Below are 113,790 nucleotides of genomic sequence, written 5' to 3'. Positions count from 1 at the left end.
ATATTCTTCGATACATAACATTTAAAGTGAATCGTAAGTCTTTAATGAAAATAAACACAGCATTTATAAGACCAATTTTAGAATATGCAGACATAATCTGGGATAACTGCACACACAAATCAAAACAATTATTACAATCTGACCAGTTAGAAGCAGCCAGAATCATTGCAGGACTCAGATCAGGAACAATTTCCTATGTATAATGGTATTAGACATTCTCTGTTTATTTCAGTAGATAGTTATGCAAATCATAATCATTCTAACATTAACACTTTCTTGTAAGGTTGCCCTGACTGTGATAAACTTGTAAATATACAAATATTAAATGATGTTCAATTGTTCATTGGTAAATCGAGACGCTTTAATCTCTATATGCTTTAAATATATAGGCCATGATACATGTATTATATATTATTATATTTTATTGCATTTTTGCCAGTGAAATATAGAAATTAATCAAACTAATAAAACTTATATTTTCACCCAAGCGATGAGCAGGGAAAATATAAGATTTTGCAGTGAAAATATAAGTTGTGCAGTGAAAATATAAGTTTTCCGGTTTTGGCCAATCAGAGCGGACCTTTGTATTCACCTCGTTGAAACTTGTCGAAGTGGAGATAGATAAATTGGTTATTTTGCTGTTTTTCTGAAATTTTCCGACTAGTTTTTGACAAAATACTCACTTGACGTTAGCTATTCATGCACAGATTCTCCTATAACAGCAGAAAACGTTTAAATTGCGTTGATCAGGCCTTTCAAAATGGCGCCGTCAAGTTGACGTGGTGTAACGTCACAAAGAGATGACGTCATTACTGATTCCCGCATTTTTGACACTATCAAATTTCGATGTTTTTAAGAAAATTGAATGGTTTCCCGTTAAATATAACATATATTTCACTCGTATGAATGCTTCGTTCTCGTGAAAATATCGATATTCTGTCATACTCTTCTGAAATATATGTGATATTAAACGGGAAACCATTCAATATCCTCTATATATTGTATTGCACAGTGTTATATTATATAGTATAATATAGTAGTTTTATGCATTCACTTTTAGTTACATTTTCCAACTCAAGAATGAATAAATAAATGTCCTGAAATATCCCTCCATCCTCATTGGTCACATTTGCCATCCGTTGAGTATGGTAAGTCTTGTATATATGTGAAGTATAGCGTCTTTTAAACATTTTGATTAATAGTAATTTTTCTGACAATTTATTATATAATATGTTACATTTATATTATTTTCGCTGAAGTATTGACAGGCAAGACCTGTGTAGAAATGCACATGGCATTTTCTTATAGATATAGTTCATATTAAATATTTTATGATCAAATATTATGTATACATGTTATATATTTAATTAAAATGTATGAATGATTTGTGAATGTTTATGTTTGATTTACCTCCCGTAAATGTTAGTTATACATGTAATTTCTTCATTTCATAGTAAATTTATATATTTAATTTTATATTTATACAATCCACTTGCCACCATAGGAGAGAATTTATATAGGCTTGGCCTGTTATTTAATCCTTTTGACTAATACCATCAAACAATCCATTATCTTGAATATTCCATAGTTTTCTCCAATGCTTATTGTTCGATATTATTCTATGTTATTCCATCCATTCGAAAAAACAGAAAGAATCCAGTTGAGTTGATTTATGTAACTAAGGATTTTATTGGTTGCTTGCTACACCTGAATTCAACGAAAAATTAAGGTTTCCATACAGTAAATAATACTCTTATACCAGTTGTGCTGTCTATGTCTATGTGTTCGCATGTTGACCTTTGGTCAGCGTTCTAGCGACTTCATTTCCAACCAGATTTCAACTTCATACAGTGGTCAATTTTTTCAGGGTTTCAAGTCAAGGACAATGTCCCTCAAAAGACTCGTATAGAAACACAGGTTTTCTTCTGACAGGTTTTTCATTCTATAGTTGGCGATTACGGATACATACAGAGAGGACAGGTCGAGGACCACGGAAGCGGAGTCTGGCGTGTTGCGGGGTCTCAAAGTCAGGCTTACTGTTCTCAAACAGTTCTCTGCTTTTATACACATAGGACTTCTATAATTGACATCATGCCTGATGGTCATAGCGAACTTATTAGCATATCTTGAAACGAATATGTTAAAGTTTCGAATTTCATTTATCTAAAGGTAATATTGATATTTCAGACACTATCCGACTAACGTCTTTCTAGTTAGGCCTATATACCGTTCAACACATGTTACAAGTCAATTGATATTAAACAGTTGTTTACTAACTCCGGACACGATAATTTCAATAACCTGCCAGCCCGCATATGTAAAACACGACAGCTTCGCTCAATATCAGTCAATCAAGATACATATACAATGTATACCTATTGTACCGAAACATGTTTTAGACAAAAATATTAGTCATTATACACGTGTATATGTAAAGTCAGACAGCCAAACATTGTAAGCTAGGTTATCTAATTTATATTGACCACAAGTCTGTTGACTCTCTTAAGTGCCAGGGGCATAAGATTAAATACCTTGTGCTAGCATGTATTATCTAACAGTATTATGTAAACGTTTATATCACCATGCCTCGTGGACTACTGGACATGTGTATCTTTGGTATTTAAGAACCAGATAGTAAGGAGTCCGGGGCAGTAGTCGGGAGGCGGTCAACGGGCCACTCCAAGACAATGTCCTGGGCGGCAGCCCAGGATAAGTCATTAAACTACTGTGTGAAATATGTTTGCATGTAAACCAAAATAAAAAGTTGGCCAAACAACCAATACAGTTATGACTTTTATCATCATCAACCTCATCACTGAAGAAACAACAAACTATTAAATATTATACTATCTAGTAAAAACATTTTATATCACATTCTCAACAACACCTTAATTTCAATTATTAAATTGATTAAGGTATAATTTGCAATAACATACTTATTATGAATAATTATATAACACTTCACATCATATAATGTTGACTTTGTTACACTGAACTAAAGTTAAGCATTTTCTTCCAATTTTATTTTAGTTGTTCACGTTCACATATCGCTTTCTATCGACAGCAACAGAATGGTTAGAAAATGTATGAAACCATATATCGTTACTCGCTCATGGTTTTGTGCAAGATGTCTGATTAAAATGAGTATATCTCCTCCAGAAACATGCATTTTTTTCCACGCTCCCTCCCCCTCCCCGTCAAATAACATGACAAAGGCAAGGTCTGTGATTAAATATGCTGCATACTAAGGATTTATGTGGGTCCAAGTAGCGAAACCATGCTGATACAGTTTCTAAAACGTCCAGATGACCCTCTATCCACACTGCAGATGAGGACAAACACAGGCCCGAGTACACTTCCCCTGTGTACTCAATAGATAGGATCCGATACTTTACCATCCCTGTTTTCGTTCGTTTAGAAAGTTCTCAATCGGTAACAAGGTAACTTCATTAACCAGGGGAGATAAGCGAGTACACACTGACGTTTTCTGTCCAAATCCACGGAACACGGGCACATGGAAAACGAAATCTATTTCTCCTAATAGGTACATGTATATCACTGAAATATTCCAGGTATCAAATCACCTACCGAGTACGGATAAATTGTAAACATCTTCATAACGACATTTTGCCTATGGCTTTAAACCTTCTGTAAACAATATACTTGTATACAAAACAAAACTTTGAAACCGTGTTTAACTGGCGGACTTATTTATTTATCACATGCATGTACTCTGATCCGTATTTAAAGAGTGAAAGCAGTCTCTAAACATCAGCATGGAATGGATAGTCGTAGAGTTGTGCCATTCTGAAAGATAAATAAATAACTCATTATGTCACCAGAATGAGATATCAGATGATTATCAAACATTAAGAAGGGTGCGGGGGTATATAGTATTAAATATCTCTCCCATCCTGTCTCACCCAGACCCGAATCATAGGTATCACTTTCTTGAGATTTTAATCAAACATGTATTTTGAAAGCACGTGAAATCAGCAACATCACAAGACATCTGTCATCAGGTAACTTTTGATTCTAGGTGCAAACAAATATTAGCATCAGAATACAATGATTGAGTTAATTTGTCATAATTGTACGGCCAATATCTATGTTACTATTACTATTAACTATCTTAATTATCTTTAACTTGAATGTGTATTGATCACTTATGGAGGTAACCTGTCATTGTGCGGGGACCTATATTGCTGGGTTTTTATTTGGATTGAAGCATTCTAATTAGCTTATACAGATCTTGTTATCTTTGTTGAGGAATATGTTCATGATAATATAATTTTACATACACTTCCGCTTTAAACAGTCTAACTCCTTTATTGATTCCTGTAATAGCCGTCATGTCCTCAGGCGATAATTCAAAGTCGAATACCTGAAAGATATTGAAGTTCATTATAAGTTGAACATGTTCATGATAATACAGCTTTAATCAATGATTATGAAATACCGATGTTCTATCAATATTTTCAAAATATGTTATTGTTTGTTCACGTGTCATAGAAAAAGCAGATACTAAATAATAATGTGGTATACATTATCTAAAATTTAGTACCAAATACTCAAACCCCATTGGTTGATTTTTATATCACTATAGTAATGGAATAAACCACGTCACATATTTTTGGTCTGTGTGATTGCATTTTTACGGTTTTTAATTAATCATCACCTGGTTCTACCTTCCGAAATCCCCGTTAGAGTCTACATTTATAAGTAAAACTAAATTAAAAATATAGTTATTGTGTAGAGCTAGTGATGAGTTGATAGCAATGGTTTGATATGAAGTCAAATTTTCCCTACATTTCTAGATAGAGTAAAACTCGTTGTGAAATAAAAAATATAGTTATTGTGTAGAGCTATTGATAAGTTGATAGTAATGGTATGATATGAAGACAAATTTTCCTTACATTTCCGTTTTGTTGAATCCTACTTGGTGTAACGCTCTTTGGGATCACTATAATATTCCTTTGGAGTAAATTCCGGAGAAGGATCTGTGGACAAGACAATGGTAACTTTATGTGATGTAAGATAGCACATCGCACATTCTTATACAGTTTGTTGGATGTATTCGAAGATTTCCCTCCATCCTTCAAAACGTGATTATCTTATTATTATTATTATTAAAAAAGATTTTAAGACATTGGCCCATATTTTGTCATGTTCATATCATGCTCCAAGTGAAGCACTTTAACTTATCTATAAATAGAAATAAGAAAACATCTATAAACCTGAGCTGGGGTTTTATTGTACTTCGTGGCAAGTTTCCCAATCACAGGATCATTCAACAATACTATGGTGTCAGTTTTATCGGAATTGCTACAAAACATAAACAAATGCAGGTGATGAGGAAAGTGATCAATGAAATACGTATGTACGGAAAGAGGTTCATGTCATATCCTTTACATATATATGACGTATGATTGTAAGTATTGTCAATCATGTTAATAAATCTGACTTTTACATTAAAGCGTTAGTTCAGCATTGATGTATATATCATATCTCTAAAATTTGCTTGGAATATGCTCCACTTAAATTTGATCCCTTATCACTTTCAATCAATAACCTTGGTTGTGACCAAGAATATATATGAAGTATTATAATAAGAATAATCGAAACCTATGTAGGAGAAGTTTAAGTTATGTAATAAAAACATGTTCAATCATGAAAGATGTTACTATAGAAGTTGGTTTAGTAGGCCTGTCCTATACCATCCAGAGCAATTATGGTAAAGTTTGTTGCCAAATGACACAACTATATTTGTACGACAGCACAGGCTGGTCCGTTACTCAGCTTCATTGGTAGGGAAAGTCGGGCAATGAACCTCGAATCATGATCTAGGGTTTCGCGACCGGGGCTCTAATCGAATGAGCTAACACGGTCCCTCAAATTAAAATACCGACAAAATAACCAACCCGAAAATCTAACTCGAAACAGATAACACAAAGACAAATTACGAATGAAAACAAAAATAATTTGGACGGAAACCCTTGAAAGGAAAACATAGGTCAAGTCAGGGTTAAGTCACATTCTCAAAACTAAGGCATAGGAAACCTGTCTATGTTAATGTGAACTCACAATCGTGAAGTTTGTCTTCCAGGAGATCCAATAGGACCGTACGCCATTATTGGTATGTTATACTGCTTCATGTATTCCTCAAGTTTTGTCTGTGGGAAGTAGGCGTGGCACTCCACCTAGAGATAAAGCAGGACTGTGGTATTATACATGTAATATCTCATATCAAGGCAGTATACTATTTAGAGGTTATCTCCCGACGCAGAGTTTGTTCTTAACACCAATAACATTTTTCTATGGACAATTTTTTTCTAAACTTCCCTTTTAATATTAGGAATCAGTCGTGCAACTAGGGACTGATTACTGAGTCACAGTACCACGCTCGGAATTCCGTTTTATTGGTTGCGTATGTCAAAGCTATATAACTGATACTAATAAAATGTTCACGTCATCCCCACAGACGGTAAAATGAATGACCTTTGGGTACCAATATATTATTTTAAAGATTGCATTAAGACTTTACCTGATTCGTTACTGGCATAACACGCGCGACTTTCCTGACCCTCTCTAACTGTGCGGCGTTGAAGTTTGATATGCCAATACTTTTGGTTTTTCCCTGGTCCACGAGTTTTTCCATTTCCTAGGACATGAATAACATTAGGAATCTATTTATAAATAGTCATAACACTAACACATAAAGACAGTAAGATAATACATTTCACAAACTTCGTATGGAACATTAGACATAATGTACCTAACAGAACACAGAGTCAGTAAACACGTTATAGTCTAGACGTACCTAACAGAACACAGAGTCAGTAAACACGTTATAGTCTAGACGTACTTTTGAGAACAAAAACTCAGAAAACAAAACATACTTTCCAGACACCTTCAATGTCCACTCTCTCTTCAGCATCAATTTTTCCGTCTTTTATTGGGAACACATTATTGGGATCCTCGGGGACCTGAAGAAAATAACATAAATCCGTGCACTTGAAACAATATTGTGAAAGGGAAAAGATGATTATTATCATGTTTTATTTTCTTTTCTAAGTAATGCTAATGTAACGGAGTACTACAGATTATTTGGAACATGTCCATCGGATATATCTGTCGAACAAGGACAGTACAGACTCGTTATTGTAAGGTGACTACTTCTACCTTTATTTATTACTTACATCTTACAACTAATTTGTATGATACGCGTGGTGATAACAGTTTCCTTATAGCTAACTTTCCATTTCTTGATAGTCAGATCTTTGTATCTCCACCAGTGTTTACAAGTCCAAGTTGATTCGATTTTCAATAATTCATGACTGCCATAGACATGACGACGATTTCCCCAATCATCCAGCCCAGTTATATACTTTCCCCTAACGACTGACACCGACCTCGGCGTAAATGCTTTCTCCAACCGAACAACATCAACCCGTGCGTTAACTCCAGTTTACCAACATCAACCCGACCGTTAATGCTTTCTCCATCCCAACAACACCAACCCGGCCGTTAATGCTTTCTCCATCCCAACAACACCAACCCGGCCGTTAATGCTTTCTCCATTCCAACAACACCAACCCGGCCGTTAATGCTTTGAATAATCGAGCAACATTAACCCGACTTTTAAAACGGTCTCCAACCCAACAACATCAACCCGGCCGTTAAAACTTTCCCAAACCGACATCATCAACCCAACCGTTAAAATTTTCTCCAACCTAACAACACCAACCCGGCCGTTAAAACTTTCCCAAACCGAACAACATCAACCTGGCCGTTAATGTTTTGCCTAATCGAGCAACATCAACCTGGTCGTTAATATTTTCCCCAACGGAACATTCCCAACGCGGCCGTCGATAAAGACACTTTATGCTCTGCCCAATCCGACGTCCGCAACAAAAACAAATAAGACGGCGGTGGCATAAGTAAATGTTTGGTACTTACCCGACATGCCATAGGGGCATGTATCAGGAACAGATCAACATAGTTGAGCTTCAGTTTCTTTAGACTCTTCGACATAGATAACTCGACATCGGCAGGCCTTGTGTAAATACTGGCAAGCTGTAAAAAGATAATCAAACATTCACATAGATTAACGTATACATGTCTCAAACAAACGTGTTATGGTCATTTATATCAATTCATTTCGACACATGATTTCGATTACTGATTGTATACATGGAGGTGTCAACGTCTTTGTGAAATCCGTTGAGCTTGCTTGTTAGTAAGCCCTGCTGGCGGACTTTTGGCCGCCCGGGTTTGCTGTTTCCCTATATGTCAAGATTTCTATTGAATTCGTTATCATCCTCTAAGGCGATACAAGGTTGCATCAACTTATACTAATCTGTTTTCCTGCATAAAAACTCGCTTAGGGTCTTAATGTAGGAGGGAAAACGAGATCCTCGATATCTTTGGCTCAGGTTCAGGAAATCGAACCCCAGTCGCCTTGATGTATGTCCGTTACAACTGCGTCAACCGATCATCCGTTCAAGAAGAATCTATCTTTAATGATTACATTAAGTTAATCTATAAACAATGTTATTGGTAAGTTTTGATGCAATACATCCACCTTTTCATTACCTTCGTACAGATGAAAATGTCTTCCCTCTTCAGTTTGCCGGCCTTGAAGTACTCGTCTAGGACTTCGCCTATTGCTTCTTCGTTCAGATAGTTGTATGCCGTATCGATGAGGCGGTACCCAGCGTCCAGAGCCGTCCGAACGGCCGTCTTTACTTCTTCTGGCTTACTCTGTAACGAAGAATCTGTCTTTTTAATTTTACCTGTTAGTAATGTACATTCTCAAAATTTTCTGTCTCGTGTAAATTTAGATCCTTGATAAACTGAAACAAAATTATATACTATTTCCGGAGAAATGTGTTCCTAGAATATCCATTACTATACAATAAATATGGTGATGAAACACTGAGAAAAACATAACTGATTTGCAATGTTAAACCTTTACTGTGAGTAGCATAAAGAACCATTATTGTATTCATTTCACTGTTTATTACATTATCATGTTTCATAATGAATTGCATGCATTAAGTTTTAACGTGTTAGATTAAATTTTACATGTCTAAAAGTTTGAAATGTTAGTTAGATGTTTCGCTACAAGACAAACTTTTTTGGTGTAATGCATGGTAAGATTGTTTTGGTATAAATGTTGGTCATATTATTTTGGTATAATGGATGGTTAGATTATTTTGGTATGATGGATGGTCATATTATTTTGGTATAATGAATGGTCATATTATTTTGGTATAATGGATGGTTAGATTACTTTGGTATGATGGACGGTTAGATTATTTGGGCAAAATGGATGGTTAGATTATTTTGGCATAATGGATTGTTAGATTATTTTGTATAATGAATGGTTAAACTATTTTGGTATAGTGGATGGTTAGATTATTTTGGTATAATGGATGATTAGATTATTTTGGTAAAATGGATGGTTATGTCATTTTCTGTAACACGCCTCTGCATGCGTTGCACGACAATCTACATATTGGCCAGAAAATTATTAAGGTTTTTGAATATTTTTGTCTAACTTACGATATATTTGAAGAGTTTTAATCAATGATGAAATTTGATTAATAACTTTATATTTACCTTAAATGTGAACGTTCCGTGCACCGAATTTGACAGAACATAGGAAAAACAACGAAGTCAAGAGTTTCCACTTTGCAACCTCATATAGGCCTAGGTCTTTCATATTTGAAAATTAAAAAAAAAAAAAGGGGGGGGGGGGGGGGGGGGTGTGTGTGTGATAGATTAGGATTTATAATTATAAAAGTGCTAATACTGTTCAATTGATGTGTACGTTTTGTGATTAAAAATTAGTCCCACAATGATAAATTCAAGTATTCAAGAAATTCTGTGAGTTCCATCAAAATTCTACGAGTACATGAAAGACTCAGGACTTGAATGTAGATTTATCACTGTGTGATTATCGAAATATTAAGTATGAGTTTCATTTTGTTTAACCTCTTTATAATCAGATTTACGATTTACGTATTACATATTTGAAAATGATTTGCTTACTAGCAAATAGAATTTTTTGTCGCTGATGGTGTCACCAATGTCAAAGAGTTAACGCATTAATTAATATTCTTCACGATAATGATTATGTATGTAATTCTACTGTCCTTTATATTACATTTTGTATGTTATTGATTAATTACCTGATTAAAAAATGTTTTTACTTTTTGAATAATCCTGGAGCATTTCCAGTAGTTTAAAGTATTTATATACCTGTGGTCCGAATCGAGCTCCGGCCGCCGAGGTTAAAGGTTTGTGTGTTACCCTTGTGCCACTGACCACCCTAGCCACTCACAACACGTGGTCAGCCCCTCATAAACATGTCCTATTTGTATAGTAGAGGAGTGTACGTTTTGTGATTAAAAATGAGTCCCACAATGATAAATTCAAGTATTCAAGAAATTCTGTGAGTTCCATCAAATTTCTACGAGTACATGAAAGACTCAGGACTTGAATGTAGATTTATCACTGTGTGATTATCGAAATATTAAGTATGAGTTTCATTTTGTTTAACCTCTTTATAATCAGATTTACGATTTACGTATTACATATTTGAAAACGTATGATTTGCTTACTAGCAAATATAATTTTTTGTCGCTGATGGTGTCAACAATGTCAAAGAGTTAACGCATTAATTAATTTTCTTTACGATAATGATTATGTATGTAATTCTACTGTCCTTTATATCACATTTTGTATGTTATTGATTAATAACCTGATTAAAAGTGAATAATTTTTGACTTTTTGAATAATCCTGGAGCATTTCCAGTAGTTTAAAGTATTTATATACCTGTGGTCCGAATAGAGCTCCGGTCGCCGAGGTTAAAGGTTAGTGTGTTACCCCTTGTGCCACTGACCACCCTAGCCACTCACAACACGTGGTCAGCCCCTCATAAACATGTCCTATTTGTATAGTAGAGGAGTGTATTAAAGGGGTATACCTTGTTTTAGGTTCATGTTTGATGGGACATACACACGTATGAATAGCGTGATACGGAAACACGAGTTAACCTGAATATTGAATTTCGTCAGATCCTACTCCTACATTACCTGGCCTGGCAGACGATATGTGTTGGTTGTCGTCTGCACGTGATAGCAGTAAGCATAGCTTCTGTCCTGGTAATCACAGATTCTGGTGACCATTTTACTATCAATAATATAAACACCACGAGCTGATAATATACATTGTACCTAGCCATACAAACACGTCTCACGTGGATGTCCGAGAATAACATATGGTTGACGTTTAGATACTATTTTCTACTTAACGTTTTCTTAATGTCATTAGGTTAAGGTCTTATATGTCATCCCTATGATTGTAAATGCTATTAAGTTCAAACTTATCATTTGGATGTGAAATACTTACTTATATCTGTATACAGTTTTCTATGATGGCAAGTGATCAAGCTTAAAAGGTTCTTTTAGACATATATTTGGCAAATGCAAGGCTGAAGAATGTTTTTTCTAAAACAGCTTTTTGGCCATTGTTGATTAATGAAACGGCACTTGACGATTGCTAGGTTTTTCAATCCGTCAAACGAGATACTCTCGTCGCAAGCATTTCCTGCTATGTGTGTGTGTAAGTGAGTGCGTGTGCTCCTTTTGTATCAAATATTTTGGAAATGTGATTTGCTACAATAATTGACATAGATCGCATACTCGAGAAAATTGTACATGTACGGTATATACTTAACCTTCATGTAACATACGTTAATTCCATACCGACGTCTATATTTCAGTACCATGAGAATACACCTACCTGCCAAGTCCCAAGTCCAAAAAGTGGCATCGTCTTGCCATTGTTTAAAGTAACACACGAGGTTGAAATCGACATCTTGCTTTGTATGTTAAGTTTGAAGAAGTGAAGATTTGCTGTAGGTTCGTGAACTTAAATAAGGCGAGTAGGAATATGTGAATATGTAGAACGAGGTGCGATAACAGCGAGTCACACGGTGAAGTGATCACATAGTTTCTGTGATGTCATCATCAATGGGCAAGATAGACATTTTCTACTGTCTTACGGTTTTATCAGACTCCAATTTAATAAAGACATGGTTTAATGTGATGCGAAAAGTTTAGGTCTAGCATGACGGTTCCTAGCAATTTAAATTCAAGACGTTTCCCCTTTGTTTTTAGACATGTACAAAATAGTTACATGTATGTTCGTCACGAAAGTAAGCAAGGTCAGTGGAGTAGTAGGTGAATATCCAGACTGCAGTGCAATAACACTTCTCTTTTTAAAAATTTTTTTTTTTATTCATTTTCAAATTTTGTTTACAATACATGACATATACAAAATACATGAGTAAGGACAAAAAAAAAACATTCACACTTTATACATCAACAGTAACACTTTCACTCCACCCAAGACAATTTTGTGATCGTTGTATTATATAATTTAGTTAAACTTCGTTCAAAAAGCATTATGTCAGTGGATAAGAGTTTAAGTACACAAAACAAACAAACAGAACAGAGAGAGAAAAAAGAAAGGAACAGACAAACAAACGAGTGTACAAAAACAACTGAAAACAGACACAGAAAGAACATAATAAACCTAGGTCAGAGATGTTGTATATTTGTATTATTGTTTTAAATTTGTAGCCACTGTTGTTTTTGTGTCAATATGTATTTTGTTTTTAATGTTACTTTTGGACATTAAAATTTTAATTTTAAGTCCTAATTCCAGGCATTTAGATTTGTAAATATATAGTTTTGTTATGAGTAATATCAGGTTATCTAGACTGAACTTTGTAAGTTTATTAATTTGTTATGAGTAATATCAGGTTATCTAGATTGAACTTTGTAAGTTTATTGATTTGTTATGAGTGATATCAGGTTATCTAGATTGAACTTTGTAAGTTTATTGATTTGTTATGAGTAATATCAGGTTATCTAGATTGAACTTTGTAAGTTTATTAACTTATCAAAGATAATTCCTGTTTCACTTCTCAGTACACAGGGTGGAGTGGTCACGTCAGTGTATATGATATATGTTCCATTGTGTTTCCTGGACTCCAGTTAGACAAAACTTGTATTTTACGTATGTTTTGCCGAAATTAACGAACAGCTTAACAAATTTAATATCAAGATCAAGACAAATGGAACGCCATAATACATATTAACAATTGATGAAGTTACTTTTGTTCCATAGCACCAGAGTAGTGATTTACAGACTTGTGATATTTTACTGTTTTTTTTTTTTTCATTTACATGAGTACTTATCTTTATTAAGTACTTCAATTTTACCTACGGTTATATTGACGATGTGTTATCAAAACAAAAGTGTTTTTGGCCAGGTCACTAGTATATATCTCGTACATATATGTAGATATTAAAATCAAGGACACTGTACTCATTATCAGTTGCTAACCTCGATATTTACTTTTCAACGTAATCAGAAGGGACATCTTACAACTGATCAACGTGATGATTTCAATTTTCCAACTGGTTCGATAGTCAAGGTTTTGTTCCCTTTATCACGATTTTCGTAACAGAGGTCGATTACTGACGCAAAGATAAATAACACAAAATTTGAAATTCTTTATTACTCACTGGGCAGACGTCCTTTGGAGATTTATATAGAAAAAAATAAAATACCAGACAGGGTAATAAAGATACAATGCAAATATAAAATACAGAAAATTTAGTACATTGTAGCATATACATAGTTTGTATATCGTTGCTAGTGGTATCTCACTCTTGATACAGCTATGGGGACATTGTACTTAATATACTGCTATATAGTTGTTATACAATTGTATATACCAAACACTTTATAACATATTATTAAGTGAAGATTGTAATTTCAAAGGAGCATGGTAATATTTTAGTAACAATTGAATATACCAAATTCTTTATAACATATTATTAAGTGAAGATTATAATTTCAAAGGAGCAAGGTAATATTTTAGTAACAGTTGAATATACCAAATTCTTTATAACATAACGAAGATTGTAATTTCAAACATGGTAATATTGTACTAACACAGTTTTATCTATCAAATACTTTATACTATATTACAAAAAATTGATTGTTTGATTGTAATTTCAAACGAACAAAGTGATATTGTAGTAACATAGTTGTATGTATAAAATTCTGTGTAATATATTACTAAGAAATTATTGTAATTTAGAGAGGTGCAGAGATGACAGTTGATGATGAAAAAGGTCGACATCATGATCCTATTTGAAAATATATCGATATGGAGTCAGCAATATTCAGTTATTGCCGATGTGCCAAGCGTTTTCATTTTCCTATTTCTCACTTCCAGATTGTGACTTGACCCAGATTTGTATGGAGGGTGTCGTCGTGACCTAGGTATGTATGGCAGGTGTCGTCGTGACCTAGGTATGTATGGCGGGTGTCGCCGTGACCTAGGTATGTATGGAGGGTGTCGTTGTGACCTAGGTATGTATGGCGGGTGTCGTCGATAAGGCAGAAGACGCTTACTCTTCCGAACACCTGGTCTGTTTCTCATTTTTTCATAATTTAACATGAATTTCCATGCAAATCTATATTTGATGTTCGTATTTTACCCTTGTTTGATCAATTCGGAATTGAAATTATAGTTTTGTTATTATGTCGGTATTCTTGGTTGTTTTGATAGTATTAGACCCATATCTTATTGTTTTAGTAGATATCGGTGTCATGTTCGAATCTGCATATTGTATTAGTACCGGTTCTTCAAATAGTTTTGTTTATATTCTTCCAATACAATCTTGTCCGGGGTAAATTTTTAAACATTTAAAATATCTTAATGAAATTTTAAAATATAAATGCATATAAATGCGTAAGTGAAAGTTAAAGGTCAATCGAGGGCAAGCTTTTCAATAACTAGTATCAAAAAGGGAGAGGCATGTTTTTGTTCACTTTTACTGTTTATTACAAGGGACTGTTTGTTTCCTAAGAAACATAATATATTGTGTGTTACTGTTGATGTACTAAATAGAGGTTATACGATCATTTATTCTCTATCTTCATTGGCCTGTAATTATATCGTTGGATACGTTGATTGGCTCATAATCTGATTCTCTAATTGCAACCATGTATACCTCCGTTGACCTGTAATCGGATACTATAATTATATCGTTGGATACGTTGATTGGCTCATAATCTGATTCTCTAATTACAACGATGTATACCTCCATTTACCTGTAATCGGATACTGTACTCACAATGCTGGATATATTGATTGACCAGTAATCAAATACTCGGATGACAACATTTTATACCTTGATTAACCCCTAATTGGGTACTCTAATTACAATATTGGATTCCGTATTTGACCCGTTATCGGATGCTCTGATTACAATGTTTGAAAGTTGATAGACTGGATATCGGATACTCTAATTACATATGTTTTATACCTTGATTAACCCGTAATTGGGTACTGTAATAACAATGTTGGATACCATGAATGACCCGTAATTGGATACTCTGATTACAGTATTTGATGAATTAATTGACCCGTCATTTAATACCCTGATTACATTGTTTGATTAATTAATTGACCCGTCATCTAATAACCTGACTACATTGTTTGATTAATTAATTGACCCGTCATCTAATAACCTGACTACATTGTTTGATTAATTAATTGACCCGTCATCTAATAATCTGACTACATTGTTTGATTAATTAATTGACCCGTTATTGAATACTCTAATTACATTGTTATTATGTTCGATACCTTGATTGACCCGTAATCGGATACTCTGATAACAAAGTTGGACATATTAATTGACCCGTAATTAGATACATCAATTACAATGTTTGATACCTTGATTGTTCCGTTATTGGATTATCTTATTACAATGTTGGACACCTTGACTGACCTTTAATGACACTAATTACGATGTTGTATATCTGACCGAGAGGTAATGATATTCTCTAATTACAATATATACATTTTCCTGAATCTGTTTTAAGTATCCTTCATCCAATCAAAGGACTTATGTACCGCCTTCTCCCATCGTCTCAGTCTCTTTTCAAGGACTGAAAAATAAGAATATTCATATAAGGAAAATGAAGATTATTTTTTTTCAATTATATCACACATATTATGTAAAAACATTGACACAAGCGTATAAGTCACAATCTATATAAAAGGTTATCTTAACACAAACACTAAAGTTATGTCTATTGACGTTTCAATAACAGCTCGGTTATCTTCCTCAAACTTGAATGACAAGTAGAGCATGTTTACACTAAGGTGGTAAGTGTGTACGAGATGGTAACAATAAGTGTGTAGGAGATGCTTACAATAAGTATATAAGTAAGAGATGATAATAATCGTTTACAAGAAAGCTTGCAGTTATAGTGTAGAAGTCGACGCGGCTACCCTAGTGAGCGACCGAGTTGACTTTAGATGAAATTTCGATTCGGATACTTCAGACCAAATTTAGTCAAAATCTGCTCAGCGATTTATGACAAGCATATATTTATATAGTTGACGGACGACTGACGCCGCACTATGACAAAAGCTTGGTACTTTTGGACCAGGTAAGGCAATACACGGTGTGTATCATAAACCACATCGAGGATTATTGAGAGTACATTCCGTTTTTGTGTTATGGCTCCATAATATGAAAATGGATTAAAATTAATCCTAACATACTTAATGGGAGGGACAGGAATACAAACCTTCTGTAGAGCAACATTTTTCAAATACGTCGATTTTCTGTGGAAAGTCTACTTCTAGTCTTAGGGAATCCGGGCTTATCCGGAAAACATCCATACCGACAGCCGCTCCCGCCATTAATGCAGCCCCAAAGGATGTTGTTTCTCTCATAAAAGGACGGACTACAATTTTGAACAGCACAGATAAATATTCATAATCAGACCTAGCGACTATTACAAAACGACTGACATTGATTCTATGAAATTTGAAATCTTGAATCTTTTGATATCGTGTACGTTTTAATATTGAATTATACTGATGCAATGCAAACAAGCATTCGAATCGTAAGCAGAGTACCATTTAATCTGAATATATGTCTGCCATCAACAGACATATCAGATACTCTGAATATATGACTGTCATTATCTCACATATAACTTAATCCGAATATATGTCTGTCGTCATCTGACATATACCTTAATCCGACTTTATCCGAATATATGTCTAATGTCATATGACAAATAACTTAATCCAAATATATGTCTTTCATCATCTGAATTATAAATTACTTCGACATATATTGCATTGAATTGAGAATAACCAATTTAAACATTCGACTCTGAAGCGACACCTTATATCGGAAATAGCATATACATACAGTTGCACCATTTTTATCAAAACGCAAATAATAGGAACATACTGACATTTTCTCAAGCTTAAGTAATATAAACATACCGACATTTTCTCCCAAGATATCAGCCTGCATCTGCATGAAAAAGGAGTTAACAACCATCCCGCCGTCTACCTTTAGAGAGGGTATGGCAAACCCGCTCTCTTCTGCGGCAATCTCTAACAACTTGATAAAAAGAAGAAAGAAAACGTCTGATCTTTTTCTATTTTTTTTTCAAAAATCTTTCTACTTTTTTATTTGCAAGTTACCATTCATATCTCAGTATATTTGACGGTCAGACGCATTACTATTTTACCTTTCTGACCTGGAAGCAGATCGATTCCAGTGCTGCGCGGCAAATGTGTGCCTTAGTTGTACTGGAATTTAGTCCACAGAGTATCCTTCAATACAACATAAAAAGCGACTTCAGATATTGAAAAAAATGTGTGTGAATATTGAAAAACAGAATTTAAAATATCATTTCGTTGATACTTTACACAAGTGTTAATATTTACGGGAAGGCTTATTGAGATTTGTTTTTACATTATAGTTTGTTATACAATCTATAACCCTGGATATCAATAAATTCAATATTGCATACTAAATAATCCAAAATAACCTAATACTATTATTAAGACAGTCATATTACCCTCGGGCATCGTCTGTCCAGTACGGACAGAAGAATCCTTCGAATGCTGGCACGAAATAACAGTCATCAGTATCAGCTACACTGCTAGCTAGTTCCTCTGGAATCACAGAAATTTAGAACCGTAAAATAGAGGAATGTGGGATACTTATGTAGTATGTAGTGGTAATTTTAAAAAAAAAAAAAGAAGGATACACTTTCAATGAGACTGATTCGATTAACAATGCAGGTATGTAATTATAAAGGAACCCTTACAGGTAAAATGGATTTTTTCTACGTTAATCGCAGCTACTTAAGAGACAACCAAGAGGTCGGATCAAAATTTCTAAATATCTCAGGGGTTTCTGCTATGATCTACTTAGTGTTGCCGCTCAGATGTGCAGATGTATGTTGTCAAGTGATCTTCTGTATCCAAGAGTGTAATTTTCTGCAAATCATGAGCTAAAATATGCAGGTAAATATTGGCCAATAAATACAATACAATCTTAAATACCACAAAAAAGAGGTTCACACACTTCCGGTTCTTGTAAACCAAAACATTGTGTAATCATTTTGAACACAATGTCAGGTAATTATAATTTAAAAAAAATAGATATATTGGGAACAAGTAAAATTGTCATTTTAACGTCAAATTTCTTGGAGATCGATTTCTAGAAATAATCAATAAATAAAGGGACTCTGTTCGTATTCAATAATTCAGAAACACCTCGAAATCTGTTCACATAGACATCAATCTGATGTAAAGCATTTGAGATCAAACACTGTTTATAGACAGACAATTTGAAATTATGAAGTTTCACATTCTCAGAAACGGTAAATTTAGTACAGTTATCTTGATAAAGAGTCATTTTTAGATTAAAAAATAGTATAGTGTATAGTGTTTATTGACTGTCGTAAACATTTTGACAAAATCGGAAATCAGTAAATATATAACTTGAACGTTGTCCAGTAATTAATGGACTTTTCTTTAAAATAGACCATTAGCACTTAACATAATATACCAAATACCAGATGAAACTATTAAAATGTTGTTATTGAGATTGCATAACGCAGTTATTTCACAACATCTAGCTATATAGTTGAGCTCAAAATTTACCAAACTCTTAATGCGCTGTGTTGAGTAATCAGATGAAGTTTGGGTATCTGCATGCAAAAATATGCCTGTCACTAAGAACCCACAGAATCGCCGGTATAGGTACCCTTCCCTATTTAATCTATCCTGAAATCGACAATTTATTTCTTAGAGGTTTTAATCAAAGTTTAATGTATATTCTAATTCCCTTATCCATAATCCACAATAATCGACAAAGCAAGCTTTAATCTCTATGTACAACATACCCTTGTAATATACTAGATAAAATGCGGCTTTTATTGTACATAAATCACATCGTATATCATATACTACATTACACAATATATCTCTCCATTCTACACTAAGAGCAGCATTTTTCATATACAGAGCGATCCCCTGGTTGCAAGGGATGGGATAACTCTGTCTAACACGGGGTAGGAAAAGGCAGCTGGCACGCACTATAACGCTACTCACAATGACGTAACGTCTTCATATAGTGTAGCTAAACAACGTCCAAAACTGATAATATCATCACGTATGGCGCACATTTAATTGGACATTGATTTTGGACCAATGACAAGGTTTCACAATACCTATCAAATTGATACCCTTTTTAGTTCTCTCGGGCTATTTACAGCCCTCTGAGAACTTTAGCCATCGGTCGAAAAATGTGCTGCTTTGCACCTTGTAAACAGATTTTTAGCCTAACTGTGCATTCATGGCTTTATGTTTTGATGCCAGATAACAGGTATTGTGTAGTTGTTGTGTTGATAACAATAAAATTAAGAAGATTTCAGTTTTAATGTCTGGTTTTAGTAACAACGGTATAAACTATACCTCCTTTGGGTTAAACTTTGTATACAAGGCCTTACTATTTCCCCTTATGAACACAATTTGGAGCGTACGTAGTGCGTCAGCTCAAACAGGGGTCGTTTTGCTTGTTCTTGTTGTTCCTCGCTCTCTAATAAGGTCTGTGTCTAAGATTTCTTTTCTATAAAAGTATTAATATGAACGGAAAAAATTTGGAAATTTAACTGAGAAAGTCTAAGGGCTGTACTGTAAATAATCGTTCTGACAAACAAATTATAATTACCAAATTCAAGAAAATTGACAACAATAAATTGAATAATAATACCACGCCCAGATAACTACGTGGCCCTTGGCCTCTGTTAGTACATGTGTATGTGAGAAAAATAATCAAACAAGAGCCTGTTCCATGGGCAGGGAAACCTCAACCCTCGTGTAAGTGTTTGGCTGACCAGCACTTAGCAAGCATCGTGCTGTCAGGCAAACTCTAAACTCGGGTTGAGATATCCCTGTATACGGAATATACCCAGGTATGATTCATACAGTCTATATCGGTATACCTATCTCGGGTTGAGATATCCCTGTATACGGAATATACCCAGGTATAATTCATTCAGTCTATATCAGTATACCTATCTCGGGTTGAGATATCCCTGTATACGGAATATACCCATGTAGAACTCATTCAGTCTATATCGGTATACCTATCTCGGGTTGAGATATCCCTGTATACGGAATATACCCAGGTATGATTCATTCAGTCTATATCGGTATACCTATCTCGGAAGCTTTCTCGATCATTCCCAGGTTGTCCCTCATCCATTTAATCACGTTTCCACAGGAGGCGACCACACCCTTTAAATTGATAAAAATAAAGAACTATAGCACCTCCTTACCTTACACAAAGAAACAAAATAAATAAAATTGGAAGAACGGTAAAGCAGTCCATTATGCGATGACGGCGGACAAACATTTCATATCATCTTTATTTTCCACAGTTATTGCTGATTACTTTAATTAACAATAAAACAAAGTATATTTGATAAAAGGCCTAACGTATCCTGCAACATTTGCTCTGAGTACGAGTATTGTTATAGGATGCTGGTATCTATACTGTGGTAAAAACACCGTCCCCATCATTGTCAGGTCAAAACACGCACTGACAAAGTGAAAGCGAAACTTGCCTTTTCACTACATTAACGGTCGGTATGGTTCAATGATACTTTATATTGTTTCATCCATATGGGGAAAATCGTTTGACTGTTTGGACACGAAATTAAACAATAGTAATACCTCCAGCGTGTAGACAGGTGTGCTTCCCTTTCCAAGTTGGTACAAAGGGCTTGTAAGTAATCCATGGCTTGAAGTTACTACCTTAAATCGTAAAACATATAAACAAAACTTATATCAAATCGAGGCTGTTAGATTGGTTTACTAGATTTTAGTTTACAGTTTCAGGTTAATTTTCAAAATGGTTCTTGGACTTAAACTCTATCCTCTTGAGAAACAAATGGAAAAAATTCCATTTAAAAATTATTTTCAAAAGAATAATAGAGAACACATTTGGTTATGAAAGGCTGGGCAACCCATCAGCATATGAAAACTCCCGTATTAAGAATAACATTATATAAATATAGTATATTCCTCCAATAAATAATAATAATGATTTTTTTGGAAAGATTCAGGATGAATAAGGACACGTGCGCTCCCTGTTAAGCATATTACCAAAGCATAAAAGGGAAAACTAAAATGCCAACACAGCATCAAATGAATAGAAAATAAATCAATCAAAAAGATTAATAGATAAATAAACGTGGTTGTACCACTATTATGTAATCTCGGACGGTGATCTGCACTATTACGGAACTAAAACTAGAACTGTGACATATCCCGCATTACCTTAGTTCCTGTATTGATGTTCAGTGAAGCAACAGTACCATATCTACAAAAGGACACGTACATATACAGAGTTATATCTATATAAAATAAGCACCATACAATGTAAAGTTACATATCATATTTTCGTTTTGAAATATTAGATCTATAAATAGAATACAACAAGACGTCTACGGGGTTGACATATGTGTTCATCAACTGTTTCTAAAATAATACCGTTAATCATATTTCTAACTTCCAATTTATAAGCTAGGCATTAGTTTAGGTGAGGTGTACCATTATATCAGTCTGACGTTAGTTTTGGTAAGGTGTGGCATAATGTGCCGAATTGATCCTTTTTTGGCATATAATTCGGAGAATATGTAGTTAAATATCAAAATTAAGTCCAGTTTTGTTTAAATATATCTTCACTCATACAGGCCTGTTTTCTTTAAATGTTGACATTATTTATATGAAATGCACGTTCCTTTAGTGATGTGTCGTCTTACGTGCATTTTGACTCCCCAGGCTTAAAACACAACTGTCCTGTCGTAGCTGCCAATTGGTCACCAATCATCTAAAGAATAATTTAGAGAGAAGAACAATTATTCTTACTTAGATAAAAACAAATTAAAAAACGTAAACATCAACGCCAGGAAAAGTACAAGAAAAAAAATCAGACAATAGTCCAAGGATTAGACAATAATCCAAGAATTAGATCATTGACGAAAAATGAGACTACATTCGTTACATCTTATCTAGTTCAAATTATGAACAATGTAAGTATTTTATCTATATGGGAAGTGTTCTTTAATAATTTACAATGTTGTTTTAATAATGAACAAGGTAAGCATTCTATCTTAAAGGAAAGTGTGATTTGATAATGAGCAATGGAAATATTTTATCTATATGGGAATTGTGCTTTTAAAATGAACAAAAAGTCTATAATCTGTACGGGAATGATGTTTTAATAATGAACAATGTTAGTATTCTATCTATATGGGAAATATGATCTAATAATGAACAATTTTAGTATTTTATCTAAAAGGAAACTGTTCTTTAGAAATAAACAATATTAGTGTTTTAGCTATATGGGAATGATGTTTTGATAATGAACAATGTTAGTATTTTATCTGTATGAGAATTGTGCTTTGAAAATTAACAATGCTGGTTGTTTTTTTGTTTTTGTTTTTTTTGTTATTGGAACTATGTTTTGATTTTGTAGAGACACATCTTGTACAATGTACATGTGACACGTGATGCGGTTGATAATGAGACTTTTTCCTTAGGACGAAACATATTAATTCTTATATTTAAAGCACTGTACACCATTCCCGTGATAAATCAATCCTATTTTTTTTTCTTGGAATCATTTATCTTATTAATTATTACGTCGCTGTATCAGCCAATCAAAAGCGACGTTACAATCAAAGACGTCATTGGATGATATAGATGAATTTATTTAGATACTTAAGTCAATGATGTTACATGTTACAATCAACATTAAAATGAGAATATGAAATTAATTCGTAATTGTATAGAAATAAGACATGGTCAATCATTAATTGTGTAAGCTAAATATCATTGAATATGATACTAGACTAGAAGATAGTTCTCTTACCCCAGACAAAGGAATTCCTTTAAAAGGTCCGTCATTCATATAGCCATAAACCTCAGATGTACTATGGATTTCTGGCAGAACTGATTTCGGAACTTTGAATACACTGTGTGAAAATCAAGTTTCAACTTTTCAGGGTTTTATTTTTCATTCTTCAAAATGCAATTACATACATATAGGGGGAAATATACATAAATATTCATAGTTCATAATGCATGTACTTGATGGCGGAGAACAATTTCATTCAAATAGATATTGATAATCAAAGATGTTTTATGACTGTGACATCATAATTGAAACACTGCAGAAAGTGAAACAGTTTGAATCGGGTATAAATAACTAAATAAACAACAACACCATAAAGAACAATTAACTACAACCAATGACGGATTTTCTTTTAGCAGCAGAATAATCCATTATTCATCAGCAAATATAAATTATAGGAAATTAACTGTATTTTGTTTAGAAAAAAACCCACTGAAGACAGAACGAATCAAACTGAAAAGACATCGTGGATGCGGAACACCCACCCCCACCCCCGCACACATAGAACTTAGCTTCAGGAGAAGGTGATATTGCCTGTCCCTCTGGACAGTATATTTAAATGTACTTTCGATAGGTTCACTGTAATGCGTGCACCTTTTTCTGCCATGTTGTGTTAGTAAGTGTGAGATACGAGGGATGATTGATATGCTGTGAGCCTCGTATTTTAGGAGGTTCTCTAGGATGTCCTACTAATGACTGACTATATAGGGCCGTGTACTCAAGGACCGGTCTCATTTGGTTAGTTTATATCGGCGAGGTAGCACTCTGAAGTAAACAAGATAAGCGGCTTTTGCAAAATGGTGAAAGAGCAGTGATCCAAAATTGGCATAAAAAAGGTTGAACACGTAAGGATATCCATAATGATATGGTAGCAACACTAAAGAAAGATGCCCCTTCAATCGCTACAGTGAAAAGATGGTGACGAAATTAAACGCGGTCGACAGAGCCTTGAGGATGACCCCCGTCCTGGAAGGCCTGTCAAGGTTGCAACCCCAGAAATGGTCATAAAGTCAATGATATTGTTATGACTGACAGAAAAGTCACAAAAAGATATATAGCCAGTAGAGTTGGCCTTTTTAATGGAAAGAGTTAATTCCATTCTGACCGAGGATCTTGCAATGAGAAAGCTTTCGGCCCGATGGGCACCAAGACTTCTGACAGTTGATCAGAAGCACACCAGGCGCACATTAACGTGTGTTAATCTTAACCTTTTTGAGGAAGATTCTGCCAACTTTCCTTAGAGATTTGTAGCTACGGATGAAATATGGGGCCATCATTTTACCCCAGAAACCAAACAACAATCGAAACAATGGAAGCATTCTAACTATCTCCCGCCAACGAAGATCATGGCCTCGGTTTTCTGGGACGCAGATGGTTTTCTGCTGGCAGCTTATCTCCAAAGGGGACAAGCAACCAATGGCACATACTACGTTTCACTTCTGAGGCAGTTACGGGAAAATATTAAACTTAAGCGCCGCGGAAAGCTCACTAAAGGTGTTTTATTCGATCGGGACAATGCTCCTGTTCACAAGCCTGTCATTGCCATGGCAGCCATTCACGATTGTGGCTTTACATTAATCGAGCATCCGCTTTATTCATCTGATTTCGCTCAATCAGACTTTCATCTATTTCCAAAACAGAATTAGCTATTTCAGGCAACCATTTTCAATCCAGTGAGGGCGTCATACATGCATTGGATGACTGTCGAGACAGCCGAGAAAAGGGGTTATATAAAAGTGCCGTTAAGGCCCTTAACATCGCTGGCAAAAGTATATAGACACTGAAGGGGATTATGTTGAAAAATGATACAATATGTCCGGCAAAATTCAAATTCTTTAATTTGAGGCTCACAACATATCGATCAGCCCCGTAAGTGATGCTTAAATTCATGTTTTATTGCTTAGCAGAACACTTTCATAGCGACTTCAGTTTAAGACTATTTGCGATTTTTCTCGAAAACACTCCTGAAGCCCAAAGCCGTTGACCTTGTTTCGGTGACCCTTGACCTGTACCGTCACAGATTTAACGGGATCAGAGCCGCCATATAGTAAGTATATATAAACAAACGTGAACACGTGCACACGTGCCTGCAATCAATTAACATCCGAAATCTAATTCACAAAAATATATATATATATATATATTCTTACTGTTAATTATTGAACTACTGACAAATTGTGACAACACCTGCATATATTGTCGTCCCATGTAAGAGTTTTGATGTTCATCAACCCTGTATGACAAGCATTGGTGACGTCAGTCGCATATATACCTCCATTGGGACCACCAGTCAGGGTCTGGAACAAAAACAAATGTTCAACATTTAAAAGCTGAATCGAAAGCACATTCAGAATTAACAATTGTACATTACAAACAATACGAAAATTAGTTTTTTGTTTTTGATTTTAACTACAGGAAATTAAAAACAAAAACTATATCTATAACACCAAGCACACTCTTTAATAGTATGACTTTGATTTAAAATCGTCTGATATTGGTGTCAAACACTTCAAGACAATTAATTAACACTGCAGCATACCCATTTACAGAATCATACCCATTTACTGATCAGAATCATAGCCATTTATAGTTGTTAAAATTCACAGGACAATATTTCTCGTTTTCCCAGTCAGACCAAATTTGTGGAAATTAAATGTTCACGTTTATCCTTCCCTGTCAGACCTTGTTCGCGGGTATTGATTTTTACGTTTATCCGAGTCAGACCTTGTTCGCGGGCATTCAATTTCGCGTTTATCCAGTCGGACATTAGAAGCAGGTATATAATTTCACCCTTATCACAATCAGACCTTGTTCGCGAGTATTAAATTTTACGTTTTCCCCAGTATTGTGATTGACCCGATCAGACCTTGTTCGCGTGTTAAATTTTACATTTGTCCCTGTATTGTGATTGACCCGATCAGATTTTGTTCGCGAGTTAAATTTTACGTTTTCCCCAGTATTGTGATTGACCCGATCAGACCTTGTTCGCGTGTTAAATTTTACATTTGTCCCAGTATTGTGATTGACCCGATCAGATTTTGTTCGCGAGTTAAATTTTACGTTTTCCCCAGTATTGTGATTGACCCGATCAGACCTTGTTCGCGTGTTAAATTTTACATTTGTCCCAGTATTGTGATTGACGCGATCAGACCTTGTTCGCGTGTTAAATTTTACGTTTTCCCCAGTATTGTGATTGACCCGATCAGACCTTGTTCGCGTGTTAAATTTTACATTTGTCCCTGTATTGTGATTGACCCGATCAGATTTTGTTCGCGAGTTAAATTTTACGTTTTCCCCAGTATTGTGATTGACCCGATCAGACCTTGTTCGCGTGTTAAATTTTACATTTGTCCCAGTATTGTGATTGACCCGATCAGATTTTGTTCGCGAGTTAAATTTTACGTTTTCCCCAGTATTGTGATTGACCCGATCAGACCTTGTTCGCGTGTTAAATTTTACATTTGTCCCAGTATTGTGATTGACGCGATCAGACCTTGTTCGCGTGTTAAATTTTACGTTTTCCCCAGTATTGTGATTGACCCGATCAGATTTTGTTCGCGAGTTAAATTTTACGTTTTCCCCAGTATTGTGATTGACCCGATCAGACCTTGATCGCGGGTATTAAATTTCGCGGTTGTTCCAGTCGGACCTACATGTAGTTCGTGGTTATTAAATTCTATACAACCATGCCTTTTGAATATTCTGTAGTAAATATGTCTTCGCGAGGTATTTATTTTCAAGCTTTATTTAATGTCCGCGAATACAGAAATGAAATCCCTCGCGAATATCACAAACTATATACAGTAATTTCTAAGATTGTTAAAACATAACAATCCTTTACCTTTACCAATCATTGGTCCAACTGACAGTGTAACGAAAGGGTATAAATCAGAATGATCAGAATGACTTTACCCAAAGTATCCAAGTGTTCACTGTTCCTGTGAGTAATCTCCCCTGATTGAAGGCTTCCTTTACTTCTTTATTATTGTCCAGTATCCAGGGCAACTTTACCGGGAGGAATATTGACGTAAACGGCATACCACATTCTTTCTGGAATGATAAAAGATGATATTTACATAATTTAGTACTAAATAATGCCAAGTTACTTTATGATTCGGCCTGTATTATTTAAAATATAAGAGTCAATGATCTCAGTTAAGACATAAAAGTAATTAGTTAAACACATCACCACCGCAAAGTTCGGCAACTTTAATATACCATGCAGACGATATTCTATTGAAAAAAACTGTGATATATTTTACAGAGAATCAGTCCTATCTTATAATTTCATATAACTTGAGCCATTTTATGGGTGTGTGATAACTAAGTTAGAGCGGCGATCAAGTTATCTCAGGTGAAGATTCGTGGTACGTGGTTCAAGACTCCTATATCAGTTTCGGGATATATTTCCTGGGAATCTGATAAACGGACCGGTCTGTGTTGTTGTGATTTTCTTCATGGGCACGACACATTTCCCTAATTGCTCTTGCATGCGACAGCCCTCCCGTATGTTGTTCAGTGTAAGTAGCCAACGTCTACTACATGGATACCCCGTCTCAAAATGACCCTGGCTGTTCACGGGGCGATACGACCCAGCCAATCATAGATGCTCAGCACGTATATAAGTCCAAGACCGATCGTAGATTAATATATAGAGAAAGGTTTGGAACTTCCCCGTCCGGGCAAAATGGGTCAATTTCATTCAAAGTGTCGTCAAAATTTTACCAGAAAATATTTTTTTTCAATTGCTATAGTCTTAATTAAAAGTTAAGATTGTAATCCTTAACATGATACTTAAGAATCATACCTAAATAGTCTATTTCGTTCACACGCAGCTCCGAAACTATGAAAAGTGATGAATTTTTTTTAGTCGGACACGATCAAAAACATTTTTCAAACGAAAATGTCTATTCGCTACACAGAACACGTGACGGTCTACAATTACAGGGTTTGATGTTAACAAATATGAGGTCAAAACAAACTTATGTGCTGTACGCTTGACACTGATACCTGTAGATGCAAAAAACAACCATGGGTACCCATTTTGGCCGGACGGAGGAGTTCCTGACCTTTCTCTATATATTAGTCTACAATCGGTTTTGGACTTATAAACGTGCTAAGCACCTATGAGCCAACAAACAAACGTAGCATCGTCCAAACGGAGGATGAATGCCTCGTGAGAAGGGAAGTAACTCCTTGCCACTTCGTCAAGTTCTCTCAGAACATGTTAACTTCACGCTATATGCTTTTACTAATGACAATGACACACTAAACAATTATTGACATTTGTCGAGGTATACACGAGATTTTTAGAACCTGGTCAAGAGTTTGGTCATCGAGGCCGCAGGCCTAAGTTAATAACATCTTGACCAGGTCCCTACAATCTCGTGTAAACCGAACACAATGGCAAAAACTTTGTTGTTATATGGCCAAATATCGAAAACAAAAATTTAAAAAATATCCCTTGGCTCATACAAATCGTGTTGACTAAAGTTGTCAAAGTCGGCATACAAACTGACATTTGGCACTTTAATATTGTCGGAATAGTTTCGTTGCACCTGAAGTATTTTTCCGGGTGTTCAACAAGTTTTTTTTCTTCAAAATATCTTGTAATTCCTCTTCATTTATTGTTGCGCAACGTTATTGGGATGTCTCGTCTGCCATATTGTAAGTATAGTGATGCCGAACAATCGTTTGTTTCCAGCATTCTGATTAGCTGCTGTCCAAAATAACAAGTTGCGTGATTGGAGGCAAAGATTGTCGACCTGTTCGTGTTAAAAATAGCAGTAATAGGGCCGCAATGTCTATGGAATTTCCCATGTGAGTTATTTTGAGCACGAACAGTATACTCAATGATAGGTCCTTGCGAGGAAACAGGAAATTGGCTAATGAAAATTAAGCAAACACTCCATATTACAATTGACCTTGTTTAAGCGTAGTTATATCCATTTGTATATAATGACAGTGACTTATAACCCTGAACATATGCAATACATGTCATAAAATGAAGAGTGTTACCTGATATTTCAAGCGTTCCTCTTGTGACATATTTCTTTCAAATTCTTGATGGCGATCATGAGCTCTTGTATCTGAATAAACTAAATATGAAGTCAAAAATGTAAGGAAACAACAAAGAATAATTCTCAAATGATATCGATATATGATACTCTTCCGGGGAATTACTTCTAACAGTGGCACGGTAAAATTGTGACATGATATCCTTTTCTGGTCGGTATCCTGTTGTGTGTGTACAGTAGTATGTTTCAGTGAAGTAGTACCATAAGGTTAGCATAAAGTTGTTTGTATAGTTCTTTTTTTTTAATTCAAAAACATCTGCTGCAACATTTTGACAAATTTATCTTATATTTCAGTTGACTTTGCTAAACATTTAATTTCATATATCTAGTATTGAAAAATGTATACATTACTTTTCAAACATGGTCAGATATGTGATCTTCCAAAAGAAGGTTAAAAATATTTTCCCAAAATTTGATTTGAGGAAACATTTTCCCTGTATTACAAAACCAAACCAAAACCTACTTCTCGTATCTCCATTTTTATTCTGTTATGAAATTTTTTCTGGAACTTTTTATGTATGAGGCGAAGGGAAAGAGACGGAGCAAAAACACCGACCTACGGCCTTTCGAACTCGCGACCCAGAGGTAAAGGGCTAGTATTAAAGTGTCGGGACACTTAAACCACTATGCCATTGCGGCCCCTTTATATGAGGAGAATTGTTTTAATCTAAATATATGTATATATAAGCGATAGCCTAAAACAATAAAACATTTTTTAAAAAACCTGTAAACAATATTATATCGAGTTAATAGCGTCGCGATATCAAAAATCATATTTTCATTTTAGTGTAATGTTAACAAACGCATTGGTCCTGCTTCTAATATATTACCTATAGCATTGCACAAAGGTTTCCCGGTGACTTTGTCCCATAATATAATGGTCACCATTTGATTGGTAATACCTATACCTGGAATAGAAAAAAAAGCTCCGTGAACATATGAACACACTAAGAAAATGAAGTCTTCTCTACACTAAAATGTGCCTTTAACATAAAACAAAAACGCAAATATCCATTTGCCGTCTAGCCCGCCGTTTCAATAGAAATAACGCACTAAGAAAATTAATACTTTCGTTGTCCTAAAATGCGATATTATCAACCCTAGAATAAATTAGCACCATTATGTATTTTGTCATTTGAAACATCACACAAGAGAAAGATAGTGTCCCTTTTCTAATATATTTTTTCTGTTGACGTATAGTGTAGTGTAAGGAATAATCTGGTTTAATCAGAGGAAAATCGCTAATGCGTTTAGTTCAATATATTAATATCATTGCTCAGTTTTCCCCACAACAACAAAGTGTTGTATCTGTATAACACAAAGAGTAACATGGTCGGGTGATATTTGCTGATTGCAGTGTAATTTGATTAAGTGTGATATTACATAGGTGTAATATTACATAAATATTCATCAAACGAATTAAGATGTCCTTAAGATCTGGTGAAGAGGGTGATCGATCTGTAAAATAAATAAAATCAAAGTACTGTAAGTACTGTAAACGAACATAATTGTTTAATGCAAAATCAGTAATCTTCTAAGTTTAAAGTTGATAAATTTACTGATATTGGTTTAAGAATTAATTGCAAATAATTTGAAATACTTGCAGCTGTTCTGATATGATTGTACACATGTTTCTGCAAGGTCCTAATTAAAATTTGAAGTATGTTGATCTATCTTGGATGGATGCAAAAAAAATACATTGTATGTCTTCTTTTTTTCGGGAAGGCATCATCAGTTATGATACAACCAGGACTCTGTGACCTTATTGATGCCAACGTCTAATGTGCACTAAAGTTAGGCTAGTTCCACCGTTAGTTCGGCATACTAGTAGTTCAACTTAATATGATGAAACACACATAAAGAATTACTGAAAACCAAAACTAGAACTGCTAATCAAGGCCTGGATTAGGAATGTATCCTATTGAAACTGTACTCAAGCATGTATGGTACTTCAAAACAAAAAACTTGAGAGTCCGTTTGTTCAGGAATCATTTGATGTTAGTAAATCTTTATATGAGAAGATATACTCTTGGTATAAGTATTGCAAATAATGTGATAAAGGATAGCAACCAGATAGAGACTATCTTCATCGAATAATTCAGCAAACAGGAAAAGAAAACTTCAAGCTTCGTTTTCAACTTCAAACCTGATCACAAAGATTACAGTCCATTCGATGGGACGACACATTCCTTATTTATTGTCCCTTTCCAATGGTGATCATCCAATCATACTGGACCACACAGTTCAGCAATGTAATCACACAAATCACACCTTTATGTGGAGAGAACATTTTGAGGGTGTTATAAGATTCCATAACTGTACGCAAATTTGTGAAGCATTCCATATCTATATCTACAGTCAAACTTCGATGTTTCGAAGTTCAAGGGACTAATAGAAAAACTTCGAAACAGCGTGACTTCGAATTATTCATTGTTGACAATAGATCGATGTTTTCTTGATAATGACCATATCTGTTAACGTTATATGTCAGGGCATTTTTGGGAGGGATGTGATCTCTTGCCGCGGGGGTCACGACAAACACCTGTCCAGTGGTCAGTACAGGTAAACTTTTTGTTCGAATCAGGAGATGTCAATTACCTATAATATCATAGCTAACGGGCCATGAAAAAAGTTCGATACATCCAAAACTTCGATTTATAAAAATTCGAATCATACATAGGTTCGTTAGTAGCGTCATATAGTGAGGAAATTCGGGGCCAAGCAAAAAGTTCGATACCGCGAGAAATTCGAATCAACGAAGTTCGAATCATCGAGGTTTGACTGTATATATATATACCGTACGTGTATTTATTTACACATCAAAATTGGAATGATACAGAAGAGATTTCTAGTTTTAGTTCACCTTCAGTCATGGGAGGTTTATTTAAAATGTTATATTTACCGGGGTAATTAATAATTTTTATGTTTTATGAAGCTCTATTCTGTACTTTCTACCATGATATTAAAATCATATTTAAAAAAAATGGGTTGGGGGGACAGACTTATATTGACTTGGAATTACCAAAACGGAGAAAAACAGTGCTTAGAGAATGGACATATGTTCCCCAATGTCAAAATTAATCATATGTACCAAATTAGGGGTTTATTTGACCGAGAAGTATTTTTTTTAATCATTCGCGGCCTGATTTCCGTCATAGTTGAATTACCAAAATGGACCTGAAATCAATATTTTTAAAAGAGAATGATCTATGACTTGAATATTTCATAAAAATAATTTAATGCATCGTTTATTCACTTCATTCAGATCTTCAGACACCGCATAATTCGTGAAGTCAAATAGAAATATATGAACCATTTTGTTATTGATTTATAGTTCATACAAGTAAGCACTAGATGTAAGCAGTAAGTACAAGTGTATATGTACCGCTATCTACTGGCATGACTTTGAGTACAGTAGACTACACTCGCTTTGTGGATATTGACACGCTAACATATATTTACATACTAATTCAATTTTAGAATTGTAACTGAAATCTTGTGACAGCATGGCACAAATAGTCATCTGAACATTTGTTGTATATTGAAAAATTATCTAAGGTAAATATTAACTCATTTGCTTGACTTCAATTTTCAATTTATCAATTCCTTGATTACTCCGTGTTTGAAGTGCTTGAAAAATAACACAAGTTCCACAGCAATATTATATAGAGAATCAATCACAATATTTCAGAAGTTATAAAACTACAAATAACAATTAACGGCTGAATATCAAATTAAGTGAATATCATATTTATAAGTATTTTTGCATTTGTTTTAAGATAATCCGGCTTTTCCGTTTTCCGGCTTTAAAAAATCATTGCTCACACTTTACGCGATCAGATTATTGACAATCTGAATGCAAAATAGCGAGAATTTCACAAACCAGTTCAAAAACTTCAAGATCATTTAAAACCCTAATATTTCAGAAATGTTTAAGTTGCATATCAAAGAATGATATTTAGGGTCTATTCTCTTAAAAAAAACGGACAACTTAACGTGAACTTATCACCGTCTCAGTAGTTCTTCACAATCGAAAATTTGGTCGTGAATTCGGTATTTTGCTAATTATTTCAAAATACTTCAAGGTAAATGAAAAAAAAAAAAAATATATGATCTCTATACACACACCAAAGATTACTATATTGGGTCCATTCTCTCGTAAAAATATCGATTTTGGGTCCACTATCGGCCAACGACAATCGGGCCGCGATTCGCAAATGAAAAATTAATTTAAAATACTGTTCGGTCAAATGAACCTCTAATATGTTACATATGATACAGTTGGGCATTAAAGAACATACATTTGGGTCAATTCTCTGAAAATGATGCCAATTTATATTATAATTAAGCCCCATTTTTCTTCGTTTCGGTATTTCCAAGTCCGTTTCACCTGTGGTCCGTTTCGGTAAATAATATACCCAAGTTCGTATACAAGCTATATAATTGTTCATTTTAAACATAAACAACTGCCAACCACACGTATCCATAAATGTTGATATCATCTGAATATTGCCTTAATTATATGTCACTTCGATTGTAAACCCCATGCCAAAGAAGAATCGACCAATCAAATTGGTTTAAAGTTTGATTTCCGTAATATTGCAGTTACCTCCCTTACAATAGTAAAAATACGTTCCAAGTATCGCCTACAACAAGCACATAACAACAAGATGTTATCATTTGCATTTGATTTATTGGTCGTTTTCGTCAATGGAAAATGGTATTTGGAAATCGATGACAACGTTAACGCTATGACCAGTCACCCTGACCAAAAATAACACCTAATTGTAACCCTATACAATGTATGTACACAGCTCTTTCTCGCAAACACCTACAGTAACCTATGTATGATAAAATGCCATTATTGATATGTTTCTTTCTTTAAATTATAGAAATGCACACCTTGTTGATAATGATGAAACATTCTAGTATATGTATTTTACACGTTTAAGTAAAATCGCGGACATTATTTGCAGACCTATGTTATAATGAGAGCAAACCTATCAAAACATCCGGAGACGAATGCGCCTGCGCAATCGTTGTTTACATAAATATATTGACCTGGAGTTGATTCGCAAAGTTCAGGTTCATTTAGTCTTCACATTACGCTAGCGTTATGCATTTCTCAAATCATATGCATCTTAAAAACATCTACTGAATACATTTCAACATTTTCGGTAAAACTAGTAATTAAAACGAAGATGTTTTGCAAGTAAATTATTTGAAGCGTAAGGCCATATTTCATTGAAACAGACAGTAGGTGGCGTTTTGGTGAATGTGGTTACCAAATATGGTCGTATTTTTCAGTTTGTTTCTTGATTGCAATAACCGAACATTAATGTTCGTTTAAAAAAGAAGTCGAGAGGACATCAACTATAGTCGCGTCAGAAAAAAAACTTTACACCTTACCCAGGACACTACAACCGCAGACCATGATAACCGCCTATAAATATTGGTGTTAAAAAATAGGCATTATCGCACAAAAGCTGGGTGTCATTCAGCGGTTAACTTCAGCACTTCCAAGCGACTTGTTTCTATAAAACTTAACATTGGTAGTTTCCTTCTTGTGTGGTATCGAAACTATTGCCCCACAAGAATTGTCAAAACGACACACAAAACATTCATCTCTTCAATACCTGTTTGTATTTGTTGATCTTACGACGTCCATTGGTTATCATCTAAGCGCCTATTGGGACACACGTGTCTTAGAAAGTTCCCTAGATTTACACTTTAAGTGTTATTCCGTTTTTGGATGATTTTAAGTACAATGTTAAACCATAAAGCCTGTTGTACATATCTTGCCGAATGTTTTACATATGTTGCCAATATATGTATTTTTTTAAAATGTAAGTTAATCATTTGGAAACTGAAATCATCACGCTAATCACAGCTAAGATCGAGGTAAACGGCTGATGGCAAAGAGTTTAGTGTCCTTGATTTCAATTTCTACGGGACATTTCCGACCGGCAAGGTCTATCCTCATTTTTAGGTATATATGTAAAGGGGAAGTTAAGGTCATCATTGATATATATGTGTGGGGACATTAAAGGCTGTGAGGTCTCTGTTACCTTATTTGACAAACTCTTCGATAAAACAATCCTCAAACAACAATATTTCGTTTCTTATTTGACGTTAAGCTTGCTTTTGTTCAGTATCGTATAAGACAGCAGTGGATTGAATATCTTATTATGATAATAATGATTCTTAATTAAGTATTTGAATACTGCAGTATTGTCTTAATCTTATGTACTTTAACATATAAGTTTAATTTCCGGTATCGGTGACAGGTCGACTGATGTTTACTTACATTTTATATCTTTGACATCTATACCCATATTATCCAATTTGTCAGCAGTTTTCTTCATACAGTCACGCGTAGATTCTATAAGCCATATGGCGTCCATTTCCGCCCATCTGGTAAGGAGAAGTATTTGAATTGATGACATACTTAGTTTATTGACATGCATCATGACAAGCCTGATTAACATTTATCTAATAAAAATCTACACTGTATATAAGACACAAAACTTCTTCATTAGTTTCACAAGTTTTTTTTATAGATACATGTATATAAAATTAAATGCTTATAATTAAAACGAAAACTCTCACAATAAATTAGATGATGTATCACTTTGATTTAAACATATTTAATTTGTATCTATTTTATACGAAGGAATCGGCACATGTTTTCAAACTTAGTTTGCCCTTTCCAAGTATATATTTGCGACATACGTTTAACTGGATGACATAAATACATACCTTTAATATTTTCTTAAAGATTGAGACTGCATTTGTTTTGTTTTTTTTTAAATGAAAAAGTTTAATCTATAATTTGATAGTAAAAGTAGATAGTAGTGATAACAGTAGACACCAGATTAGTATATAAGTGAATTATCAAGTAGCCAGTTATAAATATTTTTTACTAGTATGTCGAACAAATACTAGACAAAAAATAAACAAACAAAAACAAAGGCAATATTATATTTAGCCCGAGTTTCCTCGCGAACCGACACCATGTCTGGTGTAGGGCCCCTACACCAGACATGGTATCAGGGCCAGAGTAAACTCGTACTATATATAATTTTGCATCTAATGAATTATGAACATCTGAAAAATTTGATATGAACATAAAGTTAACGTCTGTGACGTCACACATGTTGTCAGAAATCACTAAAATACATGGGAAATAACAGACCAGTATCTGGTGTGGACACCTCTTGTAACAATTCCTGCACGTAATGGAATGCATTCGATTTTTTTACTTTTCTGGCAATGCTGCAATCAGCTGGGCACGTTCTGATGTTTTTTATACGCCTGTCAAGCTCATCCTAAAGATACTCAATGGGATACATGTAGGGCTATATGAAGGGCACTCGAGAGGCTGGATATTGTTTGTCATCAGAAAATCACGGCAGACTGGCATGTACAGTACATATGTATGCTATAACATTGTAATAGTATTGTCAGATCAGTATACTACTGTATGATATAACATTGTAATGTTATTGTAAGATGTGTGTAATATTGTATGTTATAACATTATAATATTATTGTAAGATGTGTGTAATATTGTATGTTATAACACTATAATATTATTGTAAGATGTGTGTAATATTGTATGTTATAACATTATAATATTATTGTAAGATGTGTGAAATATTGTATGTTATAACATTATAATATTATTGTAAGATGTGTGTAATATTGTATGTTATAACATTGTAATATTATTGTAAGATTTGTGTAATATTGTATGTTATAACATTGTAATATTATTGTAAGATGTGTGTAATATTGTATGTTATAACATTGTAATGTTATTGTAAGATGTGTGTAATACTGTTTGTTATAACATTATAATATTATTGTAAGATGTGTGTAATATTGTATGTTATAACATAGTAATATTATTGTAAGATGTGTGTAATACTGTTATAACATTGTAATACAATTGTAAGATGTGTGTAATACTGTATGTTATAACATTGTAATAATATTGTCAGACGAATGTAATACTGTATGTTATAACATAGTAATATTATTGTCAGACGAGTTTAATACTGTATGATATAACATTGTAATGATATTGTAAGATGTGTGTAATATTGTATGTTGTAACATTGTAATAATGTTGCAAAATGTGTGTAATATTGTGTTATAACATTGTAATAATATCGTCAGACGAGTGTAACACTGTATGTTATAACATAGTAATATTATTGTAAGACGAGTGTAATACTGTATGTTATACCATTATAGTAATAAATGGAGACTTTATTATAATCTTTTTGATGCATTTTGTCATGACTTCTGTCACATTATTTTATACTGATTATGCTGCCTTATTTACCTATTAGTTATGTATACAGTTTGTGTATGTAATTGTGTGTGAAAGTTTCTTGTTTCTTTCTGTATCATGTGAATACTGAGGCAAATCTGAATAACAATGTCAAAAATAAAACAAAATATTGTAAGATCAGTAAAATACTGTATGTTATAATATTTTGAGGGAATTTAAAAACAAACCTTTCTTGTGGTGTTAGGATAATGGATTCCTCTTGGTGATAGGCTACCATCTCTCCAGTCCTGCTGGAAAACACCTTGGAAACATCAAACATTAACTTAATTAACTTAACTAAATTACAAAATGTAAGGTGATTTCATACATACATTGTACAGTAATGTAAATATACCTGACTTCAGACATCTGCTTTAATGTTCTTAAAAAAGTAGAAAATGTCAATATTTATAGCGTAAAGAAGAAAGTAAGATGGGTCGAGTTACAAATAAAAATAGCCTGACTGATATCGATCGTAGTTTAATATAACCATGTAAGTTCACTCTTATGCAGATCAACGACATTTTCCTACTATGTTTGTGAACCGCGTACACTGTATGTATACATACCGAAAAACGAGTACTGCTTGAGCCTTGGTCTATTGACCCCACGAGATAACCATATTTTGCAAATGTTGCCATCCTGTCTGAAAGGGAATAGTTTATGATATCAATATTTGAAATACAGGTGATATCTGTTTAGGGAGGTTGAACTCTCGTCTGTAGGATGTTTTGTGCTCACGTGTTTTATATAGTGTCATCACGGGGAAAGATCACTAACCGTATAATGTGTAGGCGGAACATCTTCCCGAATATAAGAAATTTTAAAAGAACATTTGTGTCTGGGATGAGTAACGAAATATTCAGATCTGGTAACGAATGTGCCTTTGTCGGAAGACTTGCTCAACTGTTCCACTATATACGGCTAGACTATTGCGAGATGAAACCGCTCCCATGATCTTGTGGACATGATTTTCTTTTCATTATCTTAAATCCTTAACAAATGCCTATCAAAATCCGGCAGAGTAGTATACGGGAAAATGTTGAGCTATGAGAATGTTCACCAAGTGCTGATGATCGATGTACTTTCTTTGTCACGTGACCTCACTGAAGAAACGGTAACTGCTCATGTGTGCATCATATACACCTACACGTATTCATTACAGATCTGCAATACGCAAGGGATCGCTGAGAATATACTGCATTGATATGATTTAGGTTAATCCCAGATGACAAGACATGAAGGCAATTATATAATTGCTTACATAAGGAAAATATGTATATATACATTTTTGTATTATATAAGAAAGAATGTTGTTTGTTGCTTGTCCCATTGTCTGTTCCAGAAGCTGTGGTGAGGGAATTCAAAAAGCTAAACTCGGTGTATCAGATGATATTCAAGCTTCCCGTCGCCTACCGACTTCGGAAGCCAAAGTCGATTGTTGCTAAAACATGGACAGAAAGTGTTGAAGGCTCCACTAAAACGGATAGGGAGACACAGCAAGTGGTCATCAAAAACCACAATGTTCCTCATGAAGATATTATAAAGTTTTTTTCCTTCATGTTTGTGGAATTAAGTCTTAAATGATTTTACCAGAGTTTGAGAAACTTATCCTATCACATGATGATCTTTTAAGCTGGATAAGCTAAACAATTCAGAATTTCCGTCTGGTTACGATTATTGTGCTAAATGTAGAAAAAATGTAGATATAATTTCTGGTGGTATTGTACATATTTTCAAGAAAAATCATAAGTCAAATTTGATCTTTCCTTATACTAAATCAGATTATGTGCTGTGGGTAAAACAAATTATGAAATCTGATGATGATATTTCCCTGGGATGTTTGTATATACCTCCTGAAAATACTAGGTATGCATCACCTGAAGCGTTTATAGAAATCGAAAGTGAAATGATAGCATTGTCTAAGAATAGTAAGAAGATCGCATCATTTAATTCTAAAACTCAAAACAGAAAAGATTATGTAGAACGGATGATAATTTTACTCACTCGCCTAGTCTAGATGAGAGTGAAGAACTATTCTTGTATATGTATGATGTTGAACTTATCTACTTTTGCTTTGGTAGATAATTGCACAAATTTGCGAGCAAAATGACATATATATTGTCAATGGTCGAATCGGTAAAAATGCACAAATTGGTGAAACTACATGTAGTGAAGTCAGTGTTATTGATTATTGATTGCTGACGTCAGATATGTTTCAGAACACGATCGGTTTATAGTATACATAATATAGCACAAAAAAGTTGTATATAGATACTGAATGGAAAACTTTTAAAGAGCAGGAAATAAATCACATTGTGAATGATGAATCGTGAAATCTGCAAAATATTAATGATTAATTAGATAAATTATCAAATAAACATGCAAAATATTAATGATGAATTAGATAAGTTATCAAATAAACAAAGTATCAAAGTATTGTAACAAAAAAATGAAAACAATGGTACCGTTGAATCCATTTGTGAATCATTCAATGACTTTCCTTTTTGGGGTGTGTGTGGGGGGGGGGGCGAGTTTGAAGTGTAGTAACAAGAAGTCCGCTGAGTATGATGAATTGGGAAAACCTAATGATAGTATCTTTGATTCTTTGATGATTTGTTTAAATGGTGTAAATAAAATCTGATGAAATTAAATTTTATAACAAAGCTTCCGGTGTCATTCAAATTTTAACTGAATACCTTAAGAGTACCATGGATATTTTCTAACCAATTTACCAAAAGGTGCTTTAGTTTTAGTTCAGTTTTAACATATTGTCTCACGTTTTAAAAAATCTAGCAAGGAGATTGGGCACAAGTTATAGCAAATTATTGAAGCCCCCTCCTTAGACTGGAAGTGTTTGGAAATGGCAATGATATAATAAGCAATTCTTATCATATACAACAATACATTGCATAATAATACATAAACTATATCAGGCTGGCACATACTAGTCACTCACTCAAGCTGCTCTCTCTGTTCAAATTGTCCATGTAAATGTTCATACCTAATAATCGTGCTGCAGTGTACACCCGTGCCTCCTTCTAGGGGTTTCAATTCATTTCTTTTTCTATTTAAATAAGGCTTTCGCTTAACATAATATTCCATCTCTTTAATAATACTCCATTTGGAATAATATTGTGAAACAGTTTCCAACGAAATATTTTCTCATCATTGTCTATTATTATTCTAAATATAAAATGAAGGATGCTTGTAAAAGTTTGATGACTGTTTTCTCCAATACTGAATTGATCTTTCTATATATTGAAGTTATGTGATATGTGAGGGTTTTTTTTTTATCCCGTAACATTGCATAAATATCATTGTTGCTTATATTTTCTACTAGCATTATTCAACCAAATTTAGGTCTTGAGGAAAAGGCTTTGAAATTCCAGTCAATTTGATCCCTTTTGGTCCCTCCGCTCAGGCCCTTCATGGATAGACCTTCAGCCAAGGAAGTTTTCTGCAAAACCTAAATAGATGGACGACGACTGCTGAAACCGGATTGGAGAAGGTCACTGAGCTTAGGTGACCTTAAAACGTAGTTGATACATTAAAGAGACAATGCGTATGACGCGCGATGGAAGAAACTTGAGAGTAAATTAAATATATTAGATGTAATTAAAAATAACACTTGATCTATAATGAGAGTGATATGCATTACATAAACAATGCATTCATCGTGACTAATGAATATACGCGGTTCAACAATCTATGCAATAATCAACGAAACAAGGGAAACAAACTTCGGACATACAGATGTTTCAAGAAGGATTATATTTCTGAATATTACGTCACATCAGATAAATGTATGCCACGCCACTACCGTAGTCATTTATCTAAGCTACGACTCGGATGTCTACCTCTAGTGATAGAGACTGGTCGTTACACAAACTTACCCGAGGACCAGCGATCATGAACACAGTTGAAAATAAAACACATTTCCTATGTGAATGTCCTACTAACAACGATACACGTGCTGACTTATTTCAACTATCAAGTACACTATATAACGGTTTTCATTCTTTAAGTGCCAGAGACAAGTTTTTATAAATTTTGCAAAATAATGATCTTCAAAAACATTTATCTAAATCTACACATTTTATGATGAATCAAAGACTCTCCTTTTAAGATAAATAATCAGGAAAAAAACTTGTGAATATTTTAATGTCTACATTGGCTCTGTTCAATAAAGATAAAGGTTTGGCATTCAAAGAGCATACAAAGTGTTTAAAGTGTCCCATGAGCCGAAAACGGCTGGACATGTTTTTACTGTTACCCATGGTACAATTTGTAACACGATGTGTGACACTCAAATTGAATATCATTGTATTGTATTGTATTGTATTGTATTGTATTGTATTGATAAATTATTTTGAATTAGCATTATCTGTACTGACTGTAACTAATAACACAAACTTCACACTTTCAAAAGACTGCATGGTTCATATAGCAGAACAAACCCTTTGCAACCAGAAGGTTCGCAGTTAAAATCACCGAAATGCATATTTTGTTATGTTTCTTACCGTTTATTTTTTCTTGGTCGTATTTGAAAAGTATTTCAGCATTAAATGCATATTCATAAGTATTTAGTATAAAGATAAAAATGTTGAGATAGACAATTTGCATTAAAAAGGGAGTGAAATAGCTGTCATGAGGGGGTCTCGTCACTTTCGAAATGAAAATGAGCAATCTAAAAGATCATATTCTTATTACTAGAAGTCGATAAATGAGAAGTCAGTAATGAAATAACCAGAGTCCCACACGAAGAGCGGCATATATACATTTGTACGTGACCAGTCTTTTGTTTACAATGTGCATTCTGACCAGTAGTGAAGTATAACGGGGATGCCGTACACATTTATCTGTCAGTGGAAGTAAGAATCCCAGAGAGAACATACTTGCCAGGCATTTTGTTTACATTCCGTAGTCATTTTTTTTCATACTTCTATGAAAAAAAGTATATACAGTGTAAGCTCCGTCCACATAATAATGATTGGAGGAAACAATGGCAACGCGCCACCTGGCGGAACTACACTTCTTTTTTATAAATGGAATTCCTGTATACTATAAGTACTATTGTTTTTAAATGCATTTCATACTGCAGAAAAATACAACAATGAGGCAGTAACGGGTTTGTCATGATAACATCTTTTTTTTTGCACATGTTGCACTGTGGACTGAGCTTGGCTTACAGCATAAAAACAAAACGTTATCTTCTGACATACATGAGGTATGCGCCTGAATTTTAAGGCTACATTAAGTAAACAAAATACCTCGCAAGTATGCAACATACTCTCCGGTGGTACCCTTACTTCCACGTAAGTGTGCACGGCATCTCCGTTATACATATGTACTTCACAACTGGTCATGACACACGATGAAAACAAAAGATTTGTCACGTAGATATGCTGTTCTACGTGTTAGACTGATGTGATTTCATATTTACATCCTCTAGATTGTTGTGTCTTCCTCGTTTAGTTTAAACATATTTTATTGCCTTCTGTGCAATCGGGATTGGGCACAAGTTATACAACTTATCTAAAGCCCTTTCCCTTAAATATTACAATCATAAATTACACAAATAACTCGTTTCCTCGTTTCACAGCTAAACATTTTTATTTCGAATGTGACATGACCCTCCTCTCATGACTGAATTTTCCAATAAATTCATATATTTACATCAGGGAGAAAATGATTGAAAAAATAAACAAGTTATTTTTTATTTTTAACTTTTGATAGCTCTATCAATAAGATGCTAATTTAATGGACCAGTCAGTGATTCCGACACTGTACCGTCGTTTACCATGACCTTCCGCTCGGCAGTTGCCTGAAGCTTTTTGTCCTCTTTTTATTCAAAACAAAAAACATCAAATAACATCAAATAGTTCGTGTTAAATTACATTCATTTTATGTGAATTGATGGCAAAGAAAACACATTTACGGAATGAAGCGGGGACTATTTTCTGGCGTATTAATATTTTAAATAATTTTAATTAATTTTTGCATAATCTATCATTGTGGATTGTTGATTTCAGCGAAGAGTTCGCGATTTGTTTTTGTTAAAGCAACATATGTGTGGCCTTCTGACAAGTAATTAATGCATCATTGTTAGCATATACGCATACAAATAATACTTCAGAATTTATATCAAGTCTTTTTTTTTTTGAACTGCTACTCATTGGATATTTTCAGTTTCTTGGTCACGAAGTAGGTACAGATATCATCTAACTTCATACATATATGGACTTAGTCTTATACACACACATATAATACCTACACCCTGTTTTACTGTAAAACAACATCGCCATCCTACAGTACCTGTAAACATATCAAGGACAATTGTATTGTCTCCTTCATAGTATAGTATAGTTTATTCAACTTGAAGCCTTACGGCTCATAAGTATAACATAGAAGCATCAACATACACATATATACAATACGTAACTAATTGTTATAGAGGATGAACAAAACAGTAGGCGTAACTGGTGAAAAACATCCGCAAACATTGATTTTAACAACAAAAGCACAATTTGTCAGAGTAGTCAGGGGGTGGACAAAACAATAAACATAACTGGAGACGAGTACCTTAAGTCATTAATAAAAAGTAAATAATATAGTTTGTACGAGTAGATAGATAGTAGTTACCAAACAATAGGTATAACTAATATAAGTATCTAGGATTTTTCAAATGCATTTATATACTTTGTGAGAATAATTAGATGATGAACAAACAATATATATAAATAGAGATAAGTAACTAACATCGTTAATTCAACACTAAATACAAAGTGTACATAATTTAGAGGAATAGTTATGGTATGAATAAAAAATAGGTATAGCTGGAGATAAACACGTACAATACGATATTGATCTATACTAAAGGTTGGAATCTCGACCGTAGTAACCAGCTTGATTGTAAATATTTTCCAAGATTACATAACTCTTTTTTATTGTGAACAGAAAGCAATTGGACAAATTAAAAAGATGCTACATGTACTGAAATATAACAGGTAAACCGTGACAGGCAAGAGCAATACCAGTGAAACAGGCCAACTTGTACAATCACGATATAATCACAACATAGCCGGTCCATAATATGTAAACAACGTGACACGCAAGCGCAGTATAAGTAAAACAGACCAAAATGGGAGCCAAACACATGCAAGAGCTCGAGGTGGACAATACGCATGCGAAATGTATATCTGTCAAAGTCTGGTGTCAGGGCCAGTGGAAAACTCAGGGCAAAGACGTACATAACAAGTCCGATATATAGATATAAGTCTTTGCCTTGTTGGCACATTGTAGGTGATCTAACGTAAGCGGGGTCCATTTAGCTGTTTCCAGGAAAAGGAGACAGGCAGGGGATTGGGAATGTTCCTGGATCAAAGTAAACCACTCTAAGACGCAGTCTATAATTACTTACCTGTCAGATGTACATAGGAACGTGGTAGCAGTGGTCAGATGTACATAGGAACGTGGTAGCAGTGGCGAACACAACAGCAACAGGCCCGTCTGATATACAAATACACACCACGTACACACGTGTGTATATAGCTGGTCAGTAGACGTATCCACTGACCATTACCTGTAGTATGTGTGTGAGGCTTTAAAGTGTCGCTGTGCGCTTTAAAGTGGCGTGGGCAGTTTTCTACCCGAACATCTCTGTACTTCAATTGGGTTAACAAATCGGTACTTTTCGGTATAACAATCGTCAGCCCTACCACAGGGACCTGCGGTGTTTACTTCCAGCATTATATTATCAACTCGTCAGCCCTACCACAGGGACCTGTCGTGCTTACGCACAGCATATACAATCAATTCATGGGTCCTACCACAAGGACATGTCGTGTGTACGTCCAGTATTACAACATCATCTCATCGGCCCTACCACAGGGACCTGTAGTGTACGTCCAGTATTACAACATCATCTCATCAGCCCTACCACAGGGACCTGTAGTGTACGTCCAGTATTACAACATCATCTCATCGGCCCTACCACAGGGACCTGTATGTACGTCCAGTATTACAACATCATCTCATCGGCCCTACCACAGGGACCTGTAGTGTACGTCTAGTATTACATCATCTCATCGGCCCTACCACAGGGATCTGTAGTGTACGTCCAGTATTACATCATCTCATCGGCCCTACCACAGGGACCTGTAGTGTACGTCCAGTATTACATCATCTCATCGGCCCTACCACAGGGACTTGCTGTGTTTACGTCCAGTATTACAGCATCTCATCGGCCCTACCACAGGGACCTGTAGTGTACGGCCAGTATTATGATATCATCTCATTGGTCCTACCACAGGGACCTGTAGTGTACGTCCAGTATTACATCATCTCATCCGCCCTACCACAGGGACTTGCTGTGTTTATGTCCAGTATTATCATCTCATCGGCCCTACCACAGGGACCTGTAGTGTACGGCCAGCATTATGATATCATCTCATCGGCCCTACCACAGGGACCTGTGGTGTACGGCCAGCATTATGATATCATCTCATTGGTCCTACCACACGCGCCGGCTTTGCTGAGGTAGTCACCAACTACTACAAGGATATCCCGCTTCAAAAGGGCCCTAGTTGTTTCTGGGGCGATAAATCCAGCATACAAACAAATAAATGTTACCGTCTTTTCATGGATCATTGATGTTTATCTGACTAATCTAGTTTTGATTTTCTGGCAGTTATGGCTGCATTGTGTGATGACCACCTGAATATTTCAACGAATTCTACTGGTTAATTACGAGAGTGGGATCAGTTTACTTAACTGGAAAGACAATGTAATCACCCTAAAGAATAATCCCCGACAAGGTGAATATGGTGGTCTGATACTGATTATCGGTCTACATTGACAGATATCGGTATGTTTAATGTCTACACCAGCTGATAATTAAAACAAAATAGCTGTACCACTGATAATAGATAATTTTATTCATTCAATCGCCACAAGTGTTAATTGTTGAATCATTCAAGTGTGTGCGTGTACAGATACTCAAACAAAATAAACATAAAAAATAAAATTATTATAACATATACAATATTTCATAAATATTAGTTTCGATTCCTCCCCATATTTCACAGTAAATTCGCACGTGTAAAAACGATACATGTACATGCAAGTTGTTTCAAAATAGTTTCGTAATTTACCTAACATCGTTCTAAAGAATATCTGAATATCGAGAATAAGTTAGAGTATGAGCTTCTTTAAAATCAATTTAAAAGATGAAATTAGAAGCTCAAACATTTCGAGTGTCGTTTTAACGAAAAGTATGTAACTTTTGGTATTGTTTAAAATATTCGGCCTCTACATAATATAGGAATTAAACGTTCATCGAGTTGTTTTTTGTACAAACTTAATTGACTGTTTAATCAAGATGTTGTTACAAGATAACACACGTCTCTTTTTTTCGATGTAAAAGTCTAATACAAAGTTTGATATAAAACTGGTATAAACGATGGTCTCAACACAAAATCTTAACAAAGGGGAGTAACTCGAATTATCTTGAGCCACGAGACATTTCATTGCTGTATGCGCAAATCACGGCAGTACATCGATCACAAAAATTAATCACAGTTAATTGCTATATGAAACATTAAACATCAACATTTAAGATAAATGAATTGTCGACACAAGGACCTGTGATACGTATCAACACGGGTCGCTGTGGACACCACATATACGTTATTGCACGTTTCAGATTATGAATAAAAAAATCAAGAATTTATAGTAAGAAAACTGACACCGCACTCTTCACCACAGCAAACTATAATGAGTTAGTTATTGGTGTCGTATGATGAAAATTGTATTAAGTCACGTGAGCTTTAATCTTTCACCTAGTATTCCCTCACAGAGGAAACACCAGTTTCTTAATTAATCCAAGTATCTATATTGACATACATATAAATATTTTATCCTTCGCTCTTACCACATATTTTATGTATTTTTCTTATGCTTTTTCAAAATGTTTTACCAAAATTTTGGAGTAAAACGGACGCATTTTTTCGCAGAGGTTATGAGACGAGTTCTCCAGGTATTGCGAGTTTATTTTATTCGACTTCATTTTCACTAACATTTCTCTTCATTAGAAATAATTACAGAATTTTCAGAAATTCCCTTATCTCAATACTTCTCTCTTATTTCCAATAATGTTTTCAATGGACGAAAATGAGGAGCTGACCGATAATAAAGAGTATCCGTGGAACCAATGTCTGTTTAACAGTTACCCCCAACCACTTAATCCCACTCTACTAGATATCATATCCAATATCGAGAAAACAAGAACGAGTGGAGAAAAGCCGACACCATGGACATAATCCTTGGCCAAGAAATCCCATCTCTCGAGAAGAGGTTCTTTAGGAACTTGGCCTATCCTTGACCAAGAAATCCTAGGCTAACTCTCGACAAGAGGTTCTTGAGGAAATTGGGCCTATCCTTGACCAAGAAATCCCAACTCCCCAGGGGAGATTTTTGAGGAACTTTGGCCTATCCTTGCTAACCACGTGTATAGAAGATATTCACTCATTTACCCATTTAGATTTTATATCTTTGTCTATCCTTTCAACGTACGAAAAGTGCCCGACGATTTAACAGTTTCCTTAACAAGGTTAGGCAGTAATATATAACCTTACAACAGTTTATGACACACATTTATTATAGACAATCAATTGAAATATATTCGGTTAGGTGCAGATTTGTGTTGATTACAACACACTCAATTTACATATTCTATATCTTATCACATCTCATTGTCTTCCCCACGCTCTCTTACTCTCTCTTACTATAATCATTTCCGATGATTCTTAAAACATTCATTACCCTTTCTATCTGATACCACACAATCTTCTTCCTTCACGAACTATGTATAATTATCGAAATGTAGGATTTATTTTTCTCCACAGATGCATATTTTTTTTTAGTTTTGCATAGCATTATATTAGGCCATGGCACAGATTCAACGAAATTCCATTGTATTCAACACAGGTTTCTTGAGCTTGCAAATTAATAAAACGTTAATTACTAATAAAAACAGAAGTTAGTTCTTCGTCTGAAGATCAACTCGTGGTTGTACGGCTATAGACGTCTTTGATGACTAGACACACAGTTTCACCTCTCAATGTCAGAAGAACATGCGCACTGTTTGTATGACATGGACAATTAAAGCACACATCTTTACTTGTGAAGAACAAGTGGAACAATAAGTTTATAATCCGGTCCATTCCGGTTTACCGTTACGTTGTATTACCCTTGGAATGAGCTCTGTCATTATTATTGACAAGGCTTCAATCAGCGTTCCGGTGCCAATATCACTATTAGGTCTTTTTCTGTCACAGACGACCAGTCACCGAGAGTTGCATATAAATTTCGGTACGCCTGTACTTAAATTTATTTCTTTCTTGTAGCACCAACTAACCTATACACCAAATCGCCATTCTCACGTATGGATTATTTCTAGTCCAAATTCATTTTCCATATCATGCACTATTTCCAAACTACTGTCCCGAACGTTACTGGAGTTACTGTCCGTTGATGAGGCTGAATCAACACTTGACCGCGAGGCGGCGCTATTTGCTGACCTTCGCGCCCACGTTGTTTCATCGTATTCTGGTTCGATATGGATGTTTTTCACGGCAGTGAACTTTTCCTTTCTTCTCAAATGAATGTGTTTCTTGACAAATTTGTAGAAACGTCTGGAGTCATCTCGGATCTGAAAATACGAATACAAGAAACATAATGTATGCTATTTAGCATTATTAGCTTTAGCATTAATTAAATTATTTCATAAGTTTTATTACAACGATGTTAAAGTCTGTCATATTACAGAAATAAATATGCTTCATTGCAATATATTTATTGTACGTGCTTCTATCGGACTGTTTCCCTCAGGAAAATATCGATCTTTGTCAATTCTGCCGCTAGAATTCGGTAACGTTTTAAACTCGAACGCTCCTCTGGAATTTATTTTCATGACTGAGGTGACGATGCCATTAAAGCAAGTAATGTTCTGGTATTACGATGTAACCATACATAGGGTTTATATAGTCAGACTTACCCCTCCCACAGCTTCAGAAAGGGCTTCCTTCGCTGACCTTGACTTCCGGTCGGTCTCCATGGGGATCGGACCGTTCTCGTCAGACACCAACACGCTCTGCAATTCCTGAAAGCACAGACAAAGGAAACGAAAAATGAAAGAAAATGTAACGGCCGCATTAAAATCTTGTTATATTTCATGGTCAGGTGGTTTTAACTGTTAGTCGTCTACAATTATGAATCGGCTGCATAATAAAATTATGAAGAGTAGAAATCCTGATTCTACAGAATGGTCTATTCAATAAAGTGATTTTTACATTACAAATTCATTAGAGAACACAAATGTTATTATATATTGAATTTAATAGAAGTGATATTCATAGTCGTTTAAACCAAATGGAAAGTATCCTATGTAAACGGAAAAGAATTTAAACAAGCATAAGCTTATTGTTATTGATTAGTTGTATTCCCCATACCCCCGAGAGGTGTTTATATTTCCCTAGCCGTATTACCCATACCCCCGAGAGGTGTTATATTTCCCTAGCCGTATTACCCACACCCCTGAGAGGTGTTATATTTCCCTAGCCGTATTCCCCATACCCCTGAGAGGTGTTATATTTCCCTAGCCGTATTACCCATACCCCCGAGAGGTGTTATATTTCCCTAGCCGTATTCCCCATACCCCTGAGAGGTGTTATATTTCCCTAGCCGTATTACCCATACCCCTGAGAGGTGTTATATTTCCCTAGCCGTATTCCCCATACCCCTGAGAGGTGTTATATTTCCCTAGCCGTATTCCTCATACCCCTGAGAAGTGTTATATTTCCCTAGCCGTATTACCCATACCCCTGAGAGGTGTTATATTTCCCTAGCCGTATTCCCCATACCCCCGAGAGGTGTTATATTTCCCTAGCCGTATTACCCATACCCCTGAGAGGTGTTATATTTCCCTAGCCGTATTCCCCATACCCCTGAGAGGTGTTATATCTCCCTAGCCGTATTCCCCATACCCCTGAGAGGGGTTTATATTTCCCTAGCCGTATTCCCCATACCCCTGAGAGGGGTTTATATTTCCCTAGCCGTATTCCCCATACCCCTGAGAGGTGTTATATCTCCCTAGCCGTATTCCCCATACCCCTGAGAGGGGTTTATATTTCCCTAGCCGTATTCCCCATACCCCTGAGAGGTGTTATATCTCCCTAGCCGTATTACCCATACCCCTGAGAGGTGTTATATTACCCTAGCCGTGTTCCCCATACCCCTGAGAGGTGTTATATTACCCTAGCCGTATTCCCCATACCCCTGAGAGGTGTTATATTTCCCTAGCCGTATTCCCCATACCCCTGAGAGGTGTTATATTTCCCTAGCCGTATTACCCATACCCCTGAGAGGTGTTATATTTCCCTAGCCGTATTCCCCATACCCCTGAGAGGTGTTATATTTCCCTAGCCATATTCCCCATACCCCTGAGAGGGGTTTATATTTCCCTAGCCATATTCCCCATGCCAATGGCGAAAGTTCCCTAGGAAGGGATATCGGATCAATTAAAGTGCTTAGCTAGAGAGGGTAATTATACAACTGTACTTTTGTGCACGCGACAAATCAATATAAGTGTATCTATGTATTCCTATACAGGTATGGTTATAGAGTGAGGAATTGCCTCACTATATTGGAAACGTAGGTCGTAAAATGAAACTTACAGGTTTAAAATCAATGGTCTTTATTCTCATAACAATACAACACTGTACACGATATCTACCAGTGTCTGTGAAATATACATGATAGGTAAATACTATAATATACCAACTATTTACTTGTTTACAATAGAGTATACACAAAGATATCCCATAAAGTCACGGCCACTCTGACAGTAATGATAAAAGACTTTATTTCAGAGTCGATAAAACTTTGAGACAGAGAATCTTCTAACAAGTGTCACCAGTAAACTGTGCAATATTTATACAGCAAAATGTATGTCATGTCCATCACCAATATATGTTCGATCCTGTCGATTCCCCTGCCCTTTTTTTTTTTTACTTTTTATTATTACAAATTCTAAATTTCAAATGTTCAATACATGTTTTTCTTTCATTTCAAATTACAGTTACTGTTCTTCCTTAATAATTCGGGGGAAAAAACCCATAAAAATAGGGATGAATCAGTACCCTATTGCGTTGTTTAAAACCAAATAAAATCAAAGACACATTCCAATTAATTTTACAACAATTCAATAACTATTTCCCCGTCACTAGAACTATTTTTGGTAGGGACAAGGCGAAATATTTATCTTAATCGCCTAGATAACATGCTTACCTTTAAACAATCTAAAGATGAATTAAAAATCCACGTGAATTTGTTCACATAAAAAAGTTAGGTTTTTTTTCTGTTTTATGTATCCGTGGTTGATGTATATGTAACCATGATCACACTTGCGTTAGTAGAATGTCGGAAACACAATACACAAACGTAATACCACAATAAATCTCACAGGCCCCGCTAATACACAACTGTCCCTAACAGAGACAAACTGAACTGTGTTAGATTTACCTGTGTACCTGACCCCCCGGACAGGTAAAAGTTTTAAACCGTTCTGTAAGCACGGAGCTTGCTAATGACAAACGTGGTCGCCGGTATTCGTTAGATACAGCCGTGTTGACAAAACCGATCACTGTACTTATTGACACTGAACAAATTTTTAGACAAACAAACCTACGCTATATATGTATTATTAGCAGATTTATTTCTTGTCTGTTTAATATTGTGTATTTAAAAATCCACATATACTGGTACTTACACGGCTTGTCAGCGTTGCTAAGGAGGTACTTTATTAATAAACTCTTATTGATGAGCAAGTGTCGAGGTCAAAATGTGGAACGGGCACAGCGGATCATTCTGGTCGTTTCTACAATGTTTGTCTTTAGTAAATATGTTTCTATGGTACTAAATATGGCGTTTATTATGTGCTAATTCAATATTAATATTAAGAAATATCATAATTGAATCTAAACAGCACTCGTGGTACTAACGTGAAGACTGCTTTAACACCCAGATTTTCACCAAGTGAGTTATAAGGAGGGAGAATACACGTTGTGGGTGTAATCATAAAGGAAATGTGTCACAGATTCCGATTACATTTTAATTACTATAAATAACAAAGAAGGAACTAAAATCAGGATTGGCAATGTCAACGTGAAAATGAAAATCGAATGGATGAATTTTGTTAATTAAGTTGATCTGGTTGGACATTGTATTAATTAGCTCATAGCTCAAATAGTTTTGTTGCAGAACGCGCTAGTCTACCACTTCAGTTAGGGTAAAGGAACAAGGACATTGTCCCAAGATGATACCATACCGTTACAACACTGACGAAAGGTAGAGGATATGCTTATATAAATTCATAATTCTCTCGTCATTCAAAGAATTGTCTCCCGTACCTTTAATTGATAGCTCATGCTGCCAACAGCACATTGCCGGCATGGCAACAATACAATGACGTCACGTCAAAATTGTGTTGCAATACGATATTTTTTAAGTATTTGAACAAGTGAACCCTGCGTAAATAATTAAGTATAACGAGCATGACGAGAGTGAAATAAGATAAAAACAAACAAATAAACAATCATCTACCTTAATGAGGATATGACACACGGTATCGTCGAGATAAAAGTGCGTCATGCCAACAGAAACCGAAAAAAACAACATATATTACATGTAGATTTGGAAACTTTTACTTGGCTTCAGGGCTATCTCGATACTTTACTGAGGTGACGTGACCTATAGACAACAATGATAAAAACTAAACAGCATTTTTGAAAACAAATATGTAGACGGCAAATACTATCTGTTAAACTAGACTCAACCCATCAATAGGAAAAGATATTTAAATTAAATACATTGATTTCAAGTGATTTAAACAAATAATACCACACCTTCATTCAGCTTCATAACGGCAATTTTGTTGAATAACAATTAACTTCACAGTGTGTAGTGCGTATGCATAATGCATATGTACCGACATACAACTGTGTTAAAGGGCGCAGACAAACGCTATAGGTACGCCATCTGCATTTGTAAATGTTTGCCAAGTGTGGGGTATATTTGTTTACGGATTAGGATCTAACATGAGGCATACATTTGACTAAACATCACAAAAAGGTTTTTGACCATAAATGTATGCGATAAAATCAAAGTGGTTTACCTATTGGGCTGTTATTTGGTGCCTAACACAGAACTAAAGTTCCACTCCAAATATTGGTTCTGTCATCAAGTTGTTGTCTTTATGATTAGGTCGTTATGTTTTTCATTCTAAGATAATATTGTGTTTGTAAGAGATTCGGAACGCAAATAATCTCTCCTTAATATAATTATGTGGATTTTACAATAATGCATTTTTGATAATTTTGATTTTGAATTAAGGTAATACTTCTCCACACTTTTCACTTCGACTTTGATAATGACGATGACCTCATGGTGATACAGTTTAGCTTTAATATGTTAACCACAAATTTTTTTTTTCTTAACACTTATCAAAATTTAACTGACGAATTATTAGTAGTTCAGTTCTGACCAAGACCACTGTAATCCGAAAATCATTTCGGTAGTTCCGGATTATTAAATGTACGCTAACTTTGTGTACATTTGACTTGGTTTATATCGAGATTTATCATCTCAAGAAAACCCAAATTTAACGAGGACGAAAAACACATACAGCTTACCTCTCCCACAAAGTTATTGGTCAGTACAGCATTTAGCTGGTCGGGTTCTCGGTGTGGACAGGCCAGCATTGTGGCAGATATATATTGTTAAATTCCCTTGATAACTTATTCTTGTAAGTAGATTACACGACATCCATGTATGCTGAACGACACGGAAGACTTGTCAGTTTGTGTCAGTTTGTCCCGCCAGAATAGAGCCAATGTCACCAAAATTGTACCTCGATCCAAACACACATTTTACATCTTTTTCTTTAAATTGACAGTGATCTGTCTCTGTTACCGTCGAAACAAGATCTGCTTGTTTTCCAATCACCGCCAAATAAATAACTCGAAATCCAGTATTTCGAAACCAGTAGATGAAACCTACACTACATCCCGACAATTAACCTCAGGGTTAAATATACATACATGTATACCTATATTCTACTGAAGCCTTGTGTCTCTGAGGAAATGGTTACTAACTCCAAACAACAATATATATCGTGTTGAATTCTGGCCTCTCATCAGGAATTGATGAAGCTATTGGAGGTATCGATTCTCCTCGTGCTGATCATTACAACGGGCGATGATGGGGTGATTGCTAACAATTATTGACAACCTATGTACGATTTAAGGTGATTTACGGTTTAATGACGTATATCTATAAGTGTGACGTATACGTATCCTAACCTGGCGTCAAACGTGTGATCTAAGCACGACATTTGAACTTGGTATCAATCAGCGGTCATCAATAATTACAGGTAATGATGTGTAAACAGCTACGGTGAATGTTACCTGATGGAAGGATTGGGTAGACGTGACTACGTTGTAAGAACGTGACTACCGTGTTAGGACGTGACTATCTTTTTATGACGTCACTACCTTGTTATGACGTCACTCTTGTTTTGACGTCACTACCTTGTTTTGACGTCACTACCTTGTTATGACGTCACTACTTTGTTATGAAGTGACTAACGTGCTATGACGTGACTACCGTGTTAGGACGTGACTACCGTGTTAGGACGTGACTACATTTTTATGACGTCACTACCTTCGTTGTGATCATTTGACTACTTTGATATGACATCAATACCGTTTGATGTGACTTCTTAAGCAATTAACGGAGTAACGGGTTCCCATGCCATTTGCCCACCATACATCTTGCTTCCATATCGACTATAACAACATTAAAACCACTGTTCGATACTTATATTTACATTGTCTTACCATTTTCGTCAACTTTGAAAATAACTAAACCAACACACACAAAAATGCGTCTTTTTTAATGTCACATGACCCACTGGGTGTTATAGCCAGAGGCACTGGGTGTTATAGGCGTATGGTGGCAACTGTCTCTTAGCATTGAGTCAATGGGGAAATGGGGAGCAAATGTAAATATTTTGTTATGACGTTTTTTTTGCTTTGTTTTAACTTCCTCGCAACAGCCAAGGATATGGGAACGGTTGTCAAGGAGACAGCTAAACCAAGAGAACAAAGAATAGAGACAGATTAGTAAGGATAGAAAGGACATATATAAGATACCAAGTATTGAAATTGGAGCACAATATCTATTCTAGGTTCTAAAGGCACTGAAGAAAATCCCCGATTCCTGAGGGGGCCCACGTAAGTCCCCTCTTTACGATCAACATGGAGTGGGATACCGCGGTCCTTATTGTAGAGCTCTCCAATATCCCCCGAAAAGATGGCGTCCCTAAATTCTTATTTGCTCAGTTTTAACAATCTTATTACCCATTATTGTTCAGCAGATTTCCTAATTCGTATTTCTTTGAAAGCCTGTCGTGATATGTATTTTCCGTACAAAGGTGTGGCTTCCCTGTTTATCTCAATCACCGAGATCGCCTACACGTAACATGTATCATGATACAAATAACTGTTTACGTTGGACAGGTAAATAAACCGATTACATCTTAAGGTACTTATTTAAAATCCATGTATATCCAATGCTCGGTGATGTCGCTTGTTATGTACTTCAAATTCCAAAACAGGTTATGGATTTTGTTTTCTTCAAGAAAAACATCATCGGATTATATTTAAGAAATTTGATATAGTTTAAACTGAATATTCATAGGAGACAATCCAACAATATCTGTTACAAACATCTAATACCTGGTATTTTATGGCAGTATAGCTGATATAAGTTTGTTACAAGCATTTGTTCCTATTAAGTGGTTTTCTAATCGACATTGAAATACTATTTTTATAATCGTAAGATTTTTAGATAAAGAATGGGTATTCAATACCAAAACAAGAAGTAACGGTCACTTTGATCGCAGTGACGTACGAAAAGGATCCTTTAGTGAGAATTCAAAAACAACTTAGTATGTCTCTAACCTGTTTAAAATACGTCGCATCGCCTCCCATTGTATGCAGGCTTTCGTAAGCTATGTTTTTGTTAAAGTCACGATAAAGATTAAAGTCATCAATATGTTTTGGTCCTTTTAGGGAAGAACCAAATAGATATATTAAAAGGATTGTAACGGATATGTCCTGTACTTTATAAAGGACCTTGGATGGAATCCAAGAGGTGAGCTCTGTTGTTGTTGTTTTGTTTGTGGGAAGGAAACCTTGTTTGAAGTTTCCTTCATACTTTACTGTATAGTAATTTGGGAAGCAATTCCAAAATCGAGAAAAGAACCTATTGAATGGGGAACTTTTCTTTGGGCACCGATTATAGTTACATTTCTGACTTACTGTACGTCTTTATAAAATACGTGTATTTTTAATACAAATAATACGATTAGAGACTATATGAGATCTGACACTGTTTGAAAGGTTGTTATGCTCGTGCCCTGACCGGGTCTCGAACTCACGATCTACGACACCTAATCGCCCAGCCAGAAACACCTGTAGTTTGTATCACTACACCACGTCCGTGTACGTAGAGTGACAAATCGTCTTGTATGTGAGGTAATATGAATACCTGGATCTTATATCACTAAGGATCACACATATCATAGGTTTGAAAGGGACAATAACTTCACACAAGGTACAGGCATCAAATACTGAACTCTTTGTCGTTTCTTTCTCAACCTCCTTAGTGCAATGAGATGCGTTTTTTTATCATTTTTTTTTTTCATTTTATCATTATTATTTTATTTTGTTATTATTTATTTATTTTTTATTTATTTATATATTTATTATTTATTTATTTATTTATTTATTTATTCATTTATTATTTACTTATTTATTTATTACCTTTTTTTTATTATTATTATTATTTTATATTTGCCATGTCTCACGCCGAGGAAGGGTGTCATAGCAATTATTTAAACTATATTAAATCATTTATTAAAGTAAAACGGACAGGGAGTGAGGGTTGAGGAAACACAATACAGAACTGTCAGCTATTCACTTAAGTCTCTAGCTCCTTTCTATAAAGCTAGTTATCGCCTGGTGCATTTCGAGTGGTCGCTGATCGCAATATACTTTTCACAAAATTTAATTATTTGATTTTTGCTGACAAATGACACCGGAGTACCCACAGGCGGGTTTGATACAGAGAGACCCGTTATAAGGACTTCCCCTACCCCGTACAATGGGTTCATTTCTCCACTGACCTCCCTCAGAGCGAAACTTACCATATATCAAATGACACCAGGAAGGAGTGAAGTCCATTTAAACGACCGCCGAACTTTGAGGTATTCAATTGATCTGTTATATATTGTTTAAATTCAAAGTTCACGCGCCATGCCTAATGCTTTCTAGACCAGCAAAATGTGTAGGATTTTGTTATGGAAATGAACATACATATACAAGTTTATCATGCATGTTGTATTGTTCGAAATAAAAAAAAAAAGGTTCCAAAGTCAAAATACGATGAAATGAATGAGTCGGTCAAATATTTGACAAATCGATAACGTAAATTTACTGACGGGGCAATTTGATATGGCAGTTAGCTAGACAATCGCTCTGTTTGTTTATAATAGCTTCGGTTTAATTGACGTTTACAAATCTATTTTAGTCACACTATAGTATTCCGTGGGTGAGAAGGGAGCGGTTGATGAAGGGAAGATGAGACCGGCTGGACGGGAGGAACACGATAGACTTGTACTTTTGAACCAATAATAAATGAAATGTTTACATAAAATACATTAATTTTCTTTTTTCTTTCTTTTTTTTTCTGTAAAAGTCTACATGAAAACGTGATGTGTTCTACTGTGGATATAGAACACACATCATTACAATGGTTAATCGATCGATTGTATTTAAATCACGATCACTTAATGATAAAAAAACTTGGCAAATATTTAAACAGTTACCATAAACGTTTTTTTATTCGGTGTCACTCTAATTGTGTGATTTGCTCTCCAGTAAGACTTTGGTATTGTGACGTTAAAGGTGAATCCCTGGACGTGACTACCCTGTCTGTGGTAGTAATTTACCGCTGACACATATTAATGGACAGGTAATGGATTTGTTTTAAGGTTTAAACTTCTTACATACTTATCTGTTTGTATACTCTCAACCTGACTAAGGTTTTAAGGTTTAAACTTCTTACATACTTATCTGTTGGTATACTCTCAACCTGACTAATTTATAAACTTGATCAAACATTTCTAGATACATTGAGACACAACAAAAATTAAAGTGACATATTTATAAGTACTTTGACACTATTTTTGTTACTGAATTCGTTTCATTATTCAATATTTTATTTTATAAACTGCTATCGTTTGTATCGGAATACAGTTATTAATGTTTAAAAACCTGTTATCTTTACAAATCGTTAACACAGATTTGAATTACCAAATTTGTGAAATGGTGATTGAAAATTAAAGCATAAACTCAAGTGCATTTGCTGTTAAATTGACGAGGTTCATGGAAGTAAGTCCAGATATCACAGGTTAAGTTGTTAAAGGGACGGTAATGGGCTCATATCATTAACTACACGAAGTGGTGTCGCCAACACATTTCTTAATAAGTGTGTTCGCGCTACCTCTCATAACACATTTACTTAAAAGGCAAAATACAGTTTTATAACAGATACAGGTTCTTATATAACACATCCCCAGGTACATATCAAGTTCAAGTTCTTTATTAACTTTGAGTCATACACAATATTAAAAAAATCATAACATTAACAACATCAAAAAATGATAAATACGTGCCAGAGACAATATACTCGGAAAGCATAACTAAGTTAATGAAATTCTTTTGACATTTGCCGCTTTGTATTTGGCCAATTTTTCTAATTATGTAGTATTTTGTCCGTTAAATAACTGTATCAATTTAACCATACTAGTTTTTTTTTAAATAGTAACTTTTCAAATACTTCTTTTTTTTTCAAATAATTCATCCTCGACAACATTTAAATTGCATACAGCACAAATTCTCAAATGTCGCTGGATATTTTATAACGACCTTTATCTGCATTTAAATCGTGAGTTGACAGTTGAATTTTAGTAAATTCTTTAGTACCCTTAGCCTAATGGTTTTCTAAAATAACCATGAATACTAAATTCATTGTTAAGACATGCATACAAAACATCCCTTTGAAGATATTCTAATTAGTTCTATGCAATCCTGTCTATTAAAATATTGTCATTATTTTCTGTTTGCCATATATAGCCTAGGCATATTCTATATAATTCGGTCTTGATATTTAACATCCATTTATCGACATGCTCTAACATGTCTTTATATTATGACCTTAAAATGCAATTATCAGTGTAACTACCTTTATCCAATACTTAAACATCTAAATTTCCGTAACAATGTCAATGGATATCTACCTAGCTCTAGATAAACCATAGCATTGCAAGTATTTTTCCGTATATATATAAATATATACAAATGTTATTAAGGTACATATATAACCCACATACTGTATAACCCAGGTACATATATAACACAGGTACATATATAACCCAGGTACATATATAACCCAGATACATATATAACCCAGGTACATATATAACCCAGGTACATATATAACACAGGTACATATATAACCCAGATACATATATAACCCAGGTACATATATAACCCAGGTACATATATAACCCAGGTACATATATAACCCACATACTATATAACTCAGGTACATATATAACCCAGGTACATATATAACCCACATACTATATAACTCAGGTACATATATAACCCAGGTACATATATAACCCAGGTACATATATAACCCACATACTATATAACTCAGGTACATATATAACCCAGGTACATATATAACACAGATACATATATAACTCAGATACATATATAACCCAGGTACATATATAACCCAGGTACATATATAACACAGATACATATATAACCCAGATACATATATAACCCAGGTACATATATAACCCAGGTACATATATAACACAGATACATATATAACTCAGGTACATATATAACCCAGGTACATATATAACCCAGGTACATATATAACCCAGGTACATATATAACACAGATACATATATAACCCAGATACATATATAACCCAGGTACATATATAACCCAGGTACATATATAACTCAGGTACATATATAACTCAGGTACATATATAACCCAGATACATATATAACCCAGATACATATATGACCCAGATACATATATAACCCAGATACATATATAACCCAGATACATATATAACCCAGATACATATATAACCCAGATACATATATAACCCAGATACATATATGACCCAGATACATATATAACCCAGATACATAAATAACCCAGGTACATATATAGCCCAGGTACATATATAACCTAGATACATATATAACCCAGGTACATATATAACCTAGATACATATATAACCCTGATACATATATAACCCAGGTTCATATATAACCCAGATACATATATAACCCAGGTACATATATAACCTAGATACATATATAACCTTGATACATATATAACCCAGATACATATATAACCCAGATACATATATAACCCAGGTACATATATAACCCAGATACATATATAACCCAGATACATATATAACCCAGATACATATATAACCCAGATACATATACATATAACCCAGATACATATATAACACAGGTACATATATAACCCAGGTACATATATAAACCATGTATATATATAACCCAGATACATATATAACCCATGTACATATATAACCCAGATACATATATAACCCAGATACATATATAACACAGATATATATATAACCCAGATACATATATAACCCAGATATATATATAACCCAGATATATATATAACCCAGATACATATATAACCCTGATACATATATAACCTAGATACATATATAACACAGATACATATATAACCCAGATACATATATAACCCTGATACATATATAACTTAGATACATATATAACCCAGATACATATATAACCAAGATACATATATAACACAGATACACATATAACCAAGATATATATATAACACAGATACACATATAACCAAGATACATATATAACACAGGTACATATATAACCCAGATACATATATAACCCAGGTACATATATAACTTAGATACATTTATAACCCAGATATATATATAACCCAGATATATATATAACCCAGATACATATATAACCCAGGTATATATATAACCCAGATACATATATAACCCAGATATATATATAACCTAGATACATTTATAACCCAGCTACATATATAACCCAGATACATATATAACCCAGATACATATATAACCCAGATATATATATAACCCAGGTACATATATAACCCAGATACATATATAACCCAGGTACATATATAACCCAGATACATATATAACCCAGGTACATATATAACCCAGATACATATATAACCCAGATACATATATAACCCAGGTACATATATAACCCAGATACATATATAACCTATATACATATATAACCCAGGTACATATATAACACAGATACGTATATAACCCAGATACGTATATAACCCAGGTACATATATAACCCAGGTACATATATAACCCAGGTATATATATAACCCAGATACATATATAACCCAGATACATATATAACCCAGATACATATATAACACAGATACATATATAACCTAGATACATATATAACACAGATACATATATAACCCAGATACATATATAACCCAGATATATATATAACCTAGATACATTTATAACCCAGCTACATATATAACCCAGATATACATATAACCCAGATACATATATAACCCAGATATATATATAACCTAGATACATTTATAACCCAGCTACATATATAACCCAGATACATATATAACCCAGATACATATATAACCCAGATATATATATAACCCAGGTACATATATAACCCAGGTACATATATAACCCAGGTACATATATAACCCAGATACATATATAACCCAGGTACATATATAACCCAGATACATATATAACCCAGATACATATATAACCCAGGTACATATATAACCCAGATACATATATAACCTATATACATATATAACCCAGGTACATATATAACACAGATACGTATATAACCCAGATACGTATATAACCCAGGTACATATATAACCCAGGTACATATATAACCCAGGTATATATATAACCCAGATACATATATAACCCAGATACATATATAACCCAGATACATATATAACACAGATACATATATAACCTAGATACATATATAACACAGATACATATATAACCCAGATACATATATAACCCAGGTACATATATAACCTAGATACATATATAACCCAGGTACATATATAACCCAGATACATATATAACCCAGATATATATATAACCCAGGTACATATATAACCCAGATACATATATAACCCAGGTACATATATAACCTAGATACATATATAACCCAGATACATATATAACCCAGATACATATATAACCTAGATACATATATAACCCAGGTACATATATAACCCAGGTACATATATAACCCAGGTATATATATAACCCAGATACATATATAACCCAGGTACATATATAACCCAGATACATATATAACTCAGGTACATATATAACCCAGATACATATATAACCCAGGTACATATATAACACAGATACATATATAACCCAGATACATATATAACCCAGATACATATATAACCCAGGTACATATATAACCCAGATACATATATAACCCAGGTACATATATAACCTAGATAAATATATAACTTAGATACATATATAACCCAGGTACATATATAACCCAGGTACATATATAACCCAGATATATATATAACCCAGATACATATATAACCCAGGTACATATATAACCCAGGTACATATATAACACAGGTACATATATAACCCAGATACATATATAACCCAGGTACATATACAACCCAGGTACATATATAACCCAGATATATATATAACCCAGATACATATATAACCCAGATACATATATAACCCAGGTACATATATAACACAGGTACATATATAACCCAGATACATATATAACCCAGATACATGTATAACCCAGGTACATATATAACCCAGGTACATATATAACCCAGATACATATATAACCTGATACATATATAACCCAGATACACCAGATACATATATAACCCAGATACATATATAACCCAGATACATATATAACCTGAAACATATATAACCCAGATACATATATAACCCATATACATATATAACCCAGATACATATATAACCTAGATACATATATAACCCAGGTACAGATATAACCCAGATACATATATAACCCAGATACCTATATAACCCAGATACATATATAACCCAGATACATATATAACCCAGATACATATATAACCCAGATACATATATAACACAGATACATATATAACCCAGGTACATATATAACACAGGTACATATATAACCCAGATACATATATAACCCAGATACATATATAACCCTGGTACGTATATAACCCAGGTACATATATAACCCAGGTACATGTATAACCCAGATACATACTTAACATAGAATCTGATGTAACACTGGTACCTTTGTCACCCCTGAGAATCACTGCGTTTGATTCTATATAATTGTACGTTTTGAAGGTCTATGTTAATTATCGAGAAGTGGTTTGAATTATTTATAAGGTTTAGCAATATCAAAAGACGAGTTAGGTATGCTTAATCAAAAAGTCTAGCTTAAGATGATTCCCAACTGTCTTTTACAGTATACATACACGTGTCCGGCGACATCTCCACTCTCATAACCTCTCGTGCCAAGACGAAGAACGATTGATATATTATGATTGTTTCTGTCGTTATCACAACTGATATACATATTACCCCTTCAAAGTATCACAAGGGAGACAACCCAATTCCTAGCTCAATACGCTTCAATTTGAAATATCAATGGAATTGGTAATAGACCCACGGGGTATTTATCAAGTTATTAGATTAATCAAAAGAGCTTACATTTTGATCATACTGTATGTATACAGAGGTTCGTGTTTACATACATATATATATATATATATATATACTCGCTGACTGGTATACCCTCGTTTTAATGGCCTTGTTCGCTGACCGCTTTACGTTCGTGTTTATGGTCCATCTCAGAAGTCACAAGAAGGTCACTCTTTTCGTAAACACAGATTTCCTTTGAAGTGTCTGAATTAATGAATATATGATTTTACAACTGATTGGGTCGAATGTGATGAGTTTACCCTCTCATCGATACCCGCCGACCCCAACCCTGAAGTTACACATGGAAACAATTTCTTAGAATGAAACATATTCCCCACATCCACCCTAAAGCTTGTCAAGCTGTTGGGCACGTTCACACCCTAGCTGTGCATGAACAAATAAAACTAAACAATTTTGCAACTCGAGATAAAAGATATGACGCTCTCCATTATACAGTAAGTTAAGATGATAACTATGAATTTATATATCGTTTATCACAACAACATAGCCGTCTCGAAGTGGTTTATACATGTATATTATCATCCTGAATTCAGTCAATGTTTCTCTCAACTCCCTAGGGATCACACGGAGCTGCCATTTCAGCATAAACAGTTTACCCACGGCATTTCTTAAACTGTCACATACTCATTTACAGCCGAGTTAACTGGAACACAACGGAGTAAAGTATCATGTTCAAGAAACAACTCAGTACCCGTGTCGGGACTCGAACTAGCGACCCTTCGGTAACATAGCCCTGCGTCCCACCCATTGACCACCTCCGAAAAGGATACATTGCGGTATAAGTTATAAACCCAGTAAAAAAAACTCAAACCTGACATTAGAAACTTAAGTATTACATTGTCATACGCAGTATAAGTTCATGACGTAAAAATGGAAATGTACCTGGAATGTAAGTACAGGCATTAATAACCAAACAGCTGACATACCTAACAAATATATACCCTGAGAATTTGGGGTCTGGTTAATGGGAATATATGTTATTGAAGCAAATGCTTTATTATAGCATGTTGTGTACTTATAGATAGGGAAACTAATTGCAAACGGCTATGTACAGCATATATAGGTAGGGAAACCAATTACAAATGCCTTTGATGTTGTAGGTGATATGTTGTGATCTTTTATTCATTTCGTAATAGCGAATGGAAGCTTCTACATATATATTTACAAACAAACAAAATTGATTTTCCAAACCGTAAAATATTATCGTTTTGGGTTCCTTACAAAACTTGTGTATAGTTTACTACTGTATGTGATATTTCTACAGGTCTGTATTGTAACACTACGGTCATAATCTATTGTCTTTACGTCTCTTTGTTTTATCTTACTCTATTGTCTTTACGTTTCTTTGTTTTATCTTACTCTAGTGTGAATTTGTCCTTCTGAACTGACAAGGACAATTCTTATGTCCTTTTGTGACAGCTATTGAAACAATTACCCTACTACACCCACTAAAGTGCTTATGATATTGAATACTCATTCAAGCTTTGTATGGTGCATACTATAATATGTAATATATGTTTCCTTGTTCGGGTGTCATTGTCTATGGTCCTAGCGGGAGCCGTTAGTAGAGATAAGCCTGTAGATATAAAGTCGCGAGGTCTGGTGGGTCTTTTAAGGCCGTCAATGATTCCGTTGAGTAACTGCCAACTTCCCAAGCAAAGTCAATTAATTCACGCCATTTGAATCGACAGACTGCTAAATCAGCAGGCTATCTGACATTGAATAATTTTACCGTTCCATTTCATGTCAATGATTTCCTCTTAGATATTCCTGTGCATATAAATCCGTTAATTTGAAGACCTTTATGAGCATTTCAGCCAAAAACACGAATTCATTAGGCTCTTAGTTATTTATTCTTAGGGGAAATAGTTACGATGTGTATCCTTTAGTTGTAAATACGTTAAATATTGTGACAACAAGATGGCTTGCCTATAGTTTTGCAGTTGTGTTGAATGGGTCACCGCAAGGTGGCGATACTAGTACTATTAGTGGTGTTGTAGTTCTGTTGAACTTGGTTACCACAAGGTGGCGATATTAGTGGTATTGTAGTTCTTTTGGACTTGGTCACCACAAGGTGGCGATACTAGTGGTATTGTAGTTCTGTTGGTATGGGTCACCACAAGGTGGCGATACTAGTGGTATTGTATTTCTGTTGGTATGGGTCACCACAAGGTGGCGATACTAGTGCTATTCTAGTTGGTTTGGTATGGGTCACCACAAGGTGGCGATACTAGTGCTATTCTAGTTGTGTTGGTATGGGTCACCACAAGGTGGCGATTCTAGTGCTATTCTAGTTGTGTCGTTTTGGGTCACCGACAGATGGCGTTACCCGCATAAAGCCTAATTTGATGTCATTTTGATTAAATTAATGAAAAGTAAATGACTTCATGCATATCCAGATTATAGCATGATGCCAAAATGAATACAAAATTGCTAAATTAAACATTTAAGCACGAAACACGTGCAGGAAACATTGTTTTCTAGGTTCTCATGAACTCTCCATATTTCAATTTTGGCGGCATCCCAACATCTAAACAAACTTCCTGAAAGTCTTGCCAATGTGTTCGGTCAGAGCGAAGATCATGACTCAGTATGCGAATATGTTCGACCAATATATAATTAATTAAAATATGTTTAGAACAAAGAAGCATTCACTACCGGGAGATCATATGACTAAGGCGTCTTTAATAAACATGGTCACCTGACACAATTGGAATCATATTCTCTCAAATGTTTGATTGATTATATATTCATAACGACATTAGACATGACAAAGATCACTCGAACATACAAACGGTGTACATTTAAATCATTAAAACTTGATAAGAATGATGATAACAAATTGATACTGGAATTCCTTACTGGACATTGTTGTGTAAATCTTCCCCGTGTTTCCAACGACCGCCGGAATGGAATCATTTACGTTAAATTAAATGGGACACTTTCAGGATATTTACTTTTAACTCTCCGTATTTAATGCAGTGTTAGCAAAAATAGCCTTCTATGGCCATTATAATATAAAGACACAGCTGCCTCCCTCCTATGGCTCTTACAACTTCACTAGCCATGGCTTCTGATGACGTTACACTCAACGAACGTGTAACATAATAAGAAGCCTCGGCTAGCGAAGACGATGGAATAATATATTTCTATCTAATAGATACAGCTACATGTCTAGAATAAGGGTATTAATGATCATGTCGGTTTTGGTTCTACTTTCGGTGTTACCTGCTTCGGGCCGATTCGAACAGGGCTCTTGAGTATACAGGTATACCTTTTGTATAGTGGTCTGTCTGTACAGGACACCGGAGTATACAGGTATACCTTTTGTATAGTGGTCTGTCTGTAGAGGACACCGGAGTATACAGGTATACCTTTTGTATAGTGGTCTGTACAGGACACTGGAGTATACAGGTACACCTTTTGTATAGTGGTCTGTCTGTACAGGACACTGGAGTATACAGGTATACCTTTTGTATAGTGGTCTGTACAGGACACTGGAGTATACAGGTACACCTTTTGTATAGTGGTCTGTACAGGACACTGGAGTATACAGGTACACCTTTTGTATAGTGGTCTGTACAGGACACTGGAGTATACAGGTACACTTTTGTATAGTGGTCTGTACAGGACACCGGAGTATACAGGTATACCTTTTGTATAGTGGTCTGTACAGGACACTGGAGTATACAGGTATACCTTTTGTATAGTGGTCTGTACGGGACACTGGAGTATACAGGTACACCTTTTGTATAGTGGTCTGTCTGTACAGGACACTGGAGTATACAGGTATACCTTTTGTATAGTGGTCTGTACAGGACACCGGAGTATACAGGTATACCTTTTGTATAGTGGTCTGTCTGTACAGGACACTGGAGTATACATGTATACCTTTTGTATAGTGGTCTGTGTGTACAGGACACTGGAGTATACAGGTATACCTTTTGTATAGTGGTCTGTCTGTACAGGACACTGGAGTATACAGGTATACCTTTTGTATAGTGGTCTGTAGAGGACACTGGAGTATACAGGTATACCTTTTGTATAGTGGTCTGTGTGTACAGGACACTGGAGTATACAGGTATACCTTTTGTATAGTGGTCTGTCTGTACAGGACACTGGAGTATACAGGTATACTTTTTGTATAGTGGTCTGTCTGTAGAGGACACCGGAGTATACAGGTATACCTTTTGTATAGTGGTCTGTCTGTACAGGACACTGGAGTATACAGGTATACCTTTTGTATAGTGGTCTGTACAGGACACTGGAGTATACAGATAACCTTTTGTATAGTGGTCTGTACAGGACACTGGAGTATACAGGTATACCTTTTGTATAGTGGTCTGTACAGGACACTGGAGTATACATGTATACCTTTTGTATAGTGGTCTGTCTGTACAGGACACTGGAGTATACAGGTATACCTTTTGTATAGTGGTCTGTCTGTACAGGACACTGGAGTATACAGGTATACCTTTTGTATAGTGGTCTGTCTGTACAGGACACTGGAGTATACAGGTATACCCATTGCAGGAATAAATAAATGTAGATATAAATTGTGTATAGTCGCCTCTCTTTCATTAAGATCGTAGCGATAATTGACAATTAAAAAGACTCCCAAGTTTAAAATCAACATTCGATATATGATATTTTTATTTAAATGCCTATCTCTGTGCATCACTGAATACCCCTTCTGTAGTATTTTCTCATAAAATGTTTTAAAGTAGCATGTGTTATATAATAAAAAGATCTCCCACAAAGTTTTCCGTCCTATTCATGGCTGTAAAATGTCCTCAAGTTTCTTAACTCTATGACGTCTTTCGAATAGTCTGCATAATGTGTTCTTTTCAGAAACAAACTTTCTTTATGTTGCCTGATATGTGTTTGTCATAAGATATCTCCACAAGAAAATTATTTAAATGAAGTTAATTATTCATCCTTACTTTACACAAAAGCACTGGGTTTTAATCGTCTGTCATTTTGATATCGGTTTCAATGGGAAAGATTTCAATCTATCACAGACTTAGGCAGAGGATCAAAACTTAGAATTGTTAAAAAAACCCTGGTCAAATCACCCAATAGAGAGGTTTTAGAAATACAACTAGCTGACTGAACGATATATGAGAGTCCCTTAAATAGCGAAACATTCATTGAACTTAATGACTTAAAGGTAAAATAGTAACATTCTCTCTAGTAACACGAGTCCTATTGTTTAGTTTATAGTAACACGAGTCCTATTGTTTATTTTATAGTAACACGAGTCCTATTGTTTATTTTATAGTAACACGAGTCCTATTGTTTATTTTATAGTAACACGAGTCCTATTGTTTATTTTATAGTAACACGAGTCCTATTGTTTATTTTATAGTAACACGTACCACATTATTTACTGTATAGTAACACGTACCAGATTATTTACTGTATAGTAACACGTACCAGATTATTTACTGTATAGTAACACGTACCAGATTATTTACTGTATAGTAACACGTACCAGATTATTTACTGTATAGTAACACGTACCAGATTATTTACTTTATAGCTACACGTACCAGATAATTTACTGTATAGTAACACGTACCAGATTATTTACTGTATAGTAACACGTACTAGATTATTTACTGTATAGTAACACGTGCCAGATTATTTACTGTATAGTAACACGTACCAGATTATTTACTGTATAGTAACACGTACCAGATTATTTACTGTATAGTAACACGTACCAGATTATTTACTTTATAGTAACACGTACCAGATTATTTACTGTATAGTAACACGTACCAGATTATTTACTTTGTAGTAACACGTACCAGATTATTTACTTTATAGTAACACGTACCAGATTATTTACTTTATAGTAACACGTACCAGATTATTTACTTTATAGTAACACGTACCAGATTATTTACTGTATAGTAACACGTACCAGATTATTTACTTTGTAGTAACACGTACCAGATTATTTACTTGATAGTAACACGTACCAGATTATTTACTTTATAGTAACACGTACCAGATTATTTACTTTATAGTAACACGTACCAGATTATTTACTGTATAGTAACACGTACCATATTATTTACTTTATAGAAACACGTACCAGATTATTTACTGTATAGTAACACGTACCAGATTATTTACTTTATAGTAACACGTACCAGATTATTTACTTTATAGTAACACGTACCAGATTATTTACTGTATAGAAACACGTACCAGATTATTTACTGTATAGTAACACGTACCAGATTATTTACTGTATAGTAACACGTACCAGATTATTTACTTTATAGTAACACGTACCAGATTATTTACTGTATAGAAACACGTACCAGATTATTTACTGTATAGTAACACGTACCAGATTATTTACTGTATAGTAACACGTACCAGATTATTTACTGTATAGTAACACGTACCAGATTATTTACTGTATAGTAACACGTACCAGATTATTTACTTAATAGTAACACGTACCAGATTATTTACTGTATAGTAACACGTACCAGATTATTTACTGTATAGTAACACGTACCAGATTATTTACTGTATAGTAACACGTACCATATTATTTACTGTATAGTAACACGTACCAGATTATTTACTGTATAGTAACACGTACCAGATTATTTACTGTATAGTAACACGTGCCAGATTATTTACTTTATAGAAACACGTACCAGATTATTTACTTTGTAGTAACACGTACCAGATTATTTACTGTATAGTAACACGTACCAGATTATTTACTTTATAGTAACACGTACCAGATTATTTACTGTATAGTAACACGTACCATATTATTTACTGTATAGTAACACGTACCATATTATTTACTGTATAGTAACACGTACCAGATTATTTACTGTATAGTAACACGTACCAGATTATTTACTGTATAGTAAAAAGTACTAGATTATTTACTTTATAGTAACACGTACCAGATTATTTACTGTATAGTAACACGTACCAGATTATTTACTTTATAGTAACACGTACCACATTATTTACTTTATAGTAACACGTACCAGATTATTTACTGTATAGTAACACGTACCAGATTATTTACTGTATAGTAACACGTACCAGATTATTTACTGTATAGTAACACGTACCAGATTATTTACTTTATAGTAACACGTACCACATTATTTACTGTATAGTAACACGTACCAGATTATTTACTGTATAGTAACACGTACCAGATTATTTACTGTATAGTAACACGTACCAGATTATTTACTTTATAGTAACACGTACCACATTATTTACTTTATAGTAACACGTACCAGATTATTTACTGTATAGTAACACGTACCAGATTATTTACTGTATAGTAACACGTACCAGATTATTTACTGTATAGTAACACATACCAGATTATTTACTTTATAGTAACACGTACCAGATTATTTACTTGATAGTAACACGTACCAGATTATTTACTGTATAGTAACACGTACTAGATTATTTACTGTATAGTAACACGTACCAGATTATTTACTTGATAGTAACACGTACCAGATTATTTACTTTATAGTAACACGTACTAGATTATTTACTGTATAGTAACACGTACCAGATTATTTACTTGATAGTAACACGTACCAGATTATTTACTGTATAGTAACACGTACCAGATTATTTACTGTATAGTAACACGTACCAGATTATTTACTTGATAGTAACACGTACCAGATTATTTACTGTATAGTAACACGTACCAGATTATTTACTGTATAGTAACACGTACCAGATTATTTACTGTATAGTAACACGTACCAGATTATTTACTGTATAGTAACACATACCAGATTATTTACTTTATAGTAACACGTACCAGATTATTTACTGTATAGTAACACGTACCAGATTATTTACTTGATAGTAACACGTACCAGATTATTTACTTTATAATAACACGTACCAGATTATTTACTGTATAGTAACACGTACCAGATTATTTACTGTATAGTAACACGTACCATATTATTTACTGTATAGTAACACGTACCATATTATTTACTGTATAGTAACACGTACCAGATTATTTACTGTATAGTAACACGTACCAGATTATTTACTGTATAGTAACACGTACCAGATTATTTACTGTATAGTAACACGTACCAGATTATTTACTGTATAGTAACACGTACCAGATTATTTACTGTATAGTAACACGTACCAGATTATTTACTGTATAGTAACACGTACCATATTATTTACTGTATAGTAACACGTACTAGATTATTTACTTTATAGTAACACGTACCAGATTATTTACTGTATAGTAACACGTACCAGATTATTTACTGTATAGTAACATGTACCAGATTATTTACTTTATAGTAACATTACCAGATTATTTACTGTATAGTAACACGTACCAGATTATTTACTTTATAGTAACACGTGCCAGATTATTTACTGTAAAGTAACACGTACCAGATTATTTACTTTATAGTAACACATACCAGATTATTTACTTTATAGTAACACGTACCAGATTATTTACTGTATAGTAACACGTACCAGATTATTTACTGTATAGTAACATGTACAAGATTATTTACTGTATAGTAACACGTACCAGATTATTTACTGTATAGTAACACATACCAGATTATTTACTTTATAGTAACACGTACCAGATTATTTACTGTATAGTAACATGTACAAGATTATTTACTGTATAGTAACACGTACCAGATTATTTACTGTATAGTAACACGTACCATATTATTTACTGTATAGTAACACGTACTAGATTATTTACTTTATAGTAACACGTACCAGATTATTTACTGTATAGTAACACGTACCAGATTATTTACTGTATAGTAACACGTACCAGATTATTTACTGTATAGTAACACGTACCAGATTATTTACTGTATAGTAACACGTACCAGATTATTTACTGTATAGTAACACGTACCAGATTATTTACTGTATAGTAACACGTACCAGATTATTTACTGTATAGTAACGTACCAGATTATTTACTTTATAGTAACACGTACCAGATTATTTACTGTACAGTAACACGTACCAGATTATTTACTTTATAGTAACACGTGCCAGATTATTTACTTTATAGTAACACGTACCAGATTATTTACTTTGTAGTAACACGTACCAGATTATTTACTTTATAGTAACACGTACCAGATTATTTACTGTATAGTAACACGTACCAGATTATTTACTGTATAGTAACACGTACCAGATTATTTACTGTATAGTAACACGTACCAGATTATTTACTTTATAGTAACACGTACCAGATTATTTACTGTATAGTAACACGTACCAGATTATTTACTGTATAGTAACACGTACCAGATTATTTACTGTATAGTAACACGTACCAGATTATTTACTGTATAGTAACACGTACCAGATTATTTACTGTATAGTAACACGTACCAGATTATTTACTGTATAGTAACACGTACCAGATTATTTACTGTATAGTAACACGTACCAGATTATTTACTGTATAGTAACACGTACCAGATTATTTACTGTATAGTAACACGTACCAGATTATTTACTTTATAGTAACACGTACCAGATTATTTACTGTATAGTAACACGTACCACATTATTTACTTTATAGTAACACGTACCAGATTATTTACTGTATAGTAACACGTACCAGATTATTTACTGTATAGTAACACGTACCAGATTATTTACTGTATAGTAACACGTACCAGATTATTTACTTTATAGTAACACGTACCAGATTATTTACTGTATAGTAACACGTGCCAGATTATTTACTGTATAGTAACACGTACCAGATTATTTACTGTATAGTAACACGTACCAGATTATTTACTGTATAGTAACACGTACCACATTATTTACTGTATAGTAACACGTACCACATTATTTACTGTATAGAAACACGTACCAGATTATTTACTGTATAGTAACACGTACCATATTATTTACTGTATAGTAACACGTACCATATTATTTACTGTATAGTAACACGTACCATATTATTTACTGTATAGTAACACGTACCATATTATTTACTGTATAGTAACACGTACCAGATTATTTACTGTATAGTAACACGTACCAGATTATTTACTGTATAGTAACACGTACCAGATTATTTACTTTATAGTAACACGTACCAGATTATTTACTGTATAGTAACACGTACCAGATTATTTACTGTATAGTAACACGTACCAGATTATTTACTGTATAGTAACACGTACCAGATTATTTACTTTATAGTAACACTGAACAAATAAATTAATTACTTTCTCGTAAAAGATCTTAGATCATTTACGCTGAATGAGTGTTTCAACATATTTGCTGATGCGTTTTTTCTCGATTCTAATAATTTGGAGAAAGATAAAAAGAATTTTGATGCATTTGTTTTCACACATTGCTGACTATCAACAGTAATTAATGTCAAAATAGCTAATGTCTAGATTATTCGGTTTATTTGTTTCTACAGACTTAAGTTAGATAAGTGTGTGTTGTGCTGTTTACTACATTTGAGACAGGGGCTGAACGCTCCCCGATCGGACGTGAAAAGGTATACGGGATCACCTGCCCGACCAGGTAGGTTTTTTTTCTGTTTAGTATTGTTTTAAAAGCTTTGTAAGGATGATGTTAAATGGTACACGGTGGAAACAAAAGTAAACTGACATCTAAAGTAAACTGACATCCAAAAGTAAACTTACATCTAAAGTAAACTGACATCCAAAAGTAAACTGACATCTAAAGTAAACTGACATCCAAAAGTAAACTGACATCTAAAGTAAACTGACATCCAAAAGTAAACTTACATCTAAAGTAAACTGACATCCAAAAGTAAACTGACTTCTAAAGTAAACTAACATCTAAAAGTAAACTGACATCTAAAGTAAACTGACATCTAAAAGTAAACTTACATCTAAAAGTGAACTGACATCTAAAGTAAACTGACTTCTAAAAGTAAACTGACTTCTAAAGTAAACTTACATCTAAAGTAAACTGACATCTAAAGTAAACTGACATCTACAGTAAACTGACATCTAATAATAATATGACATCTAAAGTAAACTGACATCTAAAAGTAAACTTACATCTAAAAGTAAACTTACATCTAAAGTAAACTGACTTCTAAAGTAAACTGACATCTAAAGTAAACTGACATCTAAAGTAAACTGACATCTAAAAGTAAACTTACATCTAAAGTAAACTTACATCTAAAGTAAACTGACATCTAAAGTAAACTGACATCTAAAGTAAACTGACATCTAAAGTAAACTGACATCTAAAGTAAACTGACATCTAAAGTAAACTGACATCTAAAGTAAACTTACATCTAAAGTAAACTGACATCTAAAAGTAAACTTACATCTAAAAGTGAACTTACATCTAAAGTAAACTTACATCTAAAGTGAACTTACATCTAAAGTAAACTTACATCTAAAAGTGAACTTACATCTAAAGTAAACTGACATCTGAAAGTAAACTTGCATCTAAAGTAAACTTACATCTAAAGTAAACTGACATCTAAAGTAAACTGACATCTACAGTAAACTGACATCTAATAATAATATGACATCTAAAGTAAACTGACATCTAAAGTAAACTTACATCTAAAAGTAAACTTACATCTAAAGTAAACTGACTTCTAAAGTAAACTGACATCTAAAGTAAACTGACATCTAAAAGTAAACTTACATCTAAAAGTAAACTTACATCTAAAGTAAACTGACATCTAAAGTAAACTGACATCTAAAGTAAACTGACATCTAAAGTAAACTGACATCTAAAGTAAACTGACTTCTAAAGTAAACTAACATCTAAAAGTAAACTTACATCTAAAAGTAAACTTACATCTAAAGTAAACTGACATCTAAAGTAAACTGACATCTAAAGTAAACTGACATCTAAAGTAAACTGACATCTAAAAGTAAACTTACATCTAAAAGTAAACTTACATCTAAAGTAAACTGACATCCAAAAGTGAACTGACTTCTAAAGTAAACTAACATCTAAAAGTAAACTTACATCTAAAGTAAACTGACATCCAAAAGTAAACTGACATCTAAAGTAAACTGACATCTAAAAGTAAACTTACATCTAAAAGTGAACTTACATCTAAAGTAAACTTACATCTAAAAGTGAACTTACATCTAAAGTAAACTTACATCTAAAAGTGAACTTACATCTAAAGTAAACTGACATCTGAAAGTAAACTTGCATCTAAAGTAAACTTACATCTAAAAGTAAACTTGCATCTAAAGTAAACTGACTTCTAAAGTAAACTGACATCTAAAAGTAAACTGACATCTAAAGTAAACTGACATCTAAAGTAAACTGACATCTAAAGTAAACTGACATCTTAAGTAAACTGACATCTAAAGTAAACTGACATCTAAAAGTAAACTTACATCTAAAGTAAACTGACATCTAAAGTAAACTGACATCTAAAGTAAACTTACATCTAAAGTAAACTGACATCTAAAGTAAACTTACATCTAAAGTAAACTGACATCTAAAGTAAACTGACATCTAAAAGTAAACTGACATCTAAAAGTAAACTGACATCTAAAGTAAACTGACATCTAAAGTAAACTGACATCTAAAGTAAACTGACATCTTAAAGTAAACTGACTTCTAAAGTAAACTGACATCTAAAAGTAAACTGACTTCTAAAGTAAACTGACATCTAAAGTAAACTGACTTCTAAAGTAAACTGACATCTAAAGTAAACTGACATCTAAAGTAAACTGACATCTAAAGTAAACTGACATCTTAAAGTAAACTGACATCTAAAAGTAAACTAACTTCTAACAAATCATTCAACTCTCCAAACATTTGTTTACCTCTAATTGAAGCTCGGGTTCGTCTTCGGTTGTGAATATGTCGAAATTAGTCTGTGATGGATGCCGCTCCATGGCTCCTTTTACTGTGACAACCTTCATGGATTACGTCAAAGATGGAAGCAAATCCCAAAAAGAATTATGTCACTATCAGTACGATTATTTTAAGCATTTAATATTGATGTCACAACCATTCTTTCCTTTCTTGCAAATGCTTTGTATTCAAAACACTCCTTTTGACATCACGAACTTGGAGCTGGCGTTGTGTACAAAGTATTCTTGTTTCTGCACCACAGGTTTGGTTGCAGATTTTTCAAACGGCTCCCTTTATCGGTACACAATTACAGGTGATATATGTCCAAAAGTATTCCTAGGTTCTCACGTGTATCTCTACAAATAGCAAACGGAGTCCCCTCGGAATTTTATAACTGTGTCGGAAATGGTACCTGCAGACCTCCGGATGCAGACATGCACTCTAAATCCGAGTAGATTTAGCTACCTGTGAGCATAAGGACTGTCCCGTACGTATACACTCGAAATCGAATACGTTAAATGTCCCGGTTTGATTATCTATCACGTGACAAGCTGACCTTTAACCCGAGTTTACAGTGTTTGAGGAGGCGCTTGACAACGTTGAGACTTTATTCTTCTCCAAAGACAATACCTGTAGCGCCTGATACACTCCAAATAAAAGACAGAACTGTGGTAGTAACTAGCGGTGTCGGATGGTCGAGATCGTGGAGATAGAATTTTAAAATTACTATTGTCGACTTATTGACAAGTTCGACAGAATTCCAATGAATTGCTAACCGTACGGTTATTATTGTAAAAAGATTATACACATATCACTTAACATGTTATGTTAGTGTCATGGTTTTTTTAATTACGTTATTATAATTAGGTTAACATTACGACAGAGGAACTGACCAGAGTTGAACAAGGATAATTATTATGGAAGTTTACTATGCACATAAATCACCACTTCTCCATGATGGTGTGTAAACTAATTACGACTCGTCAGACCTGTAGTAAGTGTTACTGGTAACAATCTACAAGAACTCCAAATAATAACAATAGGTTAACACATCTGACTAATTATAATGTGAATCCATCCGACTAATTATGGCATCAGCCTATCTGACTAATTATGGCATCAGCCTATCTGACTAATTATAATGAGAGTCTTTCTGACTAATTATAATGAGAGTCTATCTGACTGATTATAATGAGTCTATCTGACTAATTATAACGTGAGTCTATCTGACTAATTATAACACGAGTATATCTGACTAATTATAATGAGAGTCTATCTGACTAATTATAATGAGAGTCTATCTGACTAATTATAATGAGAGTCTATCTGACTAATTATAATGAGAGCCTATCTGACTAATTATAATGAGAGTCTATCTGACTAATTATAATGAGAGTCTATCTGACTAATTATAATGAGAGTCTATCTGACTAAGTATAACACGAGTCTATCTGACTAATTATAACACGAGTCTATCTGACTAATTATAACACGAGTCTATCTGACTAATTATAATGAGAGTCTATCTGACTAATTATAATGAGAGTCTATCTGACTAATTATAATGTGAGTCTATCTGACTAATTATAATGAGAGTCTATCTGACTAATTATAACGCGAGTCTATCTGATTAATTATAATGAGAGTCTATCTGACTAATTATAATGAGAGTCTATCTGACTAATTATAATGAGAGTCTATCTGACTAATTATAATGAGAGTCTATCTGACTAATTATAACACGAGTCTATCTGACTAATTATAATGACAGTCTATCTGACTAATTATAATGAGAGTCTATCTGACTAATTATAATGTGAGTCTATCTGACTAATTATAATGAGAGTCTATCTGACTAATTATAACGCGAGTCTATCTGATTAATTATAATGAGAGTCTATCTGACTAATTATAATGAGAGTCTATCTGACTAATTATAATGAGAGTCTATCTGACTAATTATAATGAGAGTCTATCTGACTAATTATAATGAGAGTCTATCTGACTAATTATAATGAGAGTCTATCTGACTAATTATAACGTGAGTCTATCTGACTAATTATAATGAGAGTCTATCTGACTAATTATAATGAGAGTCTATCTGACTAATTATAACACGAGTCTATCTGACTAATTATAATGAGAGTCTATCTGACTAATTATAATGAGAGTCTATCTGACTAATTATAACGTGAGTCTATCTGACTAATTATAATGAGAGTCTATCTGACTAATTATAATGAGAGTCTATCTGACTAATTATAATGAGAGTCTATCTGACTAATTATAACACGAGTCTATCTGACTAATTATAATGAGAGTCTATCTGACTAATTATAATGAGAGTCTATCTGACTAATTATAATGAGAGTCTATCTGACTAATTATAATGAGAGTCTATCTGACTAATTATAATGAGAGTCTATCTGACTAATTATAATGAGAGTCTATGTGACTAATTATAACGTGAGTCTATCTGACTAATTATAATTAGAGTCTATCTGACTAATTATAATGAGAGTCTATCTGACTAATTATAATGAGAGTCTATCTGACTAATTATAACGTGAGTCTATCTGACTAATTATAATGAGAGTCTATCTGACTAATTATAATGAGAGTCTATCTGACTAATTATAACACGAGTCTATCTGACTAATTATAATGACAGTCTATCTGACTAATTATAATGAGAGTCTATCTGACTAATTATAATGAGAGTCTATCTGACTAATTATAACACGAGTCTATCTGACTAATTATAATGAGAGTCTATCTGACTAATTATAACACGAGTCTATCTGACTAATTATAATGAGAGTCTATCTGACTAATTATAATGAGAGTCTATCTGACTAATTATAATGAGAGCCTATCTGACTAATTATAATGAGAGTCTATCTGACTAATTATAATGAGAGTCTATCTGACTAATTATAATGAGAGTCTATCTGACTAATTATAACACGAGTCTATCTGATTAATTATAATGAGAGTCTATCTGACTAATTATAATGAGAGTCTATCTGACTAATTATGGCATCAGCCTATCTGACTAATTATGGCATCAGCCTATCTGACTAATTATGGCATCAGCCTATCTGACTAATTATAATGAGAGTCTATCTGACTAATTATAATGAGAGTCTATCTGACTAATTATAATGAGAGTCTATCTGACTAATTATAATGAGAGTCTATCTGACTAATTATAATGTGAGTCTATCTGACTAATTATAATGAGAGTCTATCTGACTAATTATAACACGAGTCTATCTGATTAATTATAATGAGAGTCTATCTGACTAATTATAATGAGAGTCTATCTGACTAATTATAATGAGAGTCTATCTGACTAATTATAATGAGAGTCTATCTGACTAATTATAACGTGAGTCTATCTGACTAATTATAATGAGAGTCTATCTGACTAATTATAATGAGAGTCTATCTGACTAATTATAACACGAGTCTATCTGACTAATTATAATTAGAGTCTATCTGACTAATTATAATGAGAGTCTATCTGACTAATTATAATGAGAGTCTATCTGACTAATTATAATGAGAGTCTATCTGACTAATTATAACGTGAGTCTATCTGACTAATTATAATGAGAGTCTATCTGACTAATTATAATGAGAGTCTATCTGACTAATTATAACGTGAGTCTATCTGACTAATTATAATGAGAGTCTATCTGACTAATTATAATGAGAGTCTATCTGACTAATTATAACACGAGTCTATCTGACTAATTATAATGAGAGTCTATCTGACTAATTATAATGAGAGTCTATCTGACTAATTATAATGTGAGTCTATCTGACTAATTATAATGAGAGTCTATCTGACTAATTATAATGAGAGTCTATCTGACTAATTATAATGAGAGTCTATCTGACTAATTATAATGAGAGTCTATCTGACTAATTATAACGTGAGTCTATCTGACTAATTATAATGAGAGTCTATCTGACTAATTATAATGAGAGTCTATCTGACTAATTATAATGAGAGTCTATCTGACTAATTATAATGAGAGTCTATCTGACTAATTATAATGAGAGTCTATCTGACTAATTATAATGACAGTCTATCTGACTAATTATAATGAGAGTCTATCTGACTAATTATAATGAGAGTCTATCTGACTAATTATAACACGAGTCTATCTGACTAATTATAATGAGAGTCTATCTGACTAATTATAACACGAGTCTATCTGACTAATTATAATGAGAGTCTATCTGACTAATTATAATGAGAGTCTATCTGACTAATTATAATGAGAGCCTATCTGACTAATTATAATGAGAGTCTATCTGACTAATTATAATGAGAGTCTATCTGACTAATTATAATGAGAGTCTATCTGACTAATTATAATGAGAGTCTATCTGACTAATTATACTGACCAATTACGTGTATTGGTTATAGACGGTGATAATCAAAGTCAGGATATGTGTTTGCGATATGTTGTGTTTGGTTTAATTAGATTTGGATCAATATTGGATGTCAATCTACGGTAAAAACATGTGGAGTCCGGAAACAGTCTGAGAACTTCCGGTTCTTGGTGATGGTGCTGATAACATGGATTGCTCATACAGCTGTATGATTTATTTAAGGATTGATTGTCAATTTTGTTGCTTGCATGGACTGATGAAGGGAAGTGAACCTCGTGCAAATGGTACATGAACTGCTTCGCAGTTCACTTCATTTAAGGATTGATTGTCAATTTTGTTGCTTGCATGGACTGATGAAGGGAAGTGAGCCTCGTGCAAATGGTACATGAACTGCTTCGCAGTTCACTTCATTTGCACGAGGTTCACTTACCTTCATCAGTCCATGCAAGCAACAAAATTGACAATCAATCCTTAAATAAATCATACAGCTGTATGAGCAATCCATGTTATCAGCACCATCACCAAGAACCGGAAGTTCTCAGACTGTTTCCGGACTCCACATGTTTTTACCGTAGATTGACATCCAATATTGATCCAAATCTAATTAAACCAAACACAACATATCTCAAACACATATCCTGACTTTGATTATCACCGTCTATAACCAATACACGTAATTGTTTACACGCGTTGTCGATATAATTAGCCGGTCAGCCAGAATTTAATGTGTGCAAACTCAACGATCTGTTCCTGGCTTAAGATGATCAGGACTTACAACACGGTTGTTCTATTAAAATACAATTGTATGGGTATACGTGACTCCATTTTTGTATCTAACCCTAGTCGTCAATTCCAAAGGCGTGTTTGATAATGAGTATTTTTCTCGACGATCTAATCTTATTAGAGGCCCCGGTTTTTAATTTCGTTCTGCTCGTGTTTAACCAGTCTCCGGTACCAATTATGGGGTGGGCGGGCTTATTTTCTAGAAAGTGTGTAAGTTTTAGAAAGCGAGTTTGTAACGATCCATGAACTTATATAAGAAAAAGGAATCTGTCCTTTCGAAGGTTAACGTATAAATAAATAAACAAAACATGACTTTGCCGCTAGGCCTTTCTGCCCTCTCAGGCTTCTTTGAACGTTGCTGGTTCAGTCCGCCCGAAGAAGCCCGAGAGGACAGAAAGGCCTAGCGGCAAAGTATTGTGTTTTGTTTTCATTGCTCAGTAATTACTAATTAGGTAAGATAAGTATGTGCTTCATTAGCTAGTAAAATATATAAAATTCTGGCGTGTGTTTTTAAGGCGCTTAACGTCTTCACAACAGCCAGGGTCATAGGTTAACGGGTGTCAAGAAGACACCTAGAGTAAATGAACAAAGCACAGAAAGGGAAATGAGGAAAAAGCATAGCTTTAAGATACCAAGTGTTGAGATGAAGACAGAAGATCTATTTTGGTCTCTTCAATGTCTCCTTGATAGAAGACACAGAAGGAAAACCCCGATTCTTACGGGGGCTCCCTTTTAGTCGCCTCTTACGACAAACAGTGAGATACAGTAGGCGTATTCTGTCCCCGCTCCAGTACGGGTGATTTTCTGTACGATTTGAGATTTGATATTGATTGCAGTGTTGAAGCGGTAAATATATTTGTTTAGACATTAACTCTGGGTAAAACGTTTCCACGTTTGGTGTTGTGTATGATTACAGGTTTGTTTTGTTTTGTTTTTTCTTTTATGCAGAAAACAATGTTTTAGTTCCGTCTATCGAACCTGTTAACGGACGTCAGCAGCAGCGGATATAGAGTACATGTACCATTCGGAGGTCAATAATCTAACAGGTCTACAACCTTTTATGGCTTACAGAGGTAAAACGTGTTTATCGCGTTACTCAAAGGTGCACAGCAATGTTTTAACACAAGTAACAGCAGCTCCTAATGTTGACACCACATCCTTTCAAATACAATGTTCCACAACAAGCCTGGTCTGACGTAAAAATACTACAGCACGCCATCGCACTAAACACTCACTTTCGTGGACAAATTAGTTCAAAAACATTCGCCTCTGTGTCTGTGGGAAATAGAAATTTATGAATTTAACTACGAAGTATCTCAACTCTATACAGTGGTGGCTGATTACGGCTATCTCGTGTTGTCGCTTTGGCGCGTTCCTGAATTGCGACAAAACGTCGTCTTCTCGTGTTTTCAAACCGCGACAAAGCTCCAAAACAAGATGGCCGAAATCAGCCACCATACTCTAAATTCTCCAACGAATGCCTATCTGCGCATATTTTCTTTTCCTCCATATTCCTTTGTTTCCCTTTCGTTCATTTCTGTTCTGTCTTTCTGTGTTGTTTTTCCTCTATAGGTTCCCGTCCTCGTGTGACACTGTCTGTTATGATGACGTTAAACCCTTAGAATACATACATGTAACATGCTATATAAAACAGATTTCAAATAATGGGTGCAAAATGTTGGAGATATACTGAAAGGGGGAAATTAAACTGTTTAGATTTGCCAATCACTCACATAGGAAAGTTTAAAAGAAATACAGATGTATTTGGAAACCAAAATCATCAGCTTCCTTGGATCTTGTAGTAATTGACAAATCTAAAACAAAATAGATCAGCGATCATAGTCCATATATATAAATGTAGTTTTTTATGCAAACATATTGTTCTTCAATACAAATTTTAATGATTATGCATGGGTAAAATTTTCACAGACGAAATGGTACACCATTATAACATAACATATTCTTATTTTCCGTAAACCGGGCAGTTTCTTATTAATTCTCCCCTTTCAGTATATCTCCAACATTTTGCACCCATTATTTAAAATCACGGTTTTACATATTTGGAGTGGGACGACTGGTTGGCCCGTTGTCAGTATAATGTGAACGGGTGGGGTGTGCTGCTGGGTGTCTTCGGCAGTATGCTTCAGTGAGATAGCACTTTAAATCGGCAAAAGTTCCGGCCTATCACAAGGAGACTTAACACGAACATACCGCAGCCTCCCAAAACACACATACGCACTCACCACACTCATACATGTCGCACGCACGGGAGGCCGTCCTTAAATGATCTTAGATGTTAATAGGACGTTAAACAAAATAAACCAAACCAAACCAAATTACACTTATTATAAGGATATACCATTATTTGCAATATTAATAATATTAGATACTTGGACGGAAGTGTTATGCCATGAGGGGCCCCGGTGGAGGAGTGGTTAAGGTGTCCCGATACTTTACCACTAGTCCTCCACCTCTGGGTCGCGCGTGGGGCAGTTGTCTAGTATAAACGGTAGACCGATGGGTTTTCTCCGGTACTCCGACTTTCCTCTACCTCCAAAACCAGGCACGTCCTTAAATGACCCTGGATGTTGATAGGACATTAAACAAAACAAAAACAAAAAAGTTTTGCCACAATCACTAAAAATATCCAGGATTGTCATGTAGGCCCTCTGGGCCTTTTCCTAACTGTTTTGCATTAAACAGACACACATTTAACCATTTGTTTTGTTATACATACTATGAAGTACAAACACAATCTAGATTTAATTATGTTTGCTTTCGTGTGTTTGAGACACGAGAGATACAATAGTGTCACCCAAGGTGTCACGGAAACACTTGTTTTCCTTAGTCAAGCACGCCCATATTCACACATCGTACTTGGGCCCAGTATTTGGTTTAATCCCCCACAGAAGTCGAGTACATGGTAAGATCGACGATGTAACAAGTGTATCACAATGTCTCCAACCCCGACAAAATGTACAGAGATAACCTTTCACATTTTCGAGAGCAACTTAAAAACCATCAATTGGTCTGCCTTTAGTACAGATACCCGGCGAAAGGTTGCTGCTTATCGGTACCATTCACGGCTGTAAACACCCGGGGTACATTCCGTGGCTATAAATACCCGGATGTGCTGTAATCTCTAACCCCCCGCTTAGTAAGGCTATCTTTGACCTCGTATCATGACCTCGACATACAGGCCTAATGACCTCCCAAAAAGTTTGACCTCCTAAAGAACTTCTGAGAATATCTCTTATTTTCTTTATAGCATGTAGACTAATGTAGATCAGTAGAGCAATCTCATGTGAACATCCGAAGTGTCCCACAGAAAAGCGAGACCACGGCTCTCCCGAGTCCATTGAAAAGATACCCCATTTGCTCTGGATGGCGTATATTACAGGTATCACTTATGTTGTTTACCGAATTGAGCTCCTGCTTCTCGAAGGAAGTTAATAGCACTTATGGCAATAAACCATATAGTGCCGTTATCAGAGGGCACATGAATTATTGGTGTTGTGCAACCTGACGCCTATTTGGCGAAAGTGATAATCGAGTTATCTCCCTTGTTAAAGGAAGACAACTTTGTGAAGATCAGCCAGAGAGTTATCAGGCTAAGTTTATCAAAAATTTACTTGCTTAAATACTTTATTTCTTCAATATTCAGATGTAATACATTTCATTGATATTTGATGATATATTGTCAGTGTAAAAATTGCTTATATTAATAATGTGTACCGGTTGATGGCACCGGATCGTTGTTCAATATATGAAATGGCGTGGTCGTCCATATTTCTTCATATCTCGTATATGATATATTTGAGACCGCTGATGATAGTCAAACAAATCTTCAAGCCATCGGATTGAAATATCTGGCTCAACAATTTTGAGATTCAGTCCAATTGTAGCATATTTTGTCGCACCGTGCTTATGTTTAAATCAAACGCCAATGGTCGACTCGACCCAATCGCACCACGTTGGGGCGAGTTGTCTTTTATTCAAATTGGGTCTTTGTCGGACTTAACCGATGGCATCACGTATATAGGGTCGAGTTGTCTTTTATTGAAATTAGGTCAAAGTATGTTAATGTATATTGATTATGGAACTTGGAAGCAATTCATAAAAGTTGATACTTTAATAATATATGAAATTACCCGTATACTCTACTATTCATCTGCTAATAATATATCAAAACAGTGATCATGTATTGGAGCAGAAAATGTAGGACAGGGGGTACCATGGAGCCAGCTGTTAGTCAACCGGAGGAGGCTACAGTAGAGCAACCGTTGGTGTCAGCTGAGAATGTGAGGCCACAGTCGGTTCAACAGGAACAGATCACAGCTGGCAATTAACAGACATCAAGGGAACCTGAGTACATATACAATGGGTATGACAATACTAACACATATATGACAAGTGTAAATGATAATTTAGGCTTGCATATAGCAGCTAATGTTAAAAAAAAAAAAAAAAAAAAAAAATATCAATGGTGAATATATTGAGCTTGCCCATATGTTGTCACACTCCATGGGGATATCTGACGGTACCCACAAAATTTCTTTGATTGATGGGGAGTTATAGTAGTGAAGCCCAAAACACAAACCCCTAAAATATCTGATATAAGTAAATGGACTGATGCATTTATAATATATAAGTATCTACACCCCTGTTCAATTTAGGCTTGCATGTAGCAGCTAATGTTAAGCAAAAAAAATAATCAATGTGGAATATATTGAGCTTGCCCACTTGTTGTCACACTCCATGGGGGTATATGAAAATACCCACAAAATTTCTTTGATTGATGGGAAGTAAGTAGTGAACCCACAAAATATCTGATATAAGTAAATGGATGGATGCATTTATAATATATATAAGTATCTACACCTCTGTTCATTCAGGGCAACTGCATGGGCTATTGAAATATATGCAGATTGTTTGCCTTGGGGCACAATGATGTGGTGGTACTGGATGGTTGAAGTATGATGAGCAGTACTGGCTTAGAAAGTTAAAAAAAAAAAAAAAAACCCACATGAACATGGGACATTATTGACAATGAAATGTACTTGATATATATGCAGCCACAAAAGCAGGCGTTGCCACAGACACTGAATCATAACTCACAAAAATGCTTTGATTTCAATTACAAGGGCAGTTGTGCTCGGTCACATTGTACTTACTCTCATAAATGTATTCGGTGTAATGGAGGGTATGCCACTCTCTATTGCTTTAAGGCAAACAATAGAAATTCCAATTCCTTTCAGTCAAAACCAAACTTCATACACTCAGTCTACGGTCCCAGAACAAAACAAGCAAGATAAGGAACACAAACAGTTATGGCTTTAAAAATGTCCAGCTCATAAGCACTGGGTTACTAAATATACAAACATGTCTGTAGGGAGGCTTTTCTCCAAGGGTTTAAGAGCGTTTCTAAACTTCATTATTTTTGCCCCAAGGGAAAAAAAAAAAAAAAAAAAAAAAAAAAAAATTATGCAGGAAGTAGAATTAGGTAGGGTGGCAGGTTACTTTGATAACAAACCCATCGCACAGTGGAATAGTTCTCAAACAGGATGGAAAGTCGTGCCTAATAACACATCTCTCATTGCAATTAGGGGATAGCATGGATAGCAATATTGACCCTGATATGGTTTCAGCCCAATACTCATCATTGGATAAAGTTGTTGAGATGATAGCTGAGTTGGGCAAAGGTGCATTATTGGGGAAGATAGAGACCATCCAGCTGATTTTCCATTGTTAGGTTTTAAGTTTCAAGACAAATACTTGGACAAATGTTTACCTATGGGTTGCTCAGTGTGGGGTAGTTTATTGAAAAGTTTTCATCTTTTATTGAGTGGATTGTCGGAGAGAAGTCTGGTGAACAAAGTTTAGATCATTATATAGATGACTTCATATTTGCTGGGAAGGACAAAAAGGATACATGTGCTAGCCTCCTAGGCTTGAAACATGTCGAGACATTGGTATACCTATCGCTGAGTAGAAATCTGAGGGTCCAACTACAACTGATATCCTTAGGTCTTGAAATTGACACAGTGGACATGGCAATTAGGGTCCCACAGGAAAAAGTTGTGGTATTAAGGACAGAGATTTGGGAAGTTTTAGGTAGGGGGTAAAAGTTAGATTACAGGATTTACAGTCTGTAGCAGGGATAATGTCATTTCGTACTAATTCTTGAAATATTCTTACTCTGTAGTAAGGTTTTTGTATGCCTAACAGGACATAAAAAAAAAAAAAAAAAGTTGAATAAATACTCTAGCTATTGGTATATTAGAGCTGACCTAGAGATGTGGTTGCAATTGTTAAGTCAATTCAATGGCAAATGCTGTTATTTTTAGGGAAAAGTCTTGGAATAGTAATGTGGATTTAGTGTTGGGATTAGACATGCCAGATTACCTATTACTGTTGATCTGTTAGCAAGCATTATATCAGTCTTGACAAAAATGTAAAATATGCAGTTCCCAATATGAGGTTAGCTTTGTTTAGTTGTGCCTGTTCATTGGCTTTCTATGGATTGTTTTCGTGTTGGAAAAATTATTGTCAGTAGTAGTAGGGACATGGCTTACAGGGTTGTAACTGTTGCACAAGTATCACTTCAGGGAAGTGCTGCTAAAGTAGTGTCCTCACCAAAGCATGCACTAGCTTTGGCTGTAACATTAATTTTCCTTACAAGTCCCATTCATTCAGAATTGGGGTAACTACATCGACCTCCCCATGTGGTATGTCTACTGAAGATATTATGGAATGTGGTAGGTGGAAATCCAGTGTTTACAAAAGATACATCATAATTCCAACCCCAAAAATAATTGTAAAGTGTTAGTACGCATTTTAAGATTTGTAGGTACCTGAGGGAAGGTCTGGATTCTTGTCATCAATCATTAAATATGACTTTGTTCACAGTCGGGTTTGCCCAGGAGGGGTACACCTTGGGCTGTCTCGCATTGGATTAACAGTGTGGTGGCAGTTTAAAGGAGGTACATGTATGGTCATTTCGGACATCAAAAGTAAAATTTGTCACTTGGGAAATTTGAAACTGATCAACCAGCAAGGCTTGTCATACACTGTTGGGGCAATGACATAGGTAACACTTGGGTTGGGTGCATTGAATATAATTAAAGAAGATCATGTATTTCCTGATGTCTGAGTTCCCTGGGACATTATTGATATGCTTGTAAATATTACCCCGAAGCCGTAAGTCATTAAGCACTTAAAAAAGTCTGAAAGAGATTGAACAATACAATTTCTGATCATGTTTTATAGCATAGTGGAGCTGTTGTACTTTATACAGACTTGAAATTAGATAACCATTTTTTTTCTGAAAGATGGGTCCACGTGTCTCCTTTGGGTAATGACCTCTTTCTTAACACCTTAAAAAAAAAAACAAAAAAAAAACAACAGGTTCTTCCCTAACAGTTACTAGTTCACAGTTACAAGTAACATGGAACAATAATGACATGTTAGGATTTTGGTCACAGCCTTGTACCGGGAAATGTGTCGCCTCCTCTTCTGTCTTCGTTTGGCTGTGAATGAGTTTCATGTGGATAACTCATTCATATGGCAGATTTCGCGGTACAAGCATTTATTGGTGATTATTGAGTTATTGATTGATATTGATTGATGTATATTGCGCATATTGATGCGAATCAGTGATATCTGTTTCCCAGTATCTACTAATCAGTATTGTCATCTGATTGATTTGTAGTCAGCTGAAATCTGTTTCCCAGGATCAGCTGATTAATTGATTTGAATTGTTGTTGAATTGGTTGAGAACTGTTTCCCAGGATCAGCTGATTAATTGATTTGAATTGTATTGTTTAATTGGTTGAGAACTGTTTCCCAGAATCAATCGATTAATTTGTTTGATTGAAATTGAATTTATTGTTGGCGTGCCATTATGGTCTATTGACAGACCGGCCGCCATATCTTGGCAATAAAGCTGTGACCATAAATCCAAATTTAAATTGTTTGTGATATGTGCATCTATTGATAATAGCACTTATGGCAATAAACCATATAGTGCCGTTATCAGAGGGCACATGAATTATTGGTGTTGTGCAACCTGACGCCTATTTGGCGAAAGTGATAATCGAGTTATCTCCCTTGTTAAAGGAAGACAACTTTGTGAAGATCAGCCAGAGAGTTATCAGGCTAAGTTTATCAAAAATTTACTTGCTTAAATACTTTATTTCTTCACCCTCCCATAATCCCTCCCCTTTAGGATAGGATCTGTGTTCTGCTGTTGTTTTTTCTTTTTGTTATAGCGGTGGTGTGAGAAGGCAGGATAGTCACAGCTCCTGACCCCTTTTCGACGACGGATTCACAGCCCCAATTGAAATCTATTCCTTATTGACGATTATTGACCTGCTTCAAATGGCGGGTTTCGCGTTATAAACTTTCAGAAGTCAATTTGACTTGTTCAGATTTCGCGGAACGGCAGATTTCGCGGTACAAGCATTTATTGGTGATTATTGAGTTATTGATTGATATTGATTGATGTATATTGCGCATATTGATGCGAATCAGTGATATCTGTTTCCCAGTATCTACTAATCAGTATTGTCATCTGATTGATTTGTAGTCAGCTGAAATCTGTTTCCCAGGATCAGCTGATTAATTGATTTGAATTGTTGTTGAATTGGTTGAGAACTGTTTCCCAGGATCAGCTGATTAATTGATTTGAATTGTATTGTTTAATTGGTTGAGAACTGTTTCCCAGAATCAATCGATTAATTTGTTTGATTGAAATTGAATTTATTGTTGGCGTGCCATTATGGTCTATTGACAGACCGGCCGCCATATCTTGGCAATAAAGCTGTGACCATAAATCCAAATTTAAATTGTTTGTGATATGTGCATCTATTGATAATCAATAGATATCACAATTACTGAGATTTTTAGAGAGCCATAGTTTACGGAAGTGCTGACAACAAAGAATGGTTTTACATATTGTGCAATAGTTTTCGTATTCGTTTTTGTGACCTAAGAGGCGCTTAATGTGGAAAGTCGGTACACTGCAACAGGAAATCGTTGGCTATTCTCCATGACAACTGTCACTTATAGGAGCCTCTGTGGATGTTGGATGTATTTCGTGGATGGACCCTTATAGATCCCGGAGTTTGTCTTGAATCATCCCCACTGTGTCTATACCTTTGAAGCTCCGTGTGTACCGGAAATTTAACCTCGTACGAAGTCTAACGGTCGTAGAGTGCAAACACTTGAAAACGTATCATTCAAGCATTAAAATGAACCTGAAATAGGTAGATGACTTTTCAAGCATTACGTGAACACAGTTGTAGATTATCATTTGTATCCCTAGCAACAAAACCACTTCGGTCTGGATTGTTAAAAATGGTGTCGTTCTGTATTGTTCTATGCAGTGATTACTCTACAGGGAAACCCTAATTTTACAAAAACATGTCGTTAAATATGATATAGCTCAGACAGCGGATACACCACTTCTTACAAAAAATACAAACAAAACCCTTTACCCACAGTATAGAAATTAAGCTGATTATTAATTAATACCAACAAATGGTACCCACAGTATTGAGAAATTTAGCTACTTAACACCAACAAATGGTACCCACAGTATTGAGAAATTTAGCTAATTAACACCAACAAATGGTACACACAGTATAGAGGTTTAGCTAATCAACACCAACAAATGGTACACACAGTATAGAGATTTAGCTAATTAACATCAACAAATGGTACACACAGTATAGAGATTCAACTTATGAACATCGCCAATTAAAAATAATAACAACGTACCGGTAATGATAATGATCACTTTGGAGACCAAAACATACATGTACGATATAAAAGAGAGAGGCGGAGCAAGATATAATCTTTAAGGCATGCAATTAATTATTTATCCACTTTAAATTTGGAAAAACAAAACTTTAAATTTGGAGGGTGGTAATAGAGTTTGATATTGTTTAAAAATCATCTTGTTTTCCATCGGTAAGTCTTTGTTGGACACGTATCATCCTTAGTAAACAGCACTATTACAAAGATTCAGTATAGCAGGTAGGGCGTAAGAATTGTACCTGCTGCCCCCATTGCATGATCGTAATAGCAGACTCAATGTGTGATCTTATCCTTTCTCTTCTTTCTTTACAACTTTCTTCTTCCTAATGTCTCCCTTGACAATGCCTGCCGTTTGGCCTTTAGTTGAGCGTTCGCCCCATGAGGAGGGCTTTGGGTTCTGTCTCCTGGTCGAGACATACCAGAGTCTTTAAAAATGGTAGTTGCTGCTCCTGCTTAGCGCTCAGCATATTAGAATGCGACGACTGGTTCGCCCGTTGTCAGTATAATGTGACCGGGTGGGGTGTCCTGCTGGGTGTCTTCGGTAGTATGCTTCAATGAGGTGGTACTATAAATCGGCAAAAGTTCCGGCCTGTCACTAGGAGACATAACACAAACATACCGCAGCCTAAAAAAAACACATACGCACTCACACACACATGCATGTCGCACGCACGGGAGGCCGTCCTTAAGTGACCTTAGCTGTTGATAGGACGTTAAACAAATAAAACCAAACCAAACTAATTACAGTCCTAAGGGATGGAATAAACCACTATTTAGTAATTCATGTGTATGTATATAAACGGGTGTAACTATTTATAATGTTGAATGATTACTTAAAAATAAACGGATTCCACAGTAGTTTGGTATGTTTTAATCAGCAATAAGTTGACAAGATCCAATATTAATGTTTATGGAAACAAAAACAAACATTTCAACAATAGAATCCCGACACAAATAATCCACAGTACTTTCTAGAAATTAATTCTTCAACCGGATTTTCGATAACTTGAAAAAATTTCTCCGAAAAAAATGGACTTCTCTCAATTCGGATATTGTAACGTACTTAAGTTTTCATTGTTAAAATTTTGCGCTTTACAAAAAATACTACTATATCAAATTACTACAAAATTACAAACAAATTACTACCAAATCACGTCAAATTATTACCAAGTTACTAATATACCGAATAACTACAACTTTACCTAATTACCGCCAATTTACTATCAAATTACAACCAAATTAGTGAAAATCAAATTTCCAAATTACTAAAAGTTTGGAAAATATGGTTGATTTTATTATAGGCTTTTAACGGATTTATCGATAATATCAAGACCATTCGGTCTAATCAATGTCTGTTTCTTTGATGCTTTAAAAATGATATATAATGTGTTGTGATGTTGGTTTTTTTTTTTTTTTTTTTTTTACATCGGTATAAGATTCGTCAAGTAGTCTTGTTTATATCAAAAGCGGAATAAACAATGCTCCGTGGGGGTCCCGCCACAGACGCACGCATAAATATAAACAGCTGAATATATTAATACAGAATGATGTTTGATTCCCCTGAGATAACAATCTTGGCCATTGTACTTAGGTTTACCTATAGACAGGAGTGTTCCGACTTCACAGAGATTCCTGGTACAAGACGATATCGGTCAATACTTCAGGTAAAGCTAGCGGACACCAAACACAGGTCTGTCGGTGGATCCTTTACAACAATCAACGCCGCGATCAATTCGTTAGTTGTAGATTAAATGACGATAAATTGTTAGTTTTTATTTACTTTTAAGTATAGACTGGATTACCTTCCGTAGTTTTTCTTCTCTCCGCTAGGCTTCGCTTCGAAAATACATTCGCATTCATGAGCGCAGCCTAGCGGAGAGAAATGGTAATCAAGACAGGCAATCTAGTCTACTTTAAAGTACCGAAATGGAAAACTTTGTATAACTATACATAACATGGGCACGGTTTCATCAACGTTCCTTAACTTTAAAAATTGTTTAAAATAAATGTGTCCATAGGAAGAAATCCATGAGGTACCTTGGCGCCCGCCATTAAATGGTCTTTATTGGTTCTATGTAAGACTGATCTTTTCTAGAAATGCTAAACTTCAACTGGTAGACACAACACCGAATGGGCACAACTAGGGACCAAGGATAACTTATATGAAGTTTGAGAAAAATCCGTCCAGTTTTCCTCAAGAAATAGCGGTAACAAGGATTGTTTACGGATGGACCATCCCGGACGCAGGGCAATTTGGACAGCCCAACATCTAATGATGAAGGGCTAAATCCATGTGGGAAAAGGAGTTGTGGGTTTCAAAATTGTGCGTGACGGTACCGACGCATATCAGCAACAACTGTCACATCAGGCAAACCATATCTTCCTGTTAGATACGAAGAACCATTCAACAATTATCGATGTATTTTAACTGATACAATGTAGGTTATTGAGATCTTATCGAAAAGGTTCGCGAACATGTTCGACATTGTAATGGTAACACCATTACAACAAACGAAACGTAATTGTGAACTGACCAGTGTCTAGGATTTTGAATGCAATGCGCCTTGTATAATCGATTGAAATGCGTGTTCTTAATATTTTATTGGTGGTTAGGTTTGGTTCAGCCCGTCAACAGCTAAGGTCATTTAAGGACAGCCTCCCCTGTGTGTGTCCGATATGCATGCGTTCTACAACGTATTTAGATCCCACTCATTGTATCTTTATAACCCTGTCTGATAACTACAATGTATTTAGTTTTCTGTATTTTGTATGTATCGTTGTATCTTTATATCACAGTCTGATATCTACAATGTATTAAGTTTTCTGTATTTTGTATGTATCATTGTATCTTTATTATTACCCTGTCCGATATCTACAATGTATTTAGTTTCCAGTATTTTGTATGTATCATTGTATCTTTATTATTACCCTGTCCGATATCTACAATGTATTTAGTTTTCTGTATTTTGTATGTATCATTGTATCTTTATTATTACCCTGTCTGATATCTACAATGTATTAAGTTTTCTGTATTTTGTATGTATCATTGTATCTTTATTATTACCCTGTCTGATATCTACAATGTATTTAGTTTTCTGTATTTTGTATGTATCATTGTATCTTTATTACCCTGTCTGATATGTACAATGTATTTAGTTTCCTGTATTTTGTATGTATCGTTGTATCTTTATATCCCAGTCTGATATCTACAATGTATTTAGTTTCCAGTATTTTGTATGTATCATTGTATCTTTATTATTACCCTGTCCGATATCTACAATGTATTTAGTTTTCTGTATTTTGTATGTATCATTGTATCTTGATAACACTGTCTGATATCTACAATGTATTTAGTTTTCTGTATTTTGTATGTATCATTGTATCTTTATAACCCTGTCTGATATCTACAATGTATTTAGTTTTCTGTATTTTGTATGTATCGTTGTATCTTTATATCACAGTCTGATATCTACAATGTATTAAGTTTTCTGTATTTTGTATGTATCATTGTATCTTTATTATTACCCTGTCCGATATCTACAATGTATTTAGTTTCCAGTATTTTGTATGTATCATTGTATCTTTATTACCCTGTCTGATATCTACAACGTATTTAGTTTTCTGTATTTTGTATGTGTCATTGTATCTTTATATCCCAGTCTGATATCTACAATGTATTTAGTTTCCAGTATTTTGTATGTATCATTGTATCTTTATTACCCTGTCTGATATCTACAATGTATTTATTTTTCTGTATTTTGCATGTATCATTGTATCTTTATTACCCTATCCGATATCTACAATGTATTTAATTTCCAGTATTTTGTATGTATCATTGTATCTTTATAACCCTGTCCGATATCTACAATGTATTTAGTTTTCTGTATTTTGTATGTATCATTTTATCTTTACTCTGTTAACCTGTCTGATATCTACGTATGTACAACAAGAGGTCATTATGGAAAACAACATATGTGTGCCCGTAGAGAAAAAAAGAAATAAAAAATCCCGAACCTTGGGAGGCTGTGATATGTTTGTGTTTGGCTGCAGAGAAAAGGTAAACTTAACTCAACACGTGGCAAAAGTTATCAGGCTCATTCTTGTACAGCAGAAATCGTACCTGGTCGTCGGTCGAAAAATGCTAAACTTACAATATTTACATATTTGGTTGCTGTTGTTATTGTATTCTTTTTCCACTTTAGAACTTCGATACAACATGTCTAAGAATCAACGATCATCGAGACAAAAGCCATGGGCAGACATTACGGATTAATTAATTAATATTTATTTATTTATCTATTCATTTATTTTTATTTATGTATTTATTTATTGATTTTGTTTAACTGTGAAAAAAAAGTTTTGAATTGTGGTTATCGCGAAATATCTACTAGTTTAAATAACCCTCAAAATTGGAACTACTTTACTTCAAATTTTTGCCAGGTGGTCTTGAAATTCAGTCATATGGCTTGTATGACTCTGACGTGATACTTATAGTAGTACATTTACCATGTTATATAAGGGCTGTAGAGAAACGACAAGTATAATACTATTTTAACAACTGTGATCTGACCTTGTGGCCAGATATCTGAAATGTAATCTCCTACAGATTATTTAGTTCTCATCATCTGACCTCTGCCCTGCAGGTAGGGCGTAAGAATTATACCTGCTGCCCCCATTGCATGATCGTAAGAGGCGACGAAATTTGGGATCTTATCTTTTCTCTTCTTTCATAACAACTTTCTTCTTCCTAATGTCTCCCTTGACAATGCCTTACTTTTGGCTTTTAGTTGAGCGTTCGCCTGCCCTGCAGGTAGGGCCTAAGAATTGTACCTGCTGCCCCATTGCAGTTAGTCCACCCGCCCCCCCTTAAACCCAAAAATTCTTTAAAATAAGAAAAGGAAAGGGCTTTAAGGGAATTGACCTGCTCCCCCTTGCCCCCTCCTCCCCAAATTGCTTTTCTTATAGCAACAAAATTTTTGGGGATAGTTTTCATTTCCTTCTTTTTTTAAACTTTTTTCTTCCCTAATGTTCCCCCTTAAACAAGGGCCTCCCTTTTGGGCCTTTTTTTGAGCGTTCGCCCCATGAGGGGGGCCTTTTGGTTTGTCTCCCTGGTCGAGAAAATACCAAGTCTTTAAAAGGGTTTAGTTGCAAATTCCGGGCAAACGTTCAGCATTTAGAAAGCAAAACGACTGGTTCCCCCCCCGTTGTCGGGGTAATGGGGACCGGGGGGGGGGTTGCCCTTGGGGGTTTGTCTTGGGTTTTGGGATGCGTTCAATAGGGGGGGTACTATAAAATCGGGAAAAAGTTCCGGGCCCCGCACTTAGGAAATAAAAAACAAAACCCCGCTGCCTAAAAAAACACATACGCACTCGCACACACATGCATGTCGCACGCACGGGAGGCCGTCCTTAAATGACCTTAGCTGTTGATAGGACGTTAAACAAATAAAACCAAACCAAACTAATTACAGTCCTAAGGGATGGAATAAACCACTATTTAGTAATTCAGGTGTATGTATATAAACGGGTGTAACTATTTATAATGTTGAATGATTACTTCAAATAACCGGATTCCACAGTAGTTTGGTATGTTTTAATCAGCAATAAGTTGACAAGATCCAATATTAATGTTTATGGAAACAAAAACAAACATTTCAACAATAGAATTCCGATACAAATAATCCACAATACTTTCTAGAAATTAATTCTTCAACCGGATTTTCGATAACTTGAAAAAATTTCTCCGGAAAAAATGGACTTCTCTCAGTTCGGATATTATAATGTACTTAAGTTTTCATTGTTAAAATTTTGCGCTTTACAAAAAATACTTATCTATCAAATTACTACAAAATTACAAACAAATTACTACCAAATCACGTCCAAATTATTACCAAGTTACTAATATACCGAATAACTACAACTTTACCTAATTACCGCCAAATTACTATCAAATTACAACCAAATTAGTAAAAATCAAATTTCCAAATTACTAAAAGTTTGGAAAATATGGTTGATTTTATTATAGGCTTTTAACGGATTTATCGATAATATCAAGACCATTCGGTCTAATCAATGTATGTTTCTTTGATGCTTTAAAAATGATATATTATGTTTTATGATGTTTTTTTTTTTACATCGGTATGCTCTTGTTTATATCCAAAACGGAATAAACAATGCTCCGTGGGGGTCCCGCCATAGACGCACGCATAAATATAAACAGCTGAATATATTAATATAGAATGATGTTTGATTCCCCTGAGATAACAATCTCGGCCATTGTACTTAGGTTTACCTATAGACAGGAGTGTTCCGACTTCACAGAGATTGCTGGTACAAGACGATATCGGTCAATACTTCAGGTAAAGTCAGCGGACACCAAACACGGGTCTGTCGGTGGTCCTTTACAACAATCAAAGCCACGGTCAATTCGTTAGTTGTAGATTAAATGACGATAGATTGTTAGTTTTTATTTACTTTTAAGTATAGACTGGATTACCTTCCGTAGTTTTTCTTCTCTCCGCTAGGCTTCGCTTCGAAAATACATTCGCATTCATGAGCGCAGCCTAGCGGAGAGAAATGGTACTAAGGCGGCAATCCAGTCTACTTTAAAGTACCGAAATGGAAAACTTTGTATAACTATACATAACATGGGCACGGCTTCATCAACATTCCTTAACTTTAAAAATTGTTTAAAATAATTGTGTCCATAGAAAAAAATCCTTGAGGTACCTTGGCGCCCGCCATTAAATGGTCTTTATTGGTTCTATGTAAGACTGATCTTTTCTAGCAATGCTCAACTTCAACTGGTAGACACAACACCGAATGGGCACAACTAGGGACCAAGGATAACTTATATGAAGTTTGAGAAAAATCCGTCCAGTTTTCCTCAAGAAATAGCGGAGACAAGGATTGTTTACGGATGGACCATCCCGGACGCAGGGCAATTTGGACAGCCCAACATCTAATGGTGGAGGGCTAAAATCCATGTGGGAAAAGGAGTTGTGGGTTTCAAAATTGTACGTGACGGTACCGACGTATATCAGCAACAACTGTCACATCAGGCAAACCATATCTTCCTGTTAGATACGAACAACCATTAAACATTTATCGATGTATTTTAACTGATACAATGTAGGTTATTGAGATCTTATCGAAAAGGTTCGCGAATATGTTCGACATTGTAATGGTAACACCATTACAACAAACGAAACGTAATTGTGAACTGAACTAAAATATTGAATAGAAATATAAAATATTGAATACAAATATGGAATTATTGAATATTGCAACGTTTGACACGCCATACTGAACCTTGTCTAGGATTTTGATTGCAATGCGCCTACAATCGATTGTTCCTAATATTTTATTGGTGGTTAGGTTTGGTTCACCCCGTCAACAGCTAAGGTCATTTAAGGACAGCCTCCCCTGTGTGTCCGATATGCATGCGTTTAGTGAATGTTACTCTGTCTGACATCTACAACATATTTAGATCCCACTCATTGTATCTTTATTACCCTATCTGATATCTACAATGTATTTAGTTTCCAGTATTTTTGTATGTATCATTGTATCTTTATTACCCTGTCTGATATCTACAATGTATTTAGTTTCCAGTATTTTTGTATGTATCATTGTATCTTTATTACCCTGTCTGATATCTACAACTTATTTAGTTTCCAGTATTTTGTATGTATCATTGTATCTTAATATCCCAGTCTGATATCTACAATGTATTTAGTTTCCAGTATTTTGTATGTATCATTGTATCTTTATTACCCTGTCTGATATCTACAATGTATTTAGTTTCCAGTATTTTGTATGTATCATTGTATCTTTATTACCCTGTCCGATATCTACAATGTATTTAGTTTTCTGTATTTTGTATGTATCATTGTATCTTTATAACCCTGTCTGATATCTACAATGTATTTAGTTTCCAGTATGTTGTATGTATCATTGTATCTTTATATCCCAGTCTGATATCTACAATGTATTTAGTTTTCTGTATTTTGTATGTATCATTGTATCTTTATAACCCTGTCTGATATCTACAATGTATTTAGTTTCCAGTATTTTGTATGTATCATTGTATATTTATTACCCTGTCCGACATCTACAATGTATTTAGTTTCCAGTATTTTGTATGTATCATTGTATCTTTATATCCCAGTCTGATATCTACAATGTATTTAGTTTCCAGTATTTTGTATGTATCATTGTATATTTATTACCCTGTCCGACATCTACAATGTATTTAGTTTCCAGTAAATTGCATGTGTCATTGTATCTTTATTACCCTGTCCGATATCTACAATGTATTTAGTTTTCTGTATTTTGTATGTATCATTGTATCTTTATTACCCTGTCCGATATCTACAATGTATTTAGTTTTCTGTATTTTGTATGTATCATTGTATCTTTACTCTGTTAACCTGTCTGATATCTACGTATGTACAACAAGAGGTCATTATGGAAAACAACATATGTGTGCCCGTAGAGAAAAAAAAAAAAAAAATCCTGAACCTTGGGAGGCTGTGATATGTTTGTGTTTGGCTGCAGAGAAAAGGTAAACTTAACTCAACACGTGGCAAAAGTTATCAGGCTCATTCTTGTACAGCAGAAATCGTACCTGGTCGTCGGTCGAAAAATGCTAAACTTACAATATTTACATATTTGGTTGCTGTTGTTATTGTATTTTTTTTCCACTTTAGAACTTCGATACAACATGTCTAAGAATCAACGATCATCGAGACAAAAGCCATGGGCAGATATTACGGATTACTTAATTAATATTTATTTATTTATCTATTCATTTATTCATTTTTTATGTATTTATTTATTGATTTTGTTTAACTGTGAAAAAAAATGTTTTGAATTGTGGTTATCGCGAAATATCTACCAGTTTAAATAACCCTCAAAATTGGAACTACTTTACTTCAATTTTTTGCCAGGTGGTCTTGAAATTCAGTCATATGGCTTGTATGACGCTGACGTGATACTTAGTAGTACATTTGCCATGTTATATAAGGGCTGTAGAGAAACGACTGTGATCTGACCTTGTGGCCAGATATCTGAAATGTAATCTCCTAAAGATTATTTAGTTCTCATCATCTGACCTCTGCCCTGCAGGTAGGGCGTAAGAATTGTACCTGCTGCCCCCATTGCATGATCGTAAGAGGCGACTAAATTTGGGATCTTATCTTTTCTCTTCTTTCTTAACAACTTTCTTCTTCCTAATGTCTCCCTTGACAATGCCTCACTTTTGGCCTTTAGTTGAGCGTTCGCCTGCCCTGCAGGTAGGGCGTAAGAATTGTACCTGCTGCCCCCATTGCATGATCGTAAGAGGCGACTAAATTTGGGATCTTATCTTTTCTCTTCTTTCTTAACAACTTTCTTCTTCCTAATGTCTCCCTTGACAATGCCTCACTTTTGGCCTTTAGTTGAGCGTTCGCCTGCCCTGCAGGTAGGGCGTAAGAATTGTACCTGCTGCCCCCATTGCATGATCGGAAGAGGCGACTAAATTTGGGATCTTATCTTTTCTCTTCTTTCTTAACAACTTTCTTCTTCCTAATGTCTCCCTTGACAATGCCTCACTTTTGGCCTTTAGATGAGCGTTCGCCGCTGTGAGGAAGGCTTCATGGGTTCTGTCCCCTAGCCGAGACATACCAGAGTCTTTAAAAATGGTAGTTGCTACTCCTGCTTAGCGCTCAGCATATTTGGAGTGGGACGACTGGTTCGCCCGTTGTCAGTATAATGACCTTAGCTGTTAATAGGACGTTAAACAAAATAAACAAAACCAAACCAATCATCTGACCTTCAAAAACTATTAAAATAAAAACAAGGGATCGGGTTTGAGGCTCACGTATAGAGCTAACAGTTACCGATTGTGTACCTTCAGTATAGGACGAAGGGAAGTAAATCGCATAACCAATCACTTCACATTTATTTCCCTTCGTTTTAAGTCTTAAATGCCGATTGTGATGTTTGTTTTAGGCGGCCGGGGGACAATTCATGTTGTCAATTTAACTCTTTTTAAAAGATTAGAGACATCGTTTCTTATTGTCTCATACCAAGTCTAAGTATATATCACCTTGTAGAACTAGCAAATATATTTTTTTAACCTAGGTAACATAGCAACAGAAGAGAACACAGTAACAGAAGAGAACATAGTAACAGAAGAGAACATAGTTACAGAAGATAACATAGCAACAGAAGAGGACATAGTAACAAAAGCGGACATAGTAACAGAAGAGAACATAGTAACAGAAGAGAACATAGTAACAGAAAAGAACATAGTAACAGAAGAGAACATAGTAACAGAAGAGAACATAGTAACAGAAGAGAATATAGTAACAGAAGATAACATAGTAACAGAAGAGAACATAGTTACAGAAGAGAACATAGTAACAGAAGATAACATAGTTACAGAAGAGAATATAATAACAGAAGATAACATAGTAACAGAAGAGAACATAGTAACAGAAGAGAACATAGTAACAGAAGAGAACATAGGAACAGAATATAACATAGCAACAGAAGGGAATATAGTAACAGAAGAGAACATAGTAACAGAAGATGACATAGTAACAGAAGATAACAGTAACAGAAGAGTACATAGTAACAGAAGAGGACATAGTAACAGAAGATAACATAGCAACTTATAAGAGAACATAGTAACAGAAGATAACATAGCAACAGAAGATGACATAATAACAGAAGAGAACATAGTAACAGAAGAGAACATAGTAACAGAAGATAACATAGTAACAGAAGATGACATAGTAACAGAAGATAACAGTAACAGAAGAGTACATAGTAACAGAAGAGGACATAGTAACAGAAGATAACATAGCAACTTATAAGAGAACATAGTAACAGAAGATAACATAGTAACATAAGATAACATAGCAACAGAAGATGACATAATAACAGAAGAGAACATAGCAACAGAAGAGAACATAGCAACATAAGAGAACATAGTAACAGAAGGGAACATAGTAACATAAGAGAACATAGTAACAGAAGAGAACATAGTAACAGAAGAGCACATATTAACAAAAGAGAACATAGTAACAGAAGATAACATAGTAACAGAAGAGGACATAGTAACAGAAGAGAACATAGTAACAGAAGAGAACAAAGCAACAGAAGATAAAATAGTAACAGAAGAGAACATAGTAACATAAGATAACATAGTAACAGAAGAGGACATGGTAACAGAAGAGAACATAGTAACAGAAGAGAACAAAGCAACAGAAGATAAAATAGTAACAGAAGAGAACATAGTAACATAAGATAACATAGTAACAGAAGAGAACATAGTAACAGAAGAGCACATATTAACAAAAGAGAACATAATAACAGAAGATAACATAGTAACAGAAGATGACATAGTAACAGAAGAGGACATAGTAACAGAAGAGAACATAGTAACAGAAGAGAACAAAGCAACAGAAGATAAAATAGTAACAGAAGAGAACATAGTAACATAAGATAACATAGTAACAGAAGAGAATATAGTAACAGAAGAGAACATAGCAACAGAAGAGAACATAGTAACATAAGAGAACATAGTAGCATAAGAGAACATAGTAACAGAAGGGAATATAGTAACATAAGGGAATATAGTAACAGAAGGGAATATAGTAACATAAGGGAATATAGTAACAGAAGGGAATATAGTAACATAAGGGAATATAGTAACAGAAGGGAATATAGTAACAGAAGAGAACATAGTAACATAAGAGAACGTAGTAACAGAAGAGAACATAGTAACATAAGAGAACATAGTAACAGAAGAGGACATAGTAACAGAAGACAACATAGTAACAGAAGATAAAATAGTAACAGAAGAGAACATAGTAACATAAGAGAACATAGTAACAGAAGAGAACATAGTAACAGAAGAGGACATAGTAACAGAAGAGAACATAGTAACAGAAGGGAATATAGTAACAGAAGGGAATATAGTAACAGAAGAGAATATAGTAACAGAAGGGAATATAGTAGGCCTAACAGAAAGAACATGAAGAGAACATAGACATAGAAGAGAACATTGCAACAAAAGATTACAAATTGACGGACGAGAACATGGCATGTATACGACATTATTACGACAAAACGTATAATATACTAATTAAAATGTCCCTCTAAGGCTTCCGTACTACTGGCCAGCCATCGTACGCGTATACGATTCAAACGTTTCCATGATGTAAAAGACGAAGTAGAATCTAGTTAAAGAAACGAACGTTCATGATCAGTTTCCGCATTTTAACCAAAAGGAAAGGAAGGCTGTACAGTGCTTGACTCTAATTCCAATTATTGGAATGGTGTGGTTTTCATTGCAATGATTTGGCGTAAAGGGTCATGAACAAAAGTCATGAACGGTTAGTTTAAATATGTTTCTAGATGTGCACTGGGTTAAGAAGACGAGCTTTAATTAGCAATAGGCTATCCAACGCAAGGGGAGATAACGCCAATGTTTTGATTCGTCTCCCGCGGAAAGTCGAGAGAGTCCAGGTACGCTTCTGTTATCTTTACCCGATAACAGGTTACATACAATATCATTTATGCAAGAAAGATACAAGAAATTGTATTTAGAAGTCATTATAAAAGATAGCCCGAGTTTTCTCTGGCCCGGTCACCATGTCTGGTGTAAGGGCCCCTACACCAGACATGGTGACAGGGCCAGAGAAAACTCGGGCTAGATAAAAGACAACATTAGTTTCCAGAGCTATAATACCGAAGGCCCGCCGTATTTAAACCTTAAGATAATTTAATTATAATAATAACGGTTATGGACATACTGAATTAAACGAAAATAGTACATGGAGAATTTCCTAACATATAAGAATACAAACATATCGATCTAGTTGAAAACGTACAGTACAGAGAAGAGCCACGCGATGCCTACCTGGACTACATAATTCAACGTATGAAGAAAGATTAAAAAAACTTAAATTACCTACATTATCATACAGGCGCGTGAGGGGAGATATGATCGAAAATATACAAAATGATCAATGCATGGAGTGTACGACCAAGAATGCTGTACCCTCATAAAATTGTGGTCCAACATGTCGGAGAAAAACAGTGTTAGAGGAAATTCTAAAAAACTTTTTCCACAAAGAGCAATATCTTGTCTCAGAAGAAACTTTTTCACTTTGAGATCAGCAAGGATCTGGAATTCTCTGCCGGAAACTGTGATATCTGCCCTTAACACAAACTGTTTTAGGAATAGACTTGATAAATTCTGGGAAAACCAAGACATCATTTATAATTACAGAGCCGATATATCAATATAAACTTTGAAATAGCATTTAATGGAACTGAACACAAAATATTCATTATGATTTGTACATACCTTATTATTATATCATTGTGTATATATAATATATATATTGTATGTTGAGTCCAGTATAGAGGATCAATCGATCCTGATCTGGAAATAAACGAACTTAACTTAACTTAACTTAACTTAATGCAATCAAAGCGTGTATGATGAGCACATCTGAAGTGTTTTTTTTGAGTTTGGTAAAAAACTTAAATGGGATTGACTAGACACACAATTATGATAGAGTTATACTTATTTTCATCAAGGACAATATATACTTCTGTAGCGGAACTGGACTGGCCATGGGTCGATCATCGGCGACCAGGTACATGTAGCTCAGTGGTAGAGTGTCCATCTAGAGTTCGAAGGGTCCTGGTTCGAACCCCGGTCTGGCTGCTACATTTTCTCCTCTCCTGTTACATAATTGGCGAGCTTGCCTACCCTTGTTTAAAAGCATTGGGAGTATGCTTAGCAAGGTGATATCCGAACTTGTGGTCTTCGGGGGCGAAGACTTGAAAAAAGGAGGGAGAAGTGTAGCGGAACTGGACTGGGTCGATCATCGGCGACCAGGTAGCTCAGTGGTAGAGTGTCCGTCTAGAGTTCAGAGGGTCCCGGGTTTGAACCCCGGTCTGGCTGCTACATTTTCTCCTCTCCTGTTATACTTCCATACAGTTGATTTATAATTATCATGATACATTTTTTTAGGCACCTCATCACCATTCAAAGCAAAAGCTGTCAATGTCATGTGGGGACAGTAGCCAGAGAGCCTTGCCTGCATCATGAACATCCTACAAACCCTTTACCATGAGGTTTACACACTCAGAGGCTGGTTTGATTATTATCCTATCAACTCACTCCATACCAAAATCTTGCAGGATGATGACTCCGACAGGTTGGTTCCTAATTTGCTGCCAAAATCTCAAAGGATTGTGACTCCGATAGGTAGGTCCCTTATTTACTGCAAACATTTTTCTTTGTTGGACTTGACAACAGGCCGTGAGTTTTCCTCCACTCCTAATAGAGACTTCTGTTGCTTAATTTTATCAACCGTTGTTTTTTACCCCTGATTCCTATTACTGCCAACTTCTGACTGTCCACCACCAGGACATCTCCACTCTGAATGAAGACATTATTTATTGCTCTTTGTTACTCCACATCAACATTTTACAGAACAAATTTATATTTGTCACAGCCCATATTGACTTTAATAAAATTTATAACAGATGTGAAAAATATATAGAATTATCAGCAAGAAGATCAAGAAGATCAAGGATGATATATTGTATCATGATCTTTAAGTTTTATGAATTTCAACATGTGCATATTGTGTACAGCAGCAAAGAACATGAACCGGCCATTTCTATTTTTGAAATCATTTCAAGGGAAATAACATCCAAGCCAAATTGACTTCAGTTTCATGTTACAGTTTTTCACGGTTCATTGACACAACTATGGTGGCAGTACCCCAGGGATCCAAGCGTTTGTCAGATGTACCATCCCTCAGTCAAAACTCTCACCAACGGGAGATAGTCATGAGAGTGATAGAGGTATGTTTTGGTGTAATATATATTTTTTCAGCTTTAGAATTATTTTTTTTTAATTTTCCTTTAAATATAAGTATGACAGATAGCTGTCTAAATTATGATACATTAATGAACATTACTTATATAGATAATAGGATATGGCTATCCCCTTTATAGGTAGAGGTGTCATGCTGGGCCAATAACCCCTGACTGTAGAAGGGCTGTCCCCCATGGTGACCGTCTAGAAGTTATCACTGTTTTATAATTCAACATAGTTTAGAAGCTGTGTAGCTTTTACTGAAATGTACAGTAGATGGAAGACTGTATTTCTAAGCTAACATTTATACTTAATAATGGTTTTGTATTATTTCTATATCAGTTGAAAATAGAAGAAGCCTTCCCTTATAGATACAACTTTTATATTGATTGTAAATAGTGGAGTTTGTTTGCTATTACAAATGAAACTAGTGTAAGAAATACAAACTGGTCCTAGCTGTCAAGCAATATCCAGAGATCCCTAGGGAGTTTATACAGGGTGTCCTCTGTGGGGGGCCGCGATGGCCGAGTGGTTAAGGTGTCCTGACACTTTATCACTAGCCCTCCACCTCTGGATTGCGAGTTCGAAACCTACGTGGGGCAGTTGCCAGGTACTGACTGTAGGCTGGTGGTTTTTCTCCGGGTACTCCGGCTTTCCTCCACCTCTAAACCTGGCACGTCCTTAAATGACCCTGGCTGTTAATAGGACGTTAAACAAAAACAAACCAAACCTCTGTGGGGGATGATCATGAGCTGAAGCTGTAAAGTAGGGACTAAGAGCCCAAAAATAAGGTTGATCAATCACAAGGAGCTAGTTCTCTCTTTGGTTCATTCATCTAATTGGATACTTTACTATAATCATATTTATATTCAGACTCTGGTATAGAGTCGACGGTGAACAGATAAGTTCCAAGTATGGATAATGTATATGGGTGTGACTGAGACCTGTTGGAGAAATATGTACATCGACTTAAATATTCATGTTTATAGTTATAATAAAACATGAGGAATGGCAACATTGGACTGGTGTGATATTTTGGTGACTAGATATATATATCTTATGACACATGGTGACATCATCATTAGGCACCATTACACAATAATTAGGACCTACAACACCAGCCAGTCTAATAAATCTGACTATATGAAATATCTATAAGACTGCTTGTATTCATGAGGCAAGTTATAGATTTCACATGCACGCTGAAAGTCTTTAGTATAGGTCATGCCGCCATTCTGGTGGTCAGATGTAACAGGATGACCTTGTAAATTGAGAGTCAGTGGTCAGTCAAGTCAGATTTCACTCAACTACCCGGTATCCGTACGTGGATAATTTTTAAGAACTTTTTGCTAAACAAAAATAATCAAACAATGCTGAGCATATAGTGTAGAATGATGTGACTACTTTGTAGTATAATACTCAAACAAATCTATTAGAACTCTTTACTTCATGCATGTAATGTCCATCACCTTTAGGTTTTGTTTTCAAAAACATTTTATTTTCCCTCAAATTATACAAACTTCCTTTGGGGAAGGTCTAAGAAGTCTGAAATACAAATATATGTACAAAAAAAATTATTTATAAATACATGTACTGAAAATACGCATTGACATTTTGATAATTCGGCTATTCTGTGAATGAATGCTATCAAAGTGAGCTTCTGAAATATCACAAATGTATGTTTACATCAAAATGAGTCCTCGATATATTTACATTTGTATAATGAATGGCCATGATGTAATAGTTACTAACATGCTTCAGGGTTATGCAGCACCAATACCTCGTGTTAATTTTTTATAATGCTTTGGATCATACGACCATTTGCATATTTGGCAGAATAACTTATTTAACATACATCTCATCAGTAACTTTCATACAACAACTGTCATACAAATGTATAGTGCAAACAGCGAAATATTTTTGCACACTAAATCCTGACATTACAAACATACATCCAATTAAAGGACATCCAATTAAAGGTCATAAAAAGGTCAGATCTACATACAATGTACATATATAAAATCATATCATGGAGAGGGGATTGTAGGATATTGTAGAAAATGAACAAGGAGCAAACAAGCTGTCAGAATGTCTATAACACGTACATAAACAATTCTTTTATGTTGTAGAAACTGAACAAGAAGGAAGGAAGCTGTCAGAATGTTCTTACTTTAGGTTTTGGACAGGTATGTTTATCTTTGTGATTTAACTGCTGTTTAACTTAGTAGTTATACAGCATCAAGACTCATTCAGTCCTAGATTTTTGTTTCAGGAAACTGATCATGAGATCATGGACTGTCCATGGGCATATGACACTTTATACTGATTTCTCTGAATAGCATACCAGTATTCTGCTTACAAGCAGTTACGCATTCTTGCAGGACCCAATTCCGAATTGTAATGTTGTTTTGCACTATTTGAGGTAGTTGCAAAACACAGTTGCAGACGACTTTAATTTGCATATGAAATGAAGTCTCATATGACAGAATATATACTCTAATCGCCTTAAAATTGTCTATTGTCATCCTCTTCTGTTCGTAAACAATTAGCATTTTTGACTTCTTCTCAATAACCAAGAGGCCTACTATAGAGACTGATATTGGCCCTATAGCATGTTGAGGTGAAGGGCTATCAAGATTGTTGAAATGAATGACCTTGACCTTCATTTTAGGTCACAGGGGTCAAATATGCTAAAATCTTTAAATACCTCTTTTCACTAACCAAGAGGCTTGGAGACCTGATATTTGGGCTTACTTAAAGCATGCTGGGGTGAAGGGCTATCGACTTTGTTCAAATGAATAATCTTAACCTTCATTCAAAGTCATAGAAGTCAAATATGCTAAAATATTTATACAATTTTGATTGTCATTAATGCAGTGCCAGCCTTAATGCGGTGGCTAAGTGGTTAAGGTGTCCCAACACTTTAACACTAACCTTCCACCTCTGGGTCGTGAGTTCGAAACCCACGTGTGGGAGTTACCTGGCACTGACCGTAGGCCGGTGGTTTTTCTCAGGTTACTCCGGCTTTCCTCCACCTCCAAAACCTAGCACGTCCATGAATGACCCTTGCTATTAATACGACTTTAAACAAAATAAACCAATAAACCAAAGCCAACCTAACAAGTATTATTTCCTGTGACAGGTGTCGGATGACCCAGATGCTTACATGTCAAATGTTACCAGAGTTGAGTGTCGTTATCCAAACAGTGCAGTCACCAGACTTCACTTTCCAGAATGGAAGAAACTTTTGTCAAGGTAGGCTTTCATAAAAAATTCTATTCCTGTCTTAACTATGTTAATGATGTCATTATATACCCTACTAGTAAAGGGGTAATCACATTCAGTGTTTGTGTCCGTCTGTCCGTCCGTCCATCTATCCGTCTGTCCATGCAATTAAAGCATGGGTAAAAAATGTCTCAAGAAACCCAGGACAGATTTAATAGTTCATATTCACATATAACATTACACCTTTATATCAGCTGATTAGATTTTCATGGTCATCGATCAAGGTTAAAGGTCAAAGTTTGCACTTGACAACTTTGAAATGAAATGTTTTGTATAAGATACCTCCCTTCATAGATTTATTTCACTGTAGTATTAAAGCATCAAGTTGTACCTCTGATTTTGGTGGTCATATGTTCAGGTTAAAGATCAAAGGTTTCTCAGCTTGACCACTTTCAAAATGAAAATTAAAAAACTTGTGTATAATTTAATCAGATATCTCAGCTCATGGACATCTTTGCTGGTATTGGTGACAGTACTTGTGGTCTGGGAACATGGCTTTTTCTGGGGGCTTGTTGGACCTTTAATGGCCCCCATTCCCAATTAAAATTATTTTATATCTAAAGCAAAATTAACAAATTTGTATTTTACTCCTGAAAAAATATCATTCCTATTTTACCAATTTTTTCCCCCTCAATGAGACAAAAAGGCCTCATCCAAAACCAGTGAGAAAAAGCCCTGGGATATATCTGTATGTGCGCTTATTCACCATGTTTTTAATTCATATTATGACTTAAGTGTTTTGTCTTTATTCACAACAGCGAACAGATGAAGTGAGACAGAATTTTCAATGAATTATTTTTTTTACAGGATTGGAGATACAATGATGGAACACCTTTTGGAGACAACGGCTATTTTCATATTGGTGCCACCTTCTAACTATGTCCAGTTGACAGGTAAATAGACGGTGCATGATGTGTCCGAGTATCGGATGGTCCATTTATTAGTCCCCTACCAGTGAAACCAGGGGGACTAAAGGTTTTCTCCCCGCCCACCCGCTGCCCATCCATCCGTCCACTTAGTTTTCCTCACTTTTCTCAGCCATACTTGAAGTAACAGTGTTCGTGAAAATTTATATGTAACTTGTATGAGTAGCTACATATATATATCAAGTTTGAGTTTCAGGGTTTTCGGGCCAAGGTCAAGGTCACTGTTACTATTTTTAGAGGGGGCCAGTAGGGGACAAATATTGCTTTAGCAATACCCATCATGCTTGTTACACATACTGTAAATCACTTATATTTCGCGAGTACTTAATTTCACGAACTCACCTAATTTGACTTATTCGCGAATACATAATTTCGCGAATTCTGATCTCATAATGACTTTAAATTCGCGAATGACGTTAACAGATCGGCGATTTTACCATATTGGTAGCCATTTTGTTTATGAGAGTCATGTGACAGTACAAGAAAAGTCATGTGATTCATTCATGTGATATCGGTGTCTGGCCATATTGAATTGTATTTACCGTACCTGTATACATGCTAAATGGCTTACAAAGGCCGTGTCAGACATTGAACAAAACCCACGGCTCATTAAGAATGCCTGGAAGATGACGGGGAAAGGGGAGTTAAATTTTAACCCTTTTTAATTTACAAAGCGTGGGGGGTCCTAAGAAGGGGTCCCCGGGTTTTCCATTCCCGGGATCCCGGGGCGAATTTTTAAACCCTTTAAAATTAATTCCCCGGGCTCCCCTTTTTAAAGATTTAATAAACGGGAGTCAAAAAATAAATTAATTTTTTGGGGGGGTTTTTTGGTTTTTGGAAATTTTTTTTTGGGGGGTTTTTTTAAAATTTAACCCAAAATTAAAAATAATACGGTATTTCCAAAATGGGGCCCGGGGCCAAAAAAATTTTTTGAAAATTCTTTGTCAAATTTCCTTTTTTAAAAAATATTTTTTTTTTTTGGGGGGGGGGGGAAAAAAATTGGAAAAAATTCCCCTGTTTTTTGCATAGCTAATCACAATTTCGGACTTCAACCCCTAATTGATATTCGCGAATTGGAATCTGATCTAAGACTAATTGGAGCGTAAAAGGCATACTATGTACTTTTAAGTAGTGACGTACATTGTAATTAACGTACGTGTGTATACAGTGATAGCGATGAACAGTTCTCGGGACAGTCTATTGTGAATGATTTATACTCCAGGCGATTATTTGCTCTGAATGTTTGAAATAGATAAATAATTTGTTTGATTTCAACTTTGTTATCATATGGTAAATATCTTTTTGAGAATCAAGCGATGTGAAGTTCTATGTATACATGTAACCTTACATAACTTACAACAGCGTGGGTAATAACGTACGACGTATTCCGGGTGACCATCCGGGATCCTCGGGACCGTAATTTTTAAACTTAAATTAACTTCTAGACTACGTTTTACATGTAGTTAATGAAGTCGGAGTTCAACCACAATATCAGTGTTCAGTGGGGTTTTTTTTGTGTGTGTGAAATTTTGGTGTTTTGTAATATAACCAACTAAATATTACGGTATATTCAAAATTGACGCCACTTAGTATTCTTGTCATTCTTATACAAATATTCGCGAGGGATTTGAATTCGTGTTTGACTCTCCTCGCGAATTAACGCGAAAATAAATCCCACGCGAAATATAAGTGATTTACAGTATTAGTTTACTATTGTATACATTACCAGTACTAAAGGAGTATACAATAATCACTTTGCCTGTGCCTGCATGTGTGTGTGTATATTTGTAATGTTCAAAGCTTTTGTACAAGTTACAGTGCCCAATAATATTCTACTTCTCATTATATTTTAGAG

The 113,790-nt window shown here is 34.8% G+C and overlaps 4 protein-coding genes across 6 annotated transcripts; 1 reads left to right on the top strand and 3 right to left on the bottom strand.

Annotated features, from left to right (window-relative positions):
* Positions 1–3,688: 3,688 nt before the first annotated feature.
* On the bottom strand, positions 3,689–12,012 carry LOC117343479 (aldo-keto reductase family 1 member B1-like). The gene is made up of 10 exons (XM_033905849.1): positions 11,813–12,012; positions 8,596–8,763; positions 7,960–8,076; positions 6,900–6,986; positions 6,545–6,661; positions 6,085–6,200; positions 5,238–5,325; positions 4,917–5,000; positions 4,302–4,384; positions 3,689–3,807 (listed from the first exon to the last, which is right to left on the bottom strand). The coding sequence occupies exons 1-10, from the start codon at positions 11,885–11,887 to the stop codon at positions 3,765–3,767; spliced, it is 978 nt and encodes a 325-aa protein (XP_033761740.1). The 5' UTR covers positions 11,888–12,012; the 3' UTR covers positions 3,689–3,764.
* Positions 12,013–15,039: 3,027 nt separating this feature from the next.
* LOC117343478 (glycerol kinase-like) lies at positions 15,040–45,414 on the bottom strand. 2 transcript variants are annotated; one of them, XM_033905847.1, is made up of 18 exons: positions 45,279–45,414; positions 38,391–38,470; positions 38,010–38,083; positions 35,791–35,897; positions 30,314–30,391; positions 29,425–29,504; positions 27,319–27,456; positions 25,594–25,703; positions 23,365–23,467; positions 22,253–22,320; positions 21,768–21,810; positions 21,162–21,242; positions 20,645–20,723; positions 17,993–18,089; positions 17,660–17,744; positions 17,409–17,529; positions 16,697–16,855; positions 15,040–16,048 (listed from the first exon to the last, which is right to left on the bottom strand). In XM_033905847.1, the coding sequence occupies exons 2-18, from the start codon at positions 38,460–38,462 to the stop codon at positions 15,978–15,980; spliced, it is 1,566 nt and encodes a 521-aa protein (XP_033761738.1). In that variant the 5' UTR covers positions 38,463–38,470; positions 45,279–45,414; the 3' UTR covers positions 15,040–15,977. The 2 variants fall into 2 exon arrangements, with proteins under 2 accessions (XP_033761738.1, XP_033761739.1); XM_033905848.1 differs by having other exon boundaries at positions 38,391–38,467; positions 45,245–45,289.
* Positions 45,415–46,736: 1,322 nt separating this feature from the next.
* LOC117343824 lies at positions 46,737–78,315 on the bottom strand. 2 transcript variants are annotated; one of them, XM_033906344.1, is made up of 3 exons: positions 77,793–78,315; positions 49,880–49,984; positions 46,737–49,534 (listed from the first exon to the last, which is right to left on the bottom strand). In XM_033906344.1, exons 1-3 carry the CDS (start codon positions 77,889–77,891, stop codon positions 49,262–49,264), a joined length of 477 nt encoding a protein of 158 aa, XP_033762235.1. In that variant the 5' UTR covers positions 77,892–78,315; the 3' UTR covers positions 46,737–49,261. The 2 variants fall into 2 exon arrangements, with proteins under 2 accessions (XP_033762235.1, XP_033762236.1); XM_033906345.1 differs by lacking the exon at positions 77,793–78,315 and adding an exon at positions 54,573–54,708.
* An 8,933-nt stretch (positions 78,316–87,248) lies between these two features.
* Positions 87,249–103,480, top strand: LOC117343403. The gene is made up of 2 exons (XM_033905744.1): positions 87,249–87,354; positions 102,957–103,480. The coding sequence occupies exons 1-2, from the start codon at positions 87,249–87,251 to the stop codon at positions 103,478–103,480; spliced, it is 630 nt and encodes a 209-aa protein (XP_033761635.1).
* The last annotated feature ends 10,310 nt before the right edge of the window (positions 103,481–113,790 follow it).

The sequence above is a fragment of the Pecten maximus genome, chromosome 15, assembly GCF_902652985.1.
Source record: "Pecten maximus chromosome 15, xPecMax1.1, whole genome shotgun sequence".
NCBI classification, from domain to species: Eukaryota; Metazoa; Mollusca; class Bivalvia; order Pectinida; family Pectinidae; genus Pecten; species Pecten maximus.
This window is presented reverse-complemented; position numbering and strand designations above follow the sequence as displayed.

Coding starts and splice junctions, on each gene's coding strand:
- LOC117343824 (XM_033906344.1), bottom strand. CDS start 77,891: ATGAAGGTTGTCACAGTAAAAGGAGCCATGGAGCGGCATCCATCACAG. Junction 49,985..77,792: donor AACCCGAGCTTCAATTAGAG/GTAAACAAATGT, acceptor CTGTGCTTTCAG/GAATTGCAGAGCGTGTTGGT. Junction 49,535..49,879: donor TTTCTGAAGCTGTGGGAGGG/GTAAGTCTGACT, acceptor TCGTATTTTCAG/ATCCGAGATGACTCCAGACG.
- LOC117343403 (XM_033905744.1), top strand. CDS start 87,249: ATGGAGCCAGCTGTTAGTCAACCGGAGGAGGCTACAGTAGAGCAACCG. Junction 87,355..102,956: donor ACAGGAACAGATCACAGCTG/GCAATTAACAGA, acceptor TTTTTAACCTAG/GTAACATAGCAACAGAAGAG.
- LOC117343479 (XM_033905849.1), bottom strand. CDS start 11,887: ATGTCGATTTCAACCTCGTGTGTTACTTTAAACAATGGCAAGACGATG. Junction 8,077..8,595: donor ACATTTTCATCTGTACGAAG/GTAATGAAAAGG, acceptor ATCTTTTTACAG/CTTGCCAGTATTTACACAAG. Junction 6,662..6,899: donor ACATTGAAGGTGTCTGGAAA/GTATGTTTTGTT, acceptor TTCATGTCCTAG/GAAATGGAAAAACTCGTGGA.
- LOC117343478 (XM_033905847.1), bottom strand. CDS start 38,462: ATGGCAACATTTGCAAAATATGGTTATCTCGTGGGGTCAATAGACCAA. Junction 29,505..30,313: donor ACCTTTGTGCAATGCTATAG/GTAATATATTAG, acceptor CTTCATATTTAG/TTTATTCAGATACAAGAGCT. Junction 16,856..17,408: donor TATCTTGGGAGAAAATGTCG/GTATGTTTATAT, acceptor TCAAAATTGTAG/TCCGTCCTTTTATGAGAGAA.